A 143,697-nucleotide genomic window follows, 5' to 3' on the forward strand; every position below is an offset into this window, starting at 1 on the left:
AAGAATAAAGTAAATATTGATAGAATTTTTTTTCGAGGATAAAATTTATCTAAAGTAAGCAGTTTGGGCATATAAGTTTTCCAAAGGATATTCGTTTTCATCAGGTTTGGAACGAAGCACTTAAATAATTAACACAGCCGAAACAATATAGATGTATATGCCTATGTATAAAACAGCCAGCTTAACGTAATATATTACGTGCTAATCAAAAAGTTTTAGCTGCGGGATGAATAGAAAAAAAATCCTCGTATTACGGCTTTCGCAATTTTTTTTTTACTGAAACTTACAGTAGTTTTCTTTGGCTAAGTAGGTTAGTTACCCTGGTGTAGATAAGGTGTGCTATTTTTAAAGTCTGATCCTTATTTCGGCAAAATTGACCAAGAGGAGACTATTAGGGAGTTTGCATTTTCATATGAAGCAATTGTCTCTGGCAGAAGTGGATGGGAAATGGACAAAATCCGTTTTGTAGAGTTTTGGAGAATCATTATGTTGATTCAAATGAGCTTCGATCTCTATGGTAATTGGTAAATATTACTAAAGCTACAAATCTAGCAGTGAGAACACTCAGTTTCATTCGGTCGAAGTCACAAAATTAAATTTCAATTAGAAAGAATTTCAAGTTGGAAATCTAACGCGAAATTACGTGAGATATATTTAAAAAATAGCTCAAATAGAATAACTCATGGTGTTTTTCAACATATTTAGAATTAGGGCGTTAATGAAAACACAAAAAAAAAAAAAAAGTATGTTACTCATGAGCACAAAATTCTAAGACTGATCTGCACAAAACAAATCTCTCAATATAGCTTTCAGCGACCATGATATCGATAACTTTTAGTATACAATTATATTTTTTTCTAAAAAAACTCAAGCTAGCTCAGTTGTCACCAAAGTGATAGTTTTATAATTCTACAGAGACTGGAAAATGTCACAATTCAATTTATTTGAGCTAGTACTACAGATGTATCTTATATCAATAATTTGTGCAATATTTTTGTTCTTTCAAGTTCCAACTTCGCTCTTTACTCCTGTAAGAAAATTTTAGTTTTTTAGTTAATTTTTGCTCAAATTTGTTTTCGAATAAAAATTTGCTCGTCGGATTAATTGTAATAATATTTACCATTCTTGAATGAGCTGTAAATGGCAAATCAAACAGTTCGTGGTAACGAACTGTAAGTAAAGAGCGACGCGGCTCAATAGTAACCGAAACTGTAGAAAACGGAATTTTGATACCAATAGATACATCAAAAGAATTTGATTTTCATGCTGATTTCAAATATATAAGTTTCATCAAGTTTAGTTCTACATATCAAAAGTTACGTGCCTGAGAAAATTTGGCTGATTTTCGAAAAAAGGGGGAAAGACCCCCTAAAAGCTATAGAACCTTAATGAAAATCACACCATCATATTCAGCGTATCAGAGAACCCTACTGGGGAGGTTTCAAGCTCCTATCTACAAAAATGTGTAATTTTGAATTTTTTGCCAGAAGAAAGATCACGGATCCGGGTTTGTTTGTGTTTTTTTTTTCCCAGGGGTGATCGTATTGACCCAGTGGTCCTAGAATATCCTGGGAGGGCTCATTCGAACGGAAATTAAAAGTTCTAGTGCCCTTTTTAAGTGACCAAAAAAATGGAGGTCAACTAGGCCCCCTCCCCCGCAAATTTTTCCCCCAAAGTCAACCAATCAAAATTTTGAGATTATCGTTTGATTTACCAGGGTCGAAAATAAGATAACTTTGTGGTTTAGAAAGACTTTATCCCCCAAAGCCCCCGAGGGGAGGGATAAAAGTTATCAACTTTACCAACTATTAACATATAGTATTGGTTATTGGGAAGTATACAGACATTTTCATAAGGGATTGTATCTGTTAGTGGGGGGAGTGGGTCGGGGGTTTTGTGGGAGGATTTTACCATGAAGGAAGTTTTCATGGGAGAAGAGACATTGCTATGAAGGGGGCGCCGGATTTTCCAGCATTATTTAAATTATGATCAGAAATTATATATAAAAAAACAAGTTTTTTAACTGAAAGTAAGGAGCAACATCAAAAGTTAAAACGGCAGAAAACATTACGTATATGATTGGGTTCATCCCCTAGTCAATACCTCGCTCTTTAAGCCAAAGATTATTTAGTACTTTCATAAGAGCTATTTTTTCTAATTAACGGCATTTGTGATTAAGGGGTCATTTTTAAAGAATTGGAAAAAAATTCGAACTTTAGCTTAAAGAGCAAGGTATTGACTAGGGGGCGAACCCTCTAATATACCTATTAAAAAATATAAGAATATAGAGGTTCGTTACGTAAGTTAATTCGTAAGTTACGTACATTTATTACTAATAAAATCGTTCGTAAATAAAATTAAACAGGTTTCGAGAAAGCCATTTAACCAAATAAAATTAAAATTAATATTCAATTTTTTTTAATTATTCATGAACGGTGAGCCAAAATCAAAACCTGCATTAATTCAAAAACGTTCAAAAATTAAATTAAAAAAACAAGTTTTTTTAACTGAAAGTAAGGAACGACGTTAAAACTTAAAACGAACAGCAATGATTCCGTATATGAAAGGGGCTGTCCCCTTCTCAACGCTTCGCTCTTTACGCTAAAGTTTGACTTTCTCACAACGCTATTTTTTTTAAACAATGAAAAACTTTAGCGGAAAGAGCGAGGCGTTGAGGAGGGGAAAGCCCCTTTCATGTACGGAATAATTTCTGTTCGTTTTAAGTTTTAACGTCGTTCCTTACTTTCAGTTAAAAAAACTTTTTTTTTTTATTTAATTTTCACTCATGATCGGCTTTACGTCAACTGGCAACATCACTGGATCTTATTGTTCGAGATTCGTTGGCCAATATTGTGTAAAAACTGTTGATTGTTGCAAGAACAAATAAATAGATAAAGTTCGTTGTATACGAGTAAATTCAAAAACATTTTTAGGGAATCTAAAATGTTTGTGTGTAACATTAAATTACGGAATGCAGATGTTATGTGGATAACGAAGGCGATATGGAGCTGAATCAGAAATAAACACAGGAGTTTTTTAAAGAGATTTTGGAAGATTGCCATGATGAAAGACAAAAGAAGCACAAGAAAGAATGTAAATAGACTGTAGGCTTAAAAGTGGTTTTGGTGAGGAACGGTTGGTGTCCATAACCAGACTCCGTGCTTTATTATGCACGACAGAGAATGACTGCAGAGTGGACGGAAAAGTAGAGATTCACACAATTGAGCAGTAGAAAAAATATGATTGGGCAAGGTATAAAAAAAGAAGCTTCCGAATAGATTCAGAAAATGTGTGTCCGAGTTTTCGAATGATACCCAAACTCTGTGAGAACTTAACCCTAATCATGGCTATACGGTTTCTAAACGAAAGGTTCACATCAAGCAGGATACCAAGAAACCGGTTCACACAATTCTCTGGTATACGCAAGGAGCCTTGTGATACCTGAAAGTGTGTAAGCTGAGGGAAAGCTATACCAATTCGAGAAAAAATAAGAAAATGTGACTTCCTTACATTCAAGACCAAGTAATTCGCATCAAACCACGAAATTACTCTCTCGAATATTGCCACAAGGTATGACCTGATGTCACATTCGGTCTTCCCAAGGGTCCAAAGAGTGGTGTCATTAGCAAAAGCAACGAGAAAATCTTCATTAGAAGTAATATTGAAACACAAACGAACATCAGGATGACACAGGTTGCAGCATGCTAGAGGCCTGGTGCTTTTGACTGCCGAAATTAAATCGTTTACATAAATCAGAAAAAAATGGAGCCAAGAACAGATCCATGAGGGACGCTATAATATACTTCAGAAGGGCTCCGGAAAAGTGGATCAATTGAAATAAACCTACCAGAAAGATGTTATTCAAACCAAGAGAAAGCATTTGATCTTATACCAATATGAGAAACTTTTCAAAGAAGAATCCCATGGGTAAAAGAATCAAAAACTTTACGAACATTCAAAAGTAAAGCTGCCGGGGTAAAACCAGAATCTAGTGCCGAACGAATGAAATTCAAGAAAGCTGCGTAAGTATATTCTGTAGAGTGATTTGCTCGGAATCCAAACTGGAAATCATGCAAAAATTATGTAGCATCCAGAAAACTAAGAAGCCTGGATGGCATAGCCTTCTCAAAAATGCTGCTGAAAACAGATAGCAGAGAAATTGGTCTATAATTAGCAGAATCACTCCAAGAACCACCTTTATACAACACTATAACATTAGCTCGCTTCTCGCCCCTCTCCTATCTCGAAAGACAGATTGACAATCTTAGCCAATGGAGACAGAATAGCTAGCAGAATGGTACGGAAAACCCTTATAAGAATTCTTTCTGACCGTAAAGACGATGATCCTTTAAAAGTATTCACGGTACGAGCTATTTCAAACTCAGAAACACAGTTCAAGACCGTTGATTTTAAACATGAGGGTCCAAGATAGGCTCGTAAATCGCAATGAGAAGTTGCAGAGCTTGTAGAGGAAGCAGTCGTCTTCCCTATACTAGAAAAATAAGAGGTAAGCTCTAGCTGAACATTTTCCTCTCCTAGGACAGTTTTACCATTGACAATCAGCTTTGTTGGAACGGAAGATAGAGGAAGAGTAGGTCCAAGAACCGTATTAATTATATACCGTGTCTTCATAAAATCCTTTTCACACTCAGAAAATTTCCTATGATAATACTGAGACTTGGCCTTCCAACACAGGGAATTAAATATACTCTTATAAGCCTTGAACCATGGATGATGAGCTGTAGGTGATGAAGCCTTGTAAAGCTTCCACAAATAATTTTTTCTTTTCCAGCTTTTGTGGAGACCTAGAGCCATCCATGGATTCATCGGTGCTATCCTTTTCCAAGTATGAGGCACTGGACTCTAATGGCAAAATTCTAGGATACGTTCTTTCACTAAATTATAAAAGAAATCAAAAGATTGGTTAACATCCGATTCAGAAACCAAACTATCCCAGACGAGGCTGACCCGTCAGACGAGAACTAAGTAGACTCAGCTCAGTATCACCAACATGGAAAATGGGAAATTAGATGGTGATACTATACGCTGCGCTTGATCAGCACTCTTATATCGGGAAATAGCGAAAAAATTATTAGAAATATCACTAACCAGCACCGAAGGGCTCCGGAAAAGTGGATCAATTGAAATAAACCTACCAGAAAGATGTTATTCAAACCAAGAGAAAGCATTTGATCTTATACCAATATGAGAAACTTTTCAAAGAAGAATCCCATGGGTAAAAGAATCAAAAGCTTTACGAACATTCAAAAGTAAAGCTGCCGGGGTAAAACCAGAATCTAGTGCCGAACGAATGAAATTCAAGAAAGCTGCGTAAGTATATTCTGTAGAGTGATTTGCTCGGAATCCAAACTGGAAATCATGCAAAAATTATGTAGCATCCAGAAAACTAAGAAGCCTGGATGGCATAGCCTTCTCAAAAATGCTGCTGAAAACAGATAGCAGAGAAATTGGTCTATAATTAGCAGAATCACTCCAAGAACCACCTTTATACAACACTATAACATTAGCTCGCTTCTCGCCCCTCTCCTATCTCGAAAGACATATTGACAAGCTTAGCCAATGGTGACCGAATAGCTAGCAGAATGGCACGGATAACTCTTGTAGGAATTTTGTATGGCCCTGAGGACGATGATCCTTTAAGAGTATTCATGATACGAGCTACCTCAAACTCAGAAACACAGTTCAAGACCATTGACTTTAAACATGAGGGTCCAAGATATGCTCGTAAATCGCAATGAGAAGTTGCAGAGCTTGCAGAGGAAGCAGTCGTCTTCCCTATACTAGAAAAATAAGAGGTAAGCTCTAGCTGAACATTTTCCTCTCCTAGGACAGTTTTACCATTGACAATCAGCTTTGTTGGAACGGAAGATAGAGGAAGAGTAGGTCCAAGAACCGTATTAATTATATACCGTGTCTTCATAAAATCCTTTTCACACTCAGAAAATTTCCTATGATAATACTGAGACTTGGCCTTCCAACACAGGGAATTAAATATACTCTTATAAGCCTTGAACCATGGATGATGAGCTGTAGGTGATGAAGCCTTGTAAAGCTTCCACAAATAATTTTTTCTTTTCCAGCTTTTGTGGAGACCTAGAGCCATCCATGGATTCATCGGTGCTATCCTTTTCCAAGTATGAGGCACTGGACTCTAATGGCAAAATTCTAGGATACGTTCTTTCACTAAATTATAAAAGAAATCAAAAGAGTGGTTAACATCCGATTCAGAAACCAAACTATCCCAGACGAGGCTGACCCGTCAGACGAGAACTAAGTAGACTCAGCTCAGTATCACCAACATGGAAAATGGGAAATTAGATGGTGATGCTATACGCTGCGCTTGATCAGCGCTCTTATATCGGGAAATAGCGAAAAAATTATCAGAAATATCACTAACCAGCACCGAATTATCTAAGACATCTGGTGACGAAAATATATTATCAATAAGAGTCGCATGCGTCTCAGTAACTCGGGTATACAAGCTGAAGGTAGAGCTCCCGAAGAGAGCATTATCAACAAAAAATCTATAGCTGAAGCAGAAGCTTGACCCAGCAGGTTGACGTTGAAATCCCCCATAAGTATTAGTTTACAGAGATACTTTTGGACTGACCTCTTCCAGAATTTTAGTAAACGAAGGAACGCATCCACTAGCGGACCTGTAAACCAAACCCACAGCTAAATCCTTAACCTTGACTTAATCTCAATAAAAAGGGATTTAAAGAGTCCTTCCTCCTTTCTGCTCAAATCACTTCGGACATTGTATGCAAGACGATCGGCAATAAAAAGGGCAAGGCCACCTATAGCCATTTGTTTCCTGTGCAGCCTCTCCATCCTATATCTTGAAATATCTAAAAGCATATTCTTATTTGAATCCAGAAAAGTTTCACATAATCCAATAATATCAGGAGTTCAGCCACTAACGATCCGTTTCAGCTCATCAAGCAAAGTCCTTGAATGTGAAGGTTAACCACAAAGAAAATTCTATTTCGTTTAGACGATGCAGGACCATTTAATTTCCAAACATACTTACTTTTAATAGCCGAATTAGGATCATTATTTTTCTGATTTCTACTTCCAACGGAATTATCAATTATACTTTCAATATCTAAAGGATTATTTTCTGACTCAGCAAAACGTTCCCCCAAAAAGTTGATACCACCCTGGTCACCAAAAGAAGTTGTCATTTTACTTACGATGGATGGTAGATCCGCTCCGGGACCAAACCCACCAGACCAAAGGTTGTCAACATCACAGCAGAGCTATGGCATCTATACAGAGGTAACGCTGAACTCATTTTTGTGCACACGCGAAACTGAAAAACATAGGAGAAAAGCTGAAACAACTGAATCTGAAATAAGGAATAGCAGAGAGGGAAAAATGTAAAAAGTAATACAGTAGAGCTAAAGAAAAGTGTGAAAAAGTAAGGAAAAATAAGGAAAAAGAAATAAGGAAAAATCTAAGAGACAAAAAAAATGTGGAAAAAAGATCATCGATAGATTCATTTGAAGATCAGCACATACACACTTAGGAGCGTAATCATATTATAAGTAATATAACAACAAATATACCAAAAGGATACTAAAGGATATTAAGGCAAAATACTAAAGTGGATACTAAAGAATAAGGTGGAAGGGGATATGATCTCAGTTCAGTGTTCCAAAATAGGGATAGAAGTTCTACTTCCAAAAAGTGTAAACAGGGTACAAGAGGTACCAATTAGTCCTTTCACCCCTTTAACTCCCCCAAAAGTATCTTCAGATAATCAAAGATCATCATCGATGTCTGTAATCAAGCCCCTGGAAATAAAAAGTCTTCCTGTCACTAAATAACCAGTAATCCAAATTAAAATTCTTAATTCTATTGATGGGAAGTGGGAAGTGCGGGTAGTTGAGCTACCTATCCCCAGCAGTTTAAGGCCTATAGGCCGGCCGGTACAAATACGATTCTTCCCACTCACTCCCGCTCTCTTCTCCACTTTCCAAATCATTTTATGAATAACTATGCATTTTGACTTTCTTGAATTGATGAAAATTGATGCATATTGGATAAGATCCTGAAGTTTATTTGAGTTAAGATTGACACAACTTGATTGTAGGATCTGCAGTTGCATCATCATAGATGACATTTTCGATACGTTTTAAGAATTAATGACAAGTCCTTTCCTATCTCTTCACAGATAGAATTAGAAAAGTAGTATTCAGCAATTTCCTTAGTCATAGTAGCTTTTAGGGTTTAGGGCAAACTTGATTGGATGATTTGGTCCATTGATGCAACTAGACCCCGGCGTCACACCAATGAGGGAAGACCGGCGGTGGTGGGGCGAAAAACAGCGCGCCGCACCACCGGTAAGATGTCATCGGCGCGCCGCCGGCGCGATCAATGTTGACCGCAAAAATTAATGTTTTCATCAGTCTTTCTCAAATCAAAGCTGAAATTTACAACAGATTCGAGCCTATTCATGAGTTCAAAAATTCACAAGTCGCTGGCTGGAAACTGGTCTTCTTCGTTATTCATCAAGAGAAGTAGAAATCTGGTAGAAACGAAATGGCAGTGGCGTTTCAGAACCCTTGCATAATACGAGTAGTTGAAGTATCTATTAGCTATGTATTCTTAACAAAAATAATTATCAAAATTAGTAGTTTTTTTTCATCGAGCATTACTGCATACAAAACTTCAAATACCGTATCACAAAATTCGTCAGTTATCTGGGTAAAAACTTTGAATATAACTTTGAACTTAGAAGCTTAATTTTTTTCATAATGCGCTTTGCTTATATCTGTTTTGTCACCTTTAAAAAGTTGAAATGGGCGACTTTGATTTTTATTGTTTTTTTTTTGCTCTTTTGGATTCCTAAAAAGCCTTCTTGTATTAAAAACTGGTTTTTAATAACAATTAAAAAAAATACATTTAAAGTGTTTTTTTTGCTTTTTATAGAATATATGTCATGTAGGCTAAGGCTGAACTGCTGCTTTTTTATTGCTTTTGGCTGCTCTTTTGGATATCATTCATTTTTTCTTTTGGGGATTCATTCCAAATTATAAACTGATAAATACCTAATATCAGTCAAATTATAAACTGCATCTAAAAGGAATAAATTCATCAAATTGAAAAATACATGATGAATACTTCACATGAGAACACTTCAATTACAATGAAACAAAAAACACTTAATGGTCTATTCGGTATGAAGAAAAATGAAGTGCCAGCTATTTTCTTAGGTAAAAAATAAAAAGCTTATCCATTTTAAGTGTAATTAAATGAAATAATAGGCAGACTGAAGTAGCTCCAGTAAGATGTTGAGATTTTTATCCTAGTTCGTCACTTTTAATCCAAGTAAAATATGTGGACACTTAGTATCAGTTATTGAGTTTAAGCTTTGATTTCCAAATGCTCACAAAAATTATCAAATTTAAGAAAATCGCAAGAATAAGTCACCTGTGGTCAAAATACTCAAAGACTCCCTTTTGATCCCCACCCAGGCTCTAAGCTTCTGCTATGGTCATTTCCATGGAAATCTCCAAATACTTTCGTTTTAAAATAGCTTTCAAGCGTAGTTAGGGGTATTTAGCCTTTTTTGCTTTTCTTCAAAACTTTGAAAAAAGTGTTATAATATTCCAAATGTTACATTTGTTATATTTGTGCATATTTTTGGTAATCATTTGTGGGGTGATCGAATTTTTTAAACCACTGTAGATACGTAAAAACGTCGCAACATCTAGTGCCCTAAGGTCATAAGACTGTCAAAAACGCCTCCTCGAACCTCCCAAATTGAAAGCTTTTATTATGACCTGGCTTTTTAGTGTAACTTGGGCACCACACGAGAAAGAAAAGCTCCAACTTTGCGGTCGACGCACTAAAGAATTGCCAAAAAATTAATTTTAAGTTGACCGAACGCCGCCACCTCTGCCGATGGTGGCGTGCCTGCGGCGCGCCGGCGGCGTTGCAATACTTTGGCGGCGTTCGACCGGGCCTCTCGTCGGCGGCGTTCAGTCGATCCACCGGCGTGGCACCGGGGTCTAGATGCAACATATTCAATTAATTTTGACAAATGAGAACCAACACTATCTTGTATAGTGCTGGCTCGAGTGGATATATTAGGTGAGGTTGCCACTCTTTCAGACCATGGTTTCTGACTAGATTTAGGGTTTTGGAGGGTTGGACTTGCTTTGAGCCATTGATTACATTAGGGCGTTCATTAACCAGTTGAAGGAAGAGTAATTTTTTCACAGTTTATATTATTGACTTACAAATAAAGTGAACATACCACTTTATGCCTTTTTTATGCTCTTTACGAATATAATAATCATTTTTGTCTTAGATAAATTTTACCTCAACCCCTATATATACCAATTCAGGGTTTATATTTGCAAATTAGAGAGGTGGGGGTAAAGTCTAAATTTACCCTTCATTTGTACCAAAAATAAAATTTACCCCCACCACCCTAATGGGCAAATATATATCCTGAATAGGGGTGGGGGTAAAATTCATTTGCGACAAAAATGATTATTATATTTGGAAAGAGCATAAAAAAGGCATCGAACGGTATGTTTACTTTATTCTTAAGTCAATAATATGGACTGCGAAAATTTTACTGATGGAAGAAGAGCTCCAGTAGGCAAAAATTTAAAAATACTACTAAAATGCACATAGTAACCCTCATAATTTTTAATCTGTCTCAGACTCATAGATCCTTAACTCCGTGAATGCCGGCAACGCTGAATACTTGCACATCGTTATCATCAGAAATGGCAAAGACATGAAAATTTAAAAATTATATCAAATGAAGGGAAACTGTGATATGGGTTTTAGGTCACTCTTGGTGTTCGCATCCAAGATCTGGGCCTTTTTGTGCTTTTTGGTCAAAAAGCAAATGAGAAAAGTATGAGTTTAATTTTTATGATTAAGGTGTGTAGCATTTACAAACATCCCCTCAAATCCTGTAGAAGCCTGGGGTAAATATTTGCTTCTTGAATAATAGCCTCCTTTCTTTGGTATAAAATTCATTTTGAAGAGATTCTTGCTATCTATGAAAGTTGTTTAGGTGCAAGCCTAGATTAAGGGGGTAAATTTCTAGGTGGCACTATAATTTAGCTAGGCTAGCCTAGGATGAAAGTGAAAACATCATTTGATGTCTTTTTATGCTCTTTCATAATAAAATAATTGCTTCTGTTGCAAATTGCATCTTGAGCAGGCAAATTGCAGACTCATGTAAATAGGCCTATTGGGCTGTGCTTGCATCAGTGATTAAATAAAAAAAACAAGTTTTTTCAACTGAAAGTAGGGAGAAAAAATTAAAACTTAAAACGAATAGAAATTATCATAGACAACACAATTGCACTACCTAAGTAAAGAACAATGTTGGCACAATGTATTAATTTTTTTTCCTTTTAGACCAGTGCACTTCGTATCGAAGGAGTTGTCATAGAAACTTGGAAAAGGGCTCATTCAATTGGAATGGCTAATGCCCTTTTTAATAGTGGAAAGTGATTAGAGGGTAACTAATCCCCCTACTAAACCCCCCCTCCCATTTTCCCATTATGTTTAAAATCAAAATTTTGCCATAAGATTAAATCAAAATGAACTGTATTAATGCTAATTCCCAATAAGGCATCTCAGCAGTATCCCAAGAACGATAGAGGGTATTATGTTCAAACTTTTGGGGCTACTTCTGCTCTTAAAATTTAACCAAATCAAAATGATGTAAGTATATCCAAGCTATCAAAGAAAGTAAACAGATTTTTTTGCGAATGATATCAGGTTTTCAATTTCAGGTCAACTAGAGGAAGTATGAAACTAAATTAAACACTACTATTTGTGTCCTGATTTTTAAAAGGGTGTATGTTGTTAAAATTGCTGAAAATTTTTTTCCAGCATACAAATAGCAGGCCACATTATAAAGTCTTAAAAAACAAAAAGATTTAAACTGCTATTTTCTTTTTCCTTGAAAAGACTATATCAATATAAAACAAGCTTGTTACATAAGCGTCTATAACAAGCCTCTATATTCTTATATTTTTTAATACGTATATTAGAGGGTTCGTCCCCTAGTCAATACCTTGCTCTTTAAGCTAAAGTTCGCATTTTGTTCCTGCATCTTCACAGCATCTTCGCAGTCAGTGAAGACGCATCTTCGCAGTCATCTTTGCAGTCAGTGAGTTACACATATTTATAAGTAGTAGGCTAAATATGTCACTGAGTTATATATTTCTGTATATAACTTATACAGGCATAGTCAGTGAGCTATACATATTTATAAGTAGTAGGCTAAATATGTTACTGAGTTATATATTTCTGTATATAACTTATATAGGCCTAGTCAGTGAGTTACACATATTTATAAGTAGTAGGTTAAATATGTCACTCAGTTATATATTTCAGTATATAACTTAGATAGGCCTAGTCAGTGAGTTACACATATTTATAAGTAGTAGGCTAAATATGTCACTGAGTTATATATTTCTGTATATAACTTATATAGGCCCTGTCAGTGAGTTATGTATATTTATAAGTAGTAGGTTAAATATGTCATTGAGTTATATATTTCTGTATATAACTTATATGCCAAGTCAGTAAGTTACACATATTTATAAGTAGTAGGCTAAATATGTCACTCAGTTATATATTTCTGTATATAACTTATATAGGCCTAGTCAGTGTGTTACACATATTTATAAGTAGTAGGATAAATATGTCACTCAGTTATATGTTTCTGTATATAACATAGATAGGCCTAGTGAGTAAGTTACACATATTTTAAGTAGAAGGCTAAATATGTAACTCAGTTATATATTTCTTTATATAAGTTATACAAGCCTAGTCAGTGAGTTACACATATTTATAAGTAGTAGGTTAAATATGTCACTCAGTTGTATATTTCTGTATATAACTTAGATAGGCCTAGTCAGTGAGTTACACATATTTATAAGTAGTAGTCTAAATATGTCACTGAGTTATATATTTCTGTATATAACTTATATAGGCCTATTCAGTGAGTTACAAATATTTATAAGTAGTAGGTTAAATATGTCTCTCAGTTATATATTTCTGTATATAACTTAGATAGGCCTAGTCAGTGAGTTACACATATTTATAAGTAGTAGGCTAAATATGTCACTGAGTTATATAGTTCTGTATATGACTTATATAGGCCCTGTCAGTGAGTTAGGTATATTTATAAGTAGTAGGCTAAATATGTCATTGAGTTATATATTTCTGTATATAACTTATACAGGCCTAGTCAGTGAGTTACACATATTTATAAGTAGTAGGCTAAATATGTCACTCAGTTGTATATTTCTGTATATAACTTAGATAGGCCTAGTCAGTGAGTTACTCATATTTATAATTAGTAGGCTAAATATGTCAATGAGTTATATATTTCTGTATATAAATTATATAGGCCTAGTCAGTGAGTTACACATATTTTAAGTAGTAGGCTAAATATGTCACTCAGTTATATATTTCTGTATATAACTTATATGCCTAGTCAGTGAGTTACACATATTTATAAGTAGTAGGCTAAATATGTCACTCAGTTATATATTTCTGTATATAACTTATAAAGGCCTAGTCAGTGAGTTACACATATTTATAAGTAGTAGGTTAAATATGTCACTCAGTTATATATTTCTGTATATAACTTAGATAGGCCTAGTCAGTGAGTTACACATATTTATAAGTAGTAGGTTAAATATGTCACTGAGTTATATATTTCTGTATATAACTTATATAGGCCCTGTCAGTGAGTTATGCATATTTATAAGTAGTAGGTTAAATATGTCACTGAGTTATATATTTCTGTATATAACTTATATGCCAAGTCAGTAAGTTACACATATTTATAAGTAGTAGGCTAAATATGTCACTCAGTTATATATTTCTGTATATAACTTATATAGGCCTAGTCAGTGAGTTACACATATTTATAAGTAGTAGGCTAAATATATGACTGAGTTATATATTTCTGTATATAACTTATATAGGCCTAGTCAGTGAGTTACACATATTTTAAGTAGTAGGCTAAATATGTCACTGAGTTATATATTTCTGTATATAACTTATACAGGCCTAGTCAGTGAGTTACACATATTTATAAGTAGTAGGTTAAATATGTCACTCAGTTATATATTTCTGTATATAACTTAGATAGGCCTAGTCAGTGAGTTAAACATATTTATAAGTAGTAGGCTAAATATGTCACTGAGTTATATATATCTGTATATAACTTATATAGGCCTAGTCTGTGAGTTACACATATTTTAAGTAGTAGGCTAAATATGTCACTCAGTTATATATTTCTGTATATAACTTATATGCCTAGTCAGTCAGTTACACATATTTATAAGTAGTAGGCTAAATATGTCACTCAGTTATATATTTCTGTATATAACTTATATAGGCCTAGTCAGTGAGTTACACATATTTATAAGTAGTAGGTTAAGTATGTCACTGAGTTATATATTTCTGTATATAACTTATATAGGCCTAGTCAGTGAGTTATGTATATTTATAAGTAGTAGGTTAAATATGTCACTGAGTTATGGCCTTTGCAAAACAAAAGTGATCCGTTTATCTGACCTCCCCCAGGCCATTCAGCGTGTCCCCAGGTGGCGATAGGGGAACACTCTACAGATATGTAGGGTACCTCCATAGGAGGCACGGACCAAGGGGGGAACCTTGTCCCTGGGGGTCCATAATAGAATCTGGGGCACCCTTGCCCGGGGTCATAAATACAGGTGGAGGAGGAAGAAGGCCCTTCAAATAAGAAGGCCCTTCAAATGTACACTCAAAAGGGCCCACTGGTTTGTCCACAAGTTCCATGAGTTACAAACCTTCTCCCAGCAATGGGTTAAATTGCATGGTGATGCAGAACACCATTGCGGGAGGATCCTCTATAGGAGTACAACTGCGGCAGGGCATAAGATCCAGATCTAAGGACAATGGCCTCTGCAAAGGGTTGCCTCAACCCTTTCGGGGTGCCTGCATGACTGGGGACCTTGTCGTTAACTCTATTCCCACTTGAGGAGTGGCGCCCCTCGAGGAAATTATAGCCTAGTAAATGACACAGCATTTGCATGGGATTCTGACTAATGGACAATTCTTCTAGGAATGGTATGTTTTGATGGGCGTCTTTGGGCTGAAAAACCTCTTCCTAGCTAATTTATCTATTACGGGTTGCCTCCCCATAGTAGCATAATATTTGTAGGCATGAATATACAATGAGTTGGAGGTAATAGGCTTGAGATTGTCTGTGCAGGATTTTGACTTTTTTTGACAGAAGAACATCACAAAGTGCTGAAAACCATATTCTGACCAAGAGGGGTCCAGGATAGCACATAGCCTCCAGTCATGGAGGTCCCAGGGACTTCTTGCTGTCCGGTTCTAAGCCCGCTTAAGCACTTTGGTGTAGACTTGAGAAGATATGTGATCCCCATCCTGCACTGGTATCCGGGATCATTGCTTTTCCTGAGGTGAAAAAAATTTCAATGATTTAAAGGACATGAAAATTGGAACTTGGAATGTTATGACATTAAAAAATGACTATCGTATTGACATTCTGACTGAAGAATTCAGACGATTCAAACTGGACTTATTAGGAATTTCAAAAATTCATATCCCAGGGGTAGAAAGCATTAAATTAAGCGACATATAATATGTTTATTCAGGCAGAAAGAATGGGGTAAACTAACAGGGAGTTGGGATCATGATGAATAAAGAAGCTTCTAAGTTTTGTTTAGGCTGGGAAGGTCTTAATAATAGAATACTTATTGTTCATTTTATCACTAAAAAGCTCGGAGTATCAGTTATAGTAGTATATGACCCTGTATAACCGACTGATGGAGATACTAGTGACTCAGATGAATTTTATTTACAGTTACAGGAGCAAATAAACAAGGTCCCAGGTAGAAATATGATGTTATTACTGAGAGATTTTAATGCCCAGTTTGGTAGAAATAAAGATAGATGGTATTCCAGCTCGTGTAGGAAAAGAAAACAGTAATGGATACAGACTTTTGCAATTTTGTAGGTATAACAATCTAGTAATAACCAATACGGTGCTTGGTCATAAAATGGTTCATAAGCTAACATGGTATTCACGTGATGGTAAGACAGCAAACCTTATTAATTATGTTATTGTATACCAAAGACTGGCAGGATCAATAAAAGATACCAGGGTGTGTAGGAATGCTGTTATTGATGTTAAAAGTATAATGTTAAAAGATCACCATCTAGTAGTGTCTAGGATTAATTAAAAGCTGAAATATCAGAAGGGTAACTACCTCCCGGGAAGTTATGATGTTGGTAGACTCCAGGATGAAAATTTGATAGAAACATTCCAGGAATAGTTGAATACTAAAATTCAGAGTATAAAATTTGATACTGTAGAAGATGGTTGGAATAATTTTGGAAAAATAATTTGTGAAGTTGCTGAAGGTTGCTTAGGGAAGAAAGCTAGAACTGCGGCTATGAATATTAGTGAAAAAGCTTTATGTTTAATAGAAAGGAGAAAGGACTTGTACAAGAATTATCTGAGTGATAGATTGCATGAAAACAAAAGAAATGTAAAGAAAGTGGAGAAAGCATTAAAATATGAACTAAGGAGGTGTGAAGTGGAGGCCATGGATAAAATTGGCGAGGATTTAGAAGATGCAGCTAGACGGCATAATAGTAAAATATTGTACTGGCCTATTAACAAATTGAGAGGTAGTAGTCAATCTGGACTTGTCCAAGTTAAAGATAGGAATGGGGTGGCAATTAGCGATAAGGAAAAAGCTAAAGCGAGAAGGGCCGAACATTTTGAGAATTTGCTTAACCGAGATAGAGTTGCAGGAAAAAATATAGAGGAAAATGAAAAAGTTTGTGATACCTTGGATGTGAAGGAAGATTTGTTTTGTGAGGAGGAATTAGCAACAGTACTAAAAGGATTAAAGAATAATAAGGCTCCAGGTGCTGATAGGGTAGTAAATGAGTTTCTTAAATATGGTGGCTCTGAGGTTAGAAATAAGTTACTGAAGATTATGAACATGATTTTTGAAAAGGGGGAAGTACCTAACAATTTAGGAAAACCTTAATTAAGCCACTTTATAAGAAAGGAGATAAAAATGAGTGTGGTAATTATCGAGGCATTAGTCTGGTCTCTGTAGGTAGTAAATTACTTATTAATATTATACTTCTTAGACTGAGAGATGCCATAGACCAAGTTTTAAGAGAAAAACAGTACGGGTCTAGAAATGGCACAGGATGTATCGATGTAATTTTCACTCTTAGTCTGATAATTAGGAAGTGCCAATGTTGTTAAACACATTTAGCCCTTACTTTTATAGATTATAAGCAAGCGTTTGATCATGTTGATAAAAGTGCCTTTATAAAGGTTTTATCCTTGTATGGTTTACCAGACAAATACATTAAAGTTATCAATGCTATGTACAAGAGTAACACTGCTGCGGTTAAGGTAGGAAATGAGGTTAGCAGCTGGTTTTGTATTAAATCAGGAGTTAATCAGGATTGTGTTCTATCCCCCTTTATATGGATTATTTTGATGGACTTTGTTTTAAGGAGCACAGGAAAGGCAATGGGAGACCACGGAATCAAATGGGGAGGAAAAAGTCTCCTAGACTTAGATTATGCTGATGATTTAAGCCTCCTAGATGAAAGTGTGAGCAAAATGAATGAAGTTTTAGAGGTTTTGCGAGTTCAGGGTGCTAGAATTGGTTTGAAAATTAATGTTAGGAAGACTAAGTTACTAAGGCTAGGAGTAAGTGAAGATGAAAAGGTCACGTTGGGTAATGAAAAGATTGATCAGGTGGGCAGCTTCATTTACCTTGGTAGTATTATTAGTAAAGATGGTGGGAGCAGTGAAGATGTTAAAAATAGAATAGCCAAGGCTCAGGTTTTTTTTTCACGGTTAAAAAAAGTTTGGAAGAATAGGAAGATAAGTCTGCAAACCAAGATTAGAATCTTAGAAGCTACAGTGATGACAGTGGTTAAATATGGCTCTGAAGCATGGACGCTCCGAAAAGCAGATGAAGATTTGCTAGATGTTTTCCAAAGAAATTGCTTAAGGATTGTTCTGGGTACCCGGCTGGCTGACCGTATTTCAAACAATAGGCTATACGAAAAATGTGGTTCAATACCGCTTTCTAGGTCTATAATGAAAGAAAGGTTGAGGTTGCTAGAGCATCTTGTGCGGATGAAGGATGACAGATTGTCGAAGATTGTTCTTTTCGGCCAACCATCTAGGGCTCAACGGAAAGCAGGTCATCCCCGTCTGGGGTGGGAGGACATAATAAAGAAAGATTTAAAGAAAATGGGAACTTTGTGGGAGGGTGTAAAAATGGAGGCTTTGAATAGATTGGGATGGAGGAGGAGCGTGTGTAGCTGTGTTGGCCTCAGGCGGCTTGGTGCTGCGGTGAGTTGTTAGTAGTAGGGGTATTCCCAACAAAAATGATTATTATATTTGGAAAGGGCATAAAAAAGGCATTGAGTGGTATGTTTACTTTATTCATAAGTCAATAATATGAATAATGAAAAATTCACCAATGAAAAATTTACCAAATAAAGTATTTTGTAGGTTAGGTTATAACTTCTTTGTGTGGTTACAAAAATGAAATACATTTGGGGCCCCTTTAAGGGCTCAAGATCAGTGATACCAAATGTAGTACAATTGTACCATTTCGGTACATTTCACCACTACTGGCACAATTGACTACAAACCCACAAAATATGGTACATATTACAAAATTTTGGTACAATTCAGTATTTTTGTACCTATGTTTGTATTTTTTCATCTAAAAATATTTTATTTCACCCTGATCTGTTCAGCATAGTCAAGATAAGAGACAGACAAGCAGTCACCAATTTTCCTTTTTTTGTAAACAGACACTTCACTTCTGGTGTCCAAAGGTCAACAAAAACACCTTTCTGTGTATCAAGTCTTACTGATTGAAAATGAAAGACTAAAAATGAAGCTAAAATGACACTTGGATTTGTGATTGATGGGAATCTAGTGGAATAAAAACAAAAGCCAACCACCCAAGGTGAATCTCCTCAGTTATAAGGGTGCTCAAGAGATTTGTCAACAGAGCTCAAATTCAGCACTTGGAAATTAACAACTTTCTCACTTTCACTCAACATGGCTTCAGATCTTTAAGATCCATTGATACTAATCTAATACAGACATATGAGTATGTCACATCATTCTTTGATATTGATTTTTCTGTTGACATGGTGCTCCTTCAAATCTCAAAAGCATTTGACAGGGTTTGTCATGAATTCCTCATCACCAAAGAAAAAGCAGCAGCCGTTGATAATGTTATTGTCCAGTGGATACAGAGTTTCCTTTCAGAAAGAACACAAGTTGTAAGAGTTCATGACTCTTAAGGTGTCCCTCATTTCTCCTCATCTACAATTGTTTTGAGCAGCATTCCCCAGGGGACCATTCTTGGTCCAAGTCTCTTCAACTCCTATGTAAATGATGCACCCAATCTTCTCTCAAGCCTCCTCACTCTTTATGTTGACAATTCAAAACTTGTTGGTAAAGCAGCTATACCTTCTGACCTGCAATTCATCCAAAAGGACCTTGACATTCTTGGGACTTGGGCTGATACATGGCTCCTCTTTCAATGCTGATAAATGCCATGTAATCTACTTTGGCAATCATGATACATATCAGCAGTACCTTCTCTTAAGCTATCTAAGGTAATTCCCTTTTTGTAGTTTTGAAAAAAGAGATCTTGGAGTCATTTTTGATTGTCAACTTAAGTTCAGCACCCATGCAAAAGCTGTATCATTGTCTGCCCTCCAATCTCTTGGAATGATCAAAAGAACTATCTCCAGCAGATGCCCAAATGTCTTTATGAAGCTCTTCAAGGCACTAGTTTGCCCTCACCTAGAGGTTGCAATGTCTCTGGTGTCACCCTATTTCAAGAAGGACAAAGAAATACTAGAAAGAATACAACAAAGAGCAACCAAAATGGTCAGAGCCCTCACACAAATGCCATGTAAAGAGTGTTTACATCACTTGAAGCACCCTACTTTCACATACAAGAGGAAACATGGCACCATGATTGTGGTCTACAAAATTATTTCAAAAAATCTTCTCCCTTGTCTCATTCGCCCCCCCCCCCCCAGAATGTTCAGTCACAAGAGGGCATTCAAAGAAAATCTTCAAGAAATGTTCTTCAATTTAAGAAAGAAACCATTTCTTCAGCCAGCAAGTAACAAACTTGTGGAATCAACTCTGAAGATACAGTGGCTGCTGATTCAATGGGTGCATTCAAGCAAAATCTTGACAAAGAATGGCAACAGCAAGAGTTCCTGTACAACTGAGAAGCTGCTGAGTCCTCAACCCAAATGTAGCAAGCAACCACATCAAACAACCTACAGAAGTCATAACAGAGCACAACAAGGACGGAAAATCCTATAGATTTGCTCCAAGCTGCAGTTTAAGGTAATATCAGGACCAAGAAATTTTTTAATAAGAACCCAGATCTTTGTCCAAGGCACAAGAAACAATACAAATTTACAAAACTTAAATGATTAATCCAGGTTTTTTTTAATTAATGTTTATTAAAAAGGGGAAAATTTTCAGAAGCAAAAAGAATTGAATTATATCAGAAAGTTGAGTAGAGCCTGTTCAAACCACACTTTACTAGAAATTTTGCTAAAAGAAAGAAATTCACATTTATCTATATTAACAGAAAGGCCTACATAGAAGTAGTAACAAGAGAAACTATATTAGAATGATCAGTTGTAATATGGCTCATAAGCAGTAGAAAAACCCTATACATAAGCAGCTAGAACCTGGAAATACATGTGTTGAATAGGATAGGGGATAAAATTCCACCTTGGCTCAAACCTGTTTTTGCATTGATAATAATTGTTGACACTAATTTCAACCAAAGTAAATAATTTGAAAACCAATAATGAAGAAGCAATATAATTGAAAGATTGACAGTAAATGAAGAGTAGAAAAAACCTGACTATGACATACATCATCTAATGCTTTTGATAAATCTAAAGGACGAAGATAAATACCTTTTGCCTCAGAAGAATTTTCAAGAAGCAAAGAAGATAATACACAATGTGCATGCTGACAACCTACTCTGGGATGAAAGCCAAACTTGCTGTCTCCATCACATATAGTATTATTCTTTGTACTTATTTAAAAAACTTAACTCAAAGTGCAAGAGATAGTAAATAGTTGGTAAGGAGAGTAATCTAATTTCCCTCACTTGAAAATTGAAGAAACAGTACCACACAGAAAACTCCAATATGCTAGATGTACAAATAAACATCTGGAAAAGTAAATGTATATTATCAATAAGGGGAATGCAGTCTAATTTTTATTTAGCAGAGTATACTGAAGAATTGATTAATGCAACTAAGCAATCTTTTATGCATTTTCTTTAACTTCTATTGGCATAACAAGAGTTTCTCTTTCTAGCTCATTCAGCATCAGAGTGTCAAATACGAAAGTTATCATTTATCACCCTTGTCAAAGCACAGACTGGGTAAGTAAAAACTGCTATTGATTTAAAAAGCTAGAAGTTAATCTTTGAAAGCTATATCTTCTTGTTAAAAAAAATTGTCCTTAGTTGCTTTTGATCAAGTTGCTGATTTGCATAGCTCTTTGTCTAATTAAAGTTCCAGCTTTTTTTTTTTACTTATAATATGAAATCTTCAAAGTAAGAATATATAAATGTAAAGATAAGAAAATGCTCCTCTGAAATTTGCTTTTAATAAATATTTGTAAAAAGTTATTTGCCATTTTGTATCCTATGAAGAAATTTAGAATTCCTGTCTGTATAAAAAAGGAGCAAGATGAAAAATAATTGTTATTCTTCTGCTGAGTCTGATAGATTAAAATGCTTACAATTTGTGTTTTATTTTGTTATGCTGCTTTTAATGAGAGACAAATTTTTAAAGCATATTATATATGAGGCAAAATACAAAGTTGTGTTTTATAGTGATTTTTTTTTCAGTTAGTAACTAATTTATTAATGCTGTTGAAGACAAAGTTCATTGTCTGAAAATCTTTAGCTTTTGGTGTAAGCAAATTTGCACCTGTTTTATGTCAAATTACCAAAAATGAATCAACTCCCTTATCTGTCCTCAAAACCGGATCATAGTTGTAATTACATATAATCTAATTTGCTACCATTAAAACCATACAATGTGTTGTATTACTGGGATTATGCCTCAATCTTGGAGCCACCTTAGCTGAGTGAATTGCATACTGGACTTTTAAAATCTTATCTCCTTTGTTCTTTCTTTTTTCTTGGGAAGGGGGTAGATGGCTTCCAGGGAGTAAGAACTGCTGAACATTCAAAAAAATTAGAACTCAATCTTTTAAAAACATACCATATTATAAGCAAAGCCACTCATCAAGGGCATATCCAGGATTTTCATTCAGGGAGGGGGCATCAAAAATTTATTTATATGCATTTTTGTTACGTTTTTAAAAGTTGGACATTTTTTTTGGGGGGGGGTCAAACCCTGACCTTTTCTCCCTCTCCTCCCCCCACTAGATACAGCCTCGCCACTCATTCTAGTTTCATTTAATCAGTGATCTAGATATGTGAAACCTAAAAAGTAAAAGTTAGTAAATACGAAAAAAAGAAAAAATACTTTTGCAATAGACTCACCAAAGTTCCTAAAAATAAACTGAGACTTTGTAAAAAAAAAAAAAATATATAATAGAAAAATCCAGGGATTATAGTCATGTAAAACGTTTACAGATCAGAAATGTCATAAATGTGTATTTTATTATGTTAAAAATGTGGTTTTGGGGGTGATGCTTTGAAAAAGAATTTGTCCTACTCCCACCCAAATGCTCATTTGTGTTTAATTTAGTTAAGTGTATGACTAGGAAATGGAGCAGTGGAATAGAGTTTGCAGTTTAATATTTTTCAGAAATTGGCGATTTTAAATCCTCTAGTTTTTTTTGCATATTTAAAGAATCATACAAAAGTTTAACAACTTTTGTTAAATGTTGTTAATGACAACCATGAAATTGCTGGTACTCAAGACCCTAGGAGGATGTATTCCAAATATTTGGAACAAATTAGAAACGTTTTTGGGAGGGAATCCTAAGGCTCAAAGAAATAACATTTAATTCAGGTGCCCTACACGTTGACATCTTTTAAACATACTAGGGATAGGTCTGTTCTCTACATAGTTGATTATTTTCTGTATAGAAGAAGGCAAGAGGTTTTTGACACCCAAAACCTTTGATAAATCCTTATTTGAATGCAAGAAAGCCTGGATATTTGAATATAGACATTTACATTTAGACTCCCTTCCTTTGTTGTATATAGATTTCCCCTTAAAATAATCTGGTTTCTAAACCTTATAGAGCAAAATAAGGTATCATAACCAAAATGAGTCAAATAACTATATTAAGGATTTCACAGGAGGTGGCAAGTATTTTGAGTTCAGTGAAGGAAAAGTCTGTGGAAAGGAACTAGTTCTAACCTGATCCAAGCTGAGATAAGTTTATATGAGGAAGCAACATAAAAAACACAGTTATATAGTATACAATCGGCAATATAGTTTAAGTTTGTTCTTCCTCAGAGAAAAATACCTCTGAAAAGGGGTGATCTCTTTTCTCTGATCAATTGGAAGGCCCTCTCCCAGAAAAAGAAGATAATAGCCTACACATGCAATTTTTTTTCTACTTCAGGACCACTCTCCTCAATGAAAAAATTATCTGGACTGGGGCTCTCTGCACCAGTGGTGAGGAGAATAAGAGGTTTTGTCTCAGTCTCTGTGAGGTGCATTTTAAAGACCAAATGACTAATGTTTTGTACCTTGTAGATAAATTTTCAATTTTTTTTTTTGGGGGGGGGGGTGGAGTCAATCCAATATTAGGTACCATAATCTCTGTGTGAAAGTATGGTGTATTCAAATAATAATTAATTTGTGCTAATTTTTTTCAGGGCTTGTGAAAAAGAAGATTTTAATTTTAGATTTGGATGAAACATTAATTCACTCACACCACGATGGAGTGATGAGACAAATTGTTAAGCCAGGAACTCCTCCTGATTTTGTTCTTAGAGTAACAATTGACAGGCATCCTGTAAGGTTCTTTGTTCATAAGAGGCCTCATGTGGACTTTTTCTTGGACACAGTAAGAAATATGGAATTTAATAATTAATAACAAGAAAGGTGTTCTTAACAAAGTGGGATTTAACTAATTGAAAAAGAATTACAAGAAAAACTATTTTCTTAAGCAAAGGTCAAATCTGTCATCTAAATTCTTAATTAAGATACACAATATACAGGGTTTGTTCAATAGTTATCCAGAGCTTGTTTTTCTAGTGAAGAGGTCGGAGGTGGTTACTATGAGGTGGAAGAGGATGGTTGTAAACTAAGTTATCAAAAAATCTCAGTTGGCTCCAAGCTATAGGACTGATTGCTCTTGTTCAAAATTAATTAAAAAAAACTTTTTCCACAAATAAGTTTTTCAAAGAAAAGTAAAGAACTCCATTAAACCAAAAATGAGCCAAAATAAAATCAAATAATCTACCAAGCATGAAACTACCACAAATCAGCATCGATAAATAAATGAAACTCAAAACGAACAGAAATTACAATAAATAATCGAGTCAAACTCAAAACGAGCAGAAATTAACATGAACAGGGCTCAAAACCCCTATGCATTCCCATGACCAGAACATAAATTGCACTTTACTGAAAAAATATAAATGTTTTTACTTTTATAACTTTAATAAATCAAATAATACTAACATTTTGATTATTAAATATCAGCATATGCATATGAAACTGGCAATGCACATTCATTCATATTTTTTTCAGTAAAAAAAATACTTGCAACCCTTAATCTGAGGGCTGTCGGGGGAGTGTATCCTTTTAGATGTAATTTCCGGACCTTTGAACCACTTTGAACAAAATGGCTATCTCAAAATTTTGATTGGATGTTTTTGGATAAATGGTGGGCGTGAAGGGGCGTTAGTTGCCTTCCAATCAGCTTCGGCTATTAAAAAGGGCACTAACCATTTCAATTTCCAATCAAATGAGCCCTTTCTGAAGTTTCTACAACAACACTTTCTATAAAAAACCTGATATGCCCCCAGGACATAACTTACAACCCTTGCCTTGAGGGCTCTAGGGGGGGGGGGGTGTCATCCTGAAAGATCTAATTTCCAGAACTTTCAACTACGTTGAACAAAATTGCTATCTCAAAATTTTGATTGGATGTGTTTGGGAAAAAGGTGGGCGTGAGAGGGTGGTTAGTTGCCCTCCAATCACTTTCGACTATTAAAAACGGCACTAGCCCTTTGGATTTCCAATCAAACAAGCCTTTTTGAAGTTTCTACGACAAGGCTTTCTATAAAAACATTATATGCCCCTAGGGTATAACTTAAAACCCCTGTCCTGAGGGCTTTGGGGGAGTGTCCTGCTCAAAAACATAATTTATATCTGGAAATAAACTATGCCGAACAAAATGGCTATCTCAAAATTTTGATTGGATGTGTTGGGATAAATGGTGGGCGTGGAAGGGTGTTTGTTGCCTTCCAATCGCTTTTGATTATTAAAAAGGGCACAAGCCACTCCAATTTCCAATCGAATGAGCCCTTTTCGAAGTTTCTCCGACAACTCCTTCGATATGAAGTGCCCTGGTCTAAGACTAAGAAACCAAAAAATAACAATACATTGTGCCAACATCATTCTTTACTTAGGCAGCGCATGCGCTGCCTATGATTTACACATCATGGACATTGTACCATATGATTTTGTATAGAATTGAGCAAATCACACTTCAAATATAATCCATAAAGTTCAAAAGGATGAAGATATATTTAAAACTCGCTTTTTCATACAAGAGATTGAAAGAAGGGCCTTCAAGGTATTCTCAATGTGCTTGATGTTCAACATTGACCCAAACCAATAAAATGTAATAAAACCGAACTTTTTTAGATGTGATGACCAGTCAATTTCTAATAGTATATAAGTTAAATTTCTTTAGCTTGTCTCTTCTGAAGCTTAGTGAAATAACATATGTATAGCCTAGACAAATTAAGCTTGGCCTAATCAAATCCATACGGCTTTCTATTGGCCTAGTCAAAAATATATGTATGTAAATAGAACAATAAATGGTTGAAATTGAACTTGAAATGTTTTGAAATCAACTGCACATCCAATCTGAAAACTGCAAGGTTCTTATGGGTATTTGAAAGCAGCAACATTACTAAGCTGTTCCGACAACACTGCAGTCCAGATAGGGTTCCTGCTGTGCTTTTGTTTGCTCTAAAAGTACATATCTAAAAGGCTCTTATTTTTTTTAATGTTTGCTCAGCTCAAGTGGTTTCAATAGGCCACCTGCAGAGCCTTGCTGCTGCTGAATTTTGAAATTTGACAGTAGAGTATTATGTCTCAGAACTAAGAAAAAATGTTTAATTTCGTTATTCAAATTTAGCTTTCAATTAATGATCAAAGTTCAAGTAGATCCAGCCTGAAAGTTTTGAAAGTAGGCAGATTTATTTAAACTATATTTTACTGATTATAAAGTAGTTGAGATTGTGTTCGCTTATTTGTATCTTTTCCTTTTTCTTAAATATGTACGAGATTTCTTTTTTGTATTTTTTTCTTTTTCTTAAATGTGTAAGAGATTGCTTTTTGTGTATTTTCTTTCTTCTTAAATGTGTATGAGATTTCTTTTTTTTGTCTTTTCCTTCTTCTTAAATGTATATGAGATTGCTTTTTGTATCTTTTCCTTCTTCTTTAATGTGTACGAAATTGCTTTTTGTATCTTTTCCTTCTTCTTAAATGCCTACGAGATTGCTTTTTGCATCCTTTTCTTCTTCTTAAATGTGTACGAGATTGCGTTTTATATCTTCCCCTACTTCTGTTAGAACTTATGGGCTTTTTAGTCAAGACTACTTAGCCCTCTTCCTTTTTTCTGTCTTAATGATACGTCTTAATCTATGACATGCTGGTGCAATTTATATGTCTTTGAGTGGCTCTGTGTATTCAAAGCACTGGATTATCCTGGTATATATTTTGAACTCAATGCTCATTGTGATGATTTGGTCAGCCAGGCTTGAAACTAAGGAGAATAGTTTTGGTGTTTGAAGAACTTGTTTTGGTGTTTTAAAAATTATTTGAAAAGTACTTTGTGTTGGTGTTATTACATTACATTTAAGTTGGCAATGGTTTAATTTTATATATTGCAGGATCTGCAGTATGGGGATTAGGGCGTGAGGCATTGGGGATTGCTGGGGATTTGATAAGAAAAAGCCTGCAGATCCAGGCTATTTGAGCCTGCACGGATTCCATGGTAGATTTTCTCTTCCAGTCGCCATCCATTACCAGGATTCGTTATCTTTTTACTTCTTTCTTTCTTTCTTTCTTCACGTTAATTCTCGCTGATCTCGTTCTTTAATTTTCAATTTTTCCGAATTTCTTTGGTGGTACGGTAACCTTTCTTTGGGGGCAAATTCCATTGGTGGCAACATGAAAACATTGAAAAGGTTTGGCCACCGAAGAGCCAAACACAAAATATGAAGTATATACAGTTTTTCTTTATTTATGTGATTCAGAAGTCTATACACACCAACATTTTCTATCTAAACTATTCATTTTATGTTGCATGTTTTTATATCGTATGATGAATCGTTTCAATGTTTTCAGACTTTCAGCTTTTCAAAATAACCATTAATTTAGCATAGATGTATAAATTTCATGAGACAAAATATAATTTACTTAATGTATTTAACCTTATATTTTTTAGGCCAATGATTTCTAAAATAATCAATTTTGGACACTGTAATTGATTTATGGTATTAAATTTATGGAATTTATGGTATTCTAACTTATTTAACAATGCAAAATTTTAGTGTTATGTACCATGGTCAGAGCAGCAGCGGCTGCAACTTAGTGAACAAATAATTCCAGCCAATAGTAGCCGTAAATTTAAAAACATATTCTGAAAAAAAAATTAACAAGTGACGAAGAATCGCTATTTGAAGCTGATTAAAATATTTTAACTAATGTTTTGGCTAATCTTAATTGTTTTAAGCATTCAAACTGGGCTTTAAGATGGGGTATGGCGTCACATTTTCGGACTAAAATTAGCGTAAGCTTTTAAATTGAAAAACGTTCTTGAATATGTTTGCAGTTATTCTAAGGTGGGTGGCGGCAACCACAAATGATAGGGTATTCGCATTCCAGAAAGAAGCAGAAATTATAACCAATTAATATTTAGTGTAAAGTTTGAGGTGTAAATGGATCTTATTCGGATGATTCTACCTGCTCTACAGATTAAATTCTAGAGGAATGGATTTCCCAAACTGATGCCATAATCAGGGAGTCTGAAAGATGAAAATTATGATTTCATCTTCTTATGAAAAGAGGTCATAGCTGGCAGCTATGACTTCTTTTTAAAATGTTTGAAAGATTTTTCCACATTTAGCCAAGATATTTTTGATAATTCTCTGGACATCTTTAGAAAGTTATTTATAGCTGGGAGCTATGACTTCTTTTAAAAGTGCCTTACAGATTTTTTCAGATGTAGCAAAGATATGCCGGGTAATTTTCTGGAAATCTTTATAAACTTAGGATGGTTAGGATTAGGAATGTTTGATGGTCCACAAATAAGGGATTTTTTCACAGATGAAAATTATGATTCAGGGAAGCATTTTTCTCACATCTAGCCAAGATATGCCGGCTAATTATCTGGAAGTCTTTATAAATTTAGGATAAAAATGGGGCTCAAATTTAAATTTCTGGGTCACATTTTAATTCCTGTTAATCTAGGAAAGATAACTGAAGAATGGAGAGAAAACTCCAGAAGAGATTCCAGAAATGGGAAAATGGTATCTGGGTAGGAGGGTTCTTGTCACATGTGAAGTTCTTACAGGTTTCTGATTTAAATAGATGAACAGATATTTATTCATAAATAGTCAGGCAAATGATGTTTAACAATAATACCACGTTTACATCATATGTTAATGCAAGGGTCTATGGCTGGTAATGCAGGGAGAAGAAAAAAGCAAAATAGGAAACAAAAACTAAAATAAAGAATGCAAATGACAAGCAAATGAAGATTTACAGCTGTTATGAACAACATGTATTAGACTGTTAAAAGGATGGATAAAACTGAATATTGTTTAGATAAAGGGGCACATTAGCCGATTTATCCTTTAGTTGATTACAATTTTCCCATTCATTAGCAGTTTCTGTGCTTGTTTTTCTTCAGTCCTGGTTGAACTTCCTTTAAGCAATGGTACTAGGACTGTTTTAAAATTTTAGTTTTAGTGATTGCGTGTTTTATTGTGACTTATTTTGTATTTTATGTATGCTGTGCTTAGGACAACCCATGGATATAGGGCCGAAATATTCATTTAAAGAAAAATTTCACTGTCTTAGATTAATTCCTCATTGCTTTATCTGCTGTTTTTAGTTGGACTAAACACGGATTTTTTGTGTATTTCTTCTTTTTAAGTCTTGCGGTAAAATTAGTAATTTAGATTATTACTCTTCTAGTATGGGGATGGGAGTAGGGGTTGGTCTCTATATTTTTATCTTTAAGACCTACACAGTCTAAAGGAAGAGGCATTTAGTGTGGTTACGTGTCAAAATGAAGGTAATTTCTAAGCCTAGACGACTGAGTGCTGACGCATTTAGTGTATTTTTCCGATGTTTTTAGGGGGGGGGGCTTTTCTAAGCAATTTCGTTGGAACTTTTCACTCCTGCATGCAGTTATGGTCTCTCCAAAGAGACCATAACTGCAGGTCAAAGAAACCAAACCTATTTTCAAAGCCCATTCACCACCTAGTTCAACCTTAAACAAGACTTTACATACAAATTGCCTTGTATTTTTGCGCTTTTTTTTATTTTATAGGTAGCTCAATGGTATGAATTAGTAGTATTTACGGCCAGTATGGAAATATATGGTGCTGCCGTAGCAGACAAACTTGACAATAACAGAGGAGTTTTAAGACGACGTTACTATAGACAACATTGTACTCAAGATTTTGGATCATATACAAAAGATCTCTCGTTAATACATCCAGATCTCACCAGTGTATTTATAATCGATAACTCGCCTGGGGCATATAGAGCCTATCCAAGTAAGTACATTATTAATCTTGTTTGAAGATCATACTATAGAATTTTAAATTCCCTCTGTTTCAGAAGTTAGTCAAAAAATGTCTGAACAGAGCAAATTTGCCATATTCTGGCTCTGTTCAGGAGACAGATTAGCTTATTGTCCATTCCTTTTTCCTCACCATCATTACTTGCTACTTAAATATTAAATTTGTTTATATGACAAGAGAAAAAGTATGTGCAGAAATCTTAAAGTACCATATATTCTTTTTTTTTTTTTACCAAAAAATGAAATTTCCTACGATTAAATTTCCTGCATATATATTTTTTTTTTTATAAACGAGCAATAATTGTATATTGTATATTTTTTTTTTTTCCGAAAACGGCTCCATATTTCTTCGGCTCTATTAAAAGACACATCAGTATGAAAAACTTATCTAGAGGTAGACCCAAGAAACGAAAATTCACAAATATTATAAATGATAATTCTTTGGAAGATAAAGAAGCTTTTGTCCCACCACCTGAACAATTAGCAAATCTACAACATGAACCATCATGTAAGACTAGACCAATAAGGGCAGCTAAAGCAAAATGCAGTGGCAAATTGTCTGGTGTAATGAAAATCCAAAATGAAGAAGAAAGAAAAATTGGGTTAGATGTGACAACGAGAATCAAAATGTGTCAAAATTGAAAATGATAGTAATAAGATTAATGGGTGAAAATCAACAATCTTGACTATCAAATGAGACAAGACCCAAGAAACGAAAATTTACAAATATTATAAATGATAATTCTTTGGAAGATAAAGAAGCTTTTGTCCCACCACCTGAACAATTAGCAAATCTACAACATGAACCATCATGTAAGACTAGACTAATAAGGGCAGCTAAAGCAAAATGCAGTGGCAAATTGTCTGGTGTAATGAAAATCCAAAACGAAGAAGAAAGAAAAATTGGGTTAGATGTGACAACGAGAATCAAAATGTGTCGAAATTGAAAATGATAGTAATAAGATTAATGGGTGAAAATCAACTATCTTGACTATCAAATGAGACAAGACCCAAGAAACGAAAATTTACAAATGTTATAAATGATAATTCTTTGGAAGATAAATACGTTTTTGTCCCACCACCTGAATAATTAAAACATCTATAACATGAATCATCATCTAATACTAGACAAAATAGAGCAGCTCAATCAAAAGGCATTGGCAAATCGTATGGTGTAATGAAAATCCAAAATGAAGAAGAAAGAAAAAATGGGTTAGATGTGACAACGAGAATCAAAATGTGTCGAAATTGAAAATGATAGTAATAAGATTAATGGGTGAAAATCAACAATCTTGACTATCAAATGAGACAAGACCCAAGAAACGAAAATTTACAAATATTATAAATGATAATTCTTTGGAAGATAAAGAAGTTATTTGTCCCACTGCCTGAACAATTAACAAATCTACAACCTGGATTGTCATGTAAAAACTGGACCAATAAAGGTAGCTAAAGCAAAGGGCATTGGCAAATTGCCTGGAGTAAGGAGAATCAAAAATGAAGAAGAAAGAAAAATGGGATTGGAAGATAAGCGACAGCGAGAATCAAAACGTGCCAAAATTGAAAATGATAATATGATTATTGGATTTCGGATTTTTACTTGGATAAGGTCATCACTGCTTACCATGCCTTTGTTAAAAACACAAAGTTTCGGCGACATGTATTTCATAATGACAAAAGACAAGCCGGGGCAAAAGTCGACGTTGAACATTTTATAAAAGCTCCAAGCGATGAAATAGCTATAAATAGACATTAGATTTTTAAAAGAATGTTAGCCAATAACCTAATACTGGATCAGCTTCTGTTAAAAAAACAAAGGTTCGGCGTTTTGTTTTTCATAATGACAAAAGACAAGCCAAGGCAAAAGTTAAAGGTCCAATAACATAAAAAACGTAATTTTACAAAGGCGATAATTATAATTTAATTTAATTTAAAATGGTTATGGGATTGATTGATGAAAATGAAGAACATATACATTTGATTAGAAAATTATTGAGAAATCGCAACAGCTAAAGAAAAACACATAGAACAAACGACAGCGAGAATCACATTGAATTGTAACCGAAATTCTGAACAGTTATCTGTGGTTGGAAATTGCAAAAGACGTATTTGTTATCTATAACTTCCTAAGAAATTAAATGAGGCAATGTATGAATCTAAACTGCTAAAGCAAAAGGCGTGGAAAAAACTTTCTGAGATAAAGATGAACAAAAATGGACAATGAAATCTACGTTTGAAAGGCATGGAACTGCGATGACTGACAATAAAAACGATCTAAATAGGTCAGGACTTTAAGAAAGAATTCGTATTTTTCTCATGGCGGCAGTATCGAACCCAGGGTGATGTCATGACATCCAGAAAAGGTTCAAATTGTCTGCAGTTAGAAGACAAGCGACAATGAGAATCCATATATAGAAGCCTGGCGTGTGCCGAGTGCCGGAAACATAAAAACCGATTGTTTTTTGCTCAAATTAATTAACTCTTCGTTTTGCCAAAGTTCAATAAAAAAATTGTAATTAAAGAGTATTTTGCACAATTTTTTTACAAACTTTGAATAATATAAAACAAACTTCGATGCCATAAATGTATGCCACAAAGATCTAGATTTGAAATTACACCGGCTCAGGCTAAAGAAAAATAAACTACAGGCTATTTTCGGCCATTAAAAATCAGCAGTTTTTCAATGTTTTCCCCTGAGAATTGTTTTTGCCTTTGAGTGATTAAATAAAAAACAGGTTTTTTCAACTGAAAGTAAAGATCAATATTACAACTTAAATGAACAGAAATTATTGCGTATATGAAGGGGATGCCCCCTCCTCAATACCTCACTCTTCACGCTAATGTTATTTAGAATTAAAAAAAAAAATATTCTAATTAAACGAACATTGTGTTTCAGTTGTTTTTCGTAAAGAATTGGGATGCAATGTCATACTTTAGCATAAAGAGCGAAATATTGAAAACGTCTCACCACCGAAAATTCCCCCAGAGAAAATTCTCCTCTCCGAAAAATGTCTGTTTACTTTCCAGTAACAAATACTATACATAAGCAATAGGCAATAGGCTTTTCTTTTACGAACTGTTATCGTTGCTACATTTTTGGTCAATTTATATAACATTCTTGTGAGTTCGGTTGCATTACATAAGAGTGATCAGGTCCTTAAATACATTCGTAAGCAGTACGGTCAATAATTAATTTAATAAATAATCGTATAAATATAATAATATATATGTAAATTAATAACATTATAATATATAGTAATGTAGTATAAAAAATAATAGAATATAAAAATAGATAATGTGTAAAAAAATTAATTTTTAAATAAATGATTAATAACAATTAATGATATTAACGTAAAAAGGTAACATTTTGTTAAACTTATATGCGTGCATTAACTTTTAGCGCTCGGGCCTGCTTAACAGAACTGTAGTGAGAACTAAGGTTGAGTTCACTGCAGTTAAGGGTCGGAACCCAATGGTGTTTCTCTATGCATCCAAACTAGCCTACTCTAGAGAAGAAATTATCGTTTAATTTTTTTTCTAATGGATTTTACCAAATAAAAAAACAGCAAGTACAGAGTAATACTTGTATATATGATGCAATATTAAAATAAACACATATGGCAACCGGAGGTCATTGAATTTGAAGCCATCCGTTATCTTGCACCTTATCTCCTTTTCAGTCTTTTAAATAAGAGCAAATCTCCAATCTCGTTGTCCCCCAAGTCAAAGGAATCGAACTTGAACCCGTAGTCCTGAAGATCAAGAGTATCAGGGTCGGTGAAATATAGGTCTTTCCAAACGTGAATGCTGTACTTATCCCTAAGCAATTTTTGGAAAGTACATGCTTCTGATGGTAGCCACTTTTGCTGATCCAAATTCATCCACAATCCGTATCCTATTCCTTCACGTGGAAGAAGGGGGACATCGTCAATCTTTTCAAGATCATAGTTTTCCTCCTTGACAAATTCTATAACTTGCTGACTTTGTCAGATCCTTGTTTACTCGTCCGGCTTTTCCTTTTGGTTTGACAAATTTGTCCAGGTCCCGGACTTTCATACTTTCTAATATCTGCATCAGGCTTTAGGGAAATTTCGGGGAACAAGGGTTGATTGTTGGTTATATGCAACATGTTAACGAACTCGTCGTAAGCGTCCTTATTAATAGAGAGTTCTCCGTTCGGGTATTCTAGTAACCAAATCCTTTTGAAAGTGCTCGAAGAGAGTTTTGAAAGAGTTTTCTATTTCTAAGCTCCGAAAACCATTCGTATAATCTGTAGCTCCATCTATCATCAAACTGATTACAACCGACTCCAGTGCAAACTGCAGCGAAGAAAGTCGATTGTCAAGGACGGTTTTTTTTTTAATAATTCATGTATTGCATAGACATTCTTGACGTAAATGGGTTTCCAAGGTTTTTCAAGGAAATCAATGGAAATATTGATGCCAGGACACTTTTCATCGACATTTCTGAAAACCAGAATCAAAGAAATGAAGACATCTATATCACTAGTGACGATACGGAAACGTTTCGTATCCGAACTGGAACCAATCTTCCAAATGTAGGAAAGAATTGTCTGGTCTGCTTCTGCATCACAGTTAGCAAACTCGACTTTTAGATCAACCGAGACTTCTCCTTCATTTGAGACGTGAAAAGCAATTGACGTGGCTCTAATTAATGGTTCAGTTTCTTGTCTATAGCCGTCCACAATGATTTACACGTTCTTTATCCCGTGACGTCTGAAAATAACGTTTTTCCTCCCCTGAAGATGGTGACACATAGCGCATATCAGGCCATAGTGAAAGTCACGAGAAGCCATTATAGTCTTGATTTGAAGGAATTTTTCAGAGAAAAAAAAATCGCTAATATCTGTATCAATAACCTTCAAGAACTGAGAATATTCATCCTTAGAAGACCCCTTCTCTTTATTAAAAGCCTTTCCACCCGATTGGTAGCAATGCTTTTCGAACGTAAGAACAAATATTCTTATTTGTTCTAGAACACCATTAGCTATCGGAAAGATGAATTTATTAAGGAAATTATTGCAGTATTCCTCTAGGTTCTGAGCTCCTACGCTAATATTCCTGAAAAGGAGTTGCATCTCATCATAAATCACAACTTGAGGCACACTTTGACGAGTTATGAACTTCCTCCTGCTATTCAATATTTCTCAGCGAACGTGCTTCTTCATGATTACCGACTTATCTTTTGCAGAGGCAAAAGCCGCGGGACGGGAGTCGGGGTACAAAACTGATGACTCCCTATTTGAACTATCCTTCCCTAACTCCGCTACATTGTCTGGTTTTCCTTTTTGCTAAGTTTCGTAAAGCCAATAGTTCTGTTGAAAGAATTGTCCTTTTTACGTCGAAGGACCGGGAGTACACTGTGAACGGGGTGAGCTTTGGTTATAACTTCCTTCTTTAGCAAAAATACTTCACCGTTTGTTTTTTTGGATTGTTTGCTCAACCAAAGTTCTCACAGTCGAGAGTCCCATTTCTTCAGCTTCGAGAAACTTAGGATTCAACGGATGCAAGGACCGAATGCTTGCGGATGACGTACTGTTAGTTATTGATATTGGTAGCATCAGGCTTGTGTTATTCATAAACTGTCCTACTTTCTAGTTCAAAATCTTGAAGAACGGAAGATCGTGTTGATGAAACGAAGGGTAGCCTGTCTTTGGCTCGCTCCCACTCTGCGTGGCTTAAGAGTCGTTTAGTGCATTGTTTTAGGTCCTTATTTAGCATTTCGAGAAGATATCCCACGGAACGCTAGCTCCATCATTGCCAGATCGGTTTCCAAAACCAATTCCTTGCCTACACTTTTCTTTCATGTAAGACGAAAAAGAAGTGATGTCACGCAGCTGCTCAAGAACGGATTCTTGGTAGTTAGGGCGTTTCAAACTGTAAAATTTCGGCAAAAATCCAGGGATTCTAGTCTCAGATGTTTTCATGCTAGCCATGTACAAATGCCAGTTCTCCGTTCGTATTGAATCCCATGCAGCCATAGCTGACATTACCGACTCATAGAAAAGAATGCCCCAAAGGGAGAACTGGCGGTCAGCTTTTCCTTGTTGAGTACGCCATCCTTCAAACTTTCTGTAAAATTTGTCATAGTCTCCTAATAGACACTGGAAGCCTAAAGGATATAGTCCTCTGTAACAAAGAAATGAATCATCTCAATCTGGAGGCTGAACCATAGTTCTTACAAGTAGTACTGTGCCCTTTGTACATTTTTAGCTTCCTTGATGAACGAATGCTCCTTTTCATCGAAATATCCGACTGTTTGCCGAACAAACGTTTGCCGAAGTCCCGCTTCATCAAAACCGGACATGACCGTCTTCACTATATTCCACTGCAAATGAAAAGTATCGATAAAGGGAGGGAGGTGAAGAAGGTCCTCGTTTCATAACGATATTTCTTTTTGGGCTACTTGATAGAGCTTCTCATCAATAGTTAAGAATTTCTGGAATTCAACCCCTTCCTAAGACCATAGGCGGGCGTGCCTTGTTTGCCTCTCATTCCAGGCAATATAATGGTCCTATGTCAATTTTAAATTCTTGGTCAACCTGCTTGAGACTCTAGGTAGGCGTGCCGTTCCAAATACTAACACACAAGTACTTATCTAATAAGAGAGTCATACTTACTCCCATCATTTATCCATGCAGCCATTTAAACATTTTTGCCTCTCAATTATTCGGACTATCTGTCTTGGGATTTTTTCCTACAATTGGAACTTTCATGATTTTATGCTCATCAGGAAGGTTGCAAGCTGAGTTATAATCTCCTGAAAATTGCTGAAGATGAATTAACTTCCGATTCTTCTGCTTTGTCTCAATCATCTTCTGAGTCAAGGTCTACTGAATGGCTGCACTAAAATTCAACATCCGTATCGTCACTTCTATCTGTGGTGAAGTTGGCATCACCGCTATACGAAGCCTCTAGCTCTTCAATATTTTCCCTCGCTTTTAGTTCTTCCTCAGTCCTTAAGTTCAAAGTAGGCCTATGTATTGCTGGTTTTAATTACCTAGCAGCTGCGAAAGACTGGGTTTATCGGGTTCCAATTTCAGCATGTGCAATTCAGATGAACGTTCAAGCTGAGGTTTCGCAAACCTTGCCATCCAGTCTGAATCGCTGTAAATAAAAGAATTGGGATCCTTCGGCTCTAACACGGGGTGCCAAGGAAAGCATCTAAGCTCGGATTATAGACCCTCGCAACTGTATTAAATCTGTTTATAGACCGTCACAAATAATTGAGTGTATGTATTCCACATCGGACCTTCCAGCTTATCTCACCTCGTTAATTTTGGGCTCCTGACTGTTGTCGCCTACCACAATGCAATCAGCTGCTGTTAAGGAGCGTTTAACTGTTTTTCTATTTTCCACTGCAGTTTTGATCAATGATTTAACTCTTGCTCGAGAGAGCAGAATACGAAGTCTACATTGCTCAACATTGGTCGATGTCTTGAAATTCACTGAGAAGCTGGATTTCCCAAGACTTCCACTTGGGATTTCGTTTCGCAACACTGCTAGCAGAATAGCTTTCTAAGCTTCGCAACAGTCGTCTTACTGTCATTGGTGCAGCTTTCTAGTGGCAAGCGAAGATTTGAATACGTCTGAGATATATTTCTTTCTCTAAATCCTACTTTGTTTGAAAGTCTGTCAACTGACAGGCTTGTGTCCGTTTGGTTCTTCCGTTCCCCCCCCCCTTTTTTATATACTCTCTTTTAAACCTTTTTAACACTATTTTATCATTTTTTTTTTGGTTTTGTTTTAGTTTGTGCCTTTTTAACTTTCTTACGTTTGACACTTTTTGTTTTTTAGACTAATGAATGGCTTTGCCTTTCTGATATTGTTGTTTTTGGCATTGTTTAGCCAGTTCTTTAGTTTTAGGCTATTTCTATGTTTTTTTTTATTATATGAAATATCTATCTAATGTCTATCTAACTGCATAATAAATCAGAAGGAGTTGCTTAAAGCAGGTCATGGCAATCGGTCCATACAAATAACTTTCTAAAAGGTTGTCCTCGGTGTACATTGACAAACTCGGACCAGTTTCCTTGGATAAACTGCTGTGATTCTCGTGTAGAAAAGTCGCAAGACTCTTGAATTCTTCATACTTTGATCGTTATTTCTCCTTCATCATTTCTATTGAAACAGGTTTAAATAGACATGACTCCTGAAAGGAGGCCAGGCTACACATGACTCCTGAAAGGAGGCCAGGCTACATATTTTGTCCTGCTTAGACGGCAGTAGCCTGTGCCGAGCTGCATATTTTCCTGGGCTTGCTTGGTGGATTCTTATAATTTTCACTGTGATTCCAATGTTATTCTTCAATGATGTTCTCTTTTTCCTCTTTCCTTGTTTATCCTCTCTGTTGATTTGTTTAGTGATACTTTAAAGGGAGAGTAGCGGCTTGCTCCTGTTCGACTGCCTCTTCTGATGGGCTCGTTTTCTCGTATGGTACTTGACTCGGTATTGATTTATTAAGTCTCTTCGTGCCAGTAGAATTATGATAGACCCCTTTTTTAAGGCTAGCAGCAGCAGTATTTGCTAACTCGTCATCTGTGACAAATAAAGACATCCATCTTGTTTCGTGCGAAAACTTTATCAAGTTGAGCAAACGGAAAGGATGCTCACTATTCTTCTCTGAAGAAATTAGTAAAACAGAGTGCCACTGAAGGGAGTTCAAACAGCTTCGCCTAAGTCCGCTGAAAAGGTTACCTTTCATACGGGTTAAGAAAGCGAGCCTTCACAGAAGTATCGAGGTGTTTGCCAATAAATGCTATCTTCTCTGGAGTATCTTTGAACCGTCACTCATTGGCCACAGCATTCACTAAGTCTGCTACGAGAAAGTACCACTCGATCTGACTTTTTAAACAAGCTAAGGAAAACGTGCTTCCATGGCCAGAGAAACATGCTTGTAACTTGCTGGACGTAGGTGTGATGCCACTCAGCTCAACTCGAACCTCAAACGCACTTCCGATATAGCGGCTCAATCTTCTGATACCTAATGTCCAGCATCAAAACTCATGCTTTCTGAAAAAAAACGGTACGAATTTACTTTGACAGGTCCAAAGCTCTAAACACTTGGTTTCCAATGTCGAGATTTTTCTAACATGGCAATTTTGCGAGAAATCCGAATTCCACCTCACTATCGCAAGGAGACTCCCACTATCACGGATTTTAGCCTATGAACTGTCATTTCTTAAAAAACATACAAAAATGAATAGAGTTTACCATAAAGAAGTGTCTTTTTCCCTTGCCCTCTTCCTTCTTTCATATTCTTATTTGAGTGATTAAGACGACATTCGAATATCGGGGGGGGGGGGGAGGACCGTATCCAGGATTTTTGATTGGTGAGGGGGGTTTACCAAATAAATTTTGTTCGGGGGGAGGGTTCCAAAAAATATCTTCCCTTGAACTTTTTCCAAGGGCTTCGATTAATATTAGGGGAAAACCCCCTAAGTATCCCTAGGGTGGGGGGGGAGGCAAAAGACATATGTAATCGTATACTGCTTGGACCAGTCTTGCTACATTCTTGTTACAGTATCAGGCAATATCTTACTTTTTTTTCATCTGAAAAGAACCCTTGTTTCTTGTTGTTTTTATCGTATATTATTGCCCAATAGTAGGTTTTCCATTTGGTCGATACTCATACTGCTTTATTTCATTTTAATCCTCAACTCAAAGATATAGTATTTTTTTTCTTTTTTTTTACACCAAAATGTTAGAATTTCAAATGTCAGAGAGAAGCAAAAGAGCGGGAATAAAATGCCAAAATCCCTCAGGTTCTGCCGAAAAATCACGACAGTTGGAGGCAAGGGTAAGGGATCCCACGAGATCATCGATAAACCAACTATTTACTTTTTCATAACTTCCGAATTCTACTTTAAGGTTGCCGATCGGAAGCTTCAGAATAAAAATACAGGATAACCAATTCAAATTCCAGCTGCTCCACTCCAAGCCTATTATTTTGGTCAGGACATTTTTGTAGTCTCCTCTTTTCCCCCCAGTTAAGGGGAAAGTGCTCGTTACGTCCTTGAACAGTCGGATATTCAAGATTCCACTTTGGGGGGGGGCATCAGTCTACCTATAACAGAGTCATGAAAGGAAGAAGTTTATTGATCATGTATCAATCAACGAATATTTATTTTCAGGTAAATAACAAATGAGTTAAAAAGATTATTGTCAACGTTATGACTCATAAGCTTAGTATGTGTGAGTCGACAACGCAAAAAGAAAATGAATTATACAACACCATTAAAAGTAGAGAAGAACATAAGAGAGCATACAGAAAAGAGAGCTAGAGGGAGTTTGAAAAGAAAGAAGAAGTGGATTCAGGAGTCTCAGTGAAGGGAGGAAGGCTTTTCCCACCCTGTGTTTTCTTTTCTCCCTTTCCTTTAGAGAGCATGACAAAAAGAAACTTGAAAAAAGTTTATCAATTAGACAACCCTTGATCACAGGCATCAGAAAAGTTTTCTTCGTTCAACTTCTCCTCTTTCAGCGTTCTCTTTTCAACTTACCTTTTTTCGGTCACTTATACTCTTCATTCAAAAAAACATAAAAAGCAGGCTTCTCAAATAAAACATATCTCGCTATTAGATATTTTCCCACCACTAAATATCTGTCAAGATCTTTACCTCACGCCAATGTCTCACCATTTAGTCATTAAAGTCACGCCCCATGGACCGCTTTGACTTGACAGAGATTCCGAGACCGCTGGTATATTGGGTTCTGGCTATAGGTCCGAAACCCACCCCAATTTTTTTTATTAAAGCAGGCAGCTTATGACTATGAAAAAGGAAAAGCAAAGATAAAAAAACGCTAATATTTTTAGGCGCGTCAAACAGGGCATTTTCAATGCCGATAAAAACCAGAAAATAACAGAAATGTCTAACAATAAGAAAAAAAGGGATTGCAACAGATCAAGTCAAGAAGAGAAGGTGGAATCCAGAATTGTCTGTTATTAAAATATAACATGCATTAGGCAGGACTCTTATTACCTTGATGGGGTTGGAGTAGCTTAAATACATTTGTTTTTTTTGTGCGGGAGGACGGGGGTAAATTGTTTTTGGTTTCTTTAAAAATATTGTTTCTAGTTGTCTTATCTCTTCCTTGCATCGTTCTTGTTGTTCCATTCTTCTGCTTTCGTATTGCTTTTATTTTCATTCCTTTGTTGGACTAAAATAAAAGAAAAAATAAATCTTAAAACAATTACAGCATAAATTGAATATAGAAATCAAGCTTAAAACGAACAACAATATTTTACTATTGAGACATAAACATAGCAAACAAACATACACCAGGTACTAATATAAATGAATAAATAAATCTTAAAACGAACAAAGCTTTAATTAAACATGCAAATCAAGCTTAAAACGAACGAAAATCCCTTCAAAGAAGAGTATGGCTACTGCCTCCTTCCCTAATTGTAAAAGTTTAAAACCTACTGCGTCATTGGCGCTTCTCTGAAAACGAATTATATTACAAATATTTTCTTACGTACATATTACAACATTGAAAATAAAAGTAAAATTACACTAAAATTAAATTTTGAACTGACGGGCCTTTCAGCAGCTGATATCATTTTATATCAAATATTCAGTTTAATTTTATTGTTTCTTCCCATGACCGTTCATGACAAAATTAGTTTCAGTACAAACAAGAGTTTAGCTACTGCCTCCTTCCCTAACTGTAAAAGTCTAAAGCCTGTTGCGTCATTTGCGCTTCACTTTAAATGCTTAATTCAAATTAAATGCGTTCAATACCTTGCGGCAATTAAATGTTTCTCCTTGTGCCATAAAATATTACATTCAGATGTCCACTGGTACAGAAATTTTAGCCCACTGTTCCACTGCGGATGTGGGCGGTTCTAACAGAGAACAAGCTGAACATGATCGATGAAATCAGGTTTCTTTCGGGTTTCTAGCCTGTTGGTAAAATGAATTCTGAACTATATTTAGTTTTCAAACATAAAATTTGTGATTGACCAATCAGAGAACAGATTTAAGGCATAATATTTTTAAGTTAGAATAGATAGAAGCTTGAAACTACAGTTTTCCTATCTATAAAGTGAGTTCTGGGAAGATGTGTCTGGAGACGTCGCATTAGTAGAAAATATTTGGGAACAGATTAGTGTTGGCAAAAGCTTTTCTGACCAATTTCTTGGCATTTTAATTTTACGCTTAGTAAATATAAACATACAAGTTTTTTATAGTCGCCTCCCCCCCCCCCACCGAACAAAAATCCTGGATACGCCCTTCATAATCTTTGATTCTAAAATTTATTTACTATTTCTTCTAGATAATGCCATCCCCATCAAATCTTGGTTTAGTGACCCATATGACACAGCGCTGTTAAATTTGTTGCCGGTATTAGACGCCTTGCGTTTTGCTAGTGACGTCCGATCTATTCTTGCAAGGAATTTGCATTTACAATAGACTAGTGCTGACATCTATACTTGGGTCTTCCTGTCAATGGCGTAAAGGTGCAAGTTGACTATTTTTGTACAATTTGTTTTTTTGGAAGCACGTGGGCTGAAAAGTACAAACACGATTCTACTATTTTTTCGATTAAAGAAAATGAAACGACTGGAGTTTTATTTTTCAATCGCGGACCCCGTCTTATGTGCCTATCTCTCTTGTTTATTTTGTTCAGATATTTTTTTGGAATGTTAGTCAAATTACGAAATTGTTTATTCCTAATACTTTATGCTTTAGACGAAGGCATCAATCGTATCTTTACTTTTAATGACTGACTAATGAAACACGATTCAGTGTTTTCTTTTTGTTGTCAGATCAAACATCCCACTACCTAGTATATTATAACCCAATGCAATTTCTAATGTTTATTTAATTATATATATACTGTATTATAAAAATTATATTATATTCTCAACCATTTTCATTTATCTATTTTCTTAAATTTAATTTTATTTTCCTTTCGTTTTTTTTCCTTTAATGGTCTAAGATTGTAAATACCTAACGAAAATGTAACATCCGAGAAAGTATTTTGCGGAATATATTTATATAAAGACGATTTCTAATTAAGTGACAATTTAATATGGGAATAATATTATTGGAAAAAAATATGTTATTAAGATCGATTCAGCTCTGTCCGTAGAGAGGAGGAGCTCTCCTTAGCCTTGGTAATTTTTTCAATTCAATCAATTTGTAGAATATACTTTTCATAATCCCGACAAAGTCTCATTCCTCCCCCTTGGAATAAATTTACGGGGACATGCCTTTACCTTTTGACTACAAGTAAAATAAGTGTTTCCGCGGGAAAATAAGGTGAGAATTTAGTTTTTCTTTCTTTCTTTTTGAACAAAAAAAAAATTCCCCTGAAAGGGTCTACGGCCGGGAATACAGAGCGAGAGAGAAAGAGTAGAAAAAAACGAACATCATTTGTAATGAGTTACAAAATAAAAATCGAAATCGAAATAAAATTTTCTTTAGCAAGAAAAATAGAAATAAAATTCCATTAAAAGAATAGAAATAAATTTTCGTTAGCTAAATATAATCTTTGTTATTTCTTTTCGTCAAGAATAGAGATAAAATTATTTCAATTATATAACAGGAAAAAACAATTCGCAATTTGATTTTCTTTATTGTTGTTAATGATTCGCTTATGTGTAGGCTTAGATTTTAGGCACGAATGTAGAAATAGCCCAAAGGCGAAGTAATTGTTATTTTTCGTGTCAGATCATCATTTGTTCAGGATTTAAATAGTAAAATTTGAAATTCTGATCGGCCAATACCAATGTTCGTGCACTTAGATGGCAATCTTTTTTTTTTTTTTGTTATTGTATTTTAGGCCGGGTTCAGATGAGTTTTGCGAGCTGACATGCCGAGGGAAATCGGAGACCCCAGAAAAAAAACTTATTATTTAATATAATATAAATTAAATAGTTAATATTTCTGAATCGCTCTAATGAGCAATTTTAATTGTTGTTCATATAGGATTGTCTCTTCTATTACTGTTGCGGTTGTCTAGGAGAAAAATAGGACAAAAAATTTACATGGTTGTTGCTGTTGCGTAGAAAATCTACCTAGTTGCCAGACAAAAGTTGAATCTCTTCAACTTAGTAAATTGCTTGACAAACCAGCTAGAATTGCTAAAGACTAGATCACAATGACCAGTTATTGTTGCTCATGTATGAACGAAGAGTAAGCCGACATGGCAACGGAGATGCATCTAAGAAGGGGGGGGGGGGTCATTCTTTGTCTACTTATGCTGCTTTAACCTGGGTTCATACTGTTTGTTTTAACGTAAAATGTTCCACGTTTAACCCTAAACTGATATTTTTTCCAGCTATAACGCTCGATTTTACGACACGCAGAAAGTTTTCCCCGAGAAGCAACATGATTTTTTATGTCAGTGAGGTAAATGTTATTTTACGCAAATATAAATGGAATTATTTTGAGGAACTATTTTCTAACAATATTTTTTAACATTTTATGTTATTTTCTATTGATTTTCTATTTCTATCAATATTCTCAATTAATATTTTTATCCTAAAAAGTATGGTAAGCCAATGGTATGGAAACTAAAGTTTTTTGCTTGAATAAAACTACCAACATTGCACTGAAAACTGAATCTACTACAAAAGATTTTTTTTTGCTTTTTTTCGGTTCAAAAGGCAAATAATTCTCAGAGTAAAAACTGTTTTCTTTCGTAAAACGGTTCAATTGACAGAAAAAGTCTACTGTTAATTAGTTGTGTAAAAATTGTGCTGTTCGTGGTATTAGTCGGCCGACAAGGCCCCATACGCTGCGCGTGTCCTACTTGAGGTTGTAAATTTTTTAAATTTCATTACTTAATAAATTACCGCCAAAGGCAAAACTGCCTAAAGACATTTTTTTTGTACAAATACCCTTCTTGTACAAATAACTATATTTTTTTTTTTTATAAACAACTGAAATGAGGATTGGGAAGCTAAATAAAATAATATTACATTCTATTAAGAATTCTTGTTGATTTCAGCCCTATAACATTTATTTTTTCTTAAACCGAGATGTCAAGCAGAGCGAGCATATCCAGTGCATGTTCGATTCACAACAATACCCTCCTTATGAAGCTCAATTAATGTTCTTATGGTATGCTCCTTATGTTCTCAATAAAAACAAATGTGTCACACATGTTTATATGTTTGTCATAACTCATAACAACTCTTCAAAATAAATCATAACAACTTTTGTTGAGTTATAGCATAGAGATGTTTTATTGTTGCCAATCGTTGTAAGTTTTCAGTGAAAATCAGCATATGTAGTGACAATCCTATAGAAAACTGTTCTGACTTTTGTTCTAAAAAAAAAATTATGATAAATATATCAACATGTGTGACACATTTGTTTCTATTCAGAACAATTATTGAGCTTCCTAGGGAGGCTTCCTTTGAACCGGAATCATGCTAGATTTTCAGTCTGTATTGACATTTGTTACAAAATTTAAGACTGATAAAATTGAAGTGCTTTTTTATTTTGATAGAGTTTTAACTGTTGAATTGGCATCTTTCAACACAGCTGTTGAGTCATCATGATGCCGTTTGTGACTAAAACAGATACAATGTGACACAAGAGCTTTTTACTGGCACAAGAGTTCTTTTACTTGAAAACGTAGCTTTATCAATGTCAGTGTCACACAAAACATTTTTTTAGAGTTTTTTTTTTTTTGAAAGACAAATAATCATTAAGGCGTCTTAAAGTAAAACTTTTTTATTTTATAAAAAAGTTTTTCAAATAAATAATATCTAAAGTTCAGTAGTTAACCAGTTAAGCTGGCGAGTACATTTCACAATCATAAATTAACATTGAGGGCTCTTTCACGTGCTTAGGTTACTTATTCGATAAATAAGGTAAACATTCTCAGCATTTTAGATACAATAGAAAATGGTACAAGGAAACGCAGTAGATAAGTGTCAGGATTTAATTCACTCTGAAAAAAAAAAAAAGTTAAGATAATTAACGTTGAGTGGTTTTTGTTGGAAACAAGTGTATCGTCAACGTTTAATCACAGGCTGTCAAATTTGTCATCTGATTATTGAAATCTTTTCAACTAGGGCATTTTCCCCTCGAAAATGTAACCATAAATCATCTCCCTCCACTCGATTAGGTCAGCAGGTCAGGCCTTTGACCATTGCACACTTGTAAGACCCTAAGGCATTTGCAAATAATGAATTCAAGTTCAGGCCCAACGTCTTGCTCCTCTCCCGTCTTTTGCTGTCGCAGGTTTCTGTCATGACATCACATTTCCATTTCCTTTTTTTGTTAATTTATTTTGGACTTTGTAGCCGTATTTGAATACTCATGGTTCTAAAATTATTCTGCAAACATTTCACGTTTGTGGCTTGAATAATTTAGCTGTAATTTAACTGGAAGGATATTAAGTGACTCGCCTAACGTTCAGTGACACACATCAAATGCGACTTCGTTCTCATGTTCAATAAATATCCTCTTGCCTAATCCAGCTTCAGCCAAACTTGCATGTGTGAACCTTCCTTACCCCCCAGCTGCAGCAAGTTTTTCTTACGCAAAAGATTTTAGTATTAGATGACCCAAAATGACAAAATTTACTAGAAAAAAAAAACTAAAATAAAACATAAAAGTAAAAACTGACAAAGTAAAAAGCAAAATTTGTAAAGTAAAAAGTAAATCACTTGTAAAGTAAACATGTAAATTGTAGATGGAAAATAACTCAAGTAAAACTTGCTAAAAAAGAAAAAGACGACGTCTCACTGGGACAAAAAATCAAATGGGGTAACTATAGGGAAAATCGGAATTACGATACTGAGAATCAGGGTCGTTGTGTGTGTCGGCACTCAGATTACCGATAAATCCTTTAGTGGGTATGCATTTGTTGTTATTCGCGATCGGTTTACATCTGGAGAAGCCAAGATTCGTTGTATAAGCAACCCTATGACGCTAAAACTCACTGTCTAAGTTATAGCCTATATATTTTTTATGAGGATATTTTTATGTACTGTTATTATTTCTTAATATTGAGAAAACGTTTATACGTGTTAGCTTATGAAATTTCTTTTAGCCTGAACTAAATTTTGCCTCCTGGTTGGAATATATGCTTATATTTAGGTAGTTTGTGCCCTAATCATAATACATTTTCATTAATGCCGATAATTAGCTAGCGCTAATTTAAGTCACAATTTTTCAGCCTATCAGAGAATCCTATGAAAAATCTATTTGGCTGAAAATAGCGCTAGCTAATTCTTGGTACTAGTAAAATGTCAGTGTGAATGGGACTTTACGAGTCTCGTATTAGCCCAGTGATAAAGGGCTTTTTTGCGACAATCTGAGAGTCTCGCTTAAAGCCGTAGATTATTCATTTTGAAAACTTCTGAGTTTGCTTAGGAGTTGGATTTTAAAGCATTTTTTTTCGCAATAACTGATGTGACATTTAATTATTATTTTTTTTAAATCGCAATCTGGTGTTCACTATACTTTTGATTTTTTAAAGTATTTACCTTCAAATTAGCTAATCAGCAAATCCATCAAAGTCTTTGCCAGGGTTGTCATTAGTCTTTTTTGTTGAGTTACAACATAGAGATGTTTTATTGTTGCCAACCGTTGTAAGTTTTCATTGTAAAAATCAGCATGTGTAGTGACAATCCTATAGAAAACTGTTCTGACTTTTTTTTTTAATAACACTGGACCTTCTACAGTTTTGCCACGTTGTTTCGTCTAGTCAATCCATAGCATCAAAGGCTCTTTATTTACACGTCATTCTGGATAGTAGTCTGAACTGAGAAATTCAGCATTTGTACTGACAACCCTATAGAAAACTGTTTCCACTTGTTTTTTTTTTAAATTCGAATCTTGTTTTCAGATTTTATGAAAAATTTAATATCTTTATTTACACGTCACTCGTTCTGAATAGCAGTCTGAATTGTAATAATTAGCACTTGTACTGATTTTGTAAATCTACCCATTTGTAAATCAGCATCTATAAACCCTGTTTCATTTTTTATTTTTTTTTTCTTATCTTGTTTTGAATTTTTTTTGGATTCTCGAAGTAATGGCTACTACTGAGAAAGATTAATTATTGTTATTTGAATTAATCAGAAAAATCCAAGTCTTGTTCAAAACGAAAAATAAATAAATAAAAAATTAAGATTGACGTACAAGCAATGAAAAAAAACGGACGAAACCAAAAAATATAAGAGAAATTATTGGGAATTTTTTAACCTAGTGTATTTTGTTAAGTAATTCATAATAATAAAAAAACAACAAGAAATAACGCTTTTTATTTATGCCTCACTCATCGTTTTGAAGAGGAATCAGAATTGTTAAACTCAGCATTTTTACTGACAAAAATTGTTTAGTAATTCATAAAAAAAAAATTAACGCTTTTTATTTATGCGTCGCTCATCGTTTTGAAGAGGAATCAGAATTTTTAAAATCAGCGTTTTTACTGAATATCCTGTAAATAAACTGCGGTTCATGCACGGACAAGACTTAAGTTGTTAGTGATTAATAATAAAAAAAAAAAAAAAAAAAACGCTTTTTATTTATGCCTCACTCATCGTTTTGAAGAGGAATCAGAATTGTTAGACTCAGCGTTTTTACTGACAGTCCTATAAAGAAACTGCGGTTCATGCACGGACAAGACCTAAGTTGACAATCAAAGCAACACTGTACAGAGGAATTGCCAAAATGATGGCTCCAAAAATCTTAGTTATAAATTCTTTTTTCGAGAATTCAACTTATTAAATGGCAATCCAGAATATCACAAAAAAGCTCCGTAGTTACTTGGAGATAGTTACTTAGGTTACCAAGGAATGCACTAACGATGGGTTGTAGACCACAATTTTTAGAGGCCTCTTGTTTAGTAGAGATAAATAATTTAATGTATTACATAAAGTGTTAATTGAGGATTTGACAAATACACAATCGTATTTTTATTTTAAGGTTCAAATGTGTCTTTGGTAGAATTTTGGAAGATAGTTTTTTTTGTAAGTTGACCCCCCCCCCCCCCCCAGTAAGGGAGTTCATCATCGATCTTTAGATCCATTGTCCAACTAAGGCAGTACTTATTTCAAATGGACTTCGTGCAACCCCCATCCAGCCCGGTAATTACATGTAATAAGAATGTTAAGTCAAATGAAAAAAAAGATAGTGGGAAATGGAACAGATGAAGAGTTATTCGCAACAAGCCATGTCGTTTGCGGATAAAAGTGCAAATCTTGGAAAATCAATGGAAAGCGAAGCTGGCTTGTAAGAAAGGCTAGCGAAAATTGCTACGAATAACGATTCAAACGAGGCGTTTGGTTTACTGGAACTTCTGCACTTTAACCACGCTATTTTGTCTAGTCAATCTTTATTAATAGTAAAAAAAAGAAAAAGTTTAGTTACACGTCATTCTGATTAGCAATCTTAATTGTAAAAATCAGCATTTTTACTGCCAATTCTATAAAAAACTGTTCTCTTAAAAAAAAAGAATAATATGGACGTTGAAACACATCTGACATTTCTATAAATTTCTATTTTACTGGAAATGACATTTCTGTTTTACTGGCATTTTTACTGACAATTCCATAAAAAACTGTTGTCTTTAAAAAAAGGAATAATTTAAACGTAGAAACAAATAACGTAGAATGTGCTTGTTAGATTTTGGCTTAAGAATACTGACATGTTTCTTGTCCCCCTCTTAGCTTCTCTGCCCTGGCTCCTAACTAATTAGCAAACGTGCCTTTGTAAATCTCGAGGGAGTGACCACTTTCAGGAATCATGTACATCAGGTGACGCATGCCAGGCGTGGCGGAAGTGCCACGTGCCCGCCACGCTAAGTTTGGCAGAAACCTGTTAAACGTGGCTGAAGCTGTGTGGTCAACGTGGCAGGTTTCACAGAAATCATGTATACTGGGAGGCGCTTTCCAAGTGTGTCGGAGCTGTGCCAAGCATTTTCGGGACTGTATCAAGCGGTATGGAGCTATGTGACACGTTTCGTTCTGAGATATGCCCCAGGTGGTGGGAAGTCATTGCCCCTCGGACTGAAAATGCAAGTTGTTCGGATATTGACCACCCTTTTATTGTCATACGCAATTTATCTCGGTAAACTACCGTTAATTCATGATTTTCATGATTTTGCAAGTTTTTCAATTTTTTTTTTTTTTTATTTCTTCAAGCAATGAATTACAAGATCAAGAAAAAAAAAAGAAATTGAAAGTTTCATTAAAGTCACGAGCGTAATAATCAAAATTTCGGGCCAGAAACTACGAATATTTCATGAGAAGCTAAGTTGTCTTCATTTTGCAGTTCATAGATGACTCCTAAAACAATTTCTAGCGTGTCATTTTTACCAATTTATTCTTTTTTTTTGAAACAAAACAACCATTTGTACATATCTGAAGTTAAATTTAGCAAACAGATTAATTTCAAAGCTACTCTTACAAATGTATTTTACATAAGTTTTTTTTTGAAAATGACCAATTTTCATATTAAATCAGTTGTTCAGTATTTTAGCACATGTAGAGGATACATGGGCATTACTTTAATGCGGAGAGTAAAATAATCATAAATAATATAAGAAAAAAAACACATCAGTCCTTTTAGGACCTTGGGACCATAAATTCGCTTTTTTTTTCTTTCTTTTTTAATACATATTAATTTTTTATATGATCAACAGATCTTTATATTTTTAGAAGTCTTGCTTTTAGAAAAGAATCACCCCTTTTAGTTTATTGAAATGACGTTGAAATTTTAAGCTCAATGTTGCTATCTTTCCCAAGATTTGCAGGCGCGGACTATTTTTAGTTTGTGTAGACAATCGCTTTCCTGACAAGCTTGTTTCAACATTTAAAGATAAAATGTTGCGCTAGATCAATGAAACTTTTATTAATCTCGTGACAGTGCAGTGGCTAATGGTGTGCCCCTGGATCAAAGGTTTCTTGGTTCTATCTCGCGTGTCGCAAGAAATCCACTCTGTCCTGTAGTGGCGCAGCGGGTTTGGTAAAAGAGTTCGAACTCAGTTATAGCAACACGCTCCACGGCTCGGAATTGGATTCCAGCGATGCAACTATGCGAAATTGTCTCCCTATTAACCCAAACAATAAGAACCTAGCTTTGCATGAGAGTCGATCCAAAGAGCTATTTAAAGATAGATAACTAACAGCTACCAGCTTTTAGCCGGTAGCAGGTTGAAGCAACTAGCTGCTTTTCGGGGGGGGGGGGACTTTTCTGCAGGGACTTTCCTGTGTGGGGGAATTTGGGAATATACTAGACCACAGAAAAATACATGGAAAATATGTAACTTTAGCTAGCCTAGCCTATAATGTAAATATTGAGCAGTCCACATCTGTAAAACGTAGCAGTATACAATTTTACCTTTTGATTTTTTTGCTCTACTTTCTTAAATGGATAAAAAATGGAGCGAAAAAAAAATCTTAATCTGTTTTCTAATTCGTTCAACAGAAAGATTTTTATTATTGGAACATGTGTTATTAGCCTTAGTATATCAGAAGTGGCGTCGTTTGGGGGGAGGGCAATTGCCCCTCAATAATTAGAAGAAAAAATTATTATGTAGTTCATGCCCCTTGACTCTCCAAATGTGGACCCCTCTTGCTCCCTCCTCCCCCTAATAAAAATGCTGGAGCTATACTCCTGGATATCAGTATACTACTTGGATCTTCTTACGCTGGATGGCGCGAAAGGTGATACTGGTATCTCTCGAGAACGATCTCTCTGGTATAGTAAAACTAAGATCTTCTAAAGACGATCTAAACAGCACACAATCCTAAGCCTTGTTCTCTGTCTGAAGCAGTGTCCGCTTGACTGTTAGCAGAAAATTTGATCTATGATGTAGCACAATATTAATTTGTATTTTGAAGTTCGAAAATTAACGAACTGAAATTGGGAGTGCTGGTGGCATTTTACATGCAATTTCGTTTATTTTTCTTAGGCAGTCTTTGACATCAAGGTGGTGGATTTTTTTTTTTTTTTTTGCTCCAATGATTGCTTTTTTCCTATAACTCTTATGACGTGAATAAGCTTCTTCAAATGTGATAAAAATTTAGTTTTGAAAACCTTTGGGTTCAATGAAAATATTTTTTCACAATCTAGAGGATGGGGGCAAAACAATCTTGCTGGGGAGGGGGAGTATGACTGGAGTTGAAATACTACTTACATAGGGTTATTGTGTAAAGAATTGTATGAATCAGGAATTGTATGGTAGTGGTTACTTTACCTTATCAGTTTTTTTATGCTGTTTACATTCAAGGTTCCGCAGCTGCAGGATTTTTCTCTAGTAGATTTATTTCGTCAATGTAAAATACTTAAAAAATAAAATTTAGAGAGGTCAAACCCGGTACCTCCCCTCTAGATACATCGTTGAATATCGTGCTAATCTTTAATTTTCATGTAATTTCGGACCTAATTTTACACCTAACCGAACTATGCTAATCAATACAATTATTAAGCATTACTTTTCCACACATGACTGATGATTAAACATATTTCAAGCTAAATTAATGTCGGGGATTTGAGTCTCTATTAAAATTGGCTCAAAATCCATCTTCCCCAAGCCACGTGCAACCTGACTAGGGACAAAATTGGCAAGGGGACAGCGGTCATGACCCTTAAGGGCTTGGAAGATAGTGCCATGATTTATAATGTCTTATTCAGGGGAGCAGTTAGGGAGATTGACCCCCCTTCCCCGGAAATGTTTGCCCGACTCGTAAAAACGGAATACAAATGCATAAAAGCATCTTTCCGATGCGTTTTTTGTCCCCCTCGTCAAACAAAGTTCTTAAATACAGTCCTGACCGTGACCTTCACAGCCTTGGCATCTTTAGGAATATCCGTTGCTCTCCTCCATCCTATAGAAACGCTAAAACAGTGTTGCTAGTTTTAAATATTTGCAAGCGTTTTTATTTATTTTATTTTTTTTTTGGGGGGGGGGGGGTGAAACGACTATGTTAAGCAACGAAGAGAAACTTTGAGACCATGCCATACCCTTTAGATCTTTCGTAGGTTTTTGAAAGTGTCCTAATGTGGCTGTACAACGCTAGCAATAAATCAAATATAAAAAATTCAATGTAATAGCAGCTAAGCTTGACCAGATTAGAAGTTAAGGGAGGGGGCTGAATTCCCTTCCAACTTTCCCATTTTAATTTCAGTCTTATTTAAATCTGTCATATCGTTAGAGCAGCATACATATAAGTATTTAAACGTCATGAGTAAAACTCATTAGAACCCAGCGTTGGGATGTCGCGGAGTGATCTCTCCGCACCACAAAGGATTTATTGACGACCTACTCTATAATCTGGATATACATTTCTTCACCATCGATTTTTTTAGTGTGTTTTATCCTTGAATTGTAATTATATTTTACCCTTAAATTCTGTAAAAATCAGGAATATCGTCGTATGGTCTATCTTGATGGGTTCATTCCCAGCTGTATTAGTTACGCAAATTAGCCACTAGTTTACCCTTATTTTATTACCATATTTTAAGATATGAATGAAACAGTTGCCAGATCAACTAAATCCCCTGAAGCAACAAAAAAGTGACAAAGAAAATTTTTCCTGATTTAAAAAAGGGTCCACAAATTATTCAACACAATTTTGTGTTTGAGTTCAGAGAGAATATCGTGTAAGTTTGATATTGAATTTGGTAAACTGGTTTCTTCAGAGAGATATATCTCTTGATAAGATTATTCAATATATCCTGTTCATTCGCAATTATTGCGCAGTCAAATGCCAGGTGGCTAATATCCCAACAGATTTAAGATGGAGTTAATTGATCTGGCTTCTGAACGTCTCAATATTGTGAAATTTGAATTATCAAGTTTTGTTTGGACTGTTTTCGTTTACTAGGTTACGTATACTTCACTAGAAACAGAAGGAATGTTTTGTAATTTTGTTGATGAATTTGTAGTAAATTTTGACGTCGTTTTCTATAAGTGTTGATTTCTTTAAAAGTTATAGGCAGGGCTGTATCAAGGATTTTTTTCGGGGGGGGGGGGGGCAGGATTTATTTCAAAGCTTTAAAACGCATCAACAACTTGTTTTGTTCTTTACGGGGGGGGGGGGTCGAACACCCTACCTCCCCTGGATACGGCCTTGGTTATAGGTTTCTTGTTTTAGACAGGTTAAAAAGACAAAATTGAATGTCAGTGGCGTAATTTCATCAAAATCCTGGGGGGGGGGGCAAAGTTGGAGACAATTTTCTCAAATCGTGAAAATGACAAAAAAAAATGAGCCATATAGTATCATAAAGGCAAAGATATATTAAAGAAAACTGACCCGTCTCTGTGGATGCTTGAATTATGCAGGCTTATCTGTTTTGAAAATATGTTTGAAGAAACTAAATTTCAGTTGGAGGGGGGGAAACTGGGATCTGGGGACAGTTGCCCCCCCCCCTACCCCATAGCAAATTACGTCCCTGTTGCATGTACTGCTAAAATAATTACTGTTTGTTTGATTTCTTTAAGTTTTAGTGCCTCTTTTTTTTGACAATTTGAAGATGACCCTGCACGTACTACTGGAAACAATCTGGCTCAATGTGTCAATAAAAAAAACTTAAACAATATCACACATTGGGTTGATTTCTTTTAAAGTTCTTGTTTTTTTTTTCTGGGTAATTTGAAAACAAGTTTCCACGCACCGCTGAAAAAAGCTGGGTAATTATAATGACAAGAAAAGTTTAACAATAAGTTTGATAACAATACATGTATAAAAATAATTCGCTTTAAATTCCAATTTAAAATATGCAATATTCATTAAGTTTAACGGTATACCCATGAAAATTATTAACATTAAAATAATCATACAGTTGCAAAGAAAACGACTGAAAAAAGAAGCTGGGTGGGAGTATGAGCACCACTCCATCAAATTCGGCCTACTCGGGAACTGCGTAAAAAATGAACTTTATATTTTTCCTGAGAACGTTGATTATGGATATGCTACTATTACTACTAACAACTCACTGTAGCACCAAGTCGTCTGAGGCCAACACAGCTACGCACGCTACTCATATGGCCTTTTTTCGCTTCTTTCATATGCGTATCATCTATAGGAGGACTTATTTCGAATTACTATAGCGGTGTCTTAACTATGACAGGTTATCTTAACCCGCTATTGCCATGGTTTCATGACAGGTTATATTAACGGTTATCTTAACTATGACGGTGTCTTAAAAATGACTAACGTCTTAGCTATGACAAGTCAGTAAAAATTGTATTTCCGAAAATTTGTGCCAACCGAAAATTTTGGGTGAAATTTCTTTAATCCAAGACTTAGGTAATTTTTTTATGGATTTTGAGCTTCATATTTTAGGAATGAAAATTCAACATTCATTTAGGAAATAATTTTGTAAATTTATATTTCTTCACGTAATTTAGCTAGGAAGAAAGTGACTACATCACCTGGTACCTTTTCTTATGCTCCTTCCAAATATGATAGTTCATTCTGAACTATCTTTTGAGATATTCAGAATGTTCATTCTGAACATTCTGAAATTCTTTTTTGAGCCCTTCCTTGAAAGGGATTAAAACAGCCATAGCAATAAAATATTTAAAAATGTTTTCTAAAAGAAACTATCTAGTGACAAAAAAATGTCATTTGTAGCTGATTCAGGAATGATAATTATTATTTCTTTATATTCCTGATTCAGGAATGATTGAGTATTCTTTATAGTAAAATGCTATTTCAAAAACAAACATTCATGAATGTTTAAAAACAGCCTGAAACCCCTTGAAAACGGCATCACAGCAGAAAAAAGTATACCGTTGGAATCACCGTTATTGAGAACCCTACACAGGAAACTTGCAGCCCCCACCTTGAACAACAAGGAAAATCAGTATTTTGCATGGGTTGCACTGATCTCTTATTTTTTCTTTGTTGCAACCAGGGTAATAAAATATGACATAGTTGTTTAAGGGTCATTTAAGAATAGAATTTTATATCTAATCGTTTTTTACTATTTTTTTTTAACTTCACATCATAGTCTAAAAACAATAATAAGTTCCCTTTTGGGGCCCCTTTAAGGGCTTAAAATGGAATTTACCTCAGAAGCTATTATTATATTTGGAAAGAGCATAAAAAAGTATCAAGAGATGTATTCACTTTCTTCCTAGCTATGAAATTATATGATTATATGAAAAATTATAAATGTAGCAATAACATGACTCTTGTGTTTTAAGATTCTTCCGCACCCGTCTTGAAATTTGAAAACCTGTTTAAATCGTTGCCTATACGTTCGTTTTCGAACTCTCCGCTCCAATATCATATTAAAGTAAATTCTTCGCAATGAATCAATTCTTTTTACAAGGCTAAAAAATATTGTCGATAAAAATTAGGCGTAGAAACAGACCTTATCCCTTTGCTTCAGATAATAGCGGCATCTGTAATATCAATGCCTTTACCAATATAGGTGTCTCTAGGTTGATTTCCTGAAACTACTGCTCATTTTACGAATTTTTGTTTTAATGAATTTTCAGAAAAGAGAATAATGTTAGGCATAGAAGTAACACATTAAGGAGAGCAGGGAAACCAAGTGGATTGTTTCATATTAATTATTAAGGGTCTTAAGGCTTTCTAGTTTTCACTCAAGAGTATTATGTTAATAGTCCTGATTAGGAGTCAAGTAAATTTAATTAAGTTTTAAAAGGGGGAACTGAAAGTATGTGAACAAAAAAAATGGATAAGATTGTAATGATTAAGTCAATCTGCAGAACAATTGTCTTAAGCGCTTCTTTTACATACAGCCAATTATAAAGCAGAAAAAAGGGAAAAGGATTCAGCTAATACTTGTATCTATGCTTTTGGAGTAAACTTTGTTTTAGGAGAATGAGTGGTTTTTTCCCCAGATGCAAAGTCGTTTCTTCTCCTATCAATTTCCCTTTCTCTTTCAGGCTTTTAGGTTGTATTGGAATGTGAAAATTTGCCTGGAGCTTAAACAAGAACGCACAAAGGGAGGAAGTCTTTGGGCCCAGCTCCCACTGAAATTCAAAATTTCCTGAATTTTTGGGCGCTTCTTATTCAAATTATTAATAAGATTTGTTTTTTTTTTATTATCTGTCTTCCATCGGAAAAAAACGCATGCGTAAGCTACACGATTCAGTCACTAGACTAGGTAAAAAAAAAGGTCCATCGAATATTTTTGTTAATTTTGTTGAAAAACACATAAAATTTTTGATTGAGAGGAAATTCAGTGAAAATTATTGTATTTTATTGTTATGCCGATTTATCTTTCTAATCCAATGTAGCCAGCTTTGGTTAGTTAGCAACTGTTTAGATTTAGAGCAACATAGCAGAGTAGAGGTCAAGTTGAATACATAATACTTGAAAATAGATTTGAATCCAAAACAAATGTTTCAATGCTCAAAGGTGAAGAGATAACTTCTTCAATTTCAGTAATTAATATTCTTACCGAGTAAAAAAAAAAACCTTCAATGTTTTTAGCGCTTTTAGGCGAAATTCAAACTCAAAGATTATAAAATAATTAGCAAGACATTTAGACCCCGGTGCCGCGACGATAAGGGAAGACCTGTGGCGGCGGGGCCAAAAGTAGCAGCGGCGGTGCGCCACCGATGGTTTTTAACGCCGCCGGCGCGATCAATGTTGACCGCAAACATTAATGTTTTCATAAGTCTTTCTCAAATCCCAGCTTGAATTTACATAAGATTCGGGCCTATTCATGAGTTAAAAACTTCGCAAGTCACTGGCTGGACGCTGGTCTTTTTCGTTATTAATCAAGAGAAGTAGAAATCTGGTAGAAACGAAGTGGCTGTGGCGTTTCAGAACCGTTGCATAATAGTTGAAATAATAGATTATAGATTCGCCGTGTCATTCAATAAGATCCAAGGAATCTAATTAAAAGGGAGTACACACAAATCGGATCGGATTTTTATGCTGATTTCAAATATATAAATTTCATCGAGTTTAGTATTACCCATCAAAAGTTACGAGCCTGAGAATATTTGTCCGATAGTTCTGTTTTAGAGATTTAAAGCTCCTATATGCAAAAATGTGGAATTTTGTATTTTTTATTTCTGCCAGAAGAAAGATCATGGATGCGTTTTTATTTATTTTTTTTTCCCAGGGGTGATCGTATCGACCCAGTGGTCCTAAAATATCGCGAGAGAGTTCTTTCGAACGAAAATCAAAAGCTCTAGTGCCCTTTTTAAGTGACCAAAAAATTGGAGGGCAACTAGGCCTCCTCCCAAGCTTATTTGTTCCCCAAAGTCACCGGATCAAAATTTTGAGATAGCCATTTTATTCAGTATATTCGAAAAATCTAATAACTATATCTTTAGGTGTAAAATGACTCACCACAGTCCCCGGAGGAAGGGATACAAATTGTGAACTTTGCTCATTGTTTACATATCGTATTTGTTATTGGGAAGTATACAGCCATTTTTGGGGGGATGGGAGGTGTGCTTGGGATGCATTTCTAAGGGGAGAATCTTCCTTTGAGAGGGAAATTTCTGATGATTGAATATTCTAGGGGAAATGTTACACTGGGGGGTTTTGACAGAATTACTATACGAAATTCTTTTTAATTGTCTTACATTTTCTTTGCCAAATTTTTTATATGGAGGTGTTCCGGGTGGATTATCCGGGGATTTTTTCCTCGCGTTTTGTTTTCTGGGAAATAATTTCCACGGAATTTTTGGAGTGACCGAGAAACTGATTATAAATAAGCCAAAACTATTATGCAAATTTTGTTTTAATTTTTCATGCATGGTGAGCCAAAATCGAACCTGCATTAGTTGAAAAACGTTCAGAAATTAAATAAAAAACAAGTTTTTTTTTAACTGAAAGTAAGGAGCGACATTAAAACTTAAACCGAACAGATATTATTCCGTATATGAAACGGGCTATCCCCTCCTCAACGCCTCGCCTTTTACGCTAAAGTTTGACTCTTTTTCACCACTACTTTTTAAAACAATAAATAAACTTTAGCGTAAAGAGCGAGGCGTTGAGGAGGGGACAGCCCCTTTCATATACGGAATAATTGTTGTTCGTTTTAAGTTTTAATGCCACTCCTTACTTTCAGTAAAAAAAAAACTTGTTTTTTTATATTTAATTTCATAAAGACGATACTTTTGTCAACATATGAAGAACCGTGTATATTGCAATTGTATCTGTCTGGTTTATATGCAAAGTAACACAACAGACGAAAATTAACGAACAAGATAGTAGTGAAGAATTATGGGATATAAAGTAATATTTGGCAGGGATAGTTACTAGTGATAAATCGCTATGGGTGGCACCGTGATTGGGTGATTTTCGGGCAACCAAATTTTTTTTCGAGGTGACACATAGATTTTCGAGGAAATCCCCGAATTCGGTGATAGTGCAAGCCCTGCTTGATTTCTAATCAGGAAAATCGAAACACTTAACCACACGAGAAAAGAAAAGCTCCGACTTGGAGGTTGACGCAATAAAGAATTGCCGCAAAATTAATTCAAAAGTCAACCGAACTCCACCGCCTCTGCCGGCGGCGTTGCGACACTTCGGCGGTAGTCAACCGGGCCTCTCGTTAGCGGCGGGCCTCTCGCCGGGGTCTAAAGACATTCCTAAAAAAACGGATTGTTTCCAATTTAGGGTTTTAATAGGCTGTTAAAAATCGTCATCAAACAGTTCATGTGAACAACCTCCAAATAAGGAGCCATTCGGCCCAGTAGTAATCGAAACTGAAAAACAGAATTAACGAACTGTTCGGGGGGGGGGGGAGGAGCAAAACACATCAAATACTTGTTTGTATGCATGTTTTTACGTTTTTACGAGTCGGACAAAAATGTCAGGAGGGGGGAAGGCTTCAAACCGCGTACCCCCCCCCCCTTTATAGTGGAAGAATTTGCCTTTAGCTTTTATAATCCCTTGACACTGTCAAATGCATACATTGAAATTGGCATGTTTATTGAATTGAGTACCATCTATTTTTGTCTAGCTATTAAAGTGTGTATTCGTTTGCATGAACGGGTGGGGGGAGGGGCTTCGGGGGTAAGGACCAAAATATATTTTGCTGAGCTTCAGGAGTGATACTTTATTTTATGAAATATCTACTTGAATTATGAAAATTTCTCTTATGACATTCTTATTAAGTGCAATTAAATAATAATAATAAAAAAAATGTTTTCAACTGAAAGTATGGAGCAACATTAAACTTAAAACGGACAGAAATTATTGCATATACGAGGAGATTCTGAAAAAAACTTGTTTTTTTATTTAATTTCTGATCTTTTTTATGAAGAAGGAGGCTCCATGAAGGAGGCACCCTCATTCATGGAAAATTCACTTCCCCCATGAAAAGATCCTCCCATGATAAGGTCTTGCTTTTAGCCCATAGTCTTGTAGAGCCTTTCCAGATTCCCTGAAAATAACGCGTTCAGCTCTTAGAGCAGGTCACCAATGAAGTAGCCTACTGCAAGGTAGAGAAAAGAATCGAAATTATTTCGGAAATTGTTCTTAAACGAGATCTTTAAATCGTACTTTGCAGATGAATTAAGAAAAACATCCATGAATAAAGTTTGAATAAAAATTTTAACTGTGAGATTTCCTTTTCTTCCCTGCGATATTTCCACGATTTCAAAGGACTTCCCAAAAAAGTTCAATAGAACTTTCTGACTTGATTGATCTAATGAATTTCTATTACATTGTAGAAACGACTATTGTGAAAATGTTGTTCAATTAAATGCAACAAGACCCTTTTTGTATGGAGCAGCACAGTCTCTGTCAACAGCTTATAATATGAGGCTACAATTTCGGCATTTTTAAAATCACGACGTTGTGAAAATGGCTGTTGGGGAAAAACATAAGAACATCCAATGCATTGTTAAAATAAAACACAGCTTGATATTTATCGCAAATTGACGAGTCTTGAACTTTCACGAACATTTTGCAAAATTAAGCATCATTCGAGAAATAAAAAAGGCAATCATATATTGAGGCAGGCAATTATCGTTGTATTAGTTTATATTTACAATTTACATAATAAGCATTAATAATCATTAATATAATTATAGGCTGTTATACAATTAAATATTGTATATATTAATACAATTATATATTGTAGTTTATATATTAAACAAGTTTTGAATAGCTAATCTGAAGCTGACAAAGGAAATATTTAATAGAAACCAATAATTATATATTATAGTATACATTAACATAAATATTAATTATATAATAAACAATTTCGTATTTGAGAATCTGTAATGGATCCTGCCACTATCGGCTATTATGTAATTATATATATTAATATAATTATGTATTATAATATACAGTAATATAATTATGTGTCATAATATGAAGTAATATAACTATAATAATTGTATTATAAACAATTTTTGAATAGGAAATCTGGAGTTGGCAATGAAAATTATCATATATTATATTATATGAATTACAAATCAATAGAAATAAATAATTATATATTACAGTATAAATATTAATATAATTGTAAGTTATATACTCCAAAGTTTACTGAATTTCACAACTTCAAACTTTCTGGAAACTATTTATGGCTAAACTAATTTTTATTTTGGCAGCAAATAAAAGGATAACCTACATCTATACGCCTGAGTTCCAAGAACGCATCATGGATACAAATTCTGAATAGGTCAGCGATTACCACTTCATCATTATTATTATTATAATACCTCTCGTCACGTGTAGTAAATTGGTCAATAAAGTTAAGACAATGGTTAGATAAAACATCCTACGGATGTTGACTATGTTCGGAAATGTTAGTGACGACTGATATAAAGCTGACACAACACAGTAACCGATATTATACTATCTGATACACTGAAGATAACTTAGATATAAAACTAAGTAAAGACTAAGTTATAATATTTATTTATTTGAGAACCCACCAGCTTCACAAAAACCTTTGAACATTTACACAAATGAAAGACATAAGAAAAAACTAAATCACGAAGCAAAATTTCAGTTTTCAATCCCCCGCGAAGCAATACAGAAAAAGAATAGGAAACCTACAGATGGAATCGGGCACACACGCAGAGGTTTGTTTTGGGAGCGAATTTCAGGAGGGATAGGAATGAGCCAGAAAGACCACTCCCCGTTCTTGACTGGATAGGATTTAAAGAAGATGGTTATTGACATCTAAAATTATACTAACAGGTAGACATTTTACCGGAAATAATTTATGGGAACTAAGGTCTGAGTCAATAGATTGCAGTGCGCCTTCAAATTATTTAGAAAGGTCCAAGACCCTCGTCACGTGCAGAGACCATCAACAACTGTCACGCAAAACCCATGACAACAAATTATGCCACAGATGTTGCAAGAACCCGTAGTTAGTTAGAACAGTTGAAGGAATGTTTACCCAGAGGCGCAAAATAGTCGATTTGCAAAGCAGAAAGGAAAAGTAGCCTATGTTTTCAAACTGAATAAATCTGTGCTGAAAAAGGAACTTAAATGGCGTACTTGGAAGCGAAATTACAGTAAATATTTCCTTAAAAAACACGAAATTGGAATTGCTATGGCTCCGTAGCTAAGATTATCTTGAAAAATTTAGAGGTCAACCAAAGAGGACGGTTTAGTGTAGAAAGAAATCCACCAAAATCTTGGGACCTTTCGTCCTTTGCAATACCGTTCACCCAAAAATTACTTCTCCCTCAACACGAAACACTTCTACCTGAAAGGTATCATACAATTTTCATCGCACAGGAAAATACTAAAGACTCGACTTCTATGTCGTATGAATCTCCTCCATATTTTGTTATTTTTGTCCAGTACTTAAATGGATAGCTCAGGGTGGATGATCAGATGACTGGCCTTAAACCCAAGAAAAATTGACAGGCTATATCTATTGGTACGAGATGTAACCTATGTCATAAAACCCTTTTATTTCTTGCTAAAATGGTCAATTAGTCAAGTTGTTCATGTCATTTAAACAAGAAATCAGAGGAGGACCAACCTCTCAAGCCCCCTCTCTTGCAGGCATTGCTGTTTGAGGTGGTCAATTGGACAAATTTTACAAACCCAAGAAAGAATAATGTAATACCAAAACATAAAGTCTAAAAAAAATAACAATAATAATCTTACAGCTAAGCAGGTAAATTCATTGCTTAAAACTGCTGGGTAAAAAAAATAATCAAAAATCAAAACGTATTCAATAATTTCCCAGCATATAATAAAAGCATGTTTCTAATCTCTACGATGTAGATTCTTCATCGCTTCCCGCTGCAGAGATGACCATAATCTCAGAGCCACTAGCTTCGCTTTTAGTTTCACTAACTTCTGTTTTAGTTTCCTTCGTTTCTTCTTCATTTATAATTTCCGGACTAGACGGCACTGGACTGACCGATTTCGTTTCCAAGTCTCTCTTAGATTTAGCAGGTTGAATTTCAGGGGTTTTCGGCAGCTGCCACGCTGGCAAAGAGGCACTGTTTATAGCTGGCGGCTTAGGGAATTGTTTCCTGCAAACCAAAAACGTTGTTGGAGACGAGAACTTGTCTAATCTTTTTAAACTAGTGAAGATCAGTTTAATAAATCATAATCCTTATAAAATTTGAAAATAATTTCGTCGGGTTTAGGTCGCTCCAGATTATTTTTCTTTTTTGCTATTACATGAAGATTTAATTTTTTACCCATTTATTAATGAAAAAACAAAAACAAAAAAAACTGTAACTAATAAATACCCACCCCTTCCTCATAAATCTCCCGATTTCCCCATAATATTCAAATATTCATTTAGCCCCCTTTTTTTTACTTTTTTTTTTAAATTCAATTAATTTTTAAAGGTAAAGCTCCTAGAATTCGGCCAAGAAGAGATCAAATTAGATTAGACACATTGAAACACATCAGAATTAAACTGCTAATTTTATGCTTATTTCCATGGTTTGGTTTGTGTTTTTGACAACTCATCCCCAGATCCCCTCTAATAGTGTCATATAGCCCAAGGTTATATAAAGAAAATAACTAAAAAATAATGGAATTCTTACTTTATTATTTGCAGCAAGTATCTATGAATCACATCTCCTAGCTTTTCCCCATTTTTACCTGTTTTGAATTAGTTTTCGTCAATAATTATGTTACTTTTTTCTAAATAGTCCAGAGCTATATGAAACTATTTGACCGGGGCTGGGGTGAATTGTAAAAATACAAACCAAACCATGAAAATAAGCCCCCTCCCCCCAAAAATGTTTTAATTAACTTACAGTACTTGCAGTAGTTATGTTTACTAGCATATTCAGTTTACAGGAATTAGTAGGGACTACAACAAATCTCAGGGAAATGTTCCCTCTAGTTCTTCTTACTGTGGAGCTTCTTCAATAAGGCAATGAATTACATGCAATAAAACACTTTGAGAAGAAAGAGATGAGGGGATGTGGCTCTATGACGATTTAACATTGTTAATTTACTAATCAACTGACTGATAATTATCATTAGTTAATTGTAATTAAAAATAGTTAATTGCTAATTTGCTATTGTGCTTTAGTAAATACTTTGAATAGGAGCGAAATATAAAGCAAAAAAAAAAACTTGTTTCATGAAAACTCAGTTTTAGAAATGTCTTAGTCATATTTGTGCTGTATCCAGAAATGGACATGTGCATTGGACACTACTGAGATTCATCATAACTAAATAAACCCTAATAAACGATTTCTCCACTGATCCCACCACCAGCATAAATTACGTAATCCAGGAAATCTGATCTCTGGTAATGAGCATATTAATGGATCCGTCAAGATGTTCATTCGCCAGTTCATTCAAGATTTGTAGGATTTTGAAAACACTTTTGATGGCATCTTTATGAAGCATGGGTTTTTTTCAAATAATTTCTAAGCAAGGAAAAATCAGTTAAATCAATACAAATAAAAAAAAAGAGAAAAAGAGATTGTCAGGTGAGACCTCCGCTTAACCATTCTCAGTGCAGGAGCGGGGGGGAGGGGGGTTAAATTATGGATAGAAGTCTACGGCAAAAAATAAAATTTAAAATAAAAAATATAATAGAAAAGGCACTTTCTCAAGTAAGCAACAGTGAAAAGACAACTAAATAAAACCCGATGTTGAATGACAGATTAAACTTCCGAATGGCAATTTATTTGTATAAAGCTCTTTCCAGTATAACATTATCGGAAATCCCATAAAGATTTTCTTTTTAGGACTAATTTTTAATTCTATTGTGATGTTTCATCTCTGTTTAGGAAATTCTTTCTTAAAAAAGACATAGATGCAGGAACTAAGACACGTCTTATATGCTCTAAGCTCATGTTTCACGTGATCTTGTTCCACAGAGTTCCACGAATTTTCATTTTTGTCAGTATTTTTGAAAAGAGAAAATAACGTTAGAAAGACAGACAACGTTAGAGAAACGTTTCACAACGTCAGAGAAAATAACTTTAGAAGAAGATAATAGCGTTTGAAAAAAATATTCTAGTGACACCTACCAAACGCTCATCTGATTATTGTTTTCATAAGATTACTCTTTTTGCAGAAGTTTTTATCAAATTTAACTTTTGGCATAGTTGCTTTTTCGTGTTATATAGGTCAATAGCAGTATCAATTGTAAATTCAGTTTTGTGAACTTACTTAATCAATCATCATGTGGCGTTGAGAGCGTCGTCAGCCTTCTCCATGAGGGGCGGTCAGCAGCAAGAGTGTCTGAATCAGACAGTAAAATTCCAGCCTTTTCCAGGAATTTCCCAAAAGTGTCATTGCACTGGAACTTGGGTCTTCCTCTTGGATGTTTCCAGCCACTACTGATTGGTAGAAGTTGTAAAGAATCTGAGCCGGAGTGTCGGAAGGCAGTCGCAAAAGATGATTTGTGAACAGGTTTATTAAAATTGTATTCCTTTCTTGCAACATGAAATGAAGAAGCACAAACGTATCCACTTACCTACTAAGAAGAAGACCTTTTAAAGAGACCAGTTCTGCTTTGATCTCTCTTATTTCGGCCGAAGTTGCAGTGGCACTTGTTGAAGGTCGTTCTAACAAAACTTTCACTGTTTCTTGCATACTTTGCAACGCTGTTGTCATCTCAGTTAAAGTTCTCAAAACTGCTTGATTTGATTCAACCAAAGATTCTTCAAGTGACTTCCGTGCATTGTTGCCATACAAAAATGGGGCTATATATTTCTGGAAATCAAATATTAAGAGATAGAAATAGATATATCTACCAGTTTCGAGAAGAAGAAGACGATCTTTGCTAAATATTTGAAGAGGCCAGTATGTCCCAAGAGAGAATGGCTACATATAAACGAAAACGCTTATGCTGGTAAGACTTATGCATATTTTTTTTATATTCTTGGGATTTTCTATATTTTATATATTCTTGGCATTCAATAATCCTTACTTGTACGAAACAAAATGAAAAGCAGACCAAGAGGTTGACAGTAAAATACATAAAGCGTATATTACAAACTTAAAATTCCGTTTAAATATTCCAAAACATAATATCTAACTAAACCTTACCCCCTCAAGCCCAGGACCCCCTGTACCTCACAGCATGGTCTCAATTTTTAGTAATCCATTTTAAGACTGTTTAATTTTTTAGTGAAATTGAGGAACTTTAGAAGTTATCAAACAATTTAATGAGAGGTGCATAAGCGACACTTGGTTACAACGATCCTCACACAAAGGATAATACCTTTTTAAACTCTGCAGTAAAGTTAAAACTGGCAGCAGATTAATTATAATAATTATTCTTGAAATAAAAAAAGATGTTTCTTTCTGAAAATTATTTATTATGCTTTATCACAATTTTTCAACCAATGAAGTGATAAATTCCCTATTTGACTTTTGCAACAAAAAGTACAATAAAAACTGACGAAAAATATCAACTTTTTCGTCTTGTCAATATTTGTCAAATCAGTCAATTTCCGATGTTTTTACTGAACAGTTCTAATACTGCCTAAGAAGTGATAGAAATTTTCGCTGCATTGTAGAGAAACTCCTTTCGCAATTAGCAGAGGTGACTAGGAGCACCAATGTTACTTGAAACGATTCATACACGTTAGGGCAGAAATAATTTCTGATACGTTTCGTCACATTTTCTACATTTATTCCACAGTTTTTAATTTGAAGCATGTCCTTCATCATTACAACTTCGGCATTCACGGCAGAAAAATCATTCCTCAGAAGATCTATAGAGCTTATAAAATATGTCGTATTGTTCATGATTTACCACCTTTTCAGTATCAGGAAGTATCATTGAGATTACAGGTATTTCGAAAAATACCCAAATATCTTTGAATTTTTTCAGGTCTAACTATGAAAAAGAATCCTGTATCAAAACCCGACCCATTCAAAACTAAACATCAATTGCGTAAGATTGTTGGTGCAACTACTGCCATTGGTCACGACTTTCGGAACAGACAGGCACCTGAATATAATAAGGGCTAATGATGGCAGCCACAAAGATATGATAAGAAAAACTTTAAATCATAATTAAAGAATAATCATTCTCAGGCCGATAAAGGAATCCAGTAACGAAGCGTACGTTTTGACTAAGCGGGCATTGTCCACCCAAAGGTATAAAATAAACTGATCGATATTTATTTTTAAGCTCACCCTTTGCTTTCAGACAATATTAGGCTATGCCCTCCTATATTTATAATAAGGGATTTGAAAATTATTTTCTACCATCTTTCCACTTGCACAAAATGAAACGATAGACTCCGACAGAGTTTTGCAATGGCCAGTAAATTCGGCGGCTTTATAAAGTCAAAAAGGCACAGCGATTGGTCTACCGCAGTACATCTGAATGGTTTGTTCTGGTACTTTAAAGTGTTGCAGATTCAAACTGATCAACTGCAGAAATGTAACATACACAGGAACAACAGTTTATCCCATATGGGGCAAAAAAACGGCAAAAAACTATCCTTTTGCAACAATAATTCATTCTTTATAAGAAATTACGCTTGCCTCAAAACGTGACATACGTTGAAAATATAGAATTTTCTTATTCAGGGTGTCTAAAAAAAAAAAAAAAAACAACAACAAAAAAAAAAAAAAAAAACCATTAAATTTTAAAAAAAAAAAATGCCGGTTTTTTTCATTTCTGGGGAAAAAAAAACGGTATAAATTTAGGAGCAGTCCCGGTCATAAGGAGACATGTTAAGAAAACAATTCTTACTTCATAATACGCAAAATTATCCTAGTTAACATATTTTCCAGGGGGAGTACCTTTATCCTCCCTACTTTCCTTGTTTTCCAGTTTTTCAATCACACTTTTCAATATTTTGTCTTTTCTCCAAGTCTTGAAAATCGTTCATAAAACAAACAAACAAGAGCCATATAGCAAATCTAACCTAACCAAACCTAATCTAAATTTATTAATATTATGCTATTTGTATCTTTTTGGCAGATGGCAGTGATGGTGTTTAACATTGATATATAGAATATTTGAAAACGGATAAAGCAGTCAAATTTCTTTATTTTTCAAAAAAAAAAAAAAAAAAATTGTACAAAATTGGAAAACATATCAACTAGGATTATTATGCATATTATGAAGTAAGAATTGTTTTCTTAACAAGTCACCTTATGAACGGGACCTAAATATACGCCAAAATTATAATCAATTCCTTGGATATTTTTTTTTATCTTTGTATCATATTTAAATATTTTTACCTACTTTGCTCATATATGTACAGGGTCGAAAAATTTTTATCAATGAATTTATTATCAATTCCTTCGATATTTTTTTTGTATTGTATTTGAATGATTTACCTATTTTGCTCATATATGCACAGGGTCATTTTTTGTATCCTTCCGCCCCCTTAAATTTTTTTTACGCGATGTAGAGGAAATGTTTAGATATAACAGCTTTAAAAGAAGTTTTAGGAAAATATATTCATGTCTGTACATGATGTTTAAAAAAAGTGTGGATAAACAAAAATATATGATTCTTAGAAAGAACACCACGTATATTAATGAATTTTTTGGTTTCTACAGAAAATCCTAAAGAATTTTCATATGTAATGTCCTAAACTATGTCCTCCTATTCACGAGATATTTGAAAAAAACTACGTTTTCTAAAGAGTTAAAGAGGCTGAGTTACAAGGTCGAACCTTAAAACGTACAGGGATTAGGAGGCACAGTTGGGGGCTGCCGCCCCCAAACCCCCGCTTTCGCAGCCTTAAAAAAAAAAGTTTTTTAAACTGAAAGTAAGGAGCGCCATTAAAACTTAAAACGAACAGAAATTATTCCGTATATGAAAGGGGCTGTGCCCTCCTCAACGCCTCGCTCTTTACGCTAAAGTTTGACTTTCTCACAATTCTTTTTTTAAACAATAAAAACTTTAGCTTAAAGAGCGAGGCGTTGAGGAGGGCACAGCCCCTTTCATATACGGAATAATTTCTGTTCGTTTTAAGTTTTAATGGCGCTCCTTACTTTCAGTTTAAAAAACTTTTTTTTTTTTTATTTAAAGGCTGCGAAAGCGGGGGGTTTGGGGGGCGGCAGCCCCCCCCCCAACTGTGCCGCCTAATCCCTGTACGTTTTAAGGTTCGACCTTGTAACTCAGCCTCGTTAACTCTTTAGAAAACGTAGTTTTTTTCAAATAATTTCTGCACGTTTTTGTACAGTTTATTACTTATTATTGCTTGACTAACTGTTAGCTGATCGTGTCAGGATTAAAGTTGGGGGCTGCCGCCCCCAAACCCCCGCTCTTGAACATTCTTGTGTTAAGGCTTTTAATTCCTGAATACTCAAATCACGTCGTACAGGGTGCCTCCTAATCCCTGTACGTTTTAAGGTTCGAACTTGTGACTCAGCCTCTTTAACAGCCCCCCAACTGTGCCTCCTAATCCCTGTACGTTTTAAGGGTCGACCTTGTAACTCAGCCTCTTTAACTCTTTAGAAAACGTAATTTTTTTCAAATAATTTAAAAAAGAAACTTGAGTTTCTTTTTTAAACTTTAAATTCAGTATATAAAAAATTTCCTAAAAAATTTCCTCTGACGGTGAATCGAACCCGGGTCTTCCGCCTGACAGTCAGGAGTATCGACCGCTGTACTAAAGAGACACAATTGTAATTGTTTTTTAGTATAGGGAATCTATTTTTGACGCAAGGAAATCCCCACAAACCTTGATAATTGGTTTTTGGAAAACAGGAAAGGAGTGATCGGATTGAGCTGAAATTTCAAGGATAAGCCCCCAGGCCCCAGGAAATCTTATCCTCTTAATTTCAGCCCGATCAAACAGCGTTAAAGGGGGCTGTGATGGGAAAAATTAACATAAGCTCTTATAGGAAAACGAGGTTTTTCGTAAATTTAAATTCGGGGGATAATTTTTTCGGTCTGAAAATATCAAAAGGCCCTAACAGGTCGAATTCTGCTTCGAATGAGTCCTCATTCACCCGGATCAGTTGCCAACTGTGGCCTGTAGGCGTGGCTAAGAAGAAAAAACAAATTTTGAACTTTAAGTGGCTATATTTGGTTTTTGAAAAACAGAGAAGGGGTGATTGGATTGAGCTGAAATTTTGAGGATAAGCTCCCAGACCCTAGTAAAGCTCAAACTCTAAATTTCAGCCTAATCGGACGGCATTAAAGGGGGGCTGTGGTCGGAGGTTTGCAACTTCTAGCCCAATTTTACCCATGAAGATAAAGTCGGAGGGGGGGTGAAATTTTGCCCGTTGCTTAGTTTAAGCTTGGGCTACAAAATGCGATTACCCCTGTCTCTCTGCGACCGCTAGGACCGGAAATCGCTTAACATTGTGGTGGGTCGCCTCTTTATAGAGGCACAAGTGTGCCTCCTTGATATTACCAATTAAAAGTTGGCCATTTTGACACTTTGAGTCTATAAAATTTTAACCGTGAAAAATTAAAGAAGACGGTTTGTACATTCCTATCTTAGTTTTTATAAGCTATCTTAAATTATCTACTGATGGTATCAAACAAGGTTTTAACAAAGTACGGATTTTGGAACTTCAATTGGTGCCACCATTAAATAATTTTACATAGCTTATTTTCTTTGTATCGCGTCAAAAAAAGTTAAGCTGGAAAATAAAAAAATTACCCAATACAATGCTTCTTAATCTGTAGTACGAAATATAGCAGTGGCAAATCTGTTATAGGTAGCGTTAATAAGCGAAATGGCAGGTACAGAAACATAGTAAACCTAACATTAACAAAGTGGATTATTGTTATACACAAAATAAGCATAAAAATTTCAAGAAAGCGAGACAAGGTCTCCTAAAAAATGAAGGTCTAAGCACTGTCAGCCTCTGAAATTGACAATGAATTTTCTGTGTAGTTCTTTTTAGTGAAAAAATATCTTAGTTCAAATCAATCAAATCAATAGTTCAAGACATCAATTTTTTTTTCAAACTTAGATCGACTATATATATATATATATATATATATATATATATATATATATATATATATATATATATATATATATATATATATATATATATATATATATATATATATATATATATATATATATATATATATATATATATATATATATATATATATATATATATACGAATACGAAGAGCAAGAATAATTTTCAAGAAGGCCTGTTCGTTGTGATTTATACTCGATTGGTTGGCTTTCAATAAAACAGTTTAGATTGTATACAAACAAAGTAGGGAACATATTTCATTTCTACCCAAAGGAAAAAAATCTCACGCTTCGCCATGGGTATCAAGAGCTGTATACGATGTTCCAAGAATTATTGTAAAGTTTATGAACCCAAGAATATCGCTCAGACAAAACCGCCTTTAATATAATAATTCTTAAGACAATCTTAAGACAGGATACCTTTTATACATAATATACAGAATTTTCTTCATTTTTGTTACATTTTTACGAGTCGGATAAACATTACGGAGGGGGGGGGGGGGGGGAGGGGGTTAACCCCCCCCCCCCCACTATAATAATATAATAATTCCACCTATAAAAAATGTTAATACTTCCTTGTTTCTCTAAAATGATGTTATACAAATGAAATATTGTTCAAACACCTATCAACAGTAGTACACACCTTGTCATGCTGACAATCCCTTGGCAATCTTATCTCCAGTTTTCGAGAAGTTTGGAGTTGATACTGGAGCTAATTTTCAATACTGGCGATATTTCTAGGGTGGGCATTATCCAGCCGTGCTCCCCTCCCGGCAAATTCGTTTGATAGCAAAATTATCAAATTCTTCAAAACTATTTCGCTTGATAGGAATCAAAACTTATTATCAGTCAGAGGCATGGGAGCAATCTCACCTTCTTCTCATGTTTTCAGCAACTTTTTAGCTGCTGGACTTTTTGCTTAACAAAAAGATATTCGGTAAGATAATTTTGTAAATCTCATTGGCCTACCATCACAAAGAACAAAAAACAAAAGAGAAGAAAAGTAACTGGTCAATTTTCTAGCTTCTTAACGAGAGCGTTATTTATTGTCAGTCGTTGGATTTTGATGAGTGGCTAGCTGTTTGAGTTGAGCTCTTTGGCTTTTATGTTTTTAATTCTCCTCTTTTTTCTATTTTAAATGTTGTTTTTTGGATTTTTTCCGCATTGTCAGGTTGTTTTTTTTTTAATTCATCCAATTTGGGTGTTTGTTTCTTTTTGTTCTCCACGTTGTTTGTTTTTGTCTTTTTATTTTTGTCTGGCTTGAATTGTTCGCGTTTTCGCTCAGGAAATGTGAACATGTTTCTTTGAGGCTTTCTCTTATAGCGCTGAAGAAGTGTCCTCCCGAAATATCCGTTTCGTTTCATCCCGTGAGGGTGAAATTTGATGATTCTGTTTATATTAATATTTTTGAATTGTGTTTTTCTTGTTTTAATCGTTCTGTTTAATTTCTTAATTGTTTTTATATGTTGTTCTTTTTTGTGGCTATAACCCTGCAGTTTTGTGTGTGTCAAATATACTATACTATATACTACTCTACAATATACTATTGATATTTACTGGTAAAACAAAAGGTAAACGATGCGGGACTCGATTCAAAAGTCCGAACCAGCGATGCTGATCTCCTTTTCAAGACCCTTTAGCCAAGAAGTGAAATGGGGGTTGGGGCACAGCTACCCTATGATTTCGCACACCCTTCCTATTTACCTTCTCCAGATTTCTCAAGGTACTCATTTAGAGCTAGGTCGACTCTGGCCGAACTTAAAGAGTCATGCCACTGCCCCAGTGGCGGTTCCGGAGGGGGGAGGGCGCCCCCCTGACGTAGTGGCAGATTTGTGGTTGGGACCGCTTTCTCTGGTTTGGGTTGGGACGAAAGTTTTTTTGTAATTGGTTTTTAAAGGTCGAGCTTTTAATAAGTTTTTAATTATTAAGACTGTTTCTTTTTGCAACCAAGTTTGAAACAAGGTTTAAGTTACTTTGTGCGGTGTCTGTTAGATTTTACTGATGACGCTTACCGCCTAAAATTATGTAATCAAATTTATGTTTATCAAGGGAATCTGTCCGTATTACCACAGAAGTCAACTGGGAGGCCAACATCTTCATTTCGTAATAATAAGGAGGGGAAATTTAAAATTCTAACTTCTTTAGATTGTCGAAATGATATTTCAGGATTGTGCTGTTTTCAGCCCACAACGGGGCTGAAAAGCAAAATATTTACTTCTTTTTACTGTCAAAAATTCGTTTTCGAGTCTTGCTATGGCACTGAGGCGAAGAAATTTCTATCATTACTTTTTTGGCTGTCTGTTTTGATTTTTTGGGTTTGCTTTTTTTTTGCGAAGCGGGGTGATTTTTACAACATTGTTGTTTTTAAGGGATTTGTATAATAGAAACTAAACGTATGATGAGTGAAAACCTATTATTAATTTATGTTTTCGACTTCGGTCAGCAAATGGTTGCCACTTTACTGCTTATTTTCATCTAATTAAAGCTCTGCATTATATGACATATCACCTCCTCTGTTCATCCTAAAACATTAAAATAAAGGCCAAACTCTTTAGAACCTTAATAAACGTTCGTATAAGTATATACTTAAAATTAAGTGTATGAGTCGAAATACTCCTTAAAAGGTCGGAGTAGTCATTTAAGAAGAATATATTTTCGAAAATTGTGTATAAAAGAAGGCAAATAATTATGTGTTTATTTATTTTTTATTTTTTTTATCTAGCCGGCACAAACGGGTTTCTGAATTCTCAGCTTACGTAAGTGGAGTGGCCTCGATTTTTTTCAAATATTTACTAATAAAATATTGAAACAAAGTGGAAATTCACACCACTTGAGTTAACCACAGAAAGGGAATTCCACAACAATATTATTTCAATATCTCTCGGATTCTTAATACCAACTAGTCGCAAAATATAGCCATGTTTTTATATTGAAGTTACATATATTTGTCCAAAAAAATTGTAGAAACTTTTGAATATACCGTACATGTTGTCTTTACTTATTTTGATATGAGGATATATACTTATTTTGATGATGATTATTTTTACAGGACCTTTCTCTTACTTAATGCTAAATCTGAGTCAAATTTTAATTTTTTATTTTGTGCTCAACAGACACATCAAGATTTAGACGTTTGAATTGAATATCCGAAAATCTTGAGATTAAAAAAAAATTAATTAGAAATCTACTACAGCTTGGAACCCTGAGAATTCAAATCACCAATCTATTGCCTATCAAAAACAAAAACAACAAACACATAATTATTTGTTTTTTAAGGAGTATTTCAACTCGTATACTTAGTTTGAAGCACATACCTACATGCATCTTTATTACAGTTCATATTTTTCTGGCGATTTTGGTCTTTATTCGAATATTTTAGGATGAATAGAAGAGGAAATACTAACGAAGAGCTCTAAACTGACAGGACTCTAGACTGATAGGACTAGCCATTATAAACGTTCACCGAAATGTTGAGGTAGACATTGACCGTCTAATAAATAGATATGGCGGGAGTGAAAATAGAGAAATATAATTTTTCTTATAAAATTGTGAATTCTATAATTTAAGTAAAATATATCGAACTTTAAAAAGTGAAAAGGTAAGCCACGTTGTTATGAATAGTAAAATTTTTATTAGTAAATTTTCGAGATTTCGTCAAAGTTGGCAATGTATTTTAAGAAACTATTTTTAAAAAGAAATAGTGATTAGTCAATACTTTATTGCCTATACTTAAAACCCTTATTTTAAATGTCTTCTATGCATTTCTATCTCTTCGTTCCGTTTTTTTTTGTTACACCCCTAAATGAACTAGTATTTAATGTTTAATTTAATATATATCCTTTACGAATATACAAGTTGTATCTTTATCCTCATTACCTACTCTTCATTACTATCACAGTTACTAAGCGATGTCACAAAGTTAGGCGACATGCTAAATAGTTTGACATATACAAATTGTTACAAAGAGTGCATGACCCCAAAAGATGGTTCAAGACCATTTTTTTTTTTTACAATAAAAAGCTTAACTCCCTGGCTATAGTGGTCAGTAGTACAAAGGCGAAAAATTGCGTAGAAAATATTAACTATAATTTTTTTATAGATGGTGAACAGCTTTTTATTTTTATTTATGGCGGGTGGTTTTATAACTTACTATTTTTTGTATCAATATTTCTATACCATTTTAATTTCAACATATTTATTAGAACTTTAACCCTCACCAGATTTTAGATTGAATTTACGACAATTTCCACTACCTACATACGACACATAACTGTCGAGGTTCCCCTTCGCAAGTTTATCAAAGCAACCTATTATGCGCCCCCCCCCCAAAGAAAATCCTGGATCCGTCCCTGCACTCCCCCCCCCCTTCATTCCGAATCAAATAACCAGTGAGACCAGGACTCGAACCCCAGTTCTTACAGACACAGGATTTCAAGTCTGCTGTGCACGAACAGTTAAACTGCTAAAGCCACAACTTGAATAAAAAAAAAACACACACACAAAAAAACACCATAAAACTGGGTCCATAAGCAAAATAGCAGCAGAATGAAGTTCAAAAAAATTAAACAAGCTGATTCATATAAGAAGCCTTTGCTGGCGGCATGGAGGGAAAATTGAAAAGAAAAAGAGGAAAAAGAACAAAAGAAAGGAAGAAAAGGAAAAGGAAGGAAGAACAAGAAAAACTCGCCAAAACCCATGATATTTGCAGTCAATTATAGATTAATATGTCCAGTGGCGTAGCAAGGTCTTGTGACACCTGGGGCGCAATTTCAACTTGAGAAAATACAAGAATAGCTCTAGCTTTTGTATTTCTTATAAAGAATGAATTATTGTTGCAAAAGGATAGTTTTTTGCCGTTCTGTTTGCCCCATATGGGATAAACTGTTGTTCCTGTGATCTGCTTGTATTTTAAACAGTCTCTTAGACATATTCAGTAGCGTAGGAAGGGGGGGGGGAGCGGGGGCGGACCGCCCTGGGTGCCAGCCCTGGAGGGGTGACAAAAATTGTTCTAAAAGGACTTATGACTGATCAGGGCCCGCCGTGCAAGAACTGGGGTTGCAAAGTAGCAATGCTACTTGGTAGTTTTCAAATGTGCTGGCAGATTTTGTCTGAAAATACCATTTTTATATATATAAATAATTTTTGCTCTAAGAAAAGCTGTCAAAACACAAGTTGTGCTCGGCCATGCAAAAAGTGGGGTAGTGACAGCTCTTCTTTGAGCAAAAATTATTTATATATATAAAAATGGTATTTTCAGGCAAAATCTGTCAACACATTTTTCTAGGTCATGCAAAGTGCCAAATAGCATTGCTACTTTGCTACACAAGTTTTTTCACTGTGGACCCTAACCAATGATAAGTCCCTTTATGATAATTTTTGCCACCCCTCCAGGGCTGGTACCCAGGGCGGTCCGCCCCCACTCCCCCCCCCTTTTCCTACGCTACTGAATATGTCTAAGAGACTGTTTAAAATATAAGCAGATCATTCCTTTCAATTGATTTTTTCTCTATTTTACAAATTTTTCTTCACATTTTTTACAAGCTATTTTTCTTCTTCCCTGACCATTGCAACACTCAATGAAAGGTTAGACCCAGCTCAATATTCTAATTCTTTGCAAAAGATTGCATATTTTTTCTATTTCAGCAGTACAAGCTACAACAGTGTGTCGACATATTTTGTGTTTTTTAAAGCTAAGGCTTGCTTTCTCTAAGTCTGATTTTTTAAAGCTAATTTCTTTATGAACTTTCTTATATAGTTGAGTTTACAAAGAAAGTTCAACTATATAAGTTATGAACTGACTTATATACTTGAATGTAATAATTTAATTCATCCTAAAATCTGATTAAACTTAGAATTCCTTTAGAAGTGTCTAGTTTAAAAGAGCCTAAAAGAAAATTATAAGTGTAGAAAATGTGACTTTTTTAACGGAAATAATATTCAGGAGGCAGCACTGGTTCCATTTCCATAAGAAGCGCAGAATCAGATCCCTTACCCACTAAGTTATGATTTTACTAGAAGGAGGGAAGAGGAAGAGATGGCATATTTAAATTTCACATACTTTTTAGAATAGAATGTATAAGTGGGGGTAAAATGCAACAACTACGAACCAAACCATATATATAACCTGTATGTATGTAACCTGTATGCATTACTACGCTATTCATCCGATCGATAAGAAGCTGTTGAGTCCACTCTTCCGAGGACTGTAGGCATACCACTCTTTCCCAACCCTTGTATACATAACCTATATAGACCGATTAAGTAATGTATATAAATGTAGGGTAAATTACAACTTTATTCAGCCTGGGATTAACTCTATTGTGGAAAGTATGACGTTTGAAAACAAAAAACAAAAAAACACTAGTTTTTATCGGTTCAGACAATTATCGTTTTGATCTCTGGACTTGAATATTTTAAATGCTTTTATATTTAAAAACACAATTGTTATTAGTAGCCGGGGGGGAATTTTCGACGGGAGAGAACATCCCAGGGGGGATTGTAAGTGGAGGGTATTTTTCCACAGAGGGTGGTTCCTTTCTTTTAAGATCGTAGCAACACATGACAACTAAGCTAGTATAACATACAATTGGTCTTTCTAAAGCCCATCTGACCAAGTATTTTTTTTTTTTTATTTAGGCTTTGTCTTCACGTCACAACTTAGTAAATTTTCTAGCATACTACCTAAAAACTTTTTGTTTTGATCTGACTACTTTTTTTGGAGCTATGGGTTTTTATATTTCTTAACATTGGACGTGATCGTCTCTTACTAGGTTGCTAGCTACCGCTGCAACCCGGATAAGGGTTATTACCTACAAATAGCAAAGACGTATTGCCATTTACACTTTTACATATATGGAATTTAGTAATATCATGTCAGGCCCACTCTCTCAAACTTTGATGCAGAGGCTTTCAATGACAAAATTGAGAAAGTCGAGTCTAGAAACATTCTTTTGGTTGTTTAGATCCCTTTTCCCCAACTATTAGTTACAGCCATGACAGAACCAGGAATATATGCAGAGAAGAGGTTTTCCAGAATTCTCTCCCTGACTGAAACCCCAAAATTTAACATAAAACTTCATTGTGCAGACCACAGCTCCTAAATATGCAACTGAATAGAAATTGGATATCAAACTAAGCTATAATAAATGATAAGATCTATTGTTTACCTTATAAAGGTACTTAAATCCATAGGATGCGCTAACAAGGACTATAATGCCACTACTTATGTCTCTGATGATGGTCCATTGCGACCGATGGCGTTTCAAGATTGGGATATTTGTATAGACTGGAGACTGAAAAAAAAACAACATCAATAGGAAAATTTTGCACCAGTCAAATAAATTTCTTCAGAGTCCTACAAAAAAGATTATACCTGGAGACTAGCAGCTCTCCAGACAAGGGCATGCTAGAACAAAAAGAGGCGCATATTTACATTCCTAATTTTATTCCCTTTTTTGGTTCAACTAGCGTTTGTGACAATTAACCCTTACCCCCCCCCCCCCCTGTGATCCCATATATAGCCTTAGGATATGTAGGCAATAAAACCCCCCAATTTTTATTTCAAAGAGAAATCCTTACTTTTATAATATGCAGCATATTTACATTAATCATATTAACATATTTCCTTCTATTACCATCCACATTTTTTATTAATTGAAAATAATATTTTTTATCCAAGATCCAGCCCAATCACTCGAGCTAAACTGCATATATCGAGCCTACACAGAGTAACCAGCTTTACACTGGATCAATTGAATCAAATTAAATATATTAGGGTTTTGTATGTGGCCATTAGGGGGGGGGGGGGGAGTGAAAAACCTTTTTTTGTTTTGAATTTTGTTTTTAGTTTTCTTACATAAACAATGAACCTGACAAAAAGATCTTTGTCTGCAATAGGTAATTGACTGGGAGGGAGGAGTTTTTGCATCTGTGTTAGTCTCAGGTGGCTCTGTGCTCCAGTGAGTTGTGAGCAGTAATAGTAATAAGTAAACCACTGTGCAACTCATCCCTGCCCAACTTAATCTAACCTTGTTAAATATTTTCCAGAGAAATTGTCTACTGACAGCTTTGGGTACCCATTTAACCAACCGCAATTCAAGCAATAAGCTTTACAAAAAATGTAGTTCTATCCAACTCTCTAGGGCTATAATGAGAGAAAAGCTGAGATGGCTAGGATAGGTTCTGCAGATGAAGATTGCCAAAGATCATTCATTTCAGCCATCCACCTGGGGTCAAACAAGGAGCAGGTTGTACCTGAAGGGGGTGGAAAGAGGTTGTAAGAAAGGATTTAAGAGAAAACAAGCATCTTGAGAGGGGGTAAAGAAAGAGGCCTCAAGTATCTTGGGTTGGAGGAAGAGTGTGTGCATCTGTGTTAAACTCAAGCAGCTTGGTGCTGCAGCGAGTTGCTAGTAGTAATGAACAAAAACCTACAATAAATAACAGACACTTCCCTGTCTCTATTCAAAAAACCGAATTTTCGAATGAAAGTTCAGTTTGGCTAGCCGATACTTACCTCATACGTTGGTACATCTATTAACGAAAGCTTCTCCAGTTTTGCAATACAAAGACGGGGTCAAGACACCACAATTCCTCCAAAAAACAAACGTTTCGACAACTATCCAGTCCCTCTCCATGGCCAACTCAGACCAGTTTCTGTTTTGAACTAAATCCCTTATAATTCCTTAACTCTGTATGAGCGGGAAGGAGGGAGAGACTCTATGTACCAACGTATGAGGTAAGTATCAGCTAGCCAAACTGAGCTTTCATTCGAAAGTTCGGTTTTGGCGTCGCCATTACCTCATACGTTGGTACATCTATTAACGAAAGCTTAGATTCTAACCGATTTTGTGGTGAGTTCATAATTCAACTAATACAAAATATTAGTTTCAAAATCAAGTATTCAAATGTATAAACTATAAAATTGTCTGAACCGTAACGAAATGTTGAGCATCGGTTCGATCTTCTGTTTTATGAAAGTAGTGTTGTCTGACAGAAGATTCCAAAGACCAGCCACAAATACTCATTATATCTGCAAGCGGTACTGATTTTGATGGCGCCCACGACGCCACCATGGATCTTGTGTCATGTGCTTTCCTTCTTCTACACTCTTCTTTTGCTGCCTCATATGCCATAGTTATGGCCTGCTTTATCCAAGAAGAAATGGTTCCAGCTGCCACCTCTCGTGGTGCTGTTTTAGAAAAAGGGTTGAAGAACCTTTTTCTCCTTTTTCTGACCGCCAAGTTAGCTGTTCGCTGTGCGTAGGCCGATAGTATTCTCACTGGACACAAAGCTAGATCTACATCTAGCGCGGGAAGAAGGATAGAAGAAGGTATCTCATGAGGCTTCACGGTTTTGGGTCTAAACGAAGGGAGAACCCTGAGTTACTGAATTATCCGAAAATTTGGATGTACTGAAAGACAAGGCATGAATTTCACTCCTTTAACGGCCAGATGCGATGTCAGTATTGAGTACCATCTTAATAGTAAGATCTTTCATATCAATATTCCACAAGTAAAGAAATTACGAACTTCTAAAATACATTTCAAGAAGGCCAAGATTCCTGGTAGGAATATGATGTTGTGTCCGCGGTGACTCGTGCCAAAATTCTGTATCATTTTCGTCAAACTAGTATCTTTGCTGATATTTGTTCCTGTAGCTAGAGCTAGCGTTCAGCATATTGCTGCTTTATAACCTTCTATCGTTGATGGTGCGAGGTGTCGACTAGTCTTTAGATGTATCATGAATTTTGCAACTGTCTGAGTACTGGTTTCGAGAGGATTAATCTTCCTTTCACTACACCAGCCCACGAACACTTGCCATTTTCCATTGAACAATTCAATGGTAGAACGTCGCTGGGCCAGGCAATTGCACGGGCTGATTCTTAAGAAAAACCTCTCTTTTCGAGTCCATGCTCGATATCTTCCAGCCGTGTAAATTTAGGTTCCTTAGTGCTGGGTGGCGAAGTCGACCCTGCTGGAGGAGATCTGACTAATCTCCGAGGGGTATAGGCAAGTCTACTAGGAGGTTGAGAAGATCCGTGTACCAAGCATGGCGGGGCCATTGCGGAGCAATTAGCGTTATTTGGCAGTTCACAGAATTTCGAACCTTCTCCAGAACCTTTGGGATCAGGGCAAATGGAGGGAAGGCATAGCTGTGCTTGTTCGACCAATCGTGGACAAGGGCATCTGTGCCGATCGTAAGAGAATCTGGAACTGGTGAGAAATATACGTCGATCTTCCGGTTCAATCGAGTCGCGAATAGATGGACTTCTGGCAGTCCATACTCTTTTGACAGGGCTCTGATGACACTCTCATTGAGACTCCATTTCGTGGGCAGACCTTTTCCCTCTTGTGACAGTGTGTTGACTACTAGATTAAGTGACTCGGCGATGTGTCTTGCCCTCATGTGAACGTTCAGGGCCATCGTTATCTCGAAGAACTTTATGGATTCCTCTTCTACGGAGAAAGAACGGGTTCCGCCCTCTTTGTTTATGTAATTAACTACAGTCGAGTTGTCTGTCGCTACCATGACTACCTCGTTTCTTAGCTCCTCCGCAAAGGCTTTGATTGTGTTGGCTACGGCTCTCATCTCAAGGCAATTTATATGAAGAGATTTCTCTTCTGGAGACCAAGTCCCTGAAGTGTCTTGATGTGGGTCCTCTAGATAGCCACCCCACCCGTAGGTTGAGCTGTCGGTGAATATTATTTTGGAAACAATAGGAAGCTTGAGAGGAAGGCCTTGACTCAGCCAATCTTTGTTCAGCCACGGCGAAAATGCCTCTTTCATCTCTGTCGTAATCAGGATGTTTAAATCTATGTTGTTCCAAGACCTGTTCCACAATCTGAGCATTAGTAACTGACATTTCCTGAGATGTAGTCTGTTGAAAGAAATTGCTCTTGAGCCCGCATTGATGAGTCTAATCAGCTTCATCAGTTGCCTTATTGAGGCATGCGATTTTTCCAGAGTTGCCTTGATTGCATGTATCAAGTTCTGAATCTTTTCCGGGGTTAGGTACACCCTCCTTACCTCCAGGTCTACCAGAAACCCGAGATATATGATCCGTCACATATGTTGAACTTCTGCTTTCTCGCTCCGCGTGAACCCAAATCTGTGCAGGAGAATTACCTGATTTCTTACTTAGTATGAACCTAAGTCTGAGCTGGAGAATCATAATGGTCTTTATATTGTTCTGTACTAATGACTTTTGGTAATTGTGCAGAATCTATTTGTTCATGTAAGCATGCAATTGGATGGTTTGAATATGGCCATAGCTCACGATGGCACTTTGAACTGATAGATTTTGTTTTTGAAAGTGAACCCTAACCTCATTCTGTGAGTTAGGTCCTTAAAGTCGGCAGAAAACATGAAATACTTCCCAGAGATAATTATTTTGAGTACGCTCTAGAAAGAATATTTGAAAGATGCAGCTGACATCTATTAACAGAACCCAAGAACTTTATCAGTTTTTGGGATAATGTCAGGAGAGACGTTCTCTGCCTTTAACCTCTTTATGACAGTACCTAACGTGAGGTCACTGTATGATAGCATGCACAGAGTCACTTGTTTGGAAAAATCTAAGACCAAGAATGATTTTCTGTCAACTGATATGAACTTTATGTCCTCTACTTATCCAGTTGATGGTAACAAAATGAACTTTGGGTTTATGTGTGGTGCCTGTGAAGCTGAAAATGCGTCTTGACATTTGTAAGCTCTCGCTCGGTCTGGGATGCCGAAAGGGTCAAAGAAGTACTACGTTTTGAAACGATATTTCCTTCAATATTATAAGTATATACTGTTATCCAGCTAGCATAGCATATTTGTAATTGAACACTTGAAGTAAATTCAACTCTAATCACCAGAAAAACTTATCTCATGCCAGAACAGACCTATAGGTCATCGCTGTAGTCACTACAATACTATGCAATGATGGTAGATACGTCCGCGTAGTGGCGTTGAGATTATATAAGGCATTGTGGCCTTATATAATGGCGGTCTGTATTTCCAAAGCATTATGACCTTATGTAATGAGGGTCCGTACTCCTAAGGCGTTATGACCTCATGTAATGGTGGCCTGTACACCCAAGGTGTTATTACCTTATGTAATGCTGGTCTGTATGCCCAAGGCGTTATGACCTTATTTAATGACGGTCTGTACACCCAAGGTGATTTGACCTTATGCAATGACATCATGTACACCCAAAGTGTTGTTACCCTATGTAATGACAGTCTGTACACCCAAGGTGTTATGAACTTATGTAATGGTAGTCTGTACACCCAATGGTGTTATGACCTTATGTAATTCCAGTCTGTACACCCCAGGTGTTATGACCTTATATAATGCCAGCCTGTATACCCTTTATGTAATGAGTAATATACCATACCATAAATATTGGGTTTAACACACCCAAATGATTAAAATACAAATAATTACAAATAAGACACAAAAATTCACTTCTGTAATGTTTTGTTTCATGATTTTGCATACCACCAGGGTTGCCAGCTGCCAATATCTAAAAAGGGGTAAAAACTAAGGAAAAAAGGGGAAACTTTACTCAAAGAGTGCAAGTCCAAATAACAGAATTGCGCGCGCCTGTGCTTTTGCTCGGCCCAGTATGTCGAGAGGATCAAAGAAAGTACCACGTTCTGAGAGTGACTTATTCTTTGTTGTTGACTGCAGTTCTTCTGAGCGCTGCGTGATGAAGTTTTCAGCATTGGGGAGAAAGGTAACATAATAAGCTGCTTTCTCTTGAATGGCTCAATTACCAAAACCAGCTCTGCTGCAGAGTGAGGCTATTGGAGGGTAATGGTAGGCCTGGGGAAAATGGTGTCACCCAGTACTTTGTATACAAGGTCCAGCGACTCTGCCAAAGAGACCTTGTCATCTGTTCCAGGATCGGTGTCTACCATTGACTGCTCGTCATCAAAATGCAAAGAATCATTGTCCTCATTCTCAGAATTGCCATCACCTGTATCTTCTCGGTCTCTCGAGGCTGTTGTTGAGGGCTCTCACCCCTGTTAGTGTTGGAGGTGTGTTCATGCTCAGAAAAGGATCTTCCATCATTTTGTAAACAAACAATCTGTGACTTCATACTTTTCATTTCATCCTGTAGTGATTATTTAAACAATTACAATATTATAAATACATGATTTTATCCAACTATAAAATCTTTATAATTAGAAGCTGGGCCTAATCTGAGCTGCAATCTCCAGACCAACTTATCCCTTGCCAGAAGGCCTATAACGCCGTAGGCGTTATAACCTTGTGTAATGGTGGTCTGTACACCCTAGGTGTTATGACCTTATGTAATGACAGCCTATACGCCCTAGGCCCTATGACCTTATGTAATGACGGCCTGTACGCCCTAGGCGTTATGACCTTATGTTATGACAGCCTATACGCCCTAGGCGTTATGACCTTATGTAATGACGGCCTGTACGCCCTAGGCATTATGACCTTATGTAATGACGGCCTATACGCCCAGGGCGTTATGACCTTATGTAATGACGGCCTGTATGCCCTAGGTGTTATGACCTTATGTAATGACAGCCTATACCCACTAGGCATTATGACCTTATGTAATGATGGTCTATATTGCCAAGCTGTTATGACCTTATGTAACTTATAAAATATAAACTTATGAAAGGTATTATCCACACCCAAATACTGGATTTACAGCAGCTAAACCATTAAAATACAAATAATTATCTGGCCTACTAAACACCAGACCTAGAATAAAAGTAGATATTTATATAAATATAGATAAATATGTTAAAAATGTGTATATGTATCCTATGTAGTAAACATAGAAGAAACATTTTTGAAGTGCATCTATGCATTTTAAAAACGCATAAGAGTCTATAATATCAAAATTTGGATTAACAATAGAGTTTAAAACAAAAAAGGTTGCAAATTTTACATAATACGGTTTTTCATCTTTTCAACATTTGATTTAAAAATTTAGTGGCACAAAAATGAACAAAAGAAAGACTCGTGGAACAGTCTTTTAAGGCACTAAAAATCAAATCAAAAATTGAATTTTTATATACAATATTGCAATAGTGTCCTGGATATCTCTATTGAAGAAGGTACAATCATTACACTTATTCCCAAAAAGATGTTGTGAATAATTGTGCAATATGCATGCTGGGAGGGTAGGAAGTTCCCCTCCTATTACACAAATATTTTGAGCATAAACTCATTTTCTTTTTTACTAATAAAAAATGTTTTATATGTTGAATTATAACCAAGAAACTACCTTGGATAGTGTCTATCTGTGTAACCCCTTGTACCACAAAACAGAAACTGGTCTGAGTTGGCCATGGGGAGGGACTGGATAGATGTCAAAACATTTGTTTTTCAGAGGAATTGTGGTGTCTTGACCCCATCTTTGTATTGCAAAACCAGAGAAGCTTTTGTTAATAGATGTACCAACATATGAGGTAATGGTGACACCAAAGGAAATTTTCCACAACAACATTACTTCTAAGTCTAATTGTTGAGCTACTATGCACACATGTTTTTCATACATCTGGTATGCAAATATGCACATGGGTGATGTGTAATGAGCCCTCTGATGCAACACAGATCCAAAAGACCTCTCTCCCCCTTATGAAAAATTCAGTTTTATTTTACCAAATCTAGTTAACATAAATCATGGTGCAAGTTTAACTCATGTTAATTTGTGCAACAGCAACATCTACAGTAGGGTGGGGGGTAGGGATACCCACTGACAAATTGAACCTCCTTCTTTTTCCACTTCTCAAAGTTGTCAAAATTACAAACTAATGAATTACACCAAATTTATAGGACCATTCTGGCAAATCTAGGATTTCTGGGGATGGGTTGGATAAGCTTTCTGAGTACATCCCAAAAAATAATAAATTAGTTTCTATTAAATTTACCACTTCTAATATTTCTGTATCAGGTACTCCTGCTTTTTGAAAGGCTGCAGAAATTTCTGCTTCTGTTAACCCTTTTCTTTTAAAGAAAGATTGTTTGTCAGAATTTGACCTTCCAGCAACTCTTGGGTCTTGAAGGAATCTAACAGCAGTTGAAACCTAAAAAAGAAAAGTAAAACAAGGTTTTTCAATCATAAGACTTATATGATATATCAGTGAAGTAAAGTATTTAAAGTACAATCTTTGAAATACTTATTACTTAAGCATTAAGCAATTTTAAGTATTAATTACTAGGGTCTCTTAAACATTAAAATTTCAAGTAATTATTACTTTGGTCTCTTTTTGAACTTAAAAAAAAAAAATATTTCACTTGTTGAAACTGTAAATTGTTAACTCTGTTGTTTAATTCGTAGTGGCATCAAGGTACAACAAGAGTGAATAAATTTTGTTCTTGTTAAATATTTGATCAATCACCAATCTGCTCTCCTTATTGCTCTGATGAACAGAACAGAACAGCAACCTAAAATCAAGAAAAATTTCTTTTGGCATCTCTTATAAGCAAAAACAACAGTTTTATGTTTTGCAAGCTGAGTGTAGTCTAATAAACATTGGAAGGAATAAGACTTTGATTGCATGCAATTAAATTCTGCAAAAAAGGTGTCATTTTATTCTTTACTTCAAAAATCCTACTGTAACTATAAATTATAAATCTGTCAAGTAAAGTTAACATTGGCATAGAAATTAACTACTATTTTGATGAACAATAGTTTTATTGAATAAGTTCTTAATACTGGCACTTTGGCCAATAATTTGTGATTTTATCACTAAATTTCTGGCCAATTTTATATGATTCTGAGATAATTATCTATCTGACAAAAATTATATGGTTAGAGTCCATAGAGAATGCTCTAAAGCTTATCCACAGAAAAAAAAGAATCATTGCTCAGCCCAATTCTGTTCCTCTCCAAAGCATTGCTCAGATTCACTTAAGATCTTATGATTTGGAGCTATGGGAGTAATCTACATGAGCTGGGAAGCAAAGTGTACAAGTTAATGAAATAACTTGGGATTTTTCAATTGCATATTCAATACACAGGTCATTCTCAAAATTCACTGCTGTATGTTTAAAATCAATCTTTGCAGTAATGACATTTTCCTAAGTTATGGAGACACACAATTATAGTACTGATCCTCAAACCAGGAAAATTAACTTTTGCAGACCTATCTCACTTTTACCTATTCTGTGAAAACTTATAGAAAATGATCCAAAAGAACCTGAGACAGTTTATTGGATAGCTCCCAATCTGAGTTTTGTAGTGGGTAGATGTCCAGTGGACAATTTAGTCCTTCTCAAAGCCCTGCTCTGAGACAATCCAGAGAGCAAAGAAAAATACTAATTGCAATGTTAGTTAATTTTGAGGCTGCCATGGCAGCATTGACAAAACTATAATTGCAGAGCTCTTAACAGCACAGACTCTTCTATATGAACAATATTGTCATCTAATTTTTAAGTAGATATCATCAGTGAGCAAACACCCTCAAGAACTGCAGGAAACTTAGTATTCTGGCAAGAAAATTTCTTGTCCAGAAGATAGAAGGCAAACAAATAAAACATGGGCAATAGAACTGCAGCATTCTTCTTAGGGATATGCTAACTTATATTCAAGAATGTGCAAAATTAATAAAATAATCTAAATGACTTGAACTTCTGCTCAAATCACTGGAATTGGCATTTTGATAAGATAAACTTTAGATTCAGTTTATAGAATGTAGCCTATGAAAATAAGACAGTGCTAATGAAAAGGTAGGCTAGGATGTTGGTATCAGCATGGAGGTTTATTGTAATTTTTTTCTTTTAAGCTGGAAAAATAAGGATTTTTAGAGGAAAGACTTGATGATAAAGGTTCTCCTATTTGATAATATGTTAACTAGGATCATTATACATATTTTACAGTGAGCATTGTTTTCTTAATAGGGTAAGACACCCAGTAGTCGGCCACCTGCCTATTCTCGGACAGAATCTTTTATACTATTTTAATAACCAATTTACAATGAGCAGTTTGTATGTCCGAGTTTAGGCAGAATTGTCACTTGTTAGTAAATTCAAAAATAGGAGGCACTGTACAAGTGAAACTATTTGAATTAGTAACATACTTGTTCAGAAATTCTTCAGAAATTTTTTGATACAAAAATTAAGTTTCTAGGTGGTATAGTACAGTAATTAGAGTAGTTTAAATGTCAAAAAGTTTTCAAAGTGATTAAAGTGTCCAACTACTGGGTGTCTTACCCTATGTCTCCTTGTTGACAGTACCAATTCTAAATTTATACCAATACCATGCAGTCCTTAAATAATATTTTTTTGTTAGCCTATTCATATTATTGACTTACAAATAAAGTAAACATACCACTTGATGCCTTTTTTATGCTCTTTCCAAATATAATAATTATTTTTGTCAGAAATGAATTTTACCCCTACCTCTATATGTGCCAATTCAGGGTACATATTTGCACATTAGGGGGGATGGGAGTAAATTTTATTTTTAATGTAAATGAGAGGTAAGTTTAAACTTTTCCCTCACCCCCCTAATGTGCAAATATATACCCTGATTTGGTATATATAGGGGTGGAGGTAAAATGCATTTCTGACAAAAATGATTATCTTAGGCCTATTATATTTGGAAAGAGCATAGAAAAGGCATTGAGTGGTATGTTTCTTTTATTCATAAGTCAATAATATGAACAACGAAAAACTTACCCCTTAAACTAGATTTATTCTAAAGTAGAAGATGAATAAACTCATTTGATAGTAACAAAGTAAAACCAACCAAATCTTCTCTTAACTCTGGCTCCATGTAGGCTGAACACAAAAAAACTTGCTTTTGTTTCTTCCATTGACACAGCTAGGCGTTAAAAGCCTTTCAGACCAAAAATTTGGCTAAACCTTTTCCCTTCAGACTGACCATCTCTTAGGTCAAACTTAAGAAAATTGCACGCTACGTAACGCAAGAAAATTACGTATAAAACAGAGTTGAAATTTGTTCAACTTTACGTCAATAGAAGCGTAGAAACGTAATTCAGAGTAAATTTGGATTAAGATTTAATCTACTTTGGTATATTTAAAAAAAATAGGAAGTGATAACACGCTAATAGCTTCCAACCGATGACACACTAAGAGGTCCACACTTTTTGATTAATTAAATTAATTAGTTAGCTAATTTTTATCATCGTTATTACAGTTTAGTTATTTTATTATTTCTTTTTATCTAATTTGATTAAATTGATTAAAAGAAATGCCTAAATGAAAAAACTGAGAAAAGTTGAAAATACTTTTTTTTGGAGAGTTTGTAAGATTGAGAGAGATCGGATAATAATGAATGGGGATCATTAATTTTTAGGGTAATGATGGATCGTTGAGATTGTAGAGAAATAAGATAGTTTTGGTGAGAATTTGCTTGTTGAGTTCAGAAAGATGATAAAAAAGAAGGACACTAAAAAACATATGAACACTGATAAGAATTCTATCAACACTTTTTTTAACAAAGGATACTTCTGTATAAATAATGAAGTTAAAAAGTTGGCTGCTTTAGAAAGAACCTTGCAGTGCATAATTTCTCTGCCAAGTAGTGCGTTTTTCTGGAGACAAGATGTAGTTGGGAAGCATTTCTCTAAAATTTCTAAATTGTCTTAAAGCATTATTACTTGATGTGCGACTTGTATTCCGAAGTGGGGCATTTGAAATGGAAGCTGCAGACTCTTTTGTATCGTTTGAGAAACCATGTAAAGTGATAATATACCTGTGAGGGTAAAGTGCACATTGGACAATTGTCATCAACTTTGCAGGCTGCATAATTATTTCTGGTCTAAACAGTCTGAACCTTTGCACAAAAATGTCAAACGTGTTCTTAATTAACCTGCGACCTGAAGAGACTCTATAATTGTATATCTTTTGGAGTTCAGTAAGGTTTCTACCAGGTAAGGGCCTCATTATGTAGTCTTTGAGCGGAAAAGGCCTCGCTTGTGAAAAAATACTAAAACTTTGTGTTAGTTCCAGGAAGTTTTTTGGGTGGAGGAAACCTGGTATCTCCACTATCGATGCGCTTCCCAAATTCAGACCAAGAAAAAACACCACCATCACTTTCAGATCGGTTGGCACCAACGTCTTAAACAATTTGTGTAGTTCGCAATTCACACCACAAGTTGCAAGTAAAATAACACTCAAATAGTTCTTATAGTTATAAAACTGTGAACAAGAATTGCAAGGGTATTAAAGCCTGATGGGCTTACCTTATATAAAACCCATGCTTTTTGACATTTTCAATTGGGAAAAGATCTGCGTTGCAGTAACTTTTAAGTCTTCCTCAGATGGAGTAGCAAGAAAATTGGGAGAAAGAATGTCAAAAATGGCCTGTGCATTCTCTTTCAAAATTTCTGAGACAGTAGAAAGTCCAACTCAGAACTCATAGCGTAAAGTTGTCATGCTGTTTCCTATTGCAAAATAACGCAAAGTCAAGGCTAGGCGAGTTTCATGGAGCATGACTTTTACATAATTTGTATTTTCGTTTGTTACTTTTTTGCTCACAATTTACTTAGCAATCAGAAAATTCACTTTTACGAGCATGTAAAACTCATGAATTTGTCATCATCATCAGACACGAAAAGCTCATTAAGCAAGTTTAACTGCCCTAGTGTCTCCTTTTTATTGTTTCCTAGCATCGGACGTATCCACTGCTTCCTTTTTTTTCGGTTTTTAGAACCACTGGCATTGTCATTTTTTTTCGGAAGCAAGTTGTAGTAACGCAATATCCAAAACATCGTCATCAGAACTATTATTACCTATCATGTTGACAATTTTTAAACTAGCTGCCAAGTGACGAAATTAGAAACATTAGAAAGAAGAAAAGTTTTGCAGAGCTTTTAATTATTTTGGTCTAAAGGGAAAGTAATTTAGTCTGAAACCTTAGATACATAAACTGTAAACGTAAACCGTAAGCGTAATCTTTACGTTCTAGTCTGAAAGAGCCATTAGTGTTTCCACTCCCAGTTTCTTGATATCCGTTCTATTAATAAGACATTTCCAAAAAGTACCAGTCACGAAAAAGTGATGGAAAGCAAATCCGGCTTGGAAGGCCGTAACTTCATTGTGGCTTTTTTAGGCAAAGTTGCAGTGCTTTTTTACTTTTTCAGGCAGCCCCAGGCTTTATTGGTACTTTTTAAAAAGCCTGACACACATAGCCTTTTGCGGGAGGTTTTCAAAACCAAACATCATGGATACCAAAAGTCAATTGCAAGTTAAGAATTGTTGCATAATTAATCTTAATTTTATTTTTTTTTCTTTTAGTATAATTATTAGGTTCTTTTATTATTAAGGCTTTTATTCCTTTTAAACTTTTATTTCATTAAAAAAATTTTGATGATACTTTAATTCTTTCATTGTTAAGTTATCAAATTTTTAATTATTATTATTTTTCCAGCTGAAACTTGGAAACGATTCAGCATTTCTTATTTTGATGATCACGATGAAATTCTGCGTCGCTTTTTGTAAATCAGACGAACAAAGTTTTTTTTTCAAGCACCGATTTCAGTAAATCAGTTGGCAAATTATAGCAATACAAAACCAATGCCTTTTGCGCGAGATTTATAAAACTAGATAACATGGACGCTATGAGTCAACAATTATTCATCTCAATGATTGATCTCAATTTATCATTTAGTCTTTTGTTATTAAATTTTTATTCTTTCTAAAATTTCAATTCATTAAAACAATTTAAGTAAATTTTCAATTATTCCATTATTAAATTATGAGGTTCATTAATTATTAAATATTCAACAATTATTATTCAGATCTTATGTTTTACCTGCTGAACAGAAAGAAATAATTGAGGATTTTGTCTTTGATTGTCACGATGAAATCCGGTGCCGTTTTTATAAATAAGCACTAAAAACTTGAAAATTTTCAAGCCCAAATAGGCACCGTTTTCTTTGCAAATCGGTAACGGTTTGGTAAATTGGAACTTTAAAAGCTATATGTGTCCAGCCCACAAGACAGGCTGGTGAAAATCTGACTCGTCACGAATAAAGAGGAAAAAAGGAAACTGCTTACAAATTGACCAAGTTTCTGCTGCTATAAACAATTCTTATGTATAAACCAGAGTAAATAAATGATCGCTGTCACTACCATGGCTTCAAAACTACTATTGATTTCTCGAATTAGTTGATAATAACAAAGTAAAAATTGGAGATTAAAGTCATGAGCATTATAATTTGAATTTGGCGCTAAAACAAAGAATCTTTTTACACTAGCTTTCTGGATAAGCTTTCCAAGTCTAGACGATTTTTGTCTTGCCGCGAGTAACAACCTGACAGCTTTCTGCTAATCCCAAATAATATATGAAAAGATATGCCATCATCTTTTAAAAACTCATTTGCGACAGTATCAGCACCGTGGGTCTTATTACTTTTTAATCATTTTAGGGCTGTTTCCAATTCTTCGTCGCAGAATACATCTTCCTTGACTTCCAAGTATTGCAATTTTTTCATTCTTTTCTAAGATAACTTCGTGTAACTTTATTAAGATTTAACATATACTCAAACTGTTGTGCCTATCTCTCTTTAACTCTTTCCTTATCCCTAATTATGGCCCCGTTCCTATCTTTAACTGTGACAAGTCCAGATTGACCGTTCCGTCTCTATTTTTTAACATAGAAGAACAAATTATTACTATTATTCTGTCTAGTAGCATCTTCGGCAATTATATTCATAGCTTCTACTTCACACCTCTGTAATTAGTAGTATAATGCTTTTTCTACTCTGCTTACAATCTTCTAATTTCATATGGTCTATCATTTAAATGTTTGTTGTACAAGCCCCTCCTCTTCTCTACTAAACTTAAAGTATTTTAACTAACATTCTTAGCTGTGTTCCTACCGTCCTCCTTAAGAAACTATCTGTTACTTCACAAAATATTTTCTAAAAATTATTCCAATCCATCTTCTACATTGTCAACTTTAGATTCTCCAGTTTAATATTAATAATAATGATAATAATAATTTTATTTTTGCCCCCTCATACAAAAAAAGAGAGAAAAAGCGGAGTAATACAAAAGAGAAAAAGGAAAAAAAAAACAAGAACACTAAGCATCAAAGAACAAAATTAAGTAGTAATTTCTTCATTCGCACTCGTAGATCGGATGTAGAGGCGAAAACTCCAACAATGTTTCCAACGCCTTTTTTCTGCACTTGTTTCCGTAGACGGCGCAACGAAAATTGGGTTTACCATATTTTGAGATCTGTGTTTCTCTCGTAGAGCGGGTATTGAAGCAAAACTTGACGTATTTGCAGTATACAGGCCGGAGTTTTAGTTTGTCAGTTTGCTTGAACCAGTCTCATAGTGGAGATACATAAAGCAGGTGAGGGAGAGCGACCTCTGCGTAAAGCTTTGCAAGAATCTTCCTGTTCAAGCTAAATTTCAGAGAGACAAGCTTCCCCTAGCTTGAGCGAATGCTCTTGATAATTTTCTCGATTGTTAGTAAACGAAAACTTCTGAAATCATGACTGCACGTTATTCCCAGGTACTTCATGGTATTTCCAGGGAAAATTGTTATTTGTTCAACTATCACATATGAGCCACTGCTTTGCTTCTTGCTTGCCGAAGGACAAAATTCCACAAACTCCGTCTTTAGCGGATTGACCTTTAGGCCGATACTATTGTAACAAGTTATCAGGCGGTCAATATTTTCTTGTAGAGAAGTAAGGTTGCAGCTTAACATCAGTAGGTCGTCAGCAGATAAAAGCAGGCTGAGGTCGCATAAATTGAAACTGCATACTCTCGTAATGTTTTTTGTTATTCCAGATGTTAAGGTATTAAACAGGATATGGCTTAACACAGATCGTTGTTGAAGACCTCAAACAAGTATAATTGGTCGGCTTAAGTAATTCCCTGTCAGTCTGATTTTCACAAAACTGCCTGAGCACAATAAAAATCAATGTGCCACGACATTAGCATTCGCACCATACTCGGATAAGTTCAGGAACACCTGAGACAGAACAACTGAATCGAATGCAGCTGAGATGTCTACACAGCGCTGGCAGTGAACTGTATCGTTTTTTCCTTGACCCAAGTTTTCTTATGCTGTCTGAGTTTCTGAAAGTTTCTGAAATTGAATCTGCAAAACTCTAAAAAGGTAAAATGTTATGCAAATAGCGTACAGAAATGTAGGTTTCTAAAGCCTCTCTTATTTGACAATGCGAGAAAACATACGACAAGAAGAGAAACGAGGTAATTCACAGCCAAGAAAAAAAATAATAAAAAAAAAGTAAAATAAAATCTTAAATATTTAAAGTTTTTTTTTAGAAAAATGTCAAATCCTGTGAATTGAAGATTGTTTCCACTCGACCGACTTCACACGAAAAAGCTATAATAAAGACAGAGCATTATTGAGATTTTTTTTTTTTTTTTTCGTTTTAATTCTTCTTTTAATTCTCTGTTACCTTGCATTGTCTCCGAACTTATTTAAGAAAAAGTGTATGCATGTTAGTTTAAAAATTCAACCCAAAAAAACCCTCGGACCTTACGAGAAACTATTGAGGATTAGTCGAAGTGTAGCTTAGGCCAGGTATGCAAAGTGCTTTGTCGCTAAAATCCATTTCAGCTCAGGTTTGTTTCCATGGAAAGTAGTATTATGGTGTTGTCAATAGTTCTTATCAAATTTACTCGTTTATACAAAACATTTTATTTCTTCTCAATTGGTGAGTATATTCGGTACTTTTACTTTCAGTGCTCAATTTACAAGCAACTGCCACATAGTAGCTCCAACAGGATTTTTCAAACTTCTTTCAAAAACCAAGCTTGAACAAAATTAGGGATTCACCTAAAATTTAGCAATGTTGGTTGATTAATTAAAACTAAGGACAGTGGGTTGATATATTCCATGTGAGTTGTTGGCACATTGGAGTCTCCTTTGGGCACAGGTGTTCGGGTCTTTGTATCATTGTGACTCTACAAGGTTAGCCATAATTATCCCACTGTCTAGGGGTTACCTGGGAAAAATACGAAGAAAAAAAAAGGGATTCACCTAAATCTAAGGAATGTGGGTTGATTGATTCAATCTGAGTAGTTGGCACATTGGAGTTTCATTTCTATGCTCTTTAGCCATAGGAACTCGAGCTTTGGTATCAAAGGTTGGCCATAGTCATCCTAGTGTCTTTGAAGTACCCGAAAAAATATGGGGGGAAACGCATGAAGGGTCGGATGATTGGTCCCCAACCCCGTATAGCACTCACAGGTGAAGGCATAAAATAAAGATATTAGCACCTATGCACCATGGACCATTGGTCTTCATTAGAAGAAAAAGTCATATTTGGAATCTCAGAGCTCCTCCCCTTCCTCTGATAATTGATTGAGGGATGTACTTCTTAAGATGTGATAATCATTCTCAAAGTATTGTTGAGCAATAAGGAAAACGGAGGATAGTGACAGATGTCATGAATAATTTTAATACTTTTTTTCCTCGATAATAGACACACATTTAAGATCAATAATGTTTTTAGTGATATAGTAACACTTTTAGTTTTTTGCATATTGCCTTGACATTTTATACTTTGAATTACTTCAGTTTAGGAATACCAAGTGATATTAAATATGCTGTAACTATCCAAATGCCTTTCGGACGACAAGAAATACGAAGAACGACAATGAAAATGATAATAAAAGATAAAAGAACGTTAAAAAAAATTGAAAATATTGGCTTGCTGGGTTAAAAAAATATTTTTTAAGACCTAACATTGAGACATATATTAACAAATAAAAAGGAAGAATGACGACTTCCAGTCCTTAGGACATAGGGCTTTTATCAAAATATCAAAAATTTATTTTTGAAGTTACGAGAAACGGATTTTTTTTATAGACATTTAATATCCCTAAGCATACGGATGTAAGTTTCAGGTTCTTCATTTTCATTTTATAGGATAGAAATTTGTAATCTACCTTCTGCTTGTTTGTGTATCATTCGGCCTAATTTTCGGCTGCTTATTTTATAGCCTGGTGCAAGAAGTCACTTAGTTATAATAGTATTAGTAGTAGTAGTAGCAGTAGAATTGATAGTAGTAGCCATAGCTTCAGTGGCAGTAGTAGTAGTAAAAGTAGTAATAATAGTAGCAGTAGTATGAGTAGAAGCAGTAGAATTAGGGTGCAGTAATTTGCATTTGATTGGTTCAACATCCCCCACAACAAGACCTATTAGTTTCAACTTCACACACTAAACTGTACCTAAAATATTACTGTTACGCCGTTTTGACAGATCTTTGTTGACTAACTAATAGACAATTGGCAAAGTATCAAAGAACAGGTCACTTCTTTCAGATTTGGACAGAGGACTGGTATTAACATCAACAGCCACAGTCTTATTTGATCCCTGATTAGTCACTATTAGCAATAGAACAAGTAGCAGTAGTAAATGTAGCAGTGATCGTAGTATTAGTATTAGCGTGCATATATTGCCTTTTTGATAATTTCGTAAGAGTTCCAAATTAATATTCTCAGTCATTACTGAGTTACGCCTTTTTGACAATCCGCATACACAAAACGTGTTCTGATTTAGTTCAGCACTCTATTCAACATTCTCTGAAAGGCTCACTTAAATGTCCTTCGTATTTTTGGAAAATAAAGGTCAAAATACATATTTTTCTCAATAACATATAATTTTAGTAAGCAATGAGCAAAATGCCTAGCTTACAGCCCTTGCCCTGAGGACTGTGGGAAGGTTGAAATCCCCAAAGACATAATTGCTGGATCTTTCAACAATGCTGAACAAATTAGCTCCCTTAAAATTTTAATCGAATGTGTTTTGGGAAATATTAGAATTGGGGGGGAGGAGGAATGGCTGCCCTCCATTCACTTTTGACTCTTAAAAAGGGCACTAGAACTTCTGACTTACAGTCAGATAAGCCACATCCCATTCGAAGTTTATACGACCACCCGTTCCATAAAGCCTTATATGCCCCAGGGCATAACTTACGACTCTTGCCCCTTGGCTCTGGGGGGTTGTGTCTACCCTGAAGACATTGTTATACGCTTTTTAGACTATTGTGAACAAAATGGCTATGTTACAAGTCACAATTTCGACTGGACGCGTTTGGAGAAAAAAGGATGTCAGTGAGGGGGGAGGCTAGTTGCCCTTCGTCACTTTTGACTCTCATAAGGGAACTAGAACATTACATGTCCAATCCTATTATTCCTATTATTTTAGCCGAAAATGTGCTCCGGCTTGTATTCTTCTTAAAGTAAAATAACACAAAAATTTCTTATGCGTATGTTTGGAGGGACAAAGAAGTCCCGCTCATCCTTCAACTATACCTTCCCTCCACTCACCGCAAATTTTCAGCATAAAGTTCAACATGATTAAATTTTTCAGTCGTTAGTTTGAAATTTATTAGGTATATGATGCAGGTGTGCGTGTAACTGAACCTCTGTGTAATTTAAGTCCTGTATATCTGAACCTTCATGTAACTGAACCCTCGTGCAACTCAAAGCCATTTAACTTAACCCCCGTGCAACTGAACCCTCGTGCAACTGAACCACCGGACTTAGCTTTTCAGAATGCTACAAAAATGAGGCAATGTCCAGGGGTAAAACATAAATTAAAATCTTTACATGTTCAATCGTGTTGGAATTGTTTGTTTTTTAATTCATAATATAAATGTAAAGATCATTCATAAAAAGCTCTGTTTTATTGTCGCAAAAAAACCTTTCCTGAACGTTGAATAATCAACATCTCTCTTAAAAATCTTTGAACTTTGTGAATTTAGATAGTGAATTTCGATCAGATATCTCTAAGGAGATTGCAGCTAAAAAGAACCTGGGAAGAGGGCTAGCTGTATCCCAGCCCTTCTCAAGATGCCCTAAAAGCTGAAACTTAATACCCTCAGTTTTTATCATTATATTGCAGATACGTCTTCTTGTAAAACAGGATGCACATAGTATCTTTTGATTTAGTTGAAGATAAAGAAAAAAGGGATTGATTATTTTTTGGCATTCTTCTTGACATTTCTCTAAGGCTCGATCATAATACTCCATGCTTTTTCAGATATCCAGGATGAAACATACCCTCTTTTCTTGATAAAAACCTTATGTGTTAAGAATAGGCAACTTGCATAACTTACAGCCCTTGCACCAGGGGCTGAGGGTTGTGAACCCTAGAGGCATAGTTATTTAAACTTCGGACTGTTTTAAATGAAATAGCTATCTAAAAATTTTGATCGGATGTATTTGAGGAAAAAAGGCGTGGGGATGGAAGCCCGCCGATCACTTTTGACCTTTAAAAATGGCACCGGAATTTTTTAGGTCCTTTTGAATGAGTCACCTCCAAAGTTGATACAAAAACCTTTTCCTTTAAAACCTTATGTGTTAGCTATAAGCAACTGGTTTAGCTTACAGCCCTTGGCTCGGGATTTGCTGGCGGGGTTATTAACCCCGGAGGTAGCACTTTTTTATGAATCCTCTTGACAGGCATTTATTTACTGACTTAAAAAAAAAATTCCACCGAGGTTGAACATGTAAAGATTCTAACTTGTATTTTACCCCATGATATTACCTAACATTTGTAGAGTAGGGAAAACTGAGTATGGGGCTGGAGGTGCATGAGAGTTCAGTTGCACGGGGGTTCAGTTAAATGAGGTTGAGCTGCACAAGGGTTCAGTTGCACGAACGTTCAGTTATACGGAGGCTCAATTGTACGGGGGTTCAGTTACGCTGGGGTTTAGTTGCAATGGAACGGAAGCATGAGAATCACGGCTTTTAGAGGCAAGTTTCGTCGGGACGGATTTTGTCAGAAGACAATTTTAGAACAATAACCTTTACAGCATAGCAGTGTCGTGAAATCCCGAAAGCTTCGAGGAGAGGAGAGTGTTTTTTTTCAATAGTTAGAGGGTTAAGGTTGTCAACTTTTCATTTTTTTTCAATAAACATACGAAAAAGGGCAAACATGCTTGCCTTGATAGTATTCTTGACGACGGTAACCAATTTACATCTTTAAGCAATTTTGCCTCGTCGACAGTTTATGGGAAAAGCGACTTCCTTCGTACGGTCTCCACCTTTGATGTTTTCCAGTAGTTTCAGTATTGAATATATGCTGTAGTAGGCCTGGATCGTATAAACTTTTTATTAAGTCCCTAATGTTGTTGTCCCCCAAATACTCCCTACTATAGGAATCGTTAATATCATACAGAAACTAAAAGGAAAATCTTGAATTCACCATATTTGGAAGGACATAAAGTATTGTTAACCAAATCTGTCAGGCAAAAAGGGCTTTAAAGTACTTAACAGTTACTCAATCAAAGCATTTTACATCAGCAAATTAGTGTTTTGTTCTGGAATTCAATTTTCATAGAATAAATTTTTTTAAAGTTGATTACAAAGCACTCTCCTAAAAAAATTAAAAAGAAAAAGCTGAAACTTTCGTTGCTGTGGGATGAAACATCCCAACAGAAACAATTAAAAACAGATGTAGGATTAGGTAAGAGAGTAAGAGATATCATTAAATCGTTTCAATTTAGATAATATCAATTATCATGAAAATTCTTTGTTGAATAATCTTCCATCGAAACTTTTCCTGAAAATTAAGGATATGGTTATCAAGTCATTTAATCAACTTTCAAAGCTTCGTTTGGCTGATATATCAAATGGTCTTTTATTCGAGAGATTCCGAGATTATGATATCTTTTGTGCTCGATTTTATCTATTAAGAGAATTTCGTCCAAATCTTTGACTATTCAGCAAGAAGCAATTTTGCCGAAATTTTGCTTTTCTTCATCGGTTTGCTTTCCTTACTCTAAAATAATTTATAAGGTGGATGCTGGTATTATCTCCTGGGTTGATCCCACGGAACTGGGGTTTGATCCCTCAAAAAACTGGGTTTTGATCCCACGGAAAAATGCATGAAAACCTGACAAGAAATGGAAGTACTCAAAGGAACTTACAAATAACCCCTCAATTGTATAATAAGTTTTCCCCAAGAGGTTATTCAGCGCCAAAAATATGTGGTTTGTCTAAGATCCATAAGGATAATGGTCTTCGTCCTATTGTATCAACTATTCATTCGCCAGTTTCCAAATTAGGAAAATGGCTGGATACAGCTTTTTGTCCGCTTTTGGGGACTCAAACACCTTATTTAAAAAAATCAAATGATGTTATCAAATTAAAAAAGCGTCACATAGACAACAATACAATATTTGCAGTGTTGGTGTCGTATCTATGTACACAAATTGTGATGCAAAAAAATGTGAATTTATTTTTTAAAAATAAATACAAAAACATTTTGAATTGTTACAAGATGTAACTATGGCAAGCATGAACGTCAAAGCAATTATGAAATTTGTCTCATTGGTCAACACGTATTCACTTTATTTCGGTTTTAGAGGAGAATTTTACCTTGGATTTAGTGGGGCAATCAAGGCATATCCAGGGTTACTCCAACTGGTTATATCTATCCTGACACACTTTTCGGTCCCAGCGTGGAACCAAGAGTCACAATTAGCATATTTAACTACGTTAGATGTAACTCGTATTCTGCACTCTGGACAATATTGCTTTGGTTTTACCATTTCGTCTTGCGAAGGAAACATTCACGGAATGTTTCGATCTTGTATATGATTTTCAAGACAACGAATTTTCCTTGTTGTTCAAGCCAATGGGCTGTAAGTCCCCTGAATGGGGCTTCAGGCGAGGCGGTTCTAATGGTAGTTTTAGTTCGATCTAATCCTTTTTTTTTAATTTTGAGCTGTTTAATTTCTTAGCATGGGAAGTGATCGTCACTTACTAGGTTGCCGCTACCACTGCAACCACGATACCAGATAATTACACTAAAGCGATTAGTGGCTACGTACAAGAGTAACAATCCTACGGTTAAGGTAAGGAATGAGGTTAGTAGCTAGTTTCGTGTTGAATCAGGAGTTAAGCAGAGTTGCGCTTTATCCCGATTTATATGCATCATTTTGATGGACTTTGTCCTAAGGAGAACGGAAAAGGCTATTGGAGAACATAAAGTCAAATGGGAAGGTCAAACCTCTACACTAAAATTATGCTGATAATTTTAGTGCTGTATATGAAATTGTTTGCAAAATGAATTTTTTTTTGTAGGTCTTGACAGTTCAGGGTACAAGAGTAGGCTCTAATAATCTTAAGAAGAGTAGGTTCTTAAGACTAGCAGTAAGTGAAGGTGAAGAAGCGATGTCAGGTAATAAGAAGATCGATCAATCGGATAGCTTTACTTACATAGGTGGCACTATTAGTAAGGATGGATGATGCTGTGAATATGTTAAAAACAGAGTAGCCAAGGCCAAAGGTGTTTTTTCACAGTAAAAAAAAAAAAAAAAAAATTGACAGAACAGGATGCTATATGTTCGAAAAAAAGATTAGAAAATTGAAAGCAAAAGTAATGACATAATGATAGTGGTCAAATATGGCTCTGAAGCGTGGCCGTTCCGAAAGACGAAGGAGGATTTGGTTAAAAATATCCAGAGAAATTGTATACAGTTTCTTTTACCTGTCTGACTGACCGGATTTCAAATAGTAAGCTGTACAAAAATGTTGTTCTATCCCAATTTCTAGGGCTATAATGAGAGGAAGATTGTGATATAGGGCTATAATGAGGACACGTTATGCGGATAAAAGATGACAGATTGCCGGAAATTGTCTCTTTCGATGAACCATCTAGGATCAGACGAAAAGCATAGTCGTCCACTAATGGAGTGGGAGGAGGAAGTCTTAAGAAAGAATTTGAGGGAAATTGAAACTTCAGGGGAGAGCGTAAATAAGGGGGCTTTGAATAGATGGCGATGCAGCAGGAGCGTACGCAGCAGAGTTGGCAGCCGTGTCATTTTCATTGTAAACAGAAAAGGCTCGTAGTATATGAAATCATTACCAAATCCATCGGAGGCTAAGCACTGAGGATCGGCAGAATAATGTAGATCAGGAAGAACAAAGTGTGATAGAACATATATTGTCTAGCTGGTGCTCTTTTTGAGAGAGCATGGCAAAACTACAGTTTTTGGCAGCTATTTCAAAAATGAGAAAAGCTGAGATACAGTCTCTAGGTGTAACAGCAACAATTGTTACAGTTGGATCTAGTGGCAAATTTTCCCTTGAAGTAGAAAAAGCCGTTTATAGAAGCTGATAGTACAAAAAAATCTTCTCAGTTGGGCTGTGCCGCTCCCTACATACCCATGTCTATCATAGAATGCCTTTTTTTCACGCACGTATATAATAAAGGAGTTCAAATAGATTCATATACGCACCCCCTCCCCCGCTCTCTCTCCATTAAAGATCTTATAAACCCTTCCTAAAATTTCTTATATTTTCAATGTAGTTTGCACATTCTTGGCACTGTTTCCAAAGTTTCAACCATTCCCCGAAACTGCGTGCGTTTCAATTTCTATTTCCTATAGATAATTGCTTAAACCAAAGTCAAAAAGAAAGAAATGAATGTTCTATATTCAGAAACATTATATACATATCCTCAGAATTTTTATAAACAGCCTGGATTGTAAGGTCCAACTTAATTTAAGCGATCAACATTTTTCGAACAGTTGACGGGAACTAATGGTTGAAAGAACATTAAATAATTGTAATTAATATCAGGAATTAATCAGAGCCGCTAATCAATTCATCCTCCGACTCTAAGTCTTCCCCATACACTTCCTGAATTAGGCTACCTGAAAAAGAGCACAAGTTATTTAAAAGGTTGAATTTCAAGGCTAACGTAAAATATTATTTAGATTAACAATATCACTATGATACCACTAGGAGTTCTCGGGTAAGCGTCCTTCAGCATCATTCCCTTCCCTTTGCCAATCTTTCTTTGGTAGGAATTTAATCCCCACTAGACACATGGCCTAGGCTGCAATACGCAATAAGTCTTTAGGCATCAGCATTGGGCTTCCAAGGTATGGGAGCCTGATAACAGTTTATTTAAAATAACATCCTTTTTTTTGGCTCGTCAAGGTAAACTGTTTCTGAGATTTTGTCGTTGAAGTAACTAATTGTCATAAATTTGTATTTTCAAGTTGAATTTCCCAAAAAAAGGAGTATCCTCTCCCTGAAGAAGAACATTTGAGCAGGTATAATGAATTATACCACAGTAGTTATTATAGGCATCAGCCTAGGGATCCCAAGCTGTAGGAGCCTGCGCATAATTGCAAAAAAATAAAATTTTTGGGTTGGTTGGCAACTCTTTTGCATTAACACTGAAATTTTCTACAAGACAAAAAGGATGAACCACCAAAACTAATACACCCTAAAAGCTTACAAAAGTTACTTTGGGGATCTTCAAAATCAAGTTTAAATACACACAAAAAGTAATTATTTACATTAAGTTTAAGAAGGGGGAATTAAACTCCCAAATCCTTCTATTGACTATACCACCGCTTGAATTATATTTTTTAAATTTTTTTTTTTTTTTTTTTTTTTTTTTTTTTAAAAGGAATAGGGGTGTTCCTTTGTGAAATTAGACGCATTGAATTTACTTGATTAACTAGTTATAATCCTTCCCTTGAATCTTCACAAAAAAAAATATGGCTTGAAATGCACATAGGAGACAATCCATACAGCAGAGTCAAATAATACCACAATAACAATACATAATACTGCATATAATACAGTATATAAGTTTGTATGCCCATACCCCACCTCAATATATAATAAAATGATTATAACAAACAACATTATATTCATAGGTCATAATATTTAGTTATTTTTGAATGGTATTATAAATTGGTCACATCTTATACTAAATAGCAGAGGAAAAGAAAATAACATTTGAAGAAACAAAACTCCCTACTTTTCACAAATGAGATGTTTTTAAAGTGATATGATTTGGCTTTCAATTTTTTTTTATATACATAAAATGTCAGACATGCATTCACAAAGGTTTACCAGATTTGCATAAGCTTAAAGGAAACAAATAGGAAAATTGACTGTTTTTCAGTTTTTCCGATACAGTATCATATATTGTTTATATACAGTATTACGTATATGTTTCACAATACAGTATATGTTTCATAATACAGTTTTTCAAAGCCCGTTTCTTCGAAAACTCTCATCTGCAACAGATGATGAAGAAGAAAGAACCCCTCCCCCCTTACCTGTATATTAGCTTCCGTTATCTGGTTGAAAATGTCTTTGGTAGCATGACAATTGCATAATTTCTATGATGTAAATTTAAACTACTTTCGTATATATTATCCTATTGCTCTTTTTAAATTTTCTTATAATAGAATTTTAAGAAAACCTTACAGCAAAATTGTAGTCAAACAGAGAGATTCGGATTACGTATCGCAAACGCACCTTAAAAGTTGAAATAAAGGTCCTTCGGAGGCATTGCTGCCGAATAGGGCGTCAAATCGACGTTTCAGTTGCTGGTACTGTTTTACAGGAGCAAGTAGCGAGGTTGTGGCCCAGCTTTGCTGCAGGCAGGGATCAAACCCTGGGCCCCGTATTGCCCAGCAAATCATCTATCCACTGGGCCACCACAGAGCAAAAGTCAAAATAAGATGATAATAAAAGTTTTGGTTACATTTACTAGCATGAAATGCATAATAAAAGACTAGTTTAAAAGTGTTGTTTTTTAGTGCGTATTTCTTAGTGCTAAAAAATAGTCATCTCCTTGTGCAATTTATCAAATAAAATCATCGAGTTTTAATTCAATTTTGATCTAGGCACGAAAATAAAATAAGTGCTTAGTGTCAAATGTAGTACGGTACATCACTATAGCTTCAGTTATAATTTGTAACTGAATATTCTTATTTGGGACCAAAACGAAAATCAAGGGTCCTTAAACGGGATGGGAATGGATCATAAGAAACTACTTAAAGAAAATTTGGGCATCATGAGATAGAGTAGAGAGCCCCTTTTGTTGTGATTATAAAATGACCAAGCGTTCGAGCTTTGCTCTCCTTATGTAATTTTTGGTAATTTTTATTACCGATTATGTTTTACCAATCACATTTTTATTACCATATATATACATAATCATAAATCATTTACCTTATGGTAATTTGTTGGTGCTTTTCATATCCTATTCTAATAAAGCGCACCTTGACGTGTAGACTAGAATCAAATAGACGAGTTCCAGTCATTTGTGACGTGCTCTTTGGACAAAAGAAAACATTTTTCAAAGTAATGAATTGTACAAGGCCGATTTAAAACATGTTTACGGGCTGAAGTCTAAACAAGTCGAATTCAATATTTCCCTATTCTTCAAACCATTTATTTAAGTCTCCCTTCTACTTTACAGTACATTCTTCTGCTCTCTTTTTTTTACCGCTTACTGCACATCTTATATGCCAAATCCATTTATCCTCAATCTTAGATTGTAAAACAAATAAATGTTTACTCTTTCAAGTATAATTCAACAGTGATGGTTTTTATTAGAATGCGTAACTTGTTATTTATATTATTATCTCTTTCTCTTCCCCTTTTCCGCGCGCTACCCCTCTACTTTTAATAACATAATACACAATACCCTCTTTAGAAGTCTCTTAAGCTTCAAACCTCTTTTTGAGAATCTCGTTCCTTAGAAATCATCAAAGATTGGAATGAAAGCGTCAGTCCACCCTCGGATTTTGAAGAAATCTCTCAATTTATCGTTTTAGGTTCAACATCTTTTCAGTTTGCTCTTCGATCGTTCTCGAAAATGCACGTCTGCTTTCCCCCTGAAATCTTTAAGCGATTCCGTTACAGAATTTGAAAGAGTAGGCCTATCCTGCATAAACATTCCTTTTGACTAAATTGTAAACTCGTCCATAGTCACCAAAAACTTAAACGAAAGAAAAAAAGTAATTTTTTAGGTAAAAGAAACATTTGCTCAGTGACTCACATTGCGATGGCATCTGTTGAAATGCCTTAACGAGAGCTTCCTTAAGATTTGAGCGACTTCCTAAGGTAGAACCTTCAAATACCAAAGAATCAGTAATGGTACATCTAAAAAAAAAGAAGTGATTAAAATTATACACACAAATATGAAACTGAAAGTTATGAAAGAAACACTAAAAAACTGTAAATAAAAAACCAAAAACAACATAAAGTACTATAATGATTTTATTTAAAATTTACTCCCCATAAACCCCTCAAAAATAAGAACGGGAATTATCATGAACATAGGGGGGCTTCCCACCTCCCAATACGCAACTATTTGCGTTAAAGTTCAACTAAGCTTAACTGAAAGCTTTTTTGAGTGCAACACATAAAAGTATGGCAATTACAAGCATTTCATTTACCACCAGCCTTTCAAATATTTGACTTGAAAATCTAATTGTCTAAACTATCAAATAAAACTAGTCAATAACCGCCTGAGATCTTGATGCATTGTAAAAGCAAAACAAAAACTTGTTGCGACATTGCACTTGTGATGAGTTTCAGAAGGGAGATCCCTAGTATATTCTAAATTTCTAGCATAAATAAAGCCTCTGGTTCAGACGGAGTTAAAACAGAACTGCAGAAATTTAGGTATGAACCACTTATTCCATAGATCATATATCAGGTAGCGATCGCATCTGCTACCTGGCTGAAGGACATTTCTCGACTTCATGGTGTGAAGCTACAATTGTTCTGCTACACAAAAAGACATCAAAGGCGAACAGCTTACAAGATACGAGTACCAAAATTCTGACCCGTATCATACTCCAGCGGGTGATAACAGTGTCATTCTCAGTTATCCAAGAATACCGAGCTGGTTTTCACCTGGGTAGACTGACCAATGACCAAATTTTCACAAGTTAGATTTGATCAAAATATCTAGAATAGCCCCTGTATTCCCTCACAGCAGTCTTCACTTTGGCAAAAATAACTTGCGGCTCACAAATAAGGGGGGGGGGGAGTTGAGAGAGGTTTGGACTTAGACCTGACAGACAAGCTAGTTCACGTCAAAACCGTCGAAGAAATGGCTGAAACGCCTAATGATCTACAATCCATAGCCAACAACGCCCAAGAAACAACTACCTCTTCAGGATTGATCAGAAATGCATCGAAAACAAAGGTTATGTACTGCTCATGAAAGCCGTAGGATGCGATTAAGCCAGACCTGAAATTTTACGAAGAAAATATTCAGTAAGTCAAAGATATCCTCTAACTTGACAGTCTGTTCACCAGCGGCAAGCCCCCCCCCCCCCCCCACATAAGACAAAAAAAGGTAGCCCGTCCTTGCGAGTTTTATTTTCCGAGCCCTTATACCAACATGACGAAGCAATGATCTATCCCTAGGGCTTAAGACACGACTTTTCAACACCCTGATTACCTCCATCGCAGTGTACTCGTCTGAACCTTGGACGCTAAATATGGATGACAAGTATCGAGTCGCAGCATTTGAAACTAAGTGCCTCCATTGAATGCCTGAATCATCCACTTTGATAAAATCTCAATTTTCGAGCTCCTCCAGCAACTTAGCATCAAACAAACAATCCTCACCAAGACCCAGCTCCAGCAACAACGGTGGCTTGGTTACGTCCAAAATATGAGTCAGTACTTTTACCTAAACATCATCTTCGAAGGCCAAATTCACAGCTTTCGCCCTCTTGGTCGTCCACCGAATAGATGGATGGATAAATTCGTGCCTCCCCACCTCATGGATCTTCTTCGTCGAGCAAAAGATCTTCGGACATACAGAAGGCACATGCACACCATTATGAATGCAATAGGTACCAAGAAGACCTTCAAGAAGGGGCATGGCTTAGTCAAGTAAGTTCAATAGAGTTCCTATTAAGAATTTTGGTGGATTTCCAGCACATTACAGACCCATTGTATAATTTTTAATTTTAAAAATGTTACATGAACAAGAAAACGAGCGATTATTCTCCAATAATTCCATGGTAATTTGCTAAATTAGCTCTGTGTTTACTTTCCATAAAATTATCCTTGTATTTTGATTCTTTAGACGAATAAGATGAATATCCTCATATATCACTAGCCTGGTTTGTACAAAAACTTTGATGATTAACAGATTATTAGTGCTGTTGCACGTACTAGCATATATATGGAGAAAATCCATTAATACTTTTGATAATTTCCCCTTAAGATTTCTGGATCTTAAGTACTTTTAATTATTTGCAAATACCCCCTAGTAAACAGTTTCTGAATACTATATACAGTCTAAGTTTCAAGATAAATATTTTCGAAGATAACACTCCTTTTCCATTTGCAAATAAGTATAGTTTATTCGCAAATAATATTTGTATTGTGAAAGTTATTTGCAAATAACTTTGTACTGTTTATTATCGGACAATTTTTGGTGAACCATAAACATATATAACATTTTCTGTCCTAATCAAAAATTCACCCAAATTATTTACATTCAATTCATTCCATTTACGTAATTTCAAAGTCATGTCTCAAGTTATCTGAATTATCGAGTCAATTCCACAATTATGAAAATAGGAAATTTATAAAGGTGTTAAACTAATAAACTTAATGAAATAGTATCAACCTGATCAAGAGTAGTCTTAACTTTGTCAAAAAGTAATCCAAGAATAAATTCTTGTCAAAAATTTGACCAACATTAAAGCAGAAACTATAGACAAAAATAGGAAAATTAGATAAAAGAATAAATAATTAAAGAATAAAAGTTGAAGGTTCTGTTTAAGAACAAAAAAGGAAAACTCTGTCTTCTTTCTGTTCGTGACTTCTGTTCAAACATGTCGTCTGTAAAAACACACGCTATGCAGTCTAATCAAACCCATATGAAAGAGAGCTTATTATGATAATAAAGCCTAATGAAATACTTTGAACATGAGCACGGCTAGTCTCAGAATCATTAAAAACAATCAAAAATAAATTTTCATCCAAAATATTCTTATGAATATAGATTTGGTGGCGAGAAAATCCGCGTGAAGACAAAAGGTAGTTGCTTTAACTTATAAAATTTGATAATTCAAAATTTTAATTTTTCTGTTTACTTACATTTTAGAGGTACCAGTACCCAAGAATACCTGAAACTTGATATGTTTCAGCATGTTCGCAGTTCTGTTTCTTAGCAAGTTCAATATGTTCATAATCACCCTCGCATTATAAGAAAAAATTGCAATTATTGAAGTGTAGAAGATTGATTTATTGCCCTTAGAATGGTTAAACCACAGATGGTTATATGGACCTCTCATTAGAACTTGGTCTTACAATCGATTCCTAATAAAAATAATTAATTACAACTGAATGTAAAGGAATCTATTTAATTAGTCTAAGTTTGGAAGCCTATATCTCTAAAGTCACTATCAAGACCTTACCTCAGCTTTAATCAGATAGTGATTAAATCAGGAGCGATTTGGTCCAGTAATGATCGAAACTCTAAAAAGAGAATTTTTCGTATTATTTTTTAGGGGGGGGGGGGGGTAATTTTCTGCAGGGGAGGATTTTCCATAGGGAAAATTTTCAAGGGAAAGACAACTTTCTGGGAGGAATTTTCCAGGAGAAATTTAACAAGGGGGATAGGAGATTGTTTGGCATGATTTGAAAAACGGTAAGGAACTAAATATAAAAAAAACAATTTTTTTCAACCGAAAGTAAGAAGTAACACTAAGAGTTGAAACGGATCCGTATGCGAGAAGGTCTGCCCTTCGTTAATCCCCTGTTCTTTACGCTAAAATTTAACTTTTGCCCACAGTTCTTGAAGAAAAACCGCTCAAAAACGGCGTCTAGCAACTTTTAGTGATAGGTATCTTAGAAGAACTCTCCAACTTTAGCGTAAATAATGAGGGTCGAGGTTGGGGCAGCCTCCCCTCATATATGAAATAATCTCTTTTCGTTTTAAAATCTAATGTTGCTCCTTACTTTCAGTTGAAAAAACTGATTTTTTTTTCTTCTTCCATTCCCATTAAAAATAGCCTGACAATAGTTTCCTGGTACGAGAAAAAAAAACAAAAAAAATTATAACCAAAAGTAAAAGCTTTCGAGTTTAGTCAGTTTGGGAAACTACATCCTGACAGTTACAGTTTGGACTTGGCTCACTTTATTACCGGGTCCTCTACTAAAGTATTTTTCTTTACCCGTCTTCGATGGTGACATCCGGATAAATGACTGAATTAAAAATGCGAACTCCCAAGCCCACTTTGCTTCGCTCTCCAATGTAAGAGTTTTTTATCGTACTTTTTGGATTGATCTGAGCTCCTGCTTCAATTACACCGTCGGTGCTGAGGACCTTTAAAAGAGAAAATAAGTTGTTACGCACACAAACGAATTATTTAAAAACATATGGTTAAAAACTTTCAAGTCAGACAATTCAAATTCAAATTTGCCTAGAAATTTTCGACTTTGACTGAAAGAGATATACAGGGAAAGAGAAATGCACCGATTCTTTGCACTTTCACAGGAGAAGGGGTAGTTGGCCTTTTTGGGCCCCTTTTCCTCTAAGCTAAGGTTTTAAGAAGTTTTCCAATAGGTTCTTAATGTCTTATTATATTTCCAGTTTTCAAAATCAATATAATTTCCTGTCCAAATAAATTCGTAAGTACACGTGCTCTCAAGGGTAATAGAAAAATTTCCAAAGCAGTAACTAGATTCCAGCCAAGTTAGTCCACATACTACTGCTACTACTGACAAGTCAACATAGACCAGGCCAACTGAGGCCAACAAAGCTACGCAGGTTCCTCCTCCTTCCCAGTCTATTCAAAGCCTCCTTCTTTACAACCTCCCACGAAATTCTAATTTCCCTTAAATCTTCCCTTACGACATCTTCCCATTCCAACCGAGGACTTTCCGTTTAGCTCTGGACAGTAGACCCAAAAACAAAATCTTCGGCAATCTGTCATCCTTCATCGCAGATCGTGTCCTAGTCATCTCAACCTTTCTCTCATATTAGCCCTAGAAAGCAGGATTAAACCACACTTTTCGTACAGCCTACTGTTTGAAATACGGTCAGTCAGTCGGGTACCCAAAACAATCTGTAGTCAATTTCTCTAGAAAACGTCAGGCAAATTTCCTCCATTTTTCGGAGCGCCTATGCTTCAAAATCATACTTGACCGCTGTCATCACCATAGCTTTCAATATTCTAATCTTGGTTCGCAGACTTATCTTCCTGTTGTTCCAAACTTTTTAAACAATGAAAAAATACCTTGGATCTTGGCTATTCTACTTTTAATATTTTTACTGCACCCACCGTCTTTACTATGGTAAGTGAAGCTGTCCACTTGCCCTATCTTTTCCTTATCCAACGTCACCTTTTCATCTTCACTTACTCGTAGCTTTAGAGACTTAGTCTTTTTAACGTTAATTTTCAAACCAATTCTAGCCTTCTACACTCAATAAACCTCTAAAAGTACATTCATTTTGCTCACACTTTCATCTAGGATGCTTCAATCATCAGCATAATCCGAGTCCAGGAAAGTTTTACTTCTCCATTTGATTCCATGTTCTCCCATTGACTTTCCTGTGCTCCTTAAGACAAAGTCCATAAAAATGATCCATATAGATGAGGATAGAAAACAGCCCTGCTTAACTCCTGATTTCATACGAAACCCGCTACTACCCTTATTTCCTAAAATAACCGCAGCAGCGTCATTCTCGTATATAGCCCTAATCACTTCAATATATTTGTCTGGTATACCCTAAAAGGATACGACCTTGGCTAAAGCTCTTCTGTCACCTGAATCAAACATTTTCTCATAATCTATAAAACTGAGGACTAAAGGTGTTTGATAACTCAGGCACTTCTCAATTACTAACCTAAGAGTGAAAATTTTCTCGACACATCCTCTACCCTTCCTAAAACGGCACTTTTTTCTTTTATAACTTTGCCCACAGCATCTCTAAGTCTAAAAAGTATCATCATACTAACAGAGACCAAGCTAATTCCTCTAAAATTACTACACTCCCTCTTATTACATTTCCTCTGAAAAAAGGCCTTTTAGCCTACCAGAATTCTACAGTCTCATGTAAATAATATTTCATATTCTTGAATGGGTAATTTCCTTCTGATTAGAAATTCTTTCTTTTTCATGAAAAAGCTAGATAGTTGGTCCGGCGTCAACTAGATCAACAGAAAAACCCATTCTTTGGTCTGGATTTTGTATTTACTATTATTTTCTGTTGTGTTTTTAATTTAGTTTAATTAATTATGCATTTAATTATTTTTTAAAAGTCATTATTTAATAATTTGTGGTATTTTTTTCCCACCAGTCCAGTCAATTACATTAATTTAGTAAATTAATGTGTTTTCATTTTACCATTTCAATCTTGCGTATAACAAATCATTTAATGTCTGATAAATAATTGAGTTTTTTGCGATTGCTATGTTCTTATTTGAGTAATTTTGTGCATCATTGTTATCGTTTTTCAATGTTATTGGCCATTAGGCTTGTATTTAAATAAACAAAAAATCATATTAATACGTCAACGCAGGCTTTTGGCCAAGGAAAATCTTTTTTCTAAACCACTATTGTATATAAATAAAAGAGCTGAAAACGAGGATAACTAAACATACGGCTGGTAAGAGTCCAGTTTACAAAGCCAATGTTCCATGGAAAAACAACGCTCAGCTTACAAATGAAATAAAACGGTGAATTTTAAGAATTCACTGAAGAAAAAAAACCAAAAAAAAAAAGGAAAAAAAAAAAAAAAAAAAAAAAAAAAAAAAAAACTACGGAAAACACGACTTAGAATGGTTGTTTAAAAAGTCAAAGAAAGGAGGCTACTAATGTCTGAAATATTCGTAAAAAAGAAACCGCTCAGGAAACAGTGCATCTATTAAGAAACGACATATATTGTTCAGTTGTTTTTTTTTTCACTGGTAGGGATTAAAATCTTGTGGAAAAAGAAACTATTTTATGACTCATAAAAAGCAATTGCTTGAAGAAATAAATTTGCAGCTATGGACTTTTTCGAGAAAAATGACGTTTTTTGGGAAAGTTTCCAGTTGATTTGTTGTTTAAAGCTGCAGATATTCCCCAAATTTTAGAAAATAGATATTTGACTGATACTGATTAGAAAACAAACATTACAAAGATATCCTTATAGGTCAATTTTAGGGTTGTTCTTCTTAGTTTTGAGCCGGTGCGCCTTCAGAATTAGCACCATCGGTCAACTCAGAAACCCCAAACCAACTATAAGAGATATAGTTCCACTCCCAGAAAGATACAGACCTATGTATCACAGACTATTAAAAAAAGGTCAAGCTAAAATACCATTTAAAAATCCTTTTCTTTCTTATTTCAACGAAGGTTAATGCAGCTAAATAGATAAAAAGAAGCAGAGATAAGAAGCAAGGTCTGTTAGTCTCTGATTTCAACATACATCTGGGATTCCACGTAAAAAGGTCATTCCGTGTTAATCTTCTAACTTGTTTCTAAAAATTTTCAAAAAAAATTGGTTCTAAAAGAAATTGTGCGGTGTAGTGTTGATTCTGTTATCTACAAGTAGTCTACATATATTCACCTCCTTCTCTAGAGCTTAATCGCATTGTACTCCCTACTTTCTAACAAGACAGACACGAAGACACACAAGTTGGTCCAATGATACTAAGGGCGAGACGTCGAAAACAGAGTACTTGAAGAACAGCTTTAAATGCAATTCAATTTGAAACGATCATTCTGGCCATTTAAAACCTCGTAATGGAACTATGTAAAGGACTAGCGGGAAATCGGATATTTAAATATACCCAGAGCCACGGATTTAGAAATTTTTTTTTAATAGCCTTCTCTGCCATTAAAACTAGTTCTATGACATCATGTCAGTTCTCTAGCATAAAGGACATATATGGCTTTTCATTGTTTTTTTTTTATATTTATCAATTATTTTAGCTTCTCCCTTTCGGAGGTTTTCTTCAATTATTTAATTTATTTTGGTTGAGCAGGTGTGAAGCCTTACAATCTGCTGGTGAATTTAGGTAAGAACTTGTATATTCTAGCGTTTACCCCTTTTTCCACTTATATTCGTTTTTCTAATGTCTTGGTTCATGGAATAATAAATAATAAAACAAATTTCATCAAATTAGCTTATCCAAAGACTAAGTCTTACGCAGCAATCCACGAGAGAAGGAGGGAGAGAGGGAGTACTTTGTTAGGAAGTGAAAAAAGGTCATTTATATGACAATTTTAGCAACTAATATACAACATTTTGAGAACGGCGTGATTCTTGGTTTCAGTAAATACAAATTTTATATCTAATGCACAAACGCAACTAGATTATTTTGTCCTTTTTTAAACACGATTTAAATCTGTTAGAGTAAGTTAATGCATGTAGCATGAAAAAAAAAATTAAGTGTCCATTACGAAATTTAGGCTTTAAACAGCAGTAAAATGTTGTTGTTTTTTTCTGACATGCAGCAACTATTTTGAGAATATTTGAAAATTCCAAAAATAAAACTGAAAAAGTGAAAAGCTTTCAGAAAGGTAGAAACGACCATTTATATGACAATTAAAGGAACTAACACTGGAAATTGCGAGAACGACGGGATTTTAGGGTTCCGTGAACATAATTTTATATTTCAAGCACAAGCACGAAAACATATTTCGTTTTTTTAACACAATTTAAATTGTGTATTAGCGTATGCAACATGAAAAAAATTAAGTGTCGATTACAAATTTAGATTTTTTTCTTTGACATGTAGCAGCCATTATGATAATTTTGGAAAATTCCAAAAACAACTTGTTATTTTTTCAGGCCATCAGTGCTTTACTAAGTTATTTATAATTTTACAATTTTGTTTATTTTAAATTCATTGTCAAATAATAAAAAACAAAAGAGGAGAAAAGCGAGAACGGGGCCAAAGAATACAAGGCCAAACAAAAATGCTGGATGAAACAAAACGGATACTTCGGGAGGACAACGGCTCCCCTTCTTCAGCAATATTAGCTAAAGTCTCAAAGAATCAACTTCACATTTTCTGAGCGAAAACGCGAACAATCTAGACCAGATAGAAACAGAAAGGATACAAACAAACAACTCGGAGAACAAGATTAAATAAAAACCCAAATTGAAGGAGCATATAAAAAACTATAATTGCAGAAAAAAAAACAATAGCAGATGAAATAAAATTAAAAGAATTAAAAAAATTTAAACCAAAAACTAAACTCAAGAAGCTAGCCACTCACACAAAATCCAACGACTAAAAATAAATTTATATTATAAATTTATATATACAGATCATTCAAGTTCCTTAAATATACAAGTCTGACGCTCTGAATTCAGCTTCATCTTACCTCAGTGTTAGCAAGAAAAAAATTGTGCACATTATCAACACGAAAACATTTGGAGGCAGCTACATGTGCATAAACAGCTAACTTTCCAGGTTCCTTGTTTGGCCAATCGCCAGAACTGAACTCCATAATAGTTGCATAATCATCATTTAGTAGTAGTGCTGAATGAATATCCCCTAAACAACGATAAAAATTTACTCTATATACACATTAAAAACAAAAGGGGTTATCCTTGAAAGTTTTATTTATGGAGATTTGGTCATTCCAAAGACATTGATTGAGAATTAACCCCTCGCCAAAAGAAAGCAAAAATTTTCCTGGAAAATTTCGAAGAACACAATGATGTGCTAAGAAAAATTCTAAGAAAAACTGTACTTGTTTGATTTCTTAAAAACATTTTGGACAACAAACACTAGTCTCAAAAATCCAATTATTAAACAGCTAAATTTCAGAAAGGTATTTAGCATTGTTGTAAAGAAAAATGACATGAACGTAATTTATATTAAAAATGGCAGCCTGTATTGCAATAGCCTATAATCAAATCGGCACTTAAAAATTTGTTTCGAATTACTGGCTTTATCTAAATACTGTTAAAAAAGAAAATGAAGTTCAATCAATTTCCAAGAATGCAGTTTGTTATTGTTTGCACTCGATACAATCGTTCCATATCCGACAAAAATATAATTTTTAGCACATATTGTTTCAGTATCATTACATTCAGCGCTCAGCGAATGTTCCGAAAACGTTCCACCCGTTGAACGTTAATATTTTATTTCAACACCAGTTCACGCTGTTGTTTGGACAAGGAACGTTCGCCAACTAAATTAGTGAACAATTTTAATTGTCAATATCAAGGTTGAAGCGATAGTTGCAACCTAGTAAACAACGAACCATGACTCATAGTTACAATCATAGTCAAATTTAAAAACAAGTTAAAAAAAAACAAAAAAAAACAGTCAATTGAGAAAAAATCGCCATTTGAAGCTGATTCAGAAACACTGAAATGACGTCGAATCGAAACTAAACCTGCATTATTGGAATAACCAGTATCGAAAACTCTGTACAGGAAAGTTAAAGCTCGACATCTTGAACAACAAGAAAACCACTTTTTGCATGGGCAGTAGTTATATATCATGTTTCTTTTCATCACCGCTAGCAGGGCACTGAAACAACTTAGAGAGCAGTTTGTGGGTTCATTTGAAAGGAAATCCCAATATCTAGTGCAGTTTGCAATTATCAAGATATTATTGCAATTGAATGTAAATTTTCACAAAGTATTCACACAAGATTATTTCTTCCATGTCTATTATTACTGTTCAGAAAAAAAAACAACTTGATAATTACTTGATAAAATCACTCAATAAATCACTTGATAAAGAAAAAAAGTTGCTGGAGTTTGCAACAAGATCGCAGAGATAAGAAAATTTTGCCAATGAGAGCCGAGAGTGCATTAGAGTGAGCCAGTATTGCCAATGTGAGCAAGAGTAAGGTTTACAATCAGTTTTGTCAGTTTAAGTAAATCAACATCTACCAGTTTATTCGCCTTATTATTAAGAAACGATATGCAATTTAAAGATGGAAACAAATAAAGTTTCAGCACTTAAGGATTTTTTTAGCCAATAGCTAAACAAGACGATTCTACGTCATCTTTTTATAAATAATATCAAAAACTGAGAGACTGTTTGATCAGTGTGTCTTAACTTGTCATTAAAGGATGACAAAAATAAGGTCCCACGGGATATGAATCTTAAAATGAAAAAAAAATACTCTAAAAATACTCTAAAAATAACCTTCTTCTACTTCACCATCCCTTCTCTTGAATTGCTCCTTGACTAAATGACCAATTAGATCTTCTTCAATGTCCATATAATTATGGCTGAAAAAAGATAATGACAAATAACAGATAATAACAAGAAATTATCTTAAGAAGTTTAAGTTCAACTTGGAAACACATTTTCTACCCTACTTCAAAAAGAGGGTAATACATCTGTCTAGCTAAAAAAAAAAGAAAACGCTAAAACAGAATACATTCACTTCCAACTCCCTCCCCCCCCCCCAAAAAAAAAAATCCTAACACCCCTAAAGATTAGTCTTTTGCGATTTACTAAGAACTAAATTGATTGCTTCAAGAATTGTCAACTGAAGGTCTACAGTTTTACTTGGCCATCAGTGTTTTTATACTTACTAATAGAATGGAATAAAAAGGAAAGAATAGTAACAAAAAACTTAATAATCTAAAATGGTAAAACTAAGTTGATTGCCATAAATGAATTTCTTTAGGGAATGTTTTTTTTTTTTTTTTTTTTCATTCGGACTGCAGCAGTATTTTTATTTTACTTAAATGTTATAAGTTTATTTTCTCTAAAATGCCATTTTTCATTCAACCGTAAATGACACTCTAGTCTTCCGAGTGAGGGGGGAGTAGAAACTATTAGAGGGTAACAGCCTACAAGAAAGTATTGCAAGAAAAAAAGGGAGTAAAACAGCACAGATACAAAAAGAAAACAAAAGAAGAAAACACCAGGGTCAATTAGGTTTGAATTTGATTACTTATCGGGGATTCCATAGAAAAAGAAAAATTGCATATCATAATGTCAGTCTAGTAACCTGCAACTCGAATCATAAAAAAAAAAAAAAAAAAAAAAAAAATAAAAAAAATTACAATATCCAACATAGAAGTGACCGAAAATTATTAAAAAAATTACAGATATATCTCAGAGACACTAAATAAAGTTAAAAGGTAAAGAATACGGCACTGGACTTTACAGTGCCTTGGAGCCAGCCACCCTGTGCTATTGCAAGCCCTTCCTATGTTTACCTTCTCCAGATACCCATTTAGAGCTGGATCGACTCTGGCCGAACTTACAATCACTCCACTAACCAGAGTTCCAAAGCAAATAACTTGTAACACCAGGATTCGAACCCCTGTCCCATCAGATAAAGGATTTCAAGTCTAGCGTGCCAACAACTCGGCTAGGACAGCTCTTTGCTAAGTCAGCTCATGCTGAATGTTGATAAAAATTTCCTCGTTGAACAGAAAAATTGCTTTTTGTATGATCGTCAATCTATAAACCATAATCTTTCTTTCAGAGATAAATGATCAAAAGTATAATCAGCATAGTTATAATTCAATTTTGATTATCACCGAAACAGCCTTTTGACAATAATTGGCGATTTTTACAATCAAAGTTCTTTGTGCACCATCTAGACAGACACTGGTTAACTCCCAAAAAACGAATTTTCAGGAGGCAACACAACAAATTTTCAAAGGGTTAAGAGGCATTTTTTTTGCCATAAAAACGTCATAATTTTTCAAATAATACAAAAAAGGGGCACTAACTTTTTTTTTAACAATAAAGAAGGGGCTGAATGTCGGTGAAAATAGAGCCACGGGAGAGAAAGCTAGATGCTGTGTTGCTGAAAATTTAATCTAATGATAACAGGAGAGTAGATGAGAAAATAAAATTATATTTACATCGTTTATATATAATTATAATGAGAAAAAATAGCAACTAATAAAGAGTACATAATTTTGTGGCGGAAAGCAGAGCGAAAATAAGGGGGGCTTTTGAGAGAGGGGGGCTACAGCTTCGAGAACACGCAAATATAGGCAAATTTCGTATAAAATCTGCGAAATTATAGAATCAACTCGTTTGATTATTTTTTTAGATAGGAGAGGGGCATAAAAGTGAAACATTGTTTAGAAATCCATGGAACACCCGTCTTACCTTGTTTTAGATAAATACTGAACCAGTCGCTTGTCAACACAATAAACGTAAAGGCTTTGCAGATGTTTTAGGTCAATAATTGGATATGTGAGCAATATTCTCCCTTTGATACTATCTTGATCTATCATGACAAGTCTTTTCGAATAAGGATCTATACCAACAGAGTGATATTCTGCAAAACGAAATAAAAAAAATAAATGAGCTTGGTGATCTATTGCAGGACTTAATTTTCAAATTATTTACACAAATTCCATTTTAGCACTTTATTCACAAAAGATAAGTGGTACATAAACCTTGTTTAGGGAGATACGTCCTGTAAAACGCTTATGCGAAAGGTGTTTAGATTTGAAGTTGTGAAAGAGTTAAAGTTCAATGAAAGGCGCTAAATATGAGAAAGAAGTTTTCGACAATAAATACAAAGTTTATTGGGACTTTTCTTCAGTTATCAATACGACTTATGGAATTTATAACCATTCTCACTTCCAAAGACAAGACTAATAATAGCAAGAGTTTAAGTTTTTTTTCTTTTTTTTAGTGAATTTTCAGCCATATTCTGGTAACAGTACAGTAGAAACAACTGTCAAAGTAAAATATAAAAGCATAATCTATTAATATTGACGTTCTGAAAAAAACTAGCGATAAAAAAAATCCCGAAACAGAATTTTCACTACGTGCTAGACACCATAGTGGATTTGATACAAATTGCAAGTAACTTTCATTAAGCAATGTAGCTTAGAATTTCATAAGTAATAAAAACACCAAAATGGAGCAGCAACAAAAACACGAAAAGGGAGATTTTCTGGTGACTGCCTTGTTTTAGTTTTTTCATCTGTTTCTTCAATATTTGGTTAGGTTTTACTTCTATCGCTGTCGTCATTAAAGAAGGTATCTAATAACTTCTTGTTTTTTAAATAGCAAATAATTTGTTGATATTCATCCTTGACAATGTAACCCCCAGTTTTAACTCGAGAGCACAGACGTTCGAGTACCGTATAGCATAATGTTACAAAACTGTTAAAGCTAAGTAAGTTTGAAAGATACAAGGCATATCACAAATGTAATTTGCTGGATTCAACGATTAAATTTGCCCTATTATCATAATTTTGAAACAACATGATCATAATAATTTTGAATAATATGATTATAACTGATTCCATAATTATGATCATAATTAGAAGTACTGAACAATATTAGTTTTTTTTATGAGTCAACTTATTTCGTCCAAATGCAGCCTTTTGCATTCTAATTTCAGTCCTTCAAATCAATAACATCCATGACACTACCAAATTTACCATTCCTTTTAGATTTTTATAAGAGGCCTGGGCACGTATACAAATTAGCACAGCCACCTTTAATAGTTTTAAAAGACTTAAGTGTAATTTTCGTTGGGTTAAAGGTTGAATATTCGTCACATCTCAAAAAAAGGAAAATTTTAAGCATTCCAGATCCTTGCCTCCTTAACATCACTGAACCCTATAAAACGTCCAATTTTCTTAAGGGGTAGCCTCTAATAAAGAATTTAATTTCGAAAAAAAATACTGTTAAAAAATCTAATAATGTTAAAAATTAAACATTACAAAGACAGTATTTCTTGTTAAAAAATAAAAACCAGTTTTATAGACACGGTATCTGTCTAGCCGCCTTGAGATTAGAGTACCTTTGACTGAAATAGTTTTTTCTTTCTGAGAAAATTGTAAGTCATTAATGTGACATAAAACCAATAATTAGTTAAGGTATGTAAACAAAACAGCATTGTCAATGAAGAATGATTCCAGTTTTGTTTATACGGTATATGTTTAACTTTCTCATCATTCGGGCAGCATTGATTAGACTCGTTATCCCCTTTAAAGGCCAAATTTACAAGTGCCAAGGACAGTGTAAATCAAAGTTAATCCCTTAAATTAGTTACTGAAAAAATAAACAATCATATATGTCTTAATAGCAAAAACCCGGGAGCTCAATTTGTAATAATAGAAACGGCACTTGTATGATAAAACCACTACCGCTCAAGTTGTTCATTCATTGACGCATTATAGAACCGTTTTTTTCCGTTAGTTTATTTCAGTTTAGTGTGAGACAAGACAAAGAGAAGTGACAGAATAGATGGAAAACATGTCATTTGGGCTATATATTTGCCCATTAGGGGGGTAGGGGGTAAAGTATTTGGAAAGTGTGAAGTTAGAAAACAATTCTTGCTACATAATATGCGGAATAATTATACCTAACACATTAGGCATGCAAACCCGCTACACTTTACCCTCACTACCACCCCCCCCCTAATATGTATAGCCCAAATTGTTTCTAAAGTATTATATTTTTATCTTACTTTGGTATATTTCATTAGGATTTAACGTCAGAGAAGCATATTAGAAGAATATTAGGTAGGCTAGTGTGTACAAGTACCATAAAAACATCCATGCCCATTTATGCAGTTCTAACACTTACAGAGGCCAAGTTGGAAAATAAGGAACGTGTGTGAAAAATCAGCAGAAAATGAGCGAAAAAAAAATCCTCATGCAGCCCAAGGAAGTGTAACCTTCATGACTGCTATAGCAAAGATAAATCCTACCATTAACTGGTCGTAAACTGGGTTAAAAAATGTGATTCAATGAGTAAAATTCTGTAGGAATACAGTCCTAACATCTTTTTACGAAAAAGAATTTGAAAAGAAATTTAAATATTACTGAATAGCTAAAAATCTCACTATGTATTAATAGTTTTATTATTGAAATTATTCAAGATCAAGTGCTAAGATCACTATTTAATGCATTTACTTACAAGAACATCTTTTAGAAAGACCAATTATCCTATTTTGTGTGGTTTATCCTGTAAGTGTTACAACTTTATTTACATATCAATAGAATCATTCTTTGCTCCTGATTGCGAACAAATCCATTTGACTCAAGGCTGTATCCAGGGGGGAGGTTAGGGGTTCCCCCCCCCGAAATATTTTCCAACTCGTAAAAAACGCAACAAAAATGAATATAAACAAATCTTAGATGCGTTTTTTAAGTTTTTTGTGTACCCCCCTCCCAGAATTTTTTGTAATCCCCCCCCCGAAAAAAAACCTGGATACAGCCCTGCTTTGACTACTTAAATTTCATAATGTAGAAGTAAAATATTAAATTCAAGTTTCCACTTAAGACACTAAGAGAAAAACACAGACAGACTTGATGCATTCAAATGTCATATTTCCACTACTTGTCTATTGAAAGTTCATCTGATTGCTTTGCCGGTGAACCGCTTTGTTCGGCGTTAGACAGGAAAAGCATTTTTCAAATTACCGATTTAGTCCCCACTTATTTTTTCACGGTTGAGCGCAGCAACAACGGTGAAACTTTGTGCATGGCTTCGTAAGTTCATAACTTTTTAACAGCCAAAAGCAAAATCGTAGAAAATCCCAGGTTTAAGGTATGAAAAAACAACATAAAATATAGCCACATGACAAAATATGTTTCCGTTTTTGATGTGCTTGGTTCTCCAAGTAGTTTTCTGGATATAAAATAAATAATAAATTTAATTATACACAACAACCATTAGACTTTTTATACACCTCCTAGTTTTTTTTACATGATTAGTGTCTAGCCCTCCTAATATTTATTGCCATTGATCAATTAATTTTTCATTTGAAAGGTTCAACCAGGACATTGAGTCCTGGTTGAACTTCTTTGAAGTAATGATATTAGGGCTGTTTGAAAACTTTTTTTAAATATTTTTAATACTTGAATTCTCTTCTAAGTTTCTTTTATAGTGTTTTTATTCTCTTCGTCTGTTTTGCTTACGAAGGCCCTTGAATATATGGTCAAAATATTAACTTAAAATTGCGATTTTCTGCCTTATATAAAATTTTCCATGTTGTTCTACTTATTTGTTTAGGATTGTAATTAATTACTGGCGATTCTAACAAATAATTAATTTAGTTAATCACCTTGTGGACTGTTAAATTTCTGCCCAGGGGTCTTAACTGTAGCTGGTACCTCTGCAAAAACAGCTGTGATGGTGGCAAAATTCATCCTGTGCTCTTCAAGTATTCTCTGGATGTTAATCTCACCATACACGTCACAAGGAAGTACGAAAATATCTTGACACTGAAAATTAGTATTTGTTATGAAATAAATAGTGTCTATGGTGCCTAATAGGTGGTAAATGGATATAATACCTTGAAAAAAAAAGTTAAAAAATTAAAGCAAACCTGTGGGTGCCTCAAAAAAGTATGATTGCATTTTGGATTTAGGCTATAAGAGTGCATTAGGGAACTTTCTTAAACAACTGGAATGTTTATTTTTCCCAGATTCAATACACCTAAATTTTCCCGAAACAAACAGAAAATATGTGTCATTATTATTATTTTTCGGAATGGGGGGGGGGGTGCACGGCACCAGGCCGCTTGAGAGAAACAAAGCAATGTACCCTCGACCCCATTTAGTCCAGAATTTCAATTTTCGCTCCCTTCAGTGATATCCCTGCTTGTTTTAAACGTTTTTGTGGTATTTTCCCATTCCAGTCAAAAACGTGGCGCTGTTAACCTAACCCCAGTTGAAACACCAAACGCTTTTTGCAGCTATTTTTTTTTTAGATATAGTTATATACAGCAAAATGAAAGCATATAATTTGCACAGACTTAATGTTTCACGTACAGTTGGTCATATAAGCAAAAATACCATTCTTGTATAATTCCCCAGGATAATCATTAGCATATCTTCCCCATTTTTTAAAATACGAAACTTCAGCCACATACTTGACAGTTGGCATTAAAGTGGCTTCTAGGTTCCTAGTATTTGCACTAATATCCACTTAATTAATCTTCTTTACCTAAAATCACCTCTTTTGTTCCTAGTTTAAGCAACTTAGTCCTTTTAACTTAAATTAGTTATTCAATATGATTTGCAAATTGGGCATCAGGGATCAGTAAGCTGTGATTTGCTCTTTTCAAGAAAGAACATTCCTTGTGTATTTATCTATCAGTAGAAGCGAGGAATATTTTTGGTTAGTTTCAGGAGTTCCATGGGCAGGGCCGGGTCGACTAAGTGCGGGGCCCGATTGGAATTTCCTTTGCGGGGCCCCCTCTATATAATAAATTTTTAAGTAAAATTTAAATCCAATATATATATATATATATATATATATATATATATATATATATATATATATATATATATATATATATATATATATATATATATATATATATATATATATATATGTATATTTCTTCCCAGAGATCTGTTTGGTTAAGACTTATCTAACAATTTAAAAGATGTGAAAGGTGTTCTTTAACATCTCAATTGAGGTGTGAAAAGCACATTTGACCATATGAATATGGTTCAAAATCACCTTCAGGGGTCTGTGATGGGTGTGCCGCTAAATTGATTTTGTGATAAATTTATCCAGCTGTTTTGAAGCTTAACATATTACAACTATTTTTGGTTCAATCATTGCTTGCATTGAATAAAGTTAAAGCAAAACATGAGTTCCAGTTTCGTATTTGTGTGTGGATGTGTCTCACTCTTTAGAGAGCAAGTGATGTCTTATAACAGGCCAAACAAATTCATTTGGAAATTTTTAATGCAGGAATGCAATTCAACCAAGCAGGCAGCAGTCCCCAAGTAACTCATCTTTGTTGGCTACTTTTACTGCAGGATAATGGAGGACTGCACAGTGAATGCATACAGAGTTTAAAGGCCCCAATAACTTGTAAATAACGCTTGCGTAGTTTACGACATCTTTATAGGTTTTTACTGGGTTTTACGCCATAGTTAGTTAGTAATGAAGATTGTGATGGCGCTTTTCTTATAACATAATATTTTTTTTTTTCTGCACTTTCATTTTTAACTCATTCTGATTCTTGCAGTCCATTGACAGAACAGTTCTTTCTTCTTTACTGTCATGTTTGACACTCGCTAGTACTTGCTGTAGCGTGTCTGCTAATCATACAGTTCTTTGTTCTTCCCTTTCATTTTTGACACATTCTGTTGCTTGCAATTCTCACTGCTAATTATCTTCTAACAGCAAGTTTCTTTGTTCTTGCGATCTTATATCTTCTAACCACACATTTTTCTGTTCTTCATTTCCATTTGTTCTGACCCTCATTGACACATGTCTTGTAACCGCACATTTTGTTTGTTTTTCACTTTCGTTTTTGTGTCGTTGTGATTCTTGCTGCCACTTAATTTCGTTTTTGACTTGTTCTAATTGTCGGTTTCGCTTATGTTGTAATTACATACCCCTTTGATTTTTATTTTCGTTTATTGTTGCTTTGGGCATTTTTCAGTGCCTTTTCCCTTAGCTGCTTGAATTGGTCTTGTCACTTTTAATGGTCTAGGTTGTTCATTATCACCTTCGTATATTTGCATTTCTCAGGTCATTCTCTGGATTTTATCTTATTTGATGATGGTCCAGTCTGTTCATTTTGAGCTTACGTTTTTGTCCTCTTTTCTTCTTTTTTGTGCTCATTTTGTGATTACCTTATTTTATGTTTGTGTCCCTTGGATATTATGAAAATACCTTTTGAAATTTATATCACCAAATATGGGCACGTGAATGTACATATTTCTAAATTTTTATTCTGCAAGTGCATCTACAACGATTATAAAATCTATTTCTATTGTGTCCCCGCTTTGAACCAACGTAATTACTAGACTTTTTAGTCCATCCTGATTGTTGTTGATATGATATAGTTTTTTTTATTGGTTTTAGCCCTGAGAATAATTTTTCTACAGAAGCAATGCTTACTAGAATTGTCAAGAACATTTTACAACTTTAAAAGTCAACTTTTCATTTTGATGGCAGCGTGGGGTGGGGCCCCTTCAAACGCGGGGCCTAATTGCTCCAATAACCCTTTATCCGGACCCATCCAACGGGGCTGCAACTTGTTTTGACTTTTTATAGCAAGGAATTCATTTTGATGTTCAAACACATTCAATAGAGACCATTAAATACATTTATTCAATAAGTTACTGCAATTATTTCAACAGATTATGTTGAATTAGGAATGAATATGCAATAATTTTGCCATCTAATTTATAATTGTTCTCCCACTGTTTTTTATGTGATTTTAGAGCAAAATACACAAGCCCTGCTTAAATTATTAAATCTACATCAAAACAACTAAAATACTTTCTACCTTTAACCCCAACTTCCATACAAATTACTAGCTAATGAAGATAATACATACTATCCTGTTCAAGGACTGCACCCATATTAAATCTTTTCCATCTGGTGAATCAAACAACTGTTTATAAACTTTAAAACAAAAGATTCATTGACACTGATAATTACCAATTATATTAGACCTTTAGTATATTATGTTCTTTAAGAAGTCAACCAGACAAACTTTTTATTGCTTATTTTACCTTTGACTAACCTTACACTAAAAATCGTATCAGCCAAACTGCTTTAATATTCGTGATAACAAAACAAAGTTATTAAAATGAACAATCATGCCACAAAATGGCCAAATAAAAAGAAAATCCAAAAAAATATTAGCTGCCAAAACTAGACACATAAATTTGCCAACATTGAGAACAGAAAACAAAAGTTTACAATTGTTTGAAAAAGAGAGATCATTTTTTTTAAATGTATTTACTGTATCAAAATGTTGTCCTTGATATTTGATTACTAATAATTTATTCATCAGAGATCAAACAACGTTCAAAAAATTCGTAGGCCTTCCAGAGAAGTTGAACAATAAGAAAACCAAAAAAAGAAAGAGAGAAAACTCTCCTGGCATCCTCACAATCTTCGATTTGACAACCAGTGTATTCATAGGCTCTGTTGAGAATATTCTTTTTCAGTTGTTTAAAGTCAATTTGTTCCAAAAATCAAATTGATATCCTCCTGATATTATCCAACAGAAAATGAATCAATAATGGGTATTATTCTAATATTGGGTTTTAGGACTCAACTTACATCCTTTCCTATATCAAACAATTACAACAATCATAAAACTAATATCTATAAAAACTATATTAGCATCAATCACTAAAATCCTGCTGCCTGAAAGTCCAGCCTCACAAATTTTGGCTCATTTGGATCACATTTACTGCCTCTATGGCTTAAAGATGCCATTAGAAATATAGATTTATTAAAGCAAGAATTTGAAAAATAAATCACATGATTTGCATGATGAAAGAAATGAAGGTATGATTTCTTCCCCCTGTAGATTGTCAACCTCGCTTGTCTTTGCTCTGAGATGACTTATTAGTAGTGGTATTTTTGCACAAAAGTGTTTGCAATGAAAAATAGTATAACTGTGATTAGAGCTAAGCACTATATAAAATGTTTTCTTATAGGTTTCATTGTATTATAAACAATAAAATCCCAAAATAACAATCTGATTCTAGCAATAATTTGACTAGAAACAAATCGACAACAGTCTGAACTTAACTGATTAAAGTGCTGGACTTATTGGGATTACTGTAAAACATCAAAAAAAGACAGAATTAGGATATAAACATATTCTGAAATAGATTATTACTCCAAAAGGATAAGAACACTGCCCATACTCTATGTCAAAGTTATTACCTTCAAAAGGTTCTTCTCTAAAAGCTTTTGTAATATTCCAACTGATCCTATATCCTTATCAAATTCAAAGATTTTTAATTTGAGGCTAGACTTGTGAATAGAATTGAGGCGAGCTGCTGTTTCCCATTCATTTTTTGGCACAACCAGGATAACATCTAAAAATTAAACATAAAATTAGTTTATTATTATAAAGCTGAACCTAATGGTTCTTCAATTTTATTTGGTTTAATTGTGACACATGTCCAAAATATGTCTTAAAATATTTTGTATGTAACTTAAACTAATTTGATTCTCTATTTCTTGACACCAAATCAATATTGTTATTGTCAAATGTTTCATGAACACACTTCTTTTACAGGCAGTTACATGGTTAATAAGTTCTTTTGGGTTTGTTTATCATTAAAAAGCCCAGAAATCAAAAATAAAAGATTATTTTCTGTTCAACTAGAGGTAATTGTTTTGATTATAAGCAACATTACAAAAAAACATCATATGTTCTACTTCCTTTAAGATAATACTAAACATAATTATAAGTTGTAATAAGAACCAGCTTGGGAAATTTGTCAGTCCATGTCAGTGGTTTATCAACAATAAGCATGTAAAAAGAAATGAATCATTAAGAATTAAATACATTTCTCAGTAGGGTAAGATTCCCAGAAGTAAGACAACTTGTCACCCCTCCAACAGTTAAATCACAATAAAATCCTATTAGGCTATACCACCTAGAAAGGGGATTGTTTCACCATAGAGTTTGTCAAAATTTTCTTAATAAGAATTTGATTAGCTTGAATATTTTAGCCAAATACAGCGTTGAATATTTTAAAGGCAATGACAATCAGTATTGAATCTTAATATTGGCCCTTCCAAGGGACATTTGACTCACAAGGCCTGGGAGAAATTTCTATGGAAATGAGCACAGAAGATAAAACTCATAGTATTAGAAGAGTTTTTCAGATGGGGGGGGGACAGCTATCCCAGGCACCATGGCTGGAGTTGGGGGGGGGTTGCAAACTTTGATTGAATTTTTCACCTTAATTTGTTTTTTTGATTATGTTTGAGTTGGGAAGTGGGCACTGTCTTCAGTTTTTTTCCACAGGCGCTACCAACCCTAAGAACAGCTCTGATTATTAGTTAGACAAAGGATACCCATTTGAATGTTTTTCCAGGGCTTCTAGAACTTAGTCTAGCCTATTTCTAAACCTATGTTGTTTAAATATCTCTAAATAGTTTTTTCTTCAATGGCTGTAAAGAAATATTTCTGTTTGAACATTTTTTACATTTCATTTTTATCTCTTATTCTTGAATTATTTTGTGTAAAAAAGAATCACCTTAGTGTGAACCCATGGTTAAAAGACATATTTTTTTGTTTATTTTTTTTTTTACTCTAATATAATGTATATAATATTAAGTTTTCTTTATTAGCACCTGCAATTCTAATTCATGTCACCTATTCAAACTTTCAACAAGTTCTTAACTTTTACTGTTGTTTTGAAAAAGACCCACAAATATTTGTGAAAATAAGATAGGTGGTACTTGAGAAATACAATGTGCCCTAAATTTAACATAATTTGAAATCTTCTGGATTAGTGTATCCTTTGGGTACCACCTTGCTGTAATTTAAGAAAACACAATTTGAACTAGACCAGTTTAGGCATTTAATTTACAAAACACTAAAAAATTATAGCCACAATACAAAAAAATTATAATCAGATATACCCATGCCTTATCTTACAGAAGGTGAGCTAGCCTAAGTAAAAATAAGAAAACCTGACAAATTGTTATATAATACAGACATACAAATAAAAAGATATAGAAACATAAAGAACTGTCAAAAAGAAGCAGGAAAGACTAGGCCTAGGCTTATTTACCCCCAGAACATCAAAATTACAGGAAACTCATTGTTTGGATTTAAGAAAAATGGTCTAGTTTCTTTTTTTTTAGAGCTGCTAGTTTCATAGACTTGACTCTTAAACTTAAACTTGACTATGTCTAAAGAAACCTTTAATAGGTATTTCAGATTTGTGAATTAGCCTAGCCTATATGAAAGTCTGATAACTGAAGTTTCTAATTATATTAAAATTTCTAAGGTTGGATAACAGAGTGAGGCAATTGGAAAGTATAGAAGCGTAGGTAAATGCTAAGTGTGGCAGAAACTGTGGTAAATTTCTAGTGGGTCATATAATTTAATTTTTTCCTACTGTACCTCATTTAATTTTTCCTACTGTACAGAAACAGTAGGAAAACAGTTTGTATTTGAGTTGGCTAATAAATGAGGTTTGAATTGTAATAAATAAGTATTTTTTGAATGTATTACTCTTGACCAACTTATTTATAAACTAGTGATATGTTTTAACCACTTTTTAATATCTTAACTAATGTTGACAACTTCCTTGTGTGGTTACAAAATGAAATACCCTTGGAGCCCCTTTAAGGACTCAAGATGCAATTAGTCCCAGAAGTGATTCTTGAATTATGAAAGAGCATAAAAAAGGCCTTAAATGACATTTTCACTTTTATCTTAGGTAAATTATATGACACACTATAAATTTACCAGAACTATTGTCTCTATTCTAGACTAGCCTATGATCTTTGTCTATCCCTGAAAATTCATTTCTTGTAGGCTTAACACAGCTAATTTTCCAGTAAAATACACACACCTTGTCAGGAATTTCAACAACATTACATAAAATTCTAGTTTAGCTACTTTTTGCTATCTTGGAAAGGGGTTAGGTTAGGAAAAGGAAACTTTCAATGATGAATCCAGGCCCAAAAAAATACTCTGGGAAGGTATTGCCAAGCTTCCATGTTAACCCTCTTCTGATTTCTAATTCTTAGAAATTTGGGTGAATTTTTTGCAGTTCATGTTATTGACTCACAAATAAAATAAACATACTACTCAATGCATTTTTTTATGCTCTTTCCGAATATAATAATCATTTTTGTTGGAAATGAATTTCACCCCCACCCCTATATAATACCGATTCAGGATATATATTTGTACATTAGGGGAAGGGGTAAAGTTTAAACTTACCTCTCATTTACATCAGAAATAAAATTTACCCTGCAGGGGTAAAACTTATTTGTAACAAAAATGATAACTATATTTGGAAAGAGCATAAAAAAAGGCATTGAGTGGTATATCTACTTTATTTGTAAGTCATTAGGCCTGTTTCTTAGCACTAAGATCTTGCATCTTTCTGCAAAGATTATTGTTTTTTAAGTCATCTTTGTTCTAAGATCTTACAGCTCACTGAAGTTAGCAAAAAGTATGAAGAATGCCACTATTCTGCCATATAGAACAATGATGAGAGAAATTTGATGATATACTCATTATTGTTCTCAGACTGGTGATCAGAGCAGAATGATGAAAGATGTTTGCATAAAAACAACAAAAGATGTAAGCAGTAGTGTCATTTCATTCTGAACTAAGGGGGGGGGGGGGCAAAGCAACCTCTGTGGGCCCCCCAAAGTGGCCAGCTCACATTTGTTTAAGAGCAACTTTTATTCACAGTGGTTAGCAAAGGCATCTCCCAAAATCAACTAATAATAGTAAGAAGCAATTTAAAAGTTTTTAATAAATACAGAGAACTTAGGTTGAAAAGTAATTCATGGTTTTATTTCAAAAAACTGGAACAAACAGGGTCTCATTTTTCTAAAAATACCAACCATAGCCTTGAAATCCAATGATTTCACACAATTTTTTTTCCCCTAAACAGCAACATCAGACCACTGAGCCTTTTGTTGCCCATTGTTGATCTTAAATAGGTTTTAATCATGCCTTATTTAGAAAAGATTCTCATTACAAGCTGTTGTGACAGATAAAGTAATGAAGATTTGTATAATTTTCAAAACTTCAGAATATGCTATCAACATATTCATAACCTAAAGAGTCAATATATCTTCTCACAAGATCTGTTTGCAAGGCAAACAAGGTTGTGTCAATACAAATTCTTTGTAATGTGCTGCCATACTAGCTAGTCTGCTTGTATTGAGAAAGTGCGGCGGATCAACATCTAATGCAGAGATTGACATTAACAGTGAGAAAGCATTCGTAAAGCGGCTTTCAAACTCACAGCACAATCTGTCTATCATAGGAAAATAATCCCTTCTGAAAGCATCTTTAGTTGATTCTTTCACTTCAGTATAGTCACTTTTTCCCAAAGTCGACACGGTTACAAAATCAGGTAAGCTGGAAGCTACATACTGTGCATGCTTTGGTTTTTTCATGAGGAACCAGAATTCTGAAAATTTTGCAAAAGGTTTTCAGTGAGGCCACACTCATGAGACAATTCTTTTGCTTTATGAAACATTGCACCAAAAGCTTTTTCAGTTTGCATGTCAACAATTTTATCTTGCATTGCTACAGTAAGACCAGTAGCTCTAGAGAAAACTAGGTCTCCCACCTGTAGCTGCTCAAACAGAGATATTGTGCCAAAAACAAAAATTCCGCTAGATAGAGTGTAAATATAAATTTAAATGTCTGAAGACTGGATACAAGTCTGTGGGCATGAGCCCAAATCTGAAGAATGTTTTGGTAATTGATGAAGTGGTCAAGTTACAGTTGTATCTATTCAGTACTTCATTCACTGATATATCTCAGTATACCAATCTTGTAGAGAAGTAGCTGATTTCTCCAACTGAGGAACAGTTGTGCCAGTGGCTTTCTGACCATTAAAAAACATTTGATAGTGTATATTTCTATTTGTGATAAAACAATACAGCTCCTGAAGAATGGAGGAGAAAGATGCCATTTGTATAAAGTTCTAAATACAAGCACCCAACACAAGGTAGAGTCTGTGAGCATGGCAGTGAATGTAAATTGCATACAGTGCAACTGCCTTAATGCCTTCTTGCATACCTGAATGAGGCTGCTAATTACTCTGGCTTGATATTTTCATAGAAAAAAAAAAAAAAAAATGCCCTTATTCTGGTTGTCAAACAGTAAATTCACCCCCCCCCCTATCCAAAATTATTTTTGAATTGACACCAATTGGTAGGTCTCTTAATTGTTTTGCTTTTCATGTTTTTCTTGCCTTTTTTATAAGTCGGTTCAAGCCAAGTCCCCCCCCCCCTCCCTATTGAAAATGTATTTCAATTGTGAAGTAGAAATACTGGTCTGTGATTGTTAGTACAATTTCTTTTTAACTGTCCTGTTAACAAATCTTGTGCTTTTTTCATATTCTCAGTTTGTTATAATCTTGGGTATGTAAGATTACATAGCTACTGTCCTTTGAAATTTTTATTGATTCTTTGAATTGTCCTTTTATATAATATATTTTTTCTTATCTGTCCTGAAATCATAAAAAAATAACTGGTCTGAAATTCTCCCTTTGACTGTCTCAAAATTCAAGGAGCTTAAATTTCAAGACAATTCAATACAGTTTGGAACAGATTCAAGAACATACTCAAAGAAATAAAGAGTACCTGGGTTGCTTTGTTTTATTGTAATGAAAGTTGGGCACCACGACAACAAGACAATAAAAATTTGTCATGAAATATGAATAATAAATAGATATTTTTGGGAATGAAGCTCACAATAGACTGTTGTTATGTACAGCTCTATTAGAAAAGGATTTGTGTTAAGTGAAAACACAATTTTTTCATACTTAAGATCAAATCAATATAATTCTGACTACTGATTTGGGGCTCCTCCAAAATCAGAGGGGGGCTTTAGCCCAGCCAGCCCCTCCCAAATGAGGCCCCTGGATGTAAGATCTTAGTTCAAAGATTTCACTTTTAAGTGTTTTCTGACAAAAGATGTAAGATCTTAACAGACTGATGAGTGAAAAAAACAGCCCTAATAATATGAACTGCAAAAAATTTACCAAAATTTGCCTACTTGACAGGTTTTTGAAATTTTGACCAAACAACATTTTACCTTAATTTTCATTGATTAGTTTCCTTTTCTATTGCTTTAGTTTTGAAGATGCAGTTCCTGCTATTTGAGTTGAATTTTAAGCCATATCAATGGATTTTTTTTCTAAATTTAGGAAATGTATCTGCAGATCTTTGAAACCTCATAAATTGGAATGAGCAAAGTTATGAAGCTGAAATTTTTTTTTTTTGTACTACAATTAAGCAGATCTGTTTTGCAAGGTTTCACTTTCATAATACAAAGATTTTTAATGGTCATCAAAGGTCACTGCCCTCTAGAGGGAGGAGTTACTGTAGGTGCTTCAAAATGGACATCTACTATATGGCTAATATGGGAGTAAAGTTCATTTGTGATGCAAATGGATGTTATATTTAGAATGAGGATGCAATTCTAGGTAGCCTATATATTTGCACATTAGGGGGTAGGGGTATATATTCTGTGACTATATAGGTCCTAAGAAATCCATGAATTTCTTAGAAAAACTGGAAAAACAAGGAAAGAAGTGAAGATCAAGGTTCTCTCCCTGCAAAATGTGTTAACTAGAATTATTCTGCATATTATGGAGTAAGAATTGTTTTCTTAATGTTTCCTAATGATCAGCTGGACCTCCTATGCTTAAAATACTGGTTGGCTGGCTGGCTAATTTCAAGGTTTGTGTATATATACACTGTCAAATTAGCCATCTGGTGGTATCCCTTTAAAATACCTTCCCAGGACATATTTTGATCTATAGACCTATCCCTGAGTTTTTTTTTCCTAGCCTAACCCCTTTCAAAGATAGAAAAAAGTAGCTAAAAAGAATTTTACCCAAAATTAACTGAAAACTATGATCTTTTTTATCTTAAAATCCAATTGCCTTACCATTAAGCTTGCTAGTGAAGTTTGATTCTTCCAATAATTTTACTACATATGTAAATAAGGGTTTCCCCCCAACATAACTTCGATATCGCGGGATCTTCGATAGAGTTTCAAGTTCTGGTCCAACATCGTTACAGAGGATTACAGGTTGTACGTCTATCCAACATAATGATTTCCCCATGTCTTTTTGCAAGATGTTGTATTTCTAATTTCTTTGCCTTGATTTTGACACGGTTGCCATAAAAATCCTCGATTTTTCTACGTTTTTTTTTTAAATTCAACAGAATGTAAAAAAGATATTGCTTCCATCTTATTCACTGGTTTTTGGGTTTTACACATGACAATTTTAGTGAGTGAAATTACTCTTTTTCAGTGAAAATAGATATGTTTTTTTTTTAATTTATTACTTTTTAGTGCATTTAATGAGAGGCAAAAAGAAAACATAGATAATTTTTGTTGATAATAAGTTTGCCACACAGAAAGACGTAAATTCTATGTTTTTTTTAATGAAGCTTGAATTAGGCAAGAATGGAAAAGAGAAATGAATAATGCCAAATTTCTATAAGTAATTTTTAACTAATAATTTTAACTCTTGTCTTAGAAGATTTTTCAGCAGATACGGGACTATATTAAAGAATTCGAAGCATTGACAGCTCACTTGAAGCCTCAGCTAGCAGCAAGAGGGGAGGGGGTAATAGACTAACCTCTGTAATAGGCTTGTGGGACAGATGTAGAGATCCCAAAAGAATTGCACAAGAGCAGCACCGGCCTTTCAGGGTGACAATCGGTGTGACCGCACCGGGCCTTGTGCTTACTGAGGCCTTACGTTAACAGGGTCGAATATGCTATGAATTACAATCACATGAGTGATTTTGTGACTTTTTGAGGGGTCTCAGAGAAAAAACCGTGGAATAGAGGGTTAGAATTTCAAAACGTGGCTATCCACTTTATGTGAAGTAGGGCTAGCAGTTCTAAAACTGTCAAGACTCCCTAAAACTGTCAAAACCCCCCGTTTTTTAGAGCGTTCTGCTCCGGGTTACCAGATAAATGTCCTTTTTTTTTGTTTCTTTAATTAATTTAGTTTATCTCACTCTGGGACTCTCTGCGGCACCCCACCCCCGTTTTTTTTTTCTACTTTGTAGTCTCTGGTTTTTCTGAGCAGGCCCGACGCAGTGGTGGCTGCACAAACAACTTTACACGAATAAGGCCGCTTCTACACAAGAGGAATTTTGATAGTTCTAAATACTTGGTTTAAAAAATTTGTCCCCGCATCAATTACTACTTGTACTTGTACTTGTTGCGGGACCAGACGCGGACGCCTCACCCGGCATCTAGATGACTACTTATGATTGACTCCCATTTGTCACGATCTTGTGCCAGCTCTTCATCAAACCGGAACCAGCAGCTCTTCCACTTTCTGCCAAACTTCCGAAATCCACCAATGGGGTCGAGGTCATTTTTGACAGTTGCCCACCAATTCTTCAATTGACCGCCAGGTTGCCTGCGCCAATCTGGCAATGGGGCAGCTAGAAGCACTTGCTTTATGATGTGGTCATTGGGTCTTCTAGGGACATAACCAAGCCAACGCAGTCTTCCCTGTTTGACAAACATGGTGGCGGGTTCGATGTTACAGCAGCGGTGGCGCATATAAACATTTGAGATTCTATCAGAGTATTGAATCCTCAGGATTTTTCGTAGACGTGCTATTTCATTAAACATTGCTTGGGCAGTTGCTGGGTCAGCAGCAAGAGCGTCGATGTCATCCGCGTAATCCAGGTCAGACACGTTAATACCCAATCCCATAACAACACCATCAAAACTCGAGAGTGCACTCTCTAGAATAGAGTCTATACAGTAGCTAAACAAAACAGGGGACAATATGCACCCCTGTTTTACACCACTTTCAACATTGAAGGGCTCAGTTTCTTCACCCAGCACTCTTACTGTCGATTTGCAATGCTTGTAGTAGGCCTTTAACAGCTCTATGAATTCAACTGGCATGCCATCTTCCAAAATGATTCGCCAAAGGGTTTCGCGGGTTAGAGAGTCGAAAGAAGCCAAAAAACCAAGGAACATGTTGATTATAGGGAGATTGTTGCGTTCGCTTTGTTGAAGAATAAGGCGAAGAGTGAAGACCTGGTCAGTGCACCATCTTCCTCTTCGAAATCCGCATTGATTTTCACGTGTCCACTTGCTTCCTCGAACCTTTTAAGAAAAATCATCGCAAATACTTTGGTAGCCGTATCCATAAGTGATATCCCTCGGTAGTTGCGGCCGTCGCATTTATCCACCTTTTTAAATAATGGGGCTATTTTTGACACCGTCCAATCAGACGGGAAGGTCTTCTTCTCTCATATCAGACTGAAGAGGGTTTCTAGTTTCTCCTTTACCACTTGTGGCGACGCCTTGTAGACCTCGGGAGGAGACCATCTTCTCCAGGAGACTTATTGTTTTTGGCCGTTTGATCGCGTTTTGTATCTCTGAAGCTGAAGGTGGTGCCATTTCGATTTCATATATGGTGGTCCTTCAGTTGTTGGTGGCAGCATCGGCGTTGCATCTTGCCCATCTGTATTTGGATTAAGCAGGTCTTTAAAGTGATTCTTACAGTGATCAAGTTTATCTTGAACGTCAGGGATCGCACTTCTTTGAGCGTCTTTTAAGGGACCAGCGATGGGTGACTTTATTCCAGTTATTTCATTGAGGGTTCTATGCAGTCTTCTCGTTTCATTATTTCTGGCTGCTTTTTCCATCTCTATAGCAACCTCATCCCAAAATTGTTGGAGGTCTTGACGTAAGCTTGTTTTAACCTGTTTACGTAGCGACTTTTTTACCCCGCATCATTTCAGTAGGACAAGCCCCAACCACGCAAATGCTTAGATGAATTTTGCCCAAACTCCCTTTCAAATAAGGATCCTTTGCAGGGCTTAAAGCCAAGCAGTGAATGAAATTTAAGATCTTTATGATCTACCGATAATTTCAACATATTCTCTTTTATAATGATGCTCTAGTATATTTTGAAACGTAGCACATTCCCAGAAATACTATAATCCAGAAATCAAGGCTTTGTGCTAGAAAAAGGGAAGAGATTCTTCGTACTTCCATAAGAGACAGAGACAGTGTGATTGACACTGGTGGCAAAACAACTTTTTTGACTTCTTACTTGAAAAAATTGATTTTATCATTTTGAGAATTTCTCTAATAGTGGATTTAACACAAGGAACAAATTTTGCGCGTTAAGTATACATCATACAGATTATAAGGTCTATAGAATTTAGTGTCAGGTTTAGTTATGTACATATGAATACAAATTTGTATCAAAGAGTGATTTCTTCAGAAATCCTATTTTTGATAATTAAATCACATCCCTCCGAGTAAACTATTTAGTCCTTTGTTATACTTAAACATAAAAATGCCAAAAAATAAAAACGAAGGATGTCTGTAATAGCAATAGTTTTCCAAACGACACAAAACAGATTGAAAATGGTTTTTAAACTAGCAATATGTTCCTCGCAGTTATAACTTGGAATATTAGCTCATCAACTTAGGATACGTATAATACTTGTTTTAATATGAATCTTTTTCAGTGAATTGTGGCAAAAAAATTGATAATTTCGTGTTTCATTTTCAAAATGACCATGAGAAAATTTGACTACTTTAACAATTTTGTTTGAAGTCGGTTGAAGTCTATTCAGTATTTTAAATAGTTTTACATTAGTTTTTTGGACTTAATGATTCGTTTTCATACACAAACCAGGAAAATTCCAAGGATTGAGGTTGGGGGGGGGGCATCCTAAATTTCAGTGAACTGTAACTTGGCTGTATCACACAAAATATATTTACTTCTACTTTTCAAAATTACCCCTCAGATGAAATTTTAACTCTAAACCAGCCAAGGTACTTAAGGATTTCTTACTATGTGGCTAAAGAAAATTTAAACAGAATGGTATTGTAAATATGTTCACGGCTATGCCACATCAAACAAGCGTAACGCCACAACAGGCTCTAAGGCCGTACTTGTTGCCATACTCCTTTTATAGCTTTTCGACAATGAAGTTGTAAAGAGGAAAGACGTATAAGAATTCTAGCTTTCAAATTTTCCTACTGAAACTTTAGATCAAACCCTTTTTTTAATACTGGCATTTTAATGGACGACATGTAAAAAGTACAATTATGGACATTTTTGATAAATAATGAAATTGCTTCATTTCCCCATATAAAAACCAAAGCTTAGTTACAGACAGGCTAAAGAAATTTCAATAGCTGTACCGTAATGAGGGCACAAAAAACCACAGGGGAAAAATTTTAAAATTCATCAAATGAATCATTTTCGATACTGTTTGTCTACCTCTTCATCATTCTCTAGGTTTTTATTTTATTATTTTCTTTCATCCACCAATCACAATCATCCGTTTAGTAGTGTCACAATGTTGTTGTTTCATTTCGTTGGCCTACACAGTTCCATAATTTTATCAGTCTACGGTACTTTCAATTATTTTATCCAGTTACACTTATGTAACAAAAGTGCATCCAGGATTTTTTTTCGGGGGGGGGAGGGGATTTTACTAAAAAAAAATTTAGGGGGAGTTACACAAAAAACCTCAAAAAACGCATACAAAATTTGTTTATGTCCATTTTTGTTACGTTTTTACGAGTCAAACAAACATTTCGGGGGGAGGGGAGGGGGGTTCAAACCCCCTGGATACGGTCTAGTTATGTAATATACAGGTAAGGTTTCTTTTTCTTTCTTTGACGTTTGTTTTATCCTGTTTTCTTTTTTATTTTGAAGAGGCATAAATAAATTGCTAAATAGATTAGTTTTTTCGTTATTTTTCCTCTTTTTTGTTTTAGTTTCGTTTCATTGCATTTCATTGCCGACATGAGTCAATACTCGGTATAGAAAAATGTTTTCCATAAGGCGGATTTCACGAGGGAAAAATCAAGTATTACTTTTGAAGATGTAGTTTTTACTATTAGTTGTATACATAGCAACCTGCAAGTCGGAGTTAGAAAATAAAGATACCTTACAAATTTTTTTTTAATTTTTCGTTAGTAAAATAATTTGATTATCACCCATTGGAAAAAACTTCCTCTAAGAGCATGGATTTTACTTTAGAACATTTCTTACATTACAAATGAGCAGACATAACCACTGTTTACTTGGTCAGCAAAAATTCATAGAGGCCAAAAAGTTGTAAAGGCCAAGTTAGGAGTGTTTGAACTTCGAGCAACACTCACTCACTTTAGACCTATTTTGACATACAAACTGTGTTAATATTATACGTGCGTATACCTTATCACACCTCTGAGCTAATTATTAATAAGATTTTTGGTTAAAACAAAGATTAAAATTCTAAATGCCATGTGAAAGCAATTCATGGTGAAAAGGGAAAATTGGTACTTTTCAGGGTAAAAATGTGAAAATTCTAAGGTTATTTCTCACGTATGGGAGTAAAAATACAGATCTTATATGGAAAATATGAAATTGAAATGGTGAATTATTTCTAGAAAATAATCTTTTAAAAAGCCCGAAAAAAAGTTTTCCAATAAAAAACAAAAAGCCATCACAAACTTAAAACAAGCAGAAATAAAGTCCTATAATAATTCAATCTCAAAACGACCAGAAAATATTATTAAAAAATAAATAAAACGCAAAACGAAAAGAAACTAAAATAATCTATCATATCAAAGATAAAGACAACATATATCGATATTTATGAATAAAGAAATCTTAAAACGAACAAACATTAAAATAAACGTTCAAACCAAACTTAAAACGAACCAAAGTTACTCCAAGCAGGATTTGGTCTACTGCCCTTCCCTCTCGCCTAACCATAAAAGTTCTAACGCCATTTTGTCATTTTCGTTTTATTGAAAACTGTTTGTATTTTAAACAGTATACTTTGTTTTTCAAACCCTCAATGATAAATAAAAAGTAAATCACTATAAAAATTTACAAATAAAATTATTTACAAATAATATTTTCAAAGTTACAAATAAAAAATGTGTATAATATAATTTGTTCTCAGTAAAGTGCAAATGATGCAATACGTCTTAGGAAATTTACGGTTAGGGAAAGTGGCCTTTGCCAAACACATTTAAGTAGTAATTTTGTTTCTTTTAAGTTTGACTTGAATGTTCAGTATTATTTTTACTCTTTTTCAGATTTATTTTTTATCTAAATAGCACGTGTTATTTTTATGTTTGCTATGATTGTTCATTTTGACTTCTGTTCTTTTTGGCTTTCATTTATTCTTTAATAGTAATTTCTGCTCTTACTAAGCATGAAATATTATAGGAATTTATTTCTACTGGTATTAAGTTTGATATGGTTCTTTACATTTCTTTGAAAAACTTGTTCTTCGGAAATTTTTAAAAACTTATATCTGTTCGTTTTGATTGCTGAAGTTTTATATTGGTTAATATAATGAATATTTGTCTAGTTTACACGTCTTCTGATTAAGCATTTAATAAAGATTATTCTGATTTATTTTTTCTTAATTAAGAAAAAAATAATTTTTCTTAATTAGGAGCTCACGAGAAACTGCATATGGGACCGCTTGACAGCCAGTCACCGCTTGACAGCCAGTCATTTATTAACTTGTCACTCGAGTTAATATCCCGCTCAATATTATTATAGCTATTGTATATTGACAGTATATTGACTAAGTTAAATGTCTCCCTGAACATTCTCCGAAAGTTTAGACTTAATATGCTCCGACATTCCAGGGATATTGAAGAGGTGCCGTTTTGACAACCAGGATATATATTGTTTCTTTCGATGTTATTTAACATCAACCTTAATATTTACTGAAAATTTCAGGTTAATAACCTTAGCCTTTCCTGAGACCAAAATATATACCACTTGGCGAGCCTTTTGACAAGTTGGATGTACCTAGTATCTTCTGATTTAGTGCGATATTGCTTGGAATTTTTAGCTTAATAACCTTAGCCATTCCTGAGATATATCAGATTAGTATTTGTAACAACCTGGATGTACTATGCCATTTTAACAAGCAGGTTGCACTTAAGCTATTTAGTTCAATAATTTTTTTTGTAATAGTAGAGACTGCAGTAGTATTTGTAGTCAAATTAACAATCGCAGTGGTAGTAACACTGCTAATAGTAGTAGTCATAGTCGCAAGCAGTAGCAGCTCCAGTCACAAGCTGCCGCATTTGTAGTCACAAGCTATCACATTTGCAGTCTCGAGTAGTGGTGGTTATAAGCAGTTAAAGTCGCAAGTACCCGCAGTAGCATTCAAGTTAAATTCGTATTCACAAACACAAATAGTCAAAGTCACAGTTAAAAGATAATGCAGTCGCAGTCTGAAGTAGTTACAGTCGCAAAAAGTCACAGTCGCAAGTAGTCATAGTCACAAGTAGTCACGGTTGCAAGTTGTCACAGTTGTAAATTGCTCCAGTTGCAAGGAATTATAGTAATAAACAGTCAAAGTCGCAATCGCAGGTAGCCCTAGTCACTGTTACAGTCATAAGTAGTCTCAATTACTAGTATTCCAAGGCATTTGTAGCTATTCTTACAAAGTGTTAAAGTCGCAAGTAGTAGCATTAGCAAATACAAGCAGTCACAGTCGCAGTCACAAGCAGTGGCTGCCACAATTAGTCAGAGTCCCGGCTGTAAGTAGTAGTAGTCAAAAGTAGTCACACTGGAAAAGTAGTCACAAGTTGGATGTACCTAGTTTACTAGGGGCATGTGGTAATAGTCACTATCACAAATAGTCACAGTCTTTAGTAGTCGCAGTCTCAGATACAGTAGTAGTAGCAATAGTTATTCTGAAAGTTTCACGTCAATTTCCTTAGCAGCTCTGCATATATGCCCTTTGGATCAGGGGCGTCGTTGGGGGGTGGAATGGGGGGTGGGGTAGTTGCCCCCCCCCAATATTGTGGAGAAAAAAATATTATACATCCCATGCCCTTTGACTATCAAAATATGGACCCTTCTTGCCCCCCCCCCTTCCCCCCCAATAAAAATGCTGTAGAGTCGCTCCTGCTTTTGATAACATGAACACACATAAAAAAATGTTTTAACCATTCCTCTCAACAATCCTTGAAATTTCACCTCAATAGCCTTAGCCCTTTCTAATACACCGAGGATCAGACACCCAAACCTAGGATTACCATCATTTTTTCTATGATAAATCTTGCGTGTAAAGAATGGGCACATTGCATAATTTACAACTCTTTCACTAAGAATTTGTGGGGTATGATATCCACGGAATTAACAACTAATTTTAAATGACAAGCCAGGTGATTGTTGAATTTGTATAAGAATCCACTGCAACATTCGAAGCAAGAGTAAAGTTAGAGACAACATGATCTATATTGTAGGTGCTACCTGAGTTATGTATATATGTAAAACACCTCTTTTTTCACAAACAACCGCATCACTCGGCAAACATAAGTGCACGATATCAGAAAGTTTCCTTTTCTTTGTTAGGTCACATTAGAAATCTCCAAAAATTACGTAACAAGTATTATCCAGACGAAGCGAAAGTCCACGAAGGCAACTGCATGCCTCTGCAAAACCTTTTTCACTTTATATAAAGTTATAAATGGTGGGTAAATAAAACATTAGAAATGGTGAAGATGCTGGGACCTTCAAGTTTGGAAGCTATGTAGAATTCACACGATTCCACTTTCTTTAGAGGCAGGTTATTCGATAGGTAGCCTCGTAGCCACCAGTATTTCATGTAATTTCCGGAACTTTCAACTACGCTGAACAAAATGTCCATCTAAAAATTTTGAGTTAATGAGTTTGGGGAAATGTTGGATGTGGGGGTGGGGGGGGGGATGGTTTCCCTCCAATAACTTTCAACTAGGGAAAAGGGCACTACCCTTTCAATTTCCAATAAAATGAGCCGCTTTTGAAGTTTCTACGTCAAATCCTTCTATACAAAGTTCCCTGGTAACAAATTTAGTAATAATACATTGTGTCCTCATCGCTCTTTACTTAGGCAGAGCTATTGCGCTGCCTTTGAAAATATATTGACGTCTTTATAGCTAAAATCGTAATATAGGTTTTACTTTTTACGTCATATATGGCTATGGTATCAAGTCATTCGTCATCTTGTACACAAAATGTAGTTTTTTTGCGAAAATGTTGATTTTATTTTAAGTACATATATATATATATATATATATATATATATATATATATTCATATGTCATGGTTGCCATTTATATATCAAGGTTGACGTATTCTATATTATCATTAACCAAG

The 143,697-nt window shown here is 34.8% G+C and overlaps 3 protein-coding genes across 5 annotated transcripts; 1 reads left to right on the forward strand and 2 right to left on the reverse strand.

Moving 5' to 3' along the window:
- The first annotated feature begins 10,772 nt into the window (after positions 1-10,772).
- On the forward strand, positions 10,773-57,190 carry Dd (CTD nuclear envelope phosphatase 1-like protein dullard). Of its 2 annotated transcripts, none has more exons than XM_089090567.1 (5): positions 10,773-10,900; positions 21,467-21,533; positions 23,961-24,151; positions 29,888-30,116; positions 57,004-57,190. In XM_089090567.1, the coding sequence occupies exons 1-5, from the start codon at positions 10,802-10,804 to the stop codon at positions 57,009-57,011; spliced, it is 594 nt and encodes a 197-aa protein (XP_088946693.1). In that variant the 5' UTR covers positions 10,773-10,801; the 3' UTR covers positions 57,012-57,190. The 2 variants fall into 2 exon arrangements, with proteins under 2 accessions (XP_088946693.1, XP_088946692.1); XM_089090566.1 differs by lacking the exon at positions 57,004-57,190 and adding an exon at positions 42,442-54,042.
- Positions 57,191-61,941: 4,751 nt separating this feature from the next.
- Positions 61,942-89,284, reverse strand: Pex14 (peroxisomal biogenesis factor 14). Its single transcript, XM_089090568.1, has 5 exons — positions 89,141-89,284; positions 86,319-86,474; positions 78,584-78,709; positions 65,967-66,205; positions 61,942-63,543 (listed from the first exon to the last, which is right to left on the reverse strand). The coding sequence occupies exons 1-5, from the start codon at positions 89,165-89,167 to the stop codon at positions 63,279-63,281; spliced, it is 813 nt and encodes a 270-aa protein (XP_088946694.1). The 5' UTR covers positions 89,168-89,284; the 3' UTR covers positions 61,942-63,278.
- Positions 89,285-102,778: 13,494 nt separating this feature from the next.
- On the reverse strand, positions 102,779-134,657 carry eIF2Bgamma (eukaryotic translation initiation factor 2B subunit gamma). Of its 2 annotated transcripts, none has more exons than XM_089090107.1 (9): positions 134,466-134,657; positions 127,730-127,884; positions 123,135-123,294; positions 119,207-119,378; positions 117,269-117,354; positions 115,482-115,639; positions 110,333-110,484; positions 106,180-106,283; positions 102,779-103,018 (listed from the first exon to the last, which is right to left on the reverse strand). In XM_089090107.1, exons 1-9 carry the CDS (start codon positions 134,641-134,643, stop codon positions 102,948-102,950), a joined length of 1,236 nt encoding a protein of 411 aa, XP_088946233.1. In that variant the 5' UTR covers positions 134,644-134,657; the 3' UTR covers positions 102,779-102,947. The 2 variants fall into 2 exon arrangements, with proteins under 2 accessions (XP_088946233.1, XP_088946232.1); XM_089090106.1 differs by having other exon boundaries at positions 115,482-115,654.
- Between the last annotated feature and the right edge of the window lie 9,040 nt (positions 134,658-143,697).

The sequence above is a fragment of the Artemia sp. Qi Xiang Cuo genome, chromosome 6, assembly GCF_049724085.1.
Source record: "Artemia sp. Qi Xiang Cuo chromosome 6, ASM4972408v1, whole genome shotgun sequence".
Lineage (NCBI taxonomy): Eukaryota > Metazoa > Arthropoda > Branchiopoda > Anostraca > Artemiidae > Artemia > Artemia sp. Qi Xiang Cuo.

Bases quoted from the DNA above. Each gene is read 5' to 3' on its own strand.
- Pex14 (XM_089090568.1), bottom strand. From the start codon at position 89,167: ATGGAGCCAGAGTTAAGAGAAGATTTG. The intron at 66,206-78,583 runs GTAAACAATAGA...TTTGATTTCCAG, and splicing joins GATTTAAGTACCTTTATAAG to AAATATATAGCCCCATTTTT. The intron at 63,544-65,966 runs GTAAGTGGATAC...TTTGGTTTGCAG, and splicing joins AAAGGTCTTCTTCTTAGTAG to GAAACAATTCCCTAAGCCGC.
- eIF2Bgamma (XM_089090106.1), bottom strand. From the start codon at position 134,643: ATGGGGAAATCATTATGTTGGATAGACGTACAACCTGTAATCCTCTGT. The intron at 127,885-134,465 runs GTAAGGCAATTG...TTTAATTTTTAG, and splicing joins CTTCACTAGCAAGCTTAATG to ATGTTATCCTGGTTGTGCCA. The intron at 119,379-123,134 runs GTGATTAACTAA...TTCGTTTTGCAG, and splicing joins GAAATTTAACAGTCCACAAG to AATATCACTCTGTTGGTATA.
- Dd (XM_089090566.1), top strand. From the start codon at position 10,802: ATGAAGGGAAACTGTGATATGGGTTTTAGGTCACTCTTGGTGTTCGCA. The intron at 10,901-21,466 runs GTATGAGTTTAA...TTCTCTTTCTAG, and splicing joins TCAAAAAGCAAATGAGAAAA to CTCATTCAGCATCAGAGTGT. The intron at 21,534-23,960 runs GTAAGTAAAAAC...AATTTTTTTCAG, and splicing joins CTTGTCAAAGCACAGACTGG to GGCTTGTGAAAAAGAAGATT.